At 48.1% G+C, this 121,896-nt stretch overlaps 4 protein-coding genes across 11 annotated transcripts; 2 read left to right on the top strand and 2 right to left on the bottom strand.

Moving 5' to 3' along the window:
* Window positions 1–2,022: 2,022 nt before the first annotated feature.
* On the bottom strand, window positions 2,023–35,955 carry LOC116953924 (uncharacterized). 5 transcript variants are annotated; one of them, XM_032974240.2, is made up of 10 exons: window positions 35,847–35,955; window positions 19,626–19,649; window positions 18,143–18,306; window positions 15,713–15,861; window positions 14,404–14,495; window positions 13,719–13,853; window positions 13,148–13,252; window positions 12,297–12,518; window positions 10,700–10,882; window positions 2,023–8,324 (listed from the first exon to the last, which is right to left on the bottom strand). In XM_032974240.2, the coding sequence occupies exons 1-10, from the start codon at window positions 35,938–35,940 to the stop codon at window positions 7,243–7,245; spliced, it is 2,250 nt and encodes a 749-aa protein (XP_032830131.2). In that variant the 5' UTR covers window positions 35,941–35,955; the 3' UTR covers window positions 2,023–7,242. The 5 variants fall into 5 exon arrangements, with proteins under 5 accessions (XP_032830131.2, XP_032830133.2, XP_032830135.2 ...); XM_032974242.2 differs by lacking the exon at window positions 35,847–35,955 and adding an exon at window positions 31,856–32,119; XM_032974244.2 differs by lacking the exon at window positions 35,847–35,955 and adding an exon at window positions 31,713–31,849.
* Window positions 35,832–49,628, top strand: MAX (MYC associated factor X). Of its 4 annotated transcripts, none has more exons than XM_032974246.2 (5): window positions 35,832–35,956; window positions 42,184–42,291; window positions 43,719–43,842; window positions 44,012–44,110; window positions 45,647–49,628. In XM_032974246.2, exons 1-5 carry the CDS (start codon window positions 35,921–35,923, stop codon window positions 45,820–45,822), a joined length of 543 nt encoding a protein of 180 aa, XP_032830137.1. In that variant the 5' UTR covers window positions 35,832–35,920; the 3' UTR covers window positions 45,823–49,628. The 4 variants fall into 4 exon arrangements, with proteins under 4 accessions (XP_032830137.1, XP_032830136.1, XP_032830139.1 ...); XM_032974245.2 differs by having other exon boundaries at window positions 42,184–42,348; XM_032974248.2 differs by lacking the exon at window positions 44,012–44,110.
* A 1,055-nt stretch (window positions 49,629–50,683) lies between these two features.
* On the bottom strand, window positions 50,684–64,133 carry FNTB (farnesyltransferase, CAAX box, subunit beta). The gene is made up of 12 exons (XM_032974399.2): window positions 63,865–64,133; window positions 63,276–63,334; window positions 62,277–62,349; window positions 61,440–61,531; window positions 59,736–59,882; window positions 59,354–59,437; window positions 58,498–58,584; window positions 58,153–58,282; window positions 57,188–57,320; window positions 55,617–55,728; window positions 54,391–54,505; window positions 50,684–53,357 (listed from the first exon to the last, which is right to left on the bottom strand). Exons 1-12 carry the CDS (start codon window positions 63,949–63,951, stop codon window positions 53,232–53,234), a joined length of 1,245 nt encoding a protein of 414 aa, XP_032830290.2. The 5' UTR covers window positions 63,952–64,133; the 3' UTR covers window positions 50,684–53,231.
* Window positions 64,134–67,561: 3,428 nt separating this feature from the next.
* RTF1 (RTF1 homolog, Paf1/RNA polymerase II complex component) lies at window positions 67,562–94,070 on the top strand. The gene is made up of 18 exons (XM_032974425.2): window positions 67,562–67,872; window positions 71,642–71,809; window positions 73,152–73,296; window positions 73,913–74,135; window positions 75,943–76,057; window positions 76,775–76,886; window positions 77,952–78,102; window positions 78,572–78,749; window positions 79,810–79,892; window positions 80,496–80,583; window positions 81,143–81,250; window positions 82,366–82,443; window positions 83,668–83,789; window positions 84,213–84,270; window positions 84,877–84,954; window positions 86,324–86,419; window positions 87,820–87,958; window positions 92,212–94,070. The coding sequence occupies exons 1-18, from the start codon at window positions 67,765–67,767 to the stop codon at window positions 92,316–92,318; spliced, it is 2,157 nt and encodes a 718-aa protein (XP_032830316.2). The 5' UTR covers window positions 67,562–67,764; the 3' UTR covers window positions 92,319–94,070.
* Window positions 94,071–121,896: the final 27,826 nt, after the last annotated feature.

Here is a 121,896-nt window from a genome sequence, read left to right as displayed (position 1 = left end):
TACTCCCTCAAGAGTATACACTGCATTATCACCATTGCTCAAGCATATGAAGGACATTGGGGGATGCAGTGCTTGAGAATATCTCGTACTTGTGCATCATCAGCCCCACCTGGTGGTCCTATCCAGTATACTCTCATGTCAGTGCTCAATCTATTTTTCATTCCACGGCACACATCCAAACGTTGCTCCATCTTCGCTGCACGCGACACAAACAAAAAAAATCACTGTGGGCCCCCCAGGTCTCCGGGTGGGTGGTTTGGGCTATTTGGCCAACCGCGCGTGCACGGCCGAGGAAGTTGAGAGGGCCGGGGGTGGGCGTTGACGGTCGTCTGCCGTACTGCGCATGAGCGACCAATTGGAGACAGGGGAGGGCAGCTGGTGGGTGCTGTGCTGCGGTTGAGCGACCAATCGAAGAGAGGGTGAGCCGTAGGTGGCGGCTGTACTGAGTGTGAACAATCAATGGGAGAGAGGTTGGGTGGTAGGTTGTGGCTGTACTACGCATGCGCGACCAATCGGAGAGGGAAGGGTGGTAGGTGGGGGCTGTACTGCGCATGCGCGACCAATGGGAGAGAGCGGTGGTCGGTGGGGCCTGTACTGAGCATAAACGACCAATGGGAGGTGAGGGCGGTTGGTGGGGGCTGTACTTAGCAGGAGCGATCAATAGGAGAGGTTGAGCGGAAAGTGGCGGCTGTACCGAGCATGAGCGACCAATGGGAGAGAGGGGAGGGCGATAGGTGGGGGCTGTACTGAGCATGAGCAACGAATGGGAGAGAGGGTGAGTGGTAGGTGGGGGCTGTACTGCGCCAAAGCGACCAATGGGAGAAAGGGGAGGGCGGTTGGTGGAGTGTGTACTGAGTATGAGCGACCAACGGGCGAGGGGAGGGCAATAGGTGGGGGCTGTACTAAGCATGAGCGACCAATGGGAGAGAAGGGAGGATGGTAGGTGGTGGCTGTACCGAGCATGAGCGACCAATGGGAGAGAGGGTAGGCAATAGGTTGGTTGCTGTACTGGGCATGAGCGACCAATTGGAGAGAGGGTGATTTGTAGGTGGGTGGGAGTAGGCAATAGGTTGGTTGCTGTACTGGGCATGAGCGACCAATGGGAGAGAGGGTGATTTGTAGGTGGGTGCTGTGCATGCGCGACCAATGGGAGAGAGGGTGGCCGATTGGTTGGTTGCTGTACTGTGCATGAGCGACCAATGGGAGAGTGGAGGGCAATAGGTGGGGGCTGTACTAAGCATGAGCGACCAATGGGAGAGAGGGGAGGATGGTAGGTGGGGGCTGTAACGAGCATGAGCGACCAATGGGAGAGAGGGTAGGCAATAGGTTGGTTGCTGTACTGGGCATGAGCGACCAATGGGAGAGAGGGTGATTTGCAGGTGGGTGCTGTACTGTGCATGTGCGACCAATAGGAGAGAGGGTGGCCGAAAGGTTGGTTGCTGTACTGTGCACGAGCGACCAATGGGAGAGAAGGCAAGTTGTAGGTGGCTGCTGTACTGCGCATGAGCGACCAATGGGAGGGGAGGGCGGTAGGAGGGCTGTACTGAGCTTGAGCGGCCAATGGAAGAAAGGTGAGGACGGTAGGTGGGGCTTGTACTGAGCAAGAGTGACCAATGGGAGAGGGGAGGACGGTGGGAGGGGGGGGGTCTGGATCAGCCACTGAACGGCACGGAGGAGTTCGACTGCACAGCTTGCGGACAGCGAGGTCCTTTCCTTTCCTGCAATCCCAAAAATCCCGTGGCACACCAGGGGACTTTGCCACAGCGGCACACCGGTTGTAAATCACAGCTAGTTGTTGTCCATTTGGCCAAGTGGCACAAGGTGAGAGGGATTCACTCAATTCGAAGGTGGTTGCGAGTTCATGGATACACTGGTTCCCACTATCATGTGTACCTTACAGCAATGATCGCTGAATTTGAGCATTACTCGTCTTATTCTTTGGGTCTATTTGAGCAAAACGATAATATAAGTGACTTCACACATGCCTACAGTTAACATTTGCAAGAAACGCAAATGCAGGTATCGAAGGCAATTGTTATTTTATTTAACTATGATTTACTTGTCAATATACAGAGCACACACAATGTACTGAACATTTTTACCAGATATGACAAAGTTATGAGAAACACACATGCCTGCAATTCAAGAAAACTATTTAATTACTCCTGCATTGTGTCCCTGATTCATAAGTCCACATTTCCATGTTGTTGGTATTAAAGCATAGATCAAAGCATTCAATAAACTCTGAACACCCTTTAACACAACAGCTTCAAGACTTCCTATGGAACAACTGAAAGTGCTAAGACTCCACTCCCGATAAGCAAAAGTGGCTCATTGTGCATGCGTACTACGTAAGGTTTCAAAGACATGGGCTAGAACAAATTACATCCAATACCAATATTTTCTCAAGATGGCTTTAGAGCAGTCAGATGTTGAATGTTAAAGCCCATAAAACTCACAAAAACACATTTTCATGTCCCCATTAAAAGTTTCATGTTCCAGACCTCAATTACCAAATCTCCTTTGGACTTTACAGTCTGCCAACCACTTAAAATTATTCCCTTTTAATGCGAGGCAGCCTGTGTTGCATGTTAAGGTATAGGACTCGACTTGAATCGTAACAGACTGGACACATGGTAGCTATGGATTTGCCAACGGATACGATTTCAAGTGTGGGTTTCCCAAGTGGGACTTGTGTGTCGAGCAATTTCTTCTCCCAAGATTTTGCGCCACCCCGCCACTGGATTGATCACCCATGGCTGTGAAGGCATGAATGCGTTAGATTGACACGCACTCAAGTTTGCAGTCGTGTGCAAGCGCCGAACGAACGTCTGCGAGTGGCTTCTCTGCACGTTCATGGCATGCTGTCACAAAGCACAGCACGCTTCCTTTAGAGCGGTGGGAGTCACGATTAACAGGCGAGCTTACGTGGCAAAGTGTTGTTCAAATGCTACCTTAACTACCTGTTCAGACAAATAATCTCTATAAAAGCATACTACGGGCCAGTCTCTCTCTCAAGACTGCAACCAAGTTAAAATTATGTTTGTTACATCAAGTGGATGATACCTGAAGGGGGGGGGGGGGGGGGAGACGTAAATAACACAAGCACAACTTTTATTTTAAACAAATGGGGGAAATTAGAAAGTATGTTATGAATGCAGTCCTATAACTCCTATTAGGATTGATTTAAAACAGCAGTTGTTTACAGAAAACACTTTTAGTATTTCATTTTGCTCCGTCAACTCCAATGAGTCTCGCAAAATACGATACAAATCACATTACAAGCCGCTGGAGTCAACGTCTCTTCATGAAGGCCTCCGTAATGGCCGAAATATAAAAGGCAAGTAAACCGTTTACCAGCTAAATCTACAATCTCATCCAATGTTTTTGGCCTAACTTCCACCTTTTTGTATTAACATGTAGGTTCACTTTCATGTTATCGATTTCCATGCATTACTCCAAATGCATGTGTGCGAGGCATTTTAAAATCAGGCCAGGTTGAAGGGCAGTAGTGGAACAAAACCAATAATGACAGATTTGCTTGCTTAAAACGTGTGAAAAATTGCAATGCTGTACATTTAACTTAAGTTGGAAATCACATACACCAGGTTTTAAAATAATGAATCTAAAAACATCTTCAGTGCAGGGTTAAAACCAATATGCTTTTATAGCAGAACTACCAAGATATATGAAAGGAAAATTATTATGTACAAGGCAACGCGTGTCATTTATAACAGCACGATAGTGCACCGCTGATAAAACAATACGTTGCGATGAGACAAACAGCAGAACTGCAATTTCGTTATAAAGTATTTAAAATGCCAAACTTTTCCAGTTCTTTTTAATTAAAAAAAACTTTGCACTAATTAAACAAATAAAACCTACGAAATGGCCACAGATAAGTGAAAATATGTCAACATTGATGACTGTCCCACAAATCACTCAACTGCTCACATTTGGAAGTTTAAAACACTGGCGAAACACAAGGTCCAGGTTTGAGGCTCACAATCTTAAAAATAGCTTCCAGGAGACTAGGTTCTACCTAATTTTCAAGTAACAAAAAATATAATTTGCAGCACTTATCTCCTGCTTACAGCCCGTGGTGGAAATTCTGCATTTCTATGGCGGGGGAAATTCTGTCAAGAGGACTTTCCACAAAGTGGTTCCGATTGTGAGCCGCATATTACTGCGCACCATTATAGCGTTCACCGAATTTAGTTGGTGACGTATTTTATTAAGGATGCTTTGCAAAGGTGTGAATCGGCTTTATAAAAAAATACCAACGTTTAATCTTGTGACAATCACTTAAATGTTATCACAGATGTTAACAGAGGCCCACTGTGTGCCATGCAATAGTAGCACCAGCAACAGACTAGGCGAGTTGGTGAGCATTTTCTCCAGCCAAGTATCATTATCATAAGTTTAAAAATCACAGTTGAGAGTTTAGCTCACAACCCATTATCACTAAGGGGTTAATAAAAAAAAATCATACCTGTCAACCCATACGATTTACCCATATTCTTGTACAGGGAAATTGAGTTCAGGTTCAGGTCCTTACGGCATACAGCCGTTTCAATAGGGGCAAGGAAAATTCGATTTGTTTTTGTATCTCCCTTATGATGGGACTTTTTAGGATTAACGTTGAGATTCATAAGGGCACGGTGTGACCAATAAGGTCTGAATTTGGTCTGCAATAAGGTAGGCACTGATAAAGGGTTGACAGGTATGTAAAATAACTGGTTTGTGGAACGTTGACAGTATTCTTAAGTAAACACCGAGGAATGTGGAATTTCTACCACATGACACCGGGCTGCCAAATGAGAAGAGTCTTGCCCTAGTGGACCATTTTGCGTGCTTGCGTAGAAATCGGAGTAATGTAGCATGAAAACTGGCCTCAAAAGAAATAAATTAAACAGCCGCAAGATGGTTTGCAACCGTTGCTACGCTCGATTGCCTGCAATGCGTCGACGATTTCGTCTAGCACAACATCCGAGTGACAGCAACGGTGACGAAATTTCAGCCGTGTTCGATTGATTCAGGTTTTAGCACGAGTCTTGCCATGTATGCCCACGTTGCTGAGAGGAGAAACCGGTTCCATTTCTCATTACAATTTTTTTTCAATGCGCCAAAATGGCCCCCCCATGCTTATACAGCATCGACAATAAAAATGTACGTTGCAACCCGTGGTCTGATGATTTCTGTGTTTTAGTTTGTCAACGTGTGCACGTTCAGCGTTTTCACACGCCACGTGCATGCGATTATCAGCGCTTTTCCTGTTGTATAGAATCTTACAGCTGTGTTTTTAAATTTGATGGCTTATTCAATCGACATGCTCTGAATTCTTAAAAATTTTTGCAAGAGTATTGAACACCACTGACCATCATCGCCAACCACCACAGTCCACAATTAAGACATATGGCAATAGTATTTACACAAAATGGCCTTAGCACACGTGAGCGCTCTTACACTCGCACCGTGTATGCGGAACTTAGTGCCTTAAAACACCAGTCAGCCATGCAGCGGAATTCCTAAAAACTAATGTCAAAACATAGTAAAGCAAAGGATTTAACAAAATGGGATTTTTTTTAAACCCAGTGTTCTTTACTTATGGGACGGTGCTTGATAAGCCTGGCTGGGTAGTGCTGCATGGCTGTGGTTAGAGTTCCCATTAAACAAAAGGATTTGTGAATACAAATTCTGGTGGGGGGGGGGGTCAACTCGGCTCATTACCCACCCCTCGGAGGTCGAAAAAAAGTTGTTAAATCTGGGCTGGATTTCCCAGTTCCACCCTCAATGTACGTGATAGATTTGAAGAGAAAAGCAGTCGGGTTGACGATTGATTCCAGAACTCGCTGGTTAAGTTCAGACCACTCAATAAGTCCGCAATAGGTGGCCACGTTATCACTCTATTATCACTACTACCATGGTTACAGTTCTTGTGATCTTCATTCATTAAAGTTCTCCACTCAATATGCTGCACATGCTTGTGGGAGCTTCAATTCAATTCCGTTCCTGAAGAAGTTCCTCGTATTTGGAGCGACACGTCGGACATCGTGACGAGCAACAACACGGCACAACATAAATACACATCGGAGAGGGCTGGTGGAACAATGCACCCAAGTCTTCCCCAAACTGGGTTTTTGAAAGTTAACCTTTTAGATTCTCAGTCTAAAACTCTATCCAGTCTTGCCCATATGTACGATTTGAAGAGATAATGCATTATCCTCAAGTGTGACAGCTCACAAGAAGTCAAAGGATTTGAGTACCTTTGTGTTTTCTATACATCAGCAGAGGGTAGCAAAAGACAATTATGCTCAGTATAGCTCAGCATGTAAGTATAACAGTCTTTATACCATAAAAGTGGAAGTAGTAGTCTCCCTCTATCAAGGGACTTGAACTTAACTTCCCCACGATGCCTTTCAACAAACTGCAAGATTCCCACACTTTATCCTACCACAAGGGAACCTACGATGATCATCCGGCATGGATGCTCTCCACGTTAGTGGCGGCGGGTCCTCATAGGTACCAGTGGATGAATAAAACGTACAGCCACTATCATCGCAGCGCAGCGCATACTACGGCAGCCCGAAAATACATCAGAACAACAGGCCATGAATATTCGCGACTGTACGACAGCGAGGCAAAACTCCGGGCATGACACACACACACACACCTCTGTAACCCGGAGCTTCGTGGAGGTGGGGTTGTTGGGGCTATATAGAAATCACACGACCGTCAGCTGATCAGGATATTGCAATACCACAAAAGCGACTTTGTAGTTTCTTAAAAATGTGTGCATTATTTTTTATCTCTAAGCACGCACCTAAAAAAAGTAAATGGCCAAACATATGAAGGCATGACACTTTTAAAAAGTCCTGCGATTCATTGATAATTCCCAAATAAATCAATGTATCTTGCTTCCAAATAAAACTGGCCATGTCGTGGGTGCTCATCTCCGCTTCAGTCATGAGCCAGTTTTCCGAGCCCAGTGGTGCAAAGTAGATTCCCATGCCCGGTGTGCGTTTTAATCCGACAAGATGACCACCATCAAATTCCTAATGAGCAAGCCAAGCAGGTAAAAAAAAAATCAGCCGAGTTGACGCCGAATCATATTTTCTCAAACTCGTCACTCATCCAACTTGCGAATACGACCACAGCCGCCAACACCCCAGGCTGTTTTCCTATAAATAAAGGCCGTTTACCGCCATCAATAAACAACCATTCACGGGCGGCGCCATTTCTCTACAAGAATCCGTCAGCGCTGCCCACGTTGTTGGTCATGTCCATGGTCACCGTCTCAAGCAGCCGGTTGAGCTCAGCGCTGTCGAGCCGCTCCAGGCTCTCCATGCGCATATCGTCGGGAAACGACAAGTAGCCGGGTCCCAGGCCGGAGCCAGTTTGCCCTGCCAGGTACGCGGCTCCCGGCGCCTGCAGGGACTGATCGGGCGCAGGCGAATGCGAATGTATTTGTGACTGTGCGTTCACTGCACCGCCGGACCAAGCCGGCACTTCCCGCCCGTCGGGCGAATTCGTCGCAAAGTTCGCCTGGGCGGCACCGGTCGCCGCGGCCGTTTCCGGGGCAGTGGCGCCATCCTGCTGATGACGCATGGAGTGCTGGATGATGTTGAGCACGTCGGAGATTTGCTGCTGCGACAGCTGACTCACCGATGTCGTCTGGTCCGGGTCGGGTGTGCCGGCGGCGGTTGTGGCGGCGGCGGCGGCCGTGGCGGCGGCGCTGGTGAGCGTCACGTGTTGCGCGGGCAGCGTTGGCGAGGCCGGTGTGGCGAATATCACCAAGTCTTCATTGGGCACGAACGGGTACATGTCGTTGCCGAGGAATTCAAACTCGCTGAAGCTCATGGCCGTCAGGCTGTCGATGCCGCCCCCTGTCGCGGCAGGCATGTCGAACGACGTCAGGGGACTGTGGTTCTCGGCAGCCCTCGATTGCGCCGCTGCTGCTGCCGCTGCTGCTGCTGCCGGTGGCCGTACAGGGTTCAGCTCGGTGACGTTGAGGCCCTGCATGTCAGCGGCGAGCGCGCTCTGCGAGTAGTGGCCGCCGCCTGTGCCAAGCACGAGCACGGAGCCGACGCTGGGGCTGGCGCTCACAGCCACAGAGCTCTGGCGCGCCGTGTGACCGGGCGATGGCGCCTTTGATGTTGCCGCGGGTAGCAGCAGCGACAACGACGACGAAGGCATAGCGGGATGGACGGATGGCGCGACGGTGACGCCGCTCAGGGAGGGCTGCGCGTCGTAGCCGGCGGAGGCTGGCGGCGTGCGTGGGGAGGAGACGAAGCCAGCACCCCGCATGAAGGAGGCTTCTTGGGCTGAGACAACAGAGTTGCAGGATACGCCGATTTGTAAGATCACACTTTCACTTTGATAAGCGTCTCCTCAATCACATAGTCACTGGGGCAGCACTCGGTGGCAACGGAGGCCCTGAACAGGTGGTAAAAACTCTGCAAGATGACTGCTGCGGACTTTACAGAAAGCGGAAATAATGTAAATGTATCAACAAATATTATTCACCCAGGCGGGACGATGGTCCTTGTAAAACCCTCAATTAACTGCGCTCTACACAGTGGCAAGCTGACTGGAGTAACTAGGCCTGAATGCAAGGATAATTCCACGGTTTTGGGCGCGAGTATTAATTAGTACGATTACAAAGTAGCTTTTTTCCCTTGAGCAGAGTATGTCAACCGACTAATTTACAACTAATGCATCCGCCATTCTTGATCAGCGCTCATAAAATATGATGGCGTCCGACATACTTAGTAACTTATTAATCCACACTGGGATGGTAATGGTGCATTTTCATTTATGTATTAAACCATTCAAGTATTTCATATAGAAGGCATATTTTCTAAAACTAGACAATTACTTTCAAAATTAAACTGCATAACTATATTTTGTGTGGTCAACTGTTTGCTGAAAATGTTGCCTAATTTGAAATAACAGCTAATTACAATTACTTTTTTCATGTACTTTCAGTAAAAATATGCCAATGTTTCCATTACCTATCTAGTGGTAAAAAAAAATAATCGGTGCATTATGAGCATTTCATTAAGACGTGAAAAATGTCCCTCAATCTTCAAGGCGTCCAAAATCCAACGGCAATTTCTTTACAGCTCAGTAAGATTTGAAATGCTACCACAAGCACCACTAGGCAGCCGCACTTATCTAAGTTTAACATCTACAGCCAGTGACAAATTCAACCGATTGTGAAACGGCAGTCCACAGGTATCAAACGACGCACACAGCCCATAGAGATACAAAGGCTGTTGGAACAGGTAACGTTAGCAAGCATAGTTCAAGGTCGACACGGCACGCAAGAGGGTGTGTGTGCGGGTGGTGTGGCCAGCTTTTCACTCTGCCACCTTCGTCTCCCCAGTGCTGATATTTACACAACACACCAGGTACTTGATAAGGTAATTAAAGCTTTCGTGACTGCATAAAATTACTCATTGCACCCCAAACCTGTTCCCCCCCCTCCCCCCGCTTCTGTGTATATGCAAGATGTGCTGTTTTAGAGCTGCCGCAAGATGAGCTGCCACTCTCTTTCTGGCCCCCACCCCCAAACCTTATATCCTATTTAAGCTGCTGTTCATCCCTCTCTCTCTCCTTGCCTCTCTGTCCGTCTTTCCTACTGACCATGCACCTCGTATTTTCACTGTCTATGCTGTTTTTTTGCAATCCAGAAGTTGAACACGAAATTTAACACTTCTGAAATTCGTGGTCCGTCAGGAAGTGTCTAACTGTGTTGTTGGCCTGATTGGTTGTGCTTCACATAATGTTTTTTAGGTTTGTTAAATTCTCGTCTCTCATCTTTTCTGTTGTATTTACCTCCATGATTTGTTCTTTCCATGATTTGTTCTTGACACCTGATGAAGATCCCTTGTGTTGTGATCGAAACGTCGTGATTGTTTTGTTTTAATGTCATTTTATTGTATTTCTACATACGTGACTTAACCGAAAAAACCAATGAGTACACCAGGTACTTATAAGTTCAGATTTTTGCCTCTGATATCATCCAGGTTGTGGTAATCGTAGCACAGCGCACAAACTACTCCTCTACTCCTCCCCACACTACTTAGCCTTTAATAGACTGTTGGCGCGAGTGTTGTTAGCGAGCACCTATTTAGGACGGCACGGCACACGATGGGGGTGTGTAGTTGGCACCATGCCAGGCTGCGTTTGTCTCCCCAGTGCTGATATTTACACATCGCACCAGCTGAGACGACCTAGGGGAGACCCAGGACTGGTTCAGATGATCGTCACTCGTGTTGGCTGCGAGCGGGAATCGAATTCGGGTGACCGGGTTTGTAGCGCAGCGCACGAACCACTACACACTGCCACTCCAGTGATGGTCATCTTCTGTGGGGGTGTAAGCCATGAACATTCTTCAACTCCTATTGATGAGGAGGCGAGGAATGGCACAGAGACAAGGATCCCTCGTATAGCCTTAAAAGATTGTTGGGGCAAATGCTGTTAGCGAGCAACTATGAAGGCCAGCACAGCACACGGGGGGGATGGGTGGCCAATACCAAGCCTGGCTGCCTTTGTCTGCCTAGTGGCAATGTTTACACATTACCAGGTAAATTCACACAGATACATATACATGCGCACACACAAACCCGACAGCTTAGCACTCCCTTCACACTGCGGTGTTGGTGGTAGTGGGAGAATGTGTGTCAAGCCGTACTTTTATCTTGAATCTTCTGGCGGAGAAGCTCCTTGGACTTCTGCGAACTGGTAGTGCTCACAGCCACCTTCCTCTCTGCAATATTCCCAGACGGAGTCCCGAGACCGGTGATGTTGGTGCTTTCCAGGAATTTGTCAAACGAATCGGCCTTTCGCTTGCGCTTCTCCTGCAGCTTGTGGGGATCTGACAGAAGTGCGATAACGAAAACATAACGTGATACACACAAGTCAGAGGCAGCCAGGTCAGTAAAAGTGGCTTGTACTCATTGCCCAAGCACAGAGACGGCACCGCTGAGATACTGAGTTTGAATCCATGTTTCAGCCATTTGTGAATGGAGTTGAAAGCCTCAGTTGGATCACAAATGCATGCAACCAAAAATCTACGGATTCAAATTTGGATTTTAACTTACATTGCCACACATCTCTTGTGAGGACTACAAATAAATGATTCATTGCCTTGCAATAGAACATATAAAAAGGTCAGTTTAACACGGAGGCTTTCGCGACCAATATCATCTATAATAGAGGTTTTTGTGGGTTAAACGGCGTATACATATAAATGTGTTGATAAAACCCGCCACCACCCGACACAGCAAACTACTAAGGGTTGTCACGTAAACAGAATATGCCAATTCGTCACTAGTACAGCACACCGGTGTGTTGGAGAGCCAAGATTGTAAATGTTGCGACACAAAAGATACTAATTTTAAGGCTTAATCGACCGGGGTGATGCACAGGAAAAATTTAGATAATCACCACTGATGTGAGCCATGATCGGAAATAAAACCTAAGCACACTGCGTGAAACACCATTCCCCACGTACGCATACACACAAGCACACACACAAATCCTCCCGTTGCGTCTATTCCCAAGTCCCTGTAACCTTGCTCATGTCAAGAAACGTATATCGACCCTCCCCTATGACACCTTGATTAGCGATGTATGTTGCTGGCCACTTGGTGATTTTGGGCCTGTGCTCACCAACCACAATGTTGTCCATCCCCCGCACCTCCGATTAGTACGGTTGTCTACGTATGGTGCCTAAGAAATTAAACAAAGTAGATCAATTATCCGGCGGCTTCAGGGGGGGGGACGCCGGATTTTCAAAAACACCGGATAATCACGAATCATTACTTGAAATATCTTATTTTTGCACATTCTTGTATGACATGTTTTGGGTGTTGTGTTTTTAGTGTTTTAAATTTGTTTACGACATGAAATTGGCATAAACATACAAAGACAAAATTTATATCCTACTTTAAAAAGTTACTGTTTACTATACCATACTTACCACTCCAATCTTGAAAACTCTGCATGGGATGTATACACGTGCAGTATTATCATTGTTTTCAGTTGTATGTAGTGTATAATGTACTGTACCAAATATTTAACACCGAAATCAAGTATAGCTACTTTTTTTGTCACACACACGGTGCTGATCGCCGGACTAGTTACAGCCTTTGGAGCGGTTTTGCAGGTTTCGCCAGGACCACCGGATAATGTTGGAAGAAGCCGGATAATCGATGATCTTGCAAACGACCATGATGATAAAAAAAAAAACGCGCCATCCCAAAATGCGTCCGATCGGCAGGACGCACCGGGATCGACTGGGATGTAGCGGAACTCGATCGGCTCGCTGGCTTCTCCATCCGACGGCCGTCGCAGCTGCATGCGCACGCTGGCGGGACGCGTGATGCCCGGGTCGCGGTACGCCGGTGTGCGGAACACGATGGCCACCTGCCGGTGGACATCGGCCTGCGAGAAGCTGCCGCGCGACTCCCAGCTGCCATCCGGCTCGAAGAAGCGCACCTCGATGTCTTCTGCTCATTGCACGCGGAAACGAAGGAAGCTCAATTACGTTCTCAGTAAAGAATGCTTTTTTTTTTGACGCTCGGTGTTGCTGTCCACTGGGACTTCGTGATTCTTAACATCGAGCGTGAATTGCCAAATGTTAAGAATGACGAAGTCCAGTGAATGGCGACACCGACAGTCAAGATGCAAAGACAAGTGAAAAGTGTTGTTCTGCATGATACGATTCCTAAATCGGCTCCACTGGGTATGGAAATCCCATCTTGAAAATTCTTGCTACGAGCAACACAAATGATGAATGATGTTGATTCACTCTTCAACACACCGGTGGGCTAAAGTAGTGAACTATTTGTCCTTTGTAAACGTGACACATTTTTTACTGTTTGGCTGTGTCGGGTGGTGGAGGGTTACGACACATTTATAAATAACGCGATCTAACCCAAAAACCTTTATTATGAATAATATTGGTCGCGAAAGCCTACGTGTTAAACTGACAAATGATAAGCACTACTAATAACACCATTGGTAGCAACAACAATTTTCTTATAGCAACATCAATTATATTTATATGACAGATGTGATCTTTGAATCACAACGAAAACGAGGCTGGGGGGGGGGGGGGGAGTACATCCATACTGACCTTTCTGAACTTTGTCACACAAAAGGAAAACCTCATCCCCACCACGTGCACTGCCAGCATTCAAGTTGACACGGCAAATTTTCAACTCCGAGACGTTCGGTGCCTCTGCAGGAAAAAAACAAGTTAGGAAAAATAATGCCTAGCTAATGGATTCTGTGACACTTAAAAAAAAGTGCTCGTCTTTTATCACTAGGAAAGCGGGTGACTGGTCGCGATCGGAGCAAAAAGAGTACTCATTTTTTGGGTAACCATTGATAAAATATGGCCGGTTTTCTATCAGGCAAGTTATTCTTCATAACACAACGTTATATTAAAGTTTTACCCATATTGGATCTCTGCAGGCATTTTCATGTCCTCACGTTACACTGAGCTAATGCATTAAAAGCAGTGGTTTGGTATGGGGGGCCCCCCCCAAACTCAAGACCCACGGACCCCAGTGCCTCTCCCCATGTTACGCAGGTCACAATACACATCAAGGCATTTTTTTCCACGTCGTGAACGAGTGCCTTTTGTCGCCGAAAAACGTGGTACCGACGTTCCCCGGAAAGAGCTAAAGAGAGAGGCGGCTTACTCTTGTCTCTGATCTCCTGGGAGACGATGGGTGGCAGGGCAATGACGCGACCACGCTCGTGGATGAATGCCTCGAAGCAGAGCCGCACCACGTTCATGTCGATCTCCTCTGTACCCAGGGCCTGCTCCTCTGAAACTGCGGCCAGCAGACAAGGTACGTATGTATGTAGAACGTCTTTCGCACCGTACGTCGCCAACCGTGCTAACTCGGGAGGCGCGGGTTTGAGGACAACAAACTGAACGTGAAACGCAGTTTGAAAGAAATTAGTTTTCAATCTAGATTGAAAAGTGCACAGCTATAGCGGATTCCTAATATCGGTACAAAGAGCATTCCAGATGACCACGAAAGCGCATCTGAAAGCATACGCTGCAGTGACCAGTCTGCTGTGAGGATAACCAGAGCTCGCGTGATGGTTTACGCTCCTAGGCGAGATAAGCAAGGTATGTTGGTTCATTATGGCAAGCACTGTGTGTGTGTATAATGAGTGCGACCTTATGCAACAGTTTGGCAACCAGAAGCCAATGCAGCTCGGTGAGCATTGGACGGCTATGCACAAGGTACGGAGGCAATGGGCCATCCCACACGTGCTCGCGCACCCCATCTGCCTTGTTTTTTGTTGTTATAATTCTATGGCTGTAAAGCATAATAGATCGCTGGAAAGCGGGTGTACAGGATCATGCGTTACCTTTGTAAGGGTTCACGTTCTTCTGGAGTCTTAGCTTCAGGGCATCCGCAACCTCTTTCTTCTTAACGCACTGAATGCCCAGATTTTGGAACCTAGAACAGAGTTTTTGGGGAACACTGTTGAGAAACACTAGGCAAACAGGACATTATTATTATTATTGATATGAAAGACTATGCACACAGAGCGTTGTTTTGAGAACAAATTGTATCCCGCACCTCCGACTAGCACGGTTGGCTACGTACGGTGCGAGAGAGTTAGAAATACATACCTAAACACTGATATACAATTCAAAGTGTCTAATTGCTTTAACGAGCAAGCACACTGAGGCAGTGGCATAAATGTTCTTTTCAGGAGGGTTCTGCCAAGCTTTCACAGACGGTGGGACGGCGATTGCCATGTCATATTCCAAGTGATTAATTTTTGGGTCATAATTGTGAAACTTGGCAAATTGAGACCACGATGCCAGCGTAAACTGGCCTGCTCTGTCCACTGCGAATCACGTGGCGTGTATTTTGAAAGTTAATACACCCGCAAGCAATAACCAGGGTGGCCGCTGGAATCGAACTGTGAACCTCTACACAAGCGGCGAATGGAGCGCGCTCATGGCTAGGCCGCGTCACCTCCAAAACTGTGCGGTGTGAACTTTCCACGAAGCGGTACTCGTGTTATTGATTCCGGAGGGATGATAAGCAGATTCAACTCCTAACTAGGAAGTATGCTGATATATTTATTTATTGTTTTCCTGGGAAAGCCCCTCTTGAGTCTCAAGACCATGCCAATTTATTTAGTTTTTATGTGGTTTATCCTATTGTGCTGTGCCATTTTGTGTCTGGTGTGTTACGCGATGTGCGTAGCTCGTTGTATGCAATGTGATCTTTTGAGTACCGTGTGAGTGGCCGCATTGTATTGCGTGGCATTTCATGTGTCAAGTGCTGTGCGTGGTGTATTGTGTGCAGCACGTCATATGACGTGTGCTGGGTGCAGTGTTAAGTGTACAGTGTTTTGTGTGGTGAGTTAAGTGCTGTTTTTGGTGTATAGTGTGCTGTGTGCAGCATCGTCTGTGTTGCGCACTGTGTTCTGTGTGCTGCATTGTGCAGTGTGTGATCTATTGAGGGAAGTGTGTTGTATCCAGAACAGTGTGTGGCACGTTGTGTGCCCAACAGAGTGTGTCTCCGTGACGTGTGCCGTGTGCCGTGTGCCGCGTTTGGCATGTGGCGTGTTTGTACAGTGCGGCGTTTTTGTGTATCGGGTCCAGCGTGTGTGGTATGCACTGTTCTGTGCGTTTTGAGTGCAGTGCACCAGTACTGACTGCACGATGGTGACCCCCGAGGAGACGTCCACCTCGCACACACCATCCGAGCAGTCCTTCCCTACCAGGCTGTGCGGGTGAGGCCGGTGCGGGTCATTCTTGCTCACGAGCGACACGCGCACCTTGGCCGGCCCAGTGCAGTTCACCAGCTGCGGCGATAAGTCGTTCGGTCAACTCAATACTCAATAACTTAGCCTCGTGGACAAACGCAAATCTCAAACTCAACACACACATGGCAGATCGTGAGGCTGTCAACGTTAAGAATGTGACGAATCGTCCCCCCAACCCGTATCAAGATCCACATTCAAGTCACCGTCGCTTTCTAGTTTCCGCTACGCGCTCAAAACTCACCTAATTTCCATAGCTCACCCCATGACCCCTTAATCTCCCCCTCATAACCGCCACCACCGTTACTTTTCCCTCTTCATATTCTCATTATACGGCTATCGCTCATTCCTCATTCATTCAATCCATTCGTCATCATTTACTGTAATCAATTTCGCTTTCACCCAATTCACGCATCACAGATTTTTCCCCCAATGTTTGCTCTCATCTATTTCATTCACCTCATCCCCACCATTACATTCATCTGTACGATTGTTAATTTTGTGCAAAGCGCCTTGGATAAGGCGCTATATAAATTATTTTAAGATAATGGAAGTTTACATGCCGGGCGCTGTGCTAACACTTCACCTTCACGTGCAAAATCATGCCAGCGTACTGCTGTGATGTCGCGCCACCTGAAAGTTCGTCATCAACACGGCACGTTGCCGCGGTCTGACGTCATGTGATAGCGTGTCTTCATGAAAGCGCATTCGTGGAGCAAGGCATGAAAATCACGAAAGTGCTGTTTGTTTGTGGCAAGGCCCTCCTTCACTTGACAGCGCGTCGTCGAGACAGCGCGTGTTGGGCGTGATGGGGAATTATCTGGCGGTGTCAAAACGGCACATTGGCACGTTCATAGCGGCGGTAGGGCTTCATTTGGGAGGGTGTTCTTGTGGTGGGGTGCCACCTGGGAGGGTATCATCATCACCATCATCATCATGTCATGGTTGCACTTTATTTTGCGCGCGGTTGCAATTTACCTTGCTCAGTCGGTGTTAGCCGCTGAGGGCGTGACAGGGTTTCTGTTTTCATTCCTGTTGCTGTATGCTCCCCGTACCCTTCCCGTTCCGTTGAAATGTGCACTGACGCGTATTTTACCGAGGGCGATATTGGCACGTAAAATAAAAAAAATGATTGATGAAAGAAAATAAGAATAGGCTTTAACCATTCTGCCAATAAAGCAGGTATTAAGATTTTGATTTAAAGCTTTCGTGACTGCAGTAATTCATATTCTTAGCTCTTTCGGTAAAGTCACGTTGAAGGGAAACAATAAAATATTAAAATATATATAAAACAATAAAAATTCTCACGACGTTTCGACCATAACACAAACGGTCGTCATCAGGTGTGTCGGTTTGCATAAATTTATTTATTTTTAAACGGTGTATTTATTTATAAAAAAAAACGTCAGCGCCACGCGCAGCGATTTGTTATAATTCAGTAGGCTCACATGACATTGACTTTTCCAAGACAGAGGTTCTTTGTAAGCCATCTGACTACCATGAGAGATTCGTTCATGAGGCTATCCACATATACAAGCACAGAGACAATTTCAACCGAGAAGATGGATTCTGGCTTAGCAATCATTAGAAAAATTTGATAAACCATTTCAGGTCTTAATTGATTGTTCACGCTTACAGTGGCTTTCAGACAGCATACATTAATTTTTCGTCTACCCCCTCCTCTTTTCAGAACATAGATGGACTCGTCCTTCTAAATAAACTGCCAAATCGCTGCGCGTGGCGCTGACGTTTTTTTATAAATAAATACACCGTTTAAAAATAAATTTATGCAAACCGACACACCTGATGACGACCGTTTGTGTTATGGTCGAAACGTCGTGAGAATTTTTTATTGTTTTATATATATTTTATTGTTTCCCTTGAACGTGACTTTACCGAAAGAGCTAAGAATACAGGTATTAAGATGTTCAAACACCAAATAGATACCTATTGCAAGGCATCAAGTCTGCATTAACCACGCATACTTGTGGCAAAACATGCCAGCAAAAATGCTCTGATAATATTGTGATCCTGGCAAATCAGGTCCCACATATGACTGATACCTGCACATACCTGTGTTATGCCATCATCCGAGAGTTCATCATCAAGACAATATGTTGACGTATGTATGTTGACGTCTGATGGTTTCGTTGGGTGTCTCACCGTCTGAGGGTTTGTCAGGAGTCCCACCGTAATGGTTCTCACCTTAATGGTTTGTCAGGTGTCTCACCGTTTGAGGGTTCGTCAGGAGGTCACCGTAATGGTTCTCACCTTAACGGTTCGTCAGGTGTCTCACCGTCTGATGGTTTGTCGGGTGTCTCACCTTGACGGCCGGGTAGGTCTTGTTGCTGTCCGTGCTTCGATCTCCCAGGATGCTGCCTGCACAGCGGCCCTCGCACTCGTAGCGGAAGCGCATGCCGCGCGACTTAGGCTGCTCGTACACCTCCAGCTGTGGCGGCTTCATAGCCAGCATGTTCTCCAGGGCGCCTGTGCGCACAGCCCAGACATAGAGAGCAGAGTCGAACAGGCACGTTTGGGGAAGAATGACAGGGTCGTCTTGTCTTTGAATAAGATGGAACGTCCAGAGGATAAGTGACTTTGGGTTCAAATATCTCGGTCCACATTTGCCAAATTTGAAAAAAATGTATTCACTTGTCTGAATTAAGATGCACTTGTTATAACTTAGCAAAATCATTAAACTTTAGTGCAATGAGGAATTCATGAATTGGTAATGGATATATAAATATGTAGCCACTGTAAAAAGAGTTCACCGATTGGTTGATAATATTTGTGTGTGGCAAATTTTGATAGCTAATCATGGACAACATTTTGTCTGCTTTCGTTAAAAATATTAAATAAATTATTAAATTAAATCCAGATTATGAAGTGAAAATTTCCACAGGTTATCATTGACAAGTCTAAGACCATAACTAAAATAAAACAAGCTGACTACATTGACACTAATGTAGGCATAGAGGAAGGAGAGTGGTGTTAGCGAGGAGCTTAACAGGAGGGAGGCAGGAACCAGTAAATGAATTACAGACATTCATTACAGCATTCCTAAGCCTCGCACATGCTGCATCGAAGTAAATTAATCTGGTCAGGTAGCAAAGTGGCTTAAAGCACAGCTTGCAATCGGAAAAGCTCAACAGTTCAAATCGGGAGTTGACTCAACTCATCGAAGCTCATGGATTGAAAATCAATTTTGGCCAATCAACAATCACTGCGATAAGGATTTAACTCACCTCCACCCCCCCCCCCCCCGCGCTTTAGAAATGTGTAATTTCACCACTGCCCCCAGCTAGTTTTAGTGGGAAACCGATTGCACTTTTGACATTTTTGTTTTACATTCAATACAATTAGCTTAAAAGATCGAGGGCAAAAGAAGACCGCTCGCGACACCAACAAGTATTTATCACCTCGGCCTCCTCCATGGTGAAATGCAATGCCCTCGGGTGTTCATTTGTTAACGCTCCGTAAATTGATTACGCTAATTACCGAAGGTGTGACCCACAGGAAATATTTAACACTCAAGGAAAGAACAACACGTGGAGCAATTCAGCACTGCCATATATTGTGTCTAAATGCCATCGGTAAACCGAAAGGCACGAGCAAGTGTTGAAAAACGATAGAATAAATGACGATTTTACGTTAAATGAGATGGGGAAAAAGAACACTGACGTAAAATTTCACCTCCAATCTCTGCATGGGAGTGCTGCGATAACAACTTTGTATCAGTGAATGAGAAAACTAGTGCAGTGTTATGAATCGATGCAATAAGTGATGTGAAACAACACAAACCCTACCAGGATCAATGCTCGGAAAAAGCCCTGCAAGAACAAAAATTTCACATTAGCAATGACATAGTAGACGGTAACCTTATTTAACCCTCAGAAAACACTTTCATTTTTAAGTAAATAAGCTTTATTTATTCAGGCTGCAGCAATTTACGATCACTACCGCTTTTGTCGAAATAGATCTAAAAAAACACATTTACATATTGTGCCCTTGCCTTAGGAATGTGGAAATTTCATTCTTAGGCTCAGAACTGCCAACAGATATGAGCACTGCCAAGCGGTCATTTAAAGAGGGCGACAAATTCATCTTTTCATAATAACCCTTTCACGTTGCAGTTTTTCTTCCGATTCCATTCCAATGACGTACAGTGAGGGAAGAAAGTATTTTATCCCCTGCTGATTTTGTACGTTTGCCCATTGACAAAGAAATGATCAGTCTATAATTCTAATGGTAGGTTTATTTGAACAGTGAGAGACAGAATAACAACAACAAAAAATCCAGAAAAACGCATGTCAAAAATGTTATAAATTGATTTGCATTTTAATGAGGGAAATAAGTATTTGACCCCCTCTCAATCAGAAAGATTTCTGGCTCCCAGGTGTCTTTTATACAGGCAACGAGCTGAGATTAGGAGCACACTCTTAAAGGGAGTGCTCCTAATCTCAGCTTGTTACCTGTATAAAAGACACCTGTCCACAGAAGCAATCAATCAATCAGATTCCAAACTCGCCACCATGGCCAAGACCAAAGAGCTCTCCAAGGATGTCAGGGACAAGATTGTAGACCTACACAAGGCTGGAATGGGCTACAATACCAATGCCAAGCAGCTTGGTGAGAAGGTGACAATAGTTGGTGCGATTATTCGCAAATGGAAGAAACACAAAATAACTGTCAATCTCCCTCGGCCTGGGGCTCCACGCAAGAACTCACCTCGTGGAGTTGCAATGATCATGAGAACGGTGAGGAATCAGCCCAGAACTACACGGGAGGATCTTGTCAATGATCTCAAGGCAGCTGGGACCATAGTCACCAAGAAAACAATTGGTAACACACTACGCCGTGAAGGGCTGAAATCCTGCAGCGCCCGCAAGGTCCCCCTGCTCATGAAAGCACATATACATGCCCGTCTGAAATTTGCCAGTGAACATCTGAATGATTCAGAGGACAACTGGGTGAAAGTGTTGCAGTCAGATAAGACCAAAATGGGGCGCTTTGGCATCAACTCAACTCGCCGTGTTTGGAGGAGGAGGAATGCTGCCTATGACCCCAAGAACACCATCCCCACCGTCAAACATGGAGGTGGAAACATTATGCTTTGGGGGTGTTTTTTCTGGTAAGGGGACAGGACAACTTCACCGCATCAAAGGGACGATGGACGGGGCCATGTACCGTCAAATCTTGGGTGAGAACCTCCTTCCCTCAGCCAGGGCATTGAAAATGGGTCGTGGATGGGTATTCCAGCATGACAATGACCCAAAACACACGGCCAAGGCAACAAAGGAGTGGCTCAAGAAGAAGCACATTAAGGTCCTGGAGTGGCCGAGCCAGTCTCCAGACCTTAATCCCAAAGAAAATCTGTGGAGGGAGCTGAAGGTTCGAGTTGCCAAACGTCAGCCTCGAAACCTTAATGATTTGGAGAAGATCTGCAAAGAGGCGTGGGACAAAATCCCTCCTGAGATGTGTGCAAACCTGGTGGCCAACTACAAGAAACGTCTGACCTCTGTGATTGCCAACAAGGGTTTTGCACCAAGTATTAAGTCATGTTTTGCAGAGGGGTCTTATACTTATTTCCCTCATTAAAATGCAAATCAATTCTTAAAATTTTTGACATGCGTTTTTCTGGATTTTATTGTTGTTATTCTGTCTCTCACTGTTCAAATAAACCTACCATTAAAATTATAGACTGATCATTTCTTTGTCAGTGGGCAAACGTACAAAATCAGCAGGGGATCAAAGACTTTTTTTCCCTCACTATATATGTACATCATCAAAACGAAACCGGAAGAAAAACTCACATAAAATAACTTTATTGGTACCGGGCCTCCCACAAGGCAATGCAGGAGAGGGCATGTGGCACAGTTTGGCGCCAGATATCATGGAGTGCTATGCCTCTAAGTAAAATTAACGTGGAGCCGCTTTCGCGTTCAGAGATTCAGAGGGGAACGGGACCCCTCACGCTGCAACTTGCAGACGTCTCGGAACAAAAAAGGGTTAATGTACAAATACTTCACGGCAACAACGTAGCACAATGGTAACACTTGTGCCTCACAGCAGGAAGGTACCGGGTGAGATTCGTGACTGGGGTGCCTGAGTGGAGTTTGTATGTTCTCCACCTGTTCTGAATGGGTTTCCTCCCATAGCTAACAAAAGTTATTTAGGATATAATTGACAATGGGTCACACCTCCCAGTGCTGAAAAATACCTGCAAACAACTCGATTGGAGTTACGCATAGCAATAGCGCCCCCGACTGTGAACTTGGCAGGATCCTCATTAAAGGCTGTACAGAGACTCAAGGCTTGATAAACAAGCAAAACAATAAGTCATTTTCGACAGTGCAGTGTAATGCTATGCAAAATAAACAATAATTATCCCCGAAGTCACCCAGCCACATATTTTGACAGGAAACTTAGTGGTTCTGTAGATATGGGGATGTGCCAAATATATCTGATAAACATTTTTTTATACGTGGTTAACCCGGAACATAGGCAAATACCAACGAACGATTCATAATTCGTTACTGGATTACAGCGTAGATACTATGTCAATTCGAGCTACGCCCACATGATGTAATCCAAAAAACAAATGAATCATATTGGTTGTGTGAAAACACCAATGTTAAAAAGTTAAATGAAACAAACAAAAAGTCAGTTCCTGTCGCAAAATGTGCAATGCATGGGAGAACCGATTTAATACTTGGACATATAAAAAAACAAGTGAATTATGCCAAGGTCAATGGAACGGCTAGAAACAACGTGCGCATATTATGATCAGTTATTCTATTTGTTTCTAAGAACTTTTTAAATGTTTGTTTCCCCCTTTACAGCCTGTTGTCAAAACAAAGTTACATAATGCACCCCCCCCCCCCACTACTATCTGACTTTCTTGTCAAGTACAACACTTTTGCAAGGCAACATATTGCACCTCTACTTGACTTAAAGCTTTCGTGACTGCAGGAATTCATATTCTTTGGGTCTTTCGGTAAAGTCACATAGATAGGTTCAAAGAAAATAACAAAAAAACTACGTTTCGATCGCAACACAAGCGGTCGTAATCAGGAAATGGGGGTTAGCCTCTAAAGGCAAACTGTTTATAAAGGTTTAAAATGGGCGTATCCCAAGTGTCAGCAGCATGGGCGGGGTAGCTAATGTTAATGTAAGGGATTAAAAACGTTGTGCCCCAGCACGTGGGGCGGTGCTGGAAGGTGATGTGGGGCGGTGTAAGAGGTGATGGTAGTCGTGGGCAATGATGGTGCTGGTGGTGGGTTTCCACCAATTAAAAGGCTGTCTGGTAATCATTGCACCTAGCTTTATACATACACTGGTGACGGTGGAGGTTGCTGCGAGAGGTGATGGTAGTAGTGGGCAGTGATGGTCCTTGTGTTGCGATCGAAACGTCGTAGTTTTTTTGTTATTTTCTTTTAACCTTTCTACGTGACTTTACCGAAAGAACCAAAGCTGTTACTTTGCTCAAGCTGTAAAACGCCAGAAGCACGGTATACTATAGCCACATCAGCAGGTGAGTTAACAATTATCTTAAACCGAAGCGAGGGCTTCAAATTATTATTTAACAAAGGTAGCAGACCTGCAGAAGTGTTTATATAGTTACGAGGATTTTTTTGTTTTAGCTGTAAGTCACTGTAAAACATTAGAAAGTAGGCTATGGCATCAATAAACAAGCTCAATCGCTATTATGCAATATATTTTTTAACGTAGGCACGACTCAGCAGTGACTGTTGTCCGAGTCACCTGGCCACCAGGTGACTCGGACAATCCATCCTTACAACAATTTGCGTGATATGGCAATGCCACTTCAGAAAATTCTGCAACTTGAATTTCAAGAATGGATTATTTTCATCACTGTTTTTACCATCATCATTTGTATTTTTTAATGTTTTTTTTCCTCTCTCTCGTTTGTAGTTGTATTCGCTCCATAAGTCTAAATGTTCCATCAGTATATCACTGAACATTGGTATTAGAATATTAACATATCATTTGTCCAAATGTTCCCTTGCAATTCAATGAACTGTCACAATTTAGAATAGTGATTCGATTCGGTAATCATATTCATAACATTGTTGTGAATATAACATTCTGCAGCGGTTGGAGGGGTCATCTGAATTCATTACATATAGCATATATACAAAGTCAAAAAATATAATTTCTTACACTTGACTCCATGCATGTATCGTGAGCTTGAGAATCGATTTAAAATATCTGAATCGTAACACCCCTGCAGGTTAAGTGCTGAGCGTACTGAACACTAGCCAAACACTCACTCACAAATGCTATACACGACCACGGCTAAAATAAACACACCTAAACTCACAGTTAGGCCGATTCGTGCACAATAAATAAAAAGGCACCCACAAGCAGATGACAACACTGATACGCAAACACACGCGATAAAAAAAACCATGCACAATGTATGTACAGTAGATACCACAGTATAGATGACAAATTATCCAGAATACAATCCATCTCATTAGATCTCAGAAGCTAAGCAGGCTGGAGCTTGCATTGCTCAAATAGGTGACCGACCATATATAACAAATGTTAAGCGGACGTGGGGCTGTCGTTAAAAGCAGACAGCAGTCAAGCAAAATCCATCGTTGTACTCTTTATATGTTCCCAAATCTATGCTCCAAGCCTTCACCAACCCATCATGACTAGCGTGAAGTATGGACAAACAACCATCATAATCCGCACGGGGAGGCCCTCATCCAGTGGTGGATGGACAAAGGCTGAATTTTACAGCGCTCAACTAACAATATGAATACAGTTTTTTTATTGTTAGATCACCTAAGTATAAATGCGTGGCTAAACCGCCTCCACCCGCACAGACAATTAGTAAGGTTCCTCATGTAAACAAAACGTGGCAATTAGTTACTTCTTCAGCACACCGGTGTGTTGGAAAGTAAATCCACAACATTCAATTTGAGTACGACGTTTTGCTGGTAAGTACATCCAGCGTCATCGGGCGATTTTGCCAGAATTCTCCAACACACCTGTGGGCTGAAGTAGTAAATAGTTGGCACGTTTCGTTTACGTGACAAACCTTACTAAATGGCCATGTCGAGTGGTGGCAGGTTTAACAACACATTTATACTTACACAATCTAAACCAAAAAAACCTTAATTATGAATAATATTGATCGCCAAAGCCTACGTGTCAAACTAACAGTTTGAAGGCTGCAATTGCTAAAATCACTACGACTGTGTGGGATGGTGCACGTAAGCTGTCTTTCTATGGATACAGCTCATGTGCACTATCCCAGCGGTCTTGTCCGACAAAAAAATCTGAGACCCACGCTGAACTTCAGCTTCTGGCCTTTGAATCCATGTCCATGCAGAGGATGCCATGTGTTATTTCAGCACAGGGAAGCAATTTGTAAGTTTGGAATAGAATGCGGCAACACAGTGCTGTAGATGTAATCTGGAAGAAGAGGCTGTGACAGACGGGGCACGTGTGAAGGATGGAGGAGTGCGTGGGTTACCAATACAAGCAGAAAAAGTGGCACCCAGAGGTTGGTGAATCCAAATTAAGATAGAATACTGGTACGAATTGGTGGTCAATATAGCAAAAGCCGGGTGTGATGGCATCACTTGATCTCGATTAATTAAACGTGACACACCAGCAAGGATACAGGCACGGACGTTTGCAAGGCTTCTGTTAAATCTACAGACAAAACGGCTAAGATATTTGACAACAAAAAATGTAATCTTGCAGAACTGGTTTTTTTTGCAAGTACGCAATGCTGTGCATGGATACACAAAAAAAGCTTGCATGCACACAAATTGCTGGAAACATTTATAGATAACTTAAAACACATAATATACCGTGTACATTACAGCACGCACCAAGATCTATACCCAGGGCCTCCAATAGGTTTACGGAGGGCGAGGGAAGGGGCTAAAGTCCCAGGGATAAATTCTACGTAGGTACCCTCATTCAATAACGACAAAAAACAGCCCCTGCTGTAGGGTTGTCTTTGCTGTGTAAGGTACATACAGTGAGGGAAAAAAGTATTTGATCCCCTGCTGATTGTGTACGTTTGCCCACTGACAAAGAAATGATCAGTCTATCATTTTAATGGTAGGTTTATTTGAACAGTGAGAGACAGTATAACAACAAAATCCAGAAAAACGCATGTCAAAAATGTTATAAATTGATTTGCATTTTAATGAGGGAAATAAGTATTTGACCCCTCTGCAAAACATGACTTAGTACTTGGTGGCAAAACCCTTGTTGGCAATCACAGAGGTCAGACGTTTCTTGTAGTTGGCCACCAGGTTTGCACACATCTCAGGAGGGATTTTGTCCCACTCCTCTTTGCAGATCTTCTCCAAGTCATTAAGGTTTCGAGGCTGGCGTTTGGCAACTCGAACCTTCAGCTCCCTCCACAGATTTTCTAAGGGATTAAGGTCTGGAGACTGGCTAGGCCACTCCAGGACCTTAATGTGCTTCTTCTTGAGCCACTCCTTTGTTACCTTGGCCGTGTGTTTTGGGTCATTGTCATGCTGGAATACCCATCCACGACCCATTTTCAATGCCCTGGCTGAGGGAAGGAGGTTCTCACCCAAGATTTGACGGTACATGGCCCCGTCCATCGTCCCTTTGATGCGGTGAAGTTGTCCTGTCCCCTTAGCAGAAAAACACCCCCAAAGCATACTGTTTCCACCTTCATGTTTAACGGTGGGGATGGTGTTCTTGGGGTCATAGGCAGCATTCCTCCTCCTCCAAACACGGCGAGTTGAGTTGATACCAAAGAGCTCCATTTTGGTCTTATCTGACCGCAACACTTTCACCCAGTTGTCCTCTGAATCATTCAGATGTTCATTGGCAAATTTCAGACAGGCATGTATATGTGCTTTCTTGAGCTGGGGGACCTTGCGGGCGGTGCAGGATTTCAGTCCTTCACTGCGTAGTGTGTTACCAATTGTTTTCTTGGTGACTATGGTCCCAGCCGCCTTGAGATCATTGACAAGATCCTCCCGTGGAGTTCTAAGCCGATTCCTCACCGTTCTCATGATCATTGCAACTCCACGGGGTGAGATCTTGCATGGAACCCCAGGCCGAGGGAGATTGACAGTTCTTTTGTGTTTCTTCCATTTGCGAATAATCGCACCAACTGTTGTCACCTTCTCACCAAGCTGCTTAGCAATGGTCTTGAGCCCATTCCAGCCTTGTGTAGGTCTACAATCTTGTCCCTGACATCCTTGGATAGCTCTTTGGTCTTGGCCATGGTGGAGAGTTTGGAATCTGATTGATTGATTGCGTCTGTGGACAGGTGTCTTTTATACAGGTAACAAGCTGAGATTAGGAGCACTCCCTTTAAGTGTGTGCTCCTAATCTCAGCTCGTTACCTGTATAAAAGACAGCTGGGAGCCAGAAATCTTTCTGATTGAGAGGGGGTCAAATACTTATTTCCCTCATTAAAATGCAAATCAATTGATAACATTTTTGACATGCATTTTTCTGGATTTTTTTGTTGTTATTCTGTCCCTCACTGTTCAAATAAACCTATCATTAAAATTATAGACTGGTCATTTCTTTGTCAGTGGGCAAACGTACAAAATCAGCAGGGGATCAAATACTTTTTTCCCTCACCCTAGCAAATTTTCCCTTATGCCCCCCCTTTTACCTGGGTGGCCCTGACTATACACCGTACCTGAATATACAACTTAATTTTTTTGCAAAATTATGCTTTTTTCTTGCTCTTATCATTCCATAAAAATCATGCCATCAGTCATGTAAGACAATTGATATTTGTAACTCTCTCTTCGTGTGCCATCGACCACCAAGTCTGAAAAAGTGCCATGTGAGATCACAGAACCACTTAAAAATTCCCTTTAAAGGTCTCATTATTCATACTATGGTCACGCTTTTCATGAGGCCTGCAAATACATTTTGTTACATGCCAATCAAAACCATATTATATTTTTGTATTCTTAGAGCTGGAATAAACTAAGTGAAAAAAATAAACTCAATGTAAGGTTTGTCGATGCAGTCATTGGTGACCGGGCTGAGACCACCAGCTCAATTCCCCTGAGAACCCGTGTAATTTTGCATGGCTTGTCAGATAATTTCCAGGATCTTTGTGATGTCGGCAAAAATTCCAATATTTGGCCATCATGCTAATGATTACCATTGCGGTTCCATAAACTAATTTGGGAAGAAAATGCATAGAATTTGCATAACTAAAAACTATTTCTACATACAACGATGAAAACGTGTTTTAAACACTTAATTGTATGCAATTTGTACTGCTAGTACTGTGGAATGACCACTATTATTCATACTGTTCGCAATCATGGCACCAAATACTGACATAAAAATAATTATTCCAGGCATTCTCAATCGACCAATGGATGAAGGCCTACCCAAACCATGTTGCTCATGGGGTATTTTATTTTCCATACTTTACCATCCTGTTTGGCATGGGTTGAAGGGAGGGCAGGACCAGTTCTGATATCACTTGCCACTGATGCTAGTCGTGCCACGGAATCAAACTCATGGTAGCCCAGTTCACAGTGTGATGTGCTAACCACTGTACCACCGCTCCACGAACTGAAATAAATGTCTTCCACACTGTCCCTTTCATCACATGAGGTAAGTTACCACTGAAAGTAAAGCTTGAAGACAACACTGTTATTGTTATGGGAGGTATTATTATTTTTAAATGGTAATTATTGTTCTGGTCTATATGGGATGGTAGACCCAGTTGACCATTACATTGAATTTAAATACACGCCTTCTGATAGCAAATTGTATACAGTGGCACCTGGCAGCTGGTAAAATTAAAGCACGTTGGAATCAACTAGTACAAAAGCTATTAGTTGAGGTAATGACCAAGCAACATGACATAAAACAATTTTGCTACAAATATATAAAGCGCGTGCAATTGTGCAATGTAATTTTTTAATTGAATACATTAATTTGCATTGAATCAAACGTGTTATATTGTAGCCGGCTTATCTCTCGTGCTCTTTAACCTTGGCAAATTCAACAGTTTACAAGTAACCTTTGTATCTTAATACCACCAATCCAGAACGTTTTAGCGTGCATCTGTATTTACCTGCTGAATTCAAATACAGGACTCACATCGATCATGTGTTATATATGTAGAGCCCTTTTGTCAATCCGCAGGTGGATGCGGGCCTCCCCACAAGGTGCAGTTGGTCAGGGTTTTTTGACCATACTTCAACCACGCTCGTCAGTGCGATTTGATGAAGGCAGAGCGCATAATTGTTGGATCATTGTATAATACCTTGATTTATGTTTCTGCAGTATACTCTTCTGACAACATAGATCCAAAGCAGCCTACAACAATTACTGTATTATGCACAACGGTTGCCCATGCTCCTTCCAAGCTCAATCCTGCATAGTTTCTGAGATCTCGATTAGAGCTAGCACATTCTGGGTGATTGGTCATCGGGCAAGCATAACAGTGCACAGCTTTACTACATCACCATGGAGTCTGGATAGAGGCACACGGCAATCATCAAGATTGTACTGTAGGGGTGTGACGTGGGCTTGAAAATGTTAAGACCTGTGAGCAATAACTCCTCGTGTGTATGGAGTTTGCTCAGGCGATTGATTCCCTTATACGTGCAAAGCAGTCAATATGGATGGAATTGGTCAAATCAGACCTGGGGTTAATTATAATAACCATTACAACGGTATTGTTAGCTGAGATTGCAATTACATTGCCATTGAAATTAATAAAAAAAAATTGTGAACCCAGGTATGTGGTAAATATCCCAAAGTAGGCCCTCCTGAAACAGTCTTGGAACTAGGTGGCGCCTTGCTGGATATTATTTTATACACACGCACATACTTTTAAATTATTAACACACTATAGCATTTCCATATTAAAGCCTACGTGTTAAACTGTATAGCATTTCCATTTTGAACTTGCAGGCATTTGCAATGAATGTATCGCAAATGCCTCATTAGCGAAACAATTTAACACAAGTGTATATTGTACAGTGCATTTAAGCCTTATGATATTTCGCACACACATTATTGTAACAATGCACCTTTCTGGGTCACATTTATATATACAAATAGTTTTAACTGCAACATTCAGTCCACAGCCTATGCTCCTTAATGACACAACGGGACTTCATAACAACACTGTATCATGCACTGTATTCGGCGTGGTGGTGCGCAGTGAATTATAACACTTTCCTGTACTATAAACTCAAGAGAACCCGAGTTCGACTAGCGGTAACAGCTAACCTTGGCGGCGATAACTAAACCACTACCGGCCGCTCTCTCCCTTTACAAATCCACACAGACTACCACGGCATGGGAGGGCCTTCATCCCAACAGTGAACCGACAAGGGCCTGTAACATCAATACAGAATTATTACAAGCAATGTGTCCAAAATAGCCCAATCTCGCATGTGCACCCTGAAGGAAATATTACATGCATACCGTGTTGAGTATAGCTTCGGATGACAATAAGACCTAAATTTAGCGCTCCCACGACACGTGTGCATTGAGAGCCGGCGATCAGGTTCCCGGGTGCAATTGAACGAGCCACACACTCACACACACGGCAACAGTACTTGTGCTGTAACGTAATTAGTGGCCATGCTGTCATGCACTGCAACGTAACTCAAGCAGGACCAGCGGCACCGCGGTGACACTTCGCAAATGAGTCACCCACGGTGTGTCGAACACAACAAACAGAAGCAACACCGCCTGGGTGTGTTAAGACAATTCGTAAGTCCACCGAGGTCCTGCGTGAACCAAACGTCTCTGTGAATGTCTTTGTGCCAAGCATGTTTGGCCAGGTCTGTGTACCACAATTGTACATCTGCAGCCATTTGTAAAGCCACCGGTGAAAGAGGGGTCTGCCCAAGCCAAGCCGTGTGGCGGGGTCATTTTTACCATACTTCACCATCCTGGTCAGGGCGGGATGGTGACGGGTGGGGCACAGCATATGTAAGTGCATGACAGCAATTGATTTGGACGGGCTGCTGTAACCACATAGACAGAGCCTACAACGCCTGTTATGCATGGAGAATTATGGGCGGTTTTGGTCATACGCGCTAAATACATTACACACTCCATATTACTATCGGGTTTCGTGTGAAACGTTAGTGTACGCATGTCCTATTCGTAACAGGCTGCATGAAGGAAATAACTTAACCAAGTAAAAGTCGGCACACGTCTCCCTGATTTACATCATCGGTGGCCCTGACAACATCATGGGTAATTCCCGATTTTTATGACCAGAGGCAATGGCGCCAGGCAAATATTGACAATTAAAAGTTGTATAACTAACACACACACACAATGCAACTGATAATTGCATCTCGAGAAACGAGCTTTCTGGTTAGCCAAACAGCACAGTGGTGGAAATTCCACGTCCCTAGGCGCCCCGTGCCTGAAACACACAGCTGGTTTTCCACAAAGTGGGAACATCGTAGCTTCGTAAAAGGGCTTGCACTTTCTGAAACTTTCAATCCCAAATATGCTATGCGCTCGTTTAAATTTGTACGTTCCTATGGATGATTGCGGGCTCGCCAGGAGATGATCCACTATTAACTTTCCACTGTGGCATTTACTTTATAGCGTGACACAACAAAAAGACATCCAACAGGTCTCACACTATTTGTGGACATGCAACATTTCTCTGGCCAGTTTCAGGTCTAACCAGCAAGCTTTCCTTACTGTATATTTGTAGTATAGGTCATTCGGTCAAATACACTGCGCTGTGTATAATGCAACTTATACACGTCTGACACTACGTGTATAAGTTACAGTAAACCAATGGTTGAAATTCCACATTACCGTGGCGGTTGCCAGTAACCACCATTAGCGATCAAACCGCGCCTGGCTTTTGCATCAAACGTTTGGGTTACTCAACGTCACCGACCACTGCTGTAAGTCCCCACGATGATCCGCGCGGCGGCTATTTAAACAAAACACGGCGATTAAAAAAAGATATGTAACTTAAAACAATCGACGTCTTACGGCACGTAAACAACAAGCCATGCGCACTCACCACCGGGCCCCGCCATCCGAATCGCGAACTTATCCATGTGCGCGCGTGTAAGGCGGCGGCGGCGGTGGTGGTGGGAAAACAATTCAAGTTCACGACGCCGCTACCGATACCTCATGAACATTAACCTCCGACAGATGTTTAAAAAAAAAAACACGAAAAAATGTACTCCAAATAATTAAGAGATTAATACGACAAAAAGTAAACACCGAGGTCGCGGCAAACCCCCAAGCAACGAAAAAGAAATCCCGCCCCCTCCCTCCCTCTCAACTCTGCCGCGACGCGGATGTGCACAGGCCGCGGCGCGCGTTTGCATTTCGCAGCGCGGATAAGCGCGCCTCGCGACACCGCCGCCGCGCGCGGTTGGCTGCGGGGCCGCGACCGCGTGATTGGGCGGTAGCGAATCGCGGGCGGGCGCGGCTCGTGCGTCGCGTCGCTATCCGAACTGGGAAATCGGAGAGAAGGGGGTTGGGGGAGTGGGGTGATTCACCACCCTCCGTCGTGAGTTGCGGTATTCCTCCGCGCGGGAAATGTAGTCACCCGCCGCAGCGCCCCCCCCCCGCCTCGGCTGGATTAAATGCGGGCATATTTCTTTAAAAAAAAACAATGATGTAATTTAAATATTCTTTGAGTCTCGCGGTAAAGTCACGGGTATGGTTCAAAGAAAGTAACAAAAAAAACGACGACGACGTTTCGATCACAACACAAACGATCGTCGTCATTAAGGAAACGAATTCGTTCGGCACTGGTTTCGCTATTCCTCCTCGGCTGTGGTCAAATCCGCTGCTGGATGAAGGCCTCGCCGTCTCTCAGCGTTGTTACTAATCCACCTGGCACGCAAAGAGTTCGTCGGTTCTATTCCATCTCGCAGTTGAAACGAGTTTCTTGACCCAAACCTCCCCTGTCGCTATGGGCCCAGCAGTGTAAAAAGGGGGGCCAACAGGTCATCGTTACTGGCGTGTGGTGGGGGTCAAGTGCGGTGGGGTGCGGTGACCCCCACGACTTCCATCGCATCTGGCCGACGTGGAAGAGCAGGCCAAAATACCCTTATCGAGCGGAGGCTTGTCTCGCCAGCTGGGACGTGGGAAAGTCCTTGCTATTCTGCAACTTTATGTTAAAACGCACATGAAGTACTGTTATCACTCCAGCCAAGTTCCCTTTAGGGCGAATTTTTTTTCTTAGCTGGAAATGTTCGTGGATGCACTGGCACCAGCCATTGTAATGTGGAATGTCCAGATAAAATTCAGCGAAGGCCAATGGCCCAATTTCTCGTTCTGTGCACAGAGAAGACAACTTAATTTTGTTATTATTGTTGTTGTTTTTGCTACTTAAACCTTTATGGCTTAGCTATTTTTAGGCGCTTGCAGCATTGAATTTGAAAGCACAACCTGCCCCCAGGACAGGCTTGTGTCTCACGGGAGTTTGATTTCAGGCACGAGGAAATGCATTCCAGGCCGCTTATTCCAATCTCATAGCAACGAGGGTTTGAATCTTCTTGACTGACATTTAGAAACAACAGTATAAAATGTTGGCTCAGATGTCAAGAGCGCTGAAACTTTTGATGAAAGCAACTGTCCTATGAATTGAGTTGCCCCCGCCATAGGAATGTGGAATTTCCACAACTGGCTCAGGCCTGTAAACAGGAGATGATCACCGCCTTAATGTTCACTTTAGTTGGGACATCCCTTTGACCTGTGGTTAAGCCAGCCCCGCAAGCGGAATGAGTTGATGGTCTCAGCCCGGTCACCAATGACTTCACACACACACAGTGACGATAAATTAGGTTTTGCACTTAATTTAGCTAAATTGCGAATCACAGTATAACATATCGGGGTGCCTGGCATGCGCTGTTGGCCACGTGCGGTGCGAAAGAAATTCAACATACATGCATGCGATGAACACCACTCGCATATGCATAGGAAGGCGAGAAATGGAGCATGCCATGATGCCTTGAAGAGGAAAGTTAGTGCCAGCTATGATGGATCGGAAACATGAACACAGCAGCGGCTGCCCTTACAGAGACGATATGACGCATGTAGGAGGAGCGTAAGAGTAAATTTAAATCAATGATTTGTTAGATCCCTCTGCATGTGCACGTGCAAGCAGACCCACAATGTCACACCACCCCACCTGGCTGACAACAGAGTGGGCCGTCCATAAATGACGTCACGCAATTTTGGACGATTTTTGACCCCCCCCCTCCCTCGTCACACGGCGTCACAAAAAGTCAGACCCCCCCCTCAAATGACGTCACAAAGCTCTGCCCCCCCCCCCCAAATCAAACATGCTTCAAATCGTATTCTTAGTTTTTTCGGTAAAGTCACGTTGAAGAGAAACAACAAAATAATAATATATATAACAACAAAAAATTCTCACGACGTTTCGACCATAACTCAAACGGTCATCTTCAGGTGTGTTGGTTTGCATAAATTTGCAAATTATTATTATTTTGTTGTTTCTCTTCAACGTGACTTTACCGAAAAAACTAAGAATATGAATTACTGCAGTCACGAAAGCTTTAAATCAAAATTGTATGCTTCAAATCGCTTTAAACTATTGTCATTGTAGTGCGTATTTAATGTGTCGCTGCACTCTGATGTTGTAGGAGAAAACATTGATTAAAAAGTCTATTTAATGAGGTAGAACGTGTTGTCCATATTTATTTAAAGTTGAGCATTTTGATATGACGTCACATTTCTCAAACTCCCCCCCCCCCCCCCTTCGTCACACATCGTCAATGAACGTGTTGACAACTCGTATCGATTACAACAACTTCGATGGTACTGTTTCTTACTGGCCGCTTTGATGTTTTTTTGTGCTCAGCAAGTGAAAATGGAACAATTAAAAAAAATCGCCAGTGAAAAGTACGACGGGTTTTTAAAAAATATATATTTGGATGCGTTTGGAAGGCATTGCCTGCAGTCGCTAGAGGGCGATTGCTACTCCACATTCATCGCAATGTTCTTACAAAGCGATATCGCTACTGGAATTGTAAACTCAAATTAAATATCGTGGTGATATCGCGATATATCGTGCCAGTATCGCTCTACCGGTTTAGCGTTATGTACGTGAACATATTGTGGTGACATCGAAATATATCGCGACGACATATCGTTTATGTTCGTGGCGATAGTTATACATCGTGGGAATTTTCGAGCGATATCGTGTTAATTATCGCGATATATCCTGTTAATTATCGCGATATATAGTGGTAATTGTCGCGATATATCCCGTTAATAGTCGCGATATACTGTATAGTGGTAATTGTAGCGATATATCGGTAATTGTCGCGATATAGTGTTAATTATCGCGATATATCGTCTTTGATTATCGCGATAAATCGCATCATTTATCGCGATATATCGTCTTTGATTATCGCGATAAATCGCATCATTTATCGCGATATATCGTCTTTGATTATCGCGATAAATCGCATCATTTATCGCGATATATCGTCTTTGATTATCGCGATAAATCGCATCATTTATCGCGATATATCGTCTTTGATTATCGCGATAAATCGCATCATTTATCGCGATATATCGTCTTTGATTATCGCGATAAATCGCATCATTTATCGCGATATATCGTCTTTGATTATCGCGATAAATCGCATCATTTATCGCGATATATCGTCTTTGATTATCGCGATATCTCGTCTTTGATTATCGCGATATATCGCATCATTTATCGCGATATATCGCGCACTGCTCGTTGACAACACTGGGGTCCCACGCGGAACACGCGTGTCGGCGACGTCACGTGGCCGGACCCCCTCGGCCAATCACCGCGCGCTTCCGGGAGCTCGCCGAGGTCCGCGTCGACGAGACGCGAAGCCGGGAGGGTCGCGGTTCAGTCCCGGATCGCGGCGATCAACAACAACAACAACCACAACAGCAGCGTTGAGAGTAAACAACAACAACAACAACAGCAGCAGCGTTGAGAGTAAACAACAACAGCGTTGAGAGTAAACAACAACAACAACAAGAAGTACCACCGCTACTACTGCTGCCGCTCGCGTTCGAGCAGCTCCAGCAGCCACGGCCTCCCACACGCGCCGCGCCTACGATGAGCGACAATGACGACATCGAAGTGGAGTCGGATGTAAGAGGGGCGGGGGGGAGGGGGGCGAGGGGTGGGGGGCGAGGGGGGCGGGGGGGCGAGGGGGGCGGGGGGGCGAGGGGGGCGGGGGGGCGAGGGGCGGGGGGGCGAGGGGGGCGAGGGGCGGGGGGAAGGGCGAGGGGAGGGGTGCGGGGGGGAGGGGTGCGGGGGGGAGGGGTGCGGGGGGCGGGGGGTGCGAGGGGCGGGGGGGGTGCGAGGGGCGGGGGGGGGGCGAGGGGCGGGGGGGGCGAGGGGCGGAGGGGAGGGGGCGAGGGGAAGGGGGCGAGGGGAGGGGGGCGGGGGGAAGAGGGGCGGGGGGGGGGGTTGAGGAGGGTGGGCGGCATAAGGGGGGGGGGGGGCTATCGGGCAACTCCGATAATCCGCGATATAACGGATTATAAGACGTGCTCTAGGTGTGGATCATCACCGGTAGGGAATTGGAAGTGTGGAAAAAATGATTCATTGATGTTAATATGCGGGTATTTGTATTTGTGGAAAATTAGATGTGGATAATTATTGGCGGATAATTTGATATGTGGGTAATTGGATGTTGATGCTGTTTGGCGGATATTCGAATGTGTCGATATAATTGGATGTGTGGATGATTGGTCGATAATCAAAAATGTGGATAATTTTTGGCAGATAATTGTCGTGTAATGTGTTGCGGTCAGATAATTATCAGATGTGAGTAATCATTGCCATATAAACGGATGTGTGAGTCATCATTGGCATATAATCGGATGTGTGTGTAATGATTGGCATATAATCTGATGTGTGGGTAATCGGACGTGTATTATTTGAGAACACGTGTTGACGTATATATGCCAGATATTTGGGTGGGTATAATTATTGACAGATAATATTTGACGTTTAATAGGATGGGTTGTTGTTTCAGATAAACTGAAGTATGGGTAATTATGGATAAATAATCGGATGTGTTGATAAAAGTGGATAACCTTGATGTGCGATTCCTTGGAAAGACTGCACCTGTCATGGGAATGTGCAATATTCCCTGTTGACACGGAATAACATTTTTACAGACGTTTTGGTGCTGATATCGCAGCTCGGGTGGTGCTGATAGCTGAGCGTCACGTAATTATCCTAATTATGCGTCGATGCTTATTGGTGGTATTTTTATTGAACCAAGCTCTATCCCAGTGAGATCTCTCTTTCGAAAAATGTTACTGAGAAAGATTTGCCCGTTGTCTCTTAATCCCGTGATAGACAACTCCACAATGGGAGTGTCGGAAGGCCCCCGATTTGCATCCAGTGGATTGAGAAACAGCTGTGAATTATTATTATTGTATTATCTCCCTTAATGTTTTTGGACTGTCGATGTTAAACCCCGCCGATTTACACGGATGTCCATTATTTGAAGCAGTTGCCTACCATCCGGGCTGGTAACATCCTCGTTCATAGTCCACTGATGATGCCACCACTTGCTGTGGAGGCCTCAACTGCCCATGGCTTACTCTTTGGTTATTTCGGTCAAGTCACGTAGTTAGAAATAAAACAAATCGCGACGTTTCGATCGCAACACAAGCGTGACTTTACCGAAAGAACCAAAGCGTATGGATTCCTGCAGTCACGAAAGCTTCAAATCAAGACTGCCCTAGGCTTCTTGTAACGTTTACTACAAATGGACTGGACTTGGGTGCTATAAATGTCCAAACGATAAGCCACTTTGCTGAGCTATCATTTGTGGCCAGGTCACTTTTGAACAATAAGTTAATATCTCAGTGGGCTTTGTCTGGTAGGATGGGGATGGTTTCGTTGTTGTATTTGTTTGTGTTTCGATTATTTATATTCTTGGTTCTTTCGGTAAAGTCACGTAGAAGGGAAACAATAAAATAATAAAAATATAAAACAATATAAGTCACGTAGAAGGGAAACAATAAAATAAACAATATATTTTTATTATTACTTCATTGTTTCCCTGCTACGTGACTTTACCGAAAGAACCAAGAATATGAATCCCTGCAGTCACGAAAGCTTTAAATCAAAATTTCGATGATTTGTTGACCTTTCTTGCACTTTGCAATCCTATCGTGTTATTTGTATTTGTTGTTGTAACGTTCTTACCCCGTGCCCCGATTTGACATCTGTGAACAAAAGAGCTTCATAGCTATTCTTCGGATCTTTCGGTAAAGTCGCGTAGATGGTTCAAAGAAAATAACCAAAAACTACGACGTTTCGATCACAACACAAGCGATCGTCATCAGGATTGCTTGTGTTGTGATCGAAACGTCGTCGTAGAATATGAATTCCTGCAGTCACCAAAGCTTTAAGTCAAGCTTTATAGCTCATCGGATTCCTCCAGTTATAAATGCATCTTCCGAGTATGGTAGTTTTTGAAATTGAGCGTCGTGGGGCAGCCGCTGGCTTCGGCACTGGGGTGTTGTGGCCACGTTATTGTCACGGACAGAGAGACAGATAAAAGGCCTACGCGTCTCTGTGTACGTGAATACAAACAAGGAAGGGAGGCCACACACACACAAACGCGCGGATTGCGTGAAAGAGCCGCTTGCCGGTGACGTAATGTTTTCAGCAGCTATAGATACCCCATGGGAAGGACGCCTGTGTACACGTGCAGTATTGTACACGTGCAGTATTGCAAACGTCTCTTGCACTGCCTTATACCGCACGTGGTGTGTCAATGGGGGGGTGGGGGCTTGTAATGTGGACTCCTAAAAGTTCACGACACATCACATGCTGTTGATGTGCGCGTGTATGTGGGGTGGGCTGGGCTGGGCTGGTGGAGGAGCGGCGATGCAGGCGGCTAGCTCGTTGCACTATGAACTCGGCCACCACGAGTTCGGCCACCACGTGTTCGGCCACCACGAGTTCTATTGCTGATCACAGCCGACATCGGTGTTCAGTGACATCTGAGCTGGTCGTACGGAGCATCCCTGCCCCCACCACACTTCACCAATCCCGCACAGGCCAGCGTGGTGGTGGTGGTGAAGTATGGTCAGGCTCTTCATCCAGCAGTGGATTGACAAGGGGCTTTAGTTTTCATTGTTAATGTATGGACGTGCACCAGATTGCTGCCACGAGAGGCTGGCACAGTCACCACAATGTCCCAACAGTTTGTGTTGCCCATTGTGGCCGTTCTGGGGTAGTGAATGGTTTCACCCCCCGTGTAGAGTATCGGGCTAGATATTATCACATCTGAAATATAAGCACAGCTTTCACATAAGCAACGCATCTTTACGTAACACCGGTGGCAGGAAGGAAAAGGCAAATTTTTGATAAGAGCACGTTACGGATATAAGTAAACAGCAACTACCATGATAACCCTCATGAAGCAGTAAAAAAACTCGGCCTTGAATGAGTACCTGGTGCATTGTGTAAACATCGCCACTGGGGAGACAAAGGCGGCCAGGCGTGGTGCTGGACACCCACCCCCTCGTGTGCCGTGTCGGCCTTCATAGGTGCTCGCTAACAGCACTTGCCGCAACAGTCTGTTCAGGCTATATGGGGGATCTTTGTCTTTGTGCGATTGTTAATGGTGCATTTTTATTGTTCACACGCATGTAGTCTGTATGTTCCTGTCACTTCCACAGCATACTGTGCTCGCGTCTGTTGTGTTCACGGTTGAAAATGTGTACAGTCATGCTTCCCCTAAGCAAGTTGTTGTTTTGGAACAGCTGACCAGCCACTGCAGCTGACATCACCACCGGTCTTTGATTTGCGTGATCCTCGCGACAGGTTTGATGGGAAAACCCAGTGTAACAAAAAAAAAACTAAAATCCCGCACACTGTGTCAAAATAGTTGGTTCTTAACTCCCAGACCGTTTGTGAAATCTTCTATTGAATTACTAACCGTTCAGGTTCTCATTCCTTCAAAACTAATGGAGAGACAGAGAGCTCCGTGTCAGAATAACGTGGACATTTTGGCCACTGTCTCAGCAAGCACATTTTGTTGTTAATAACCGAAAAGAAGTGACATTCATTACGTTCACTTCTTGGCCATGTCTTCCAGATTCGTGTTATCGTTTATATATATATTTTTTATGTTATCGTTCATAATATTTCGGCTGGAAAATCCCTTGAGGTGAAACGTCTCATTAGCAACGGTGTCCACGGGGGGCGTCCGTTGACACACGCACGTAGCAAATGTGAGCATTTGTTAATTAACCAAGGTGACCTCGACCTAGTTTCAACTTCACAGAATCATCGGCAAGGTGCGGCCTCGTGAACACGCCTCACCGTGGCGGCGAGGCGTGTTCACTGGAGGTCGTGGGTTCGATCCCGATGCTGACGCCTGTATTTTTGGAGTTAGCATGCTCTCTCTCCCCGTGGTCGCGTGAATATTTATCCGGGTCCTCCGGTTTTTCCCTCCACATTTAAAATCAACGTGCGTTTAGAGCATTTGCCTGCTACAAATTTCCACGTGATGAGCCACTTCGTTGAGCTATCATTTGTGGCCAGGTCGCTTCTGAAAGAGAGCTGCGTAGCTCAGTGAGCCTTATCTGCTAAAATTAAAAAATATATATTAAATATTTTTTTACGTTTTAAATTGATGCTTTGACAGAAACGTCCACTCGTGAACGTTTTAGTAACCCTCGCTGAATTTTGACTTAAAGCTTTCATGACTGCAGGGATTCATATTCTTGGTTCTTTTGGTAAAGTCATGTAGAAGGGAAACAATAAAATAATAAAAATATAAAACAATAAAATTCTCACGACGTTTCGACTGCAACACAAGCAATCATCATCAGGTGTGAAAACCACAGCAAGAAAATTTGAAAAAAGTGGCGGTTATTTTTAACGTTAGCACCACGGAGAGCGATTTAACAGTTTGTTCAGATGGACGAGTTAAATATTGTTGAATCGCAGGGCCGTGAGAGATGGCTGTAGCTCGGGAAGGCCTTCATCCAGCTGTGGAATGATCACGGCTGATGATGATGATAGTGACGATGTTGTCCGAGTTCAAAAGATCAGATTTTATTCAGAGCAAACGTCTGGTTATGAGTTAAGTGCTCTGCCACAGAACTGTGGTGTCTACTGTGGAAAGAGAAAACGAGTGGTGGACAAAGCACACTGGCCGTACCCATAACCCCTGTTTACAAGAGCCAACAAGACCACAGCCCTATAACTCCAAAATCTCTAACCCTATCCACACGTATCCTTGCAAACTCTCGCCATATCTCTGTATGTGTATATATTGAACTTCTTTCACACCGTACGGAGCCAACCACGCTAATCGGAGTTGCAGTTAAGCCAACATATCACTAAGTCTGGCCAGACTCGGCATTCTCCTCACCCCGAGCCAAATTAACCAACCAGGCCCCGTATCTAACGCTTGCCACACTTGCCAACCAGACCGTTGCTCTACTCAACATTGAACAGCGCTAGCCAAGCGTGCCCTATCCCTAACAATCCAAAATAGCCAACCATATCCTACACCTATCCGTAACCACACGAGCCAAGCAGTCCCTAACCCTGACCAAACTTGCCAACAGACCCAAAACGAGCCCTGTCCCTAACTCTAACTCGACCCCTGTCGTTTAACTCGTCTTACTTTTTTCTTTCGATTTACTTTGCTCTCTGAGTGTTCACTGCCGCCCGGCCAGATTACACGTCCGTTTGCGTGCGTGTGTGTCCGTTTGTGTGCGTGTCGAGCGCCGTGTTAAGTAACGCACGCTTGCGCTGCGGGTGTGACCACTGCTCAGCAACTGCTCTGCTATGAGTGGGATGCCGCTGCCCTTTGGCATTAGAAGCCGATTTGGACCACTAATTTACACATGTACACGTGCGCTTGTGTGCGCGCGTGTATATGGGTTGCGAGTTCGAGCGGCCAATGCCAGTGACGAATATCTGAGCCGGCCCTGGGCCCTCCCATAGGTTGATGTGGCCTTAAATGATTATCTCGTGCGGTGTGTAAAGGTGACCGTGCATGGTGCTAACCACACTTCTCCGTTGTGTGCTGTGCTGGCCTTCATAAGGTGCTCACTAACAGTTCTTGCCACAACAGTTTGTTTCAGGCTCTACGGGCGATCTTCGTTGTCTTTTATTCATAGGTGCTGCTCGCACTTGCCCCAACGGTCCATAACCGGCTCGGCTATATGGGGGTTCTTTGTCTTCGTACTACACGCACACGTAGCCACCACCACCCACGCACAATCTGTAACACGCGCAAACAGCCTGCAACCGCATGCACATGCGCCGCGGTTACGTCACACCGCCACTCAGCGGCTAATGGCGGCTGTCGTCTGTCCATACAGGCGGACAAGCGTGCCCACCACAATGCCCTGGAGCGCAAGCGGAGAGACCACATCAAGGACAGCTTCCACAGCCTCAGGGACTCGGTGCCCTCGCTGCAGGGAGAGAAGGTTTGCTCGCACGCAGGATCGCTTGGGGGCCGCCGGTCGGGGGGGGTCGGCAGTCAGGTGGGTGACGGGCGAGGCAGAGACACACTCTCGCCGTGACACTACGACACGCTTATGTACGTTATCACCTCTTCGTCGTCATCGTCGTCGTCGGCCTCGGTCAGTCCACTGCTGGATGAAAGCGCCGCCGCTGCCGTCGTCGCCATCTCTCGCAGTTGTGCGATGCGACAGTCGAGTCGGCATCCTCGTGTGCGCGTGCCCGAGCTGATTTTCATTGCTTCATCTCAGCACTGGGCGTCCCCTTGGAAGCGTTACGTTCCCTAGCCATCGTTCTTTCATTATCCCTTGGTCGTGATCGTCTGCCATCATCCCTTCCAGCGACGTGTGTCTTGTCCATCCCAACTTGCTATCCTTTACAGTTCGAATGATGTCCGGTCTCTTTAGTCTAATGTCGTAATCTCAGGTGCGTTTCCTGTCTCTCAGTGTAATTCCACGAACGCAATCCTCTCACACTGCGGAATCGGTGAGCTGTGGATCAGAAGCGTGGACAGTAACAAAGAGAATGGAACAAAAGCTGGAAAGCGTACTAATAAGCATGGAGAGTTGGGTGCTTGGAATTACACTGAACGACAGAAAGAGGAACACATGTATCCGAGAACATATACAAGTTAAAGAATACATTTTCACCATTAAGTCAACTTAAAAAAAAATTAACAGGTAATGCCCACTGAGCTATTAGCTTATTTTTCAGTAGTGACCTGGCCACAAATAATAGCTCAACGACGTGGCTTATTGTATGGACATTTATAGCAGCCAAATACTCTAAACGCATGTTGATTCTAAATGTGGAGGGAAAAACCAGAGGACCCGGTGAAAAATCCACACGACCACGGGGAGAACATGCAAACTCCAGGCATACAAAGCGTCAGGGTCAGGATCGAACTCACGACCTCCTGTGTGCCAGGTCAGGTAGTTAACATCACCGCCACCGCGGCTTGGGCAGGACCTGTCACTGGAAGGCGATGATGGCCGGTGGTGAGAATAAAGACAGTGCCAGCCAAAGGATGGAACGCACCGAGAGGAGAACGAAATAGTCATGAAATAAGTTTGTGTGAGGGTGGATTGCTGTTCCATTGCACGAGCATGATAGATGGTGATGCCTTGGTGAGGCCTTTATCCAGTAGTGGATTGATTATGGTTGATGATGATGATGGTAATCCATGTAGGATTTGAGTTCCCGGTGATGTCACCGAAACGCTGTCTGTATATTCGCCAAAGTATCCCGACTGCCGGGCCAAAAGATTCGTAAGCCGCTCGCCATGAATAAAAAAAAACTTGGCCCGGTGTCGCTGGGGTCTTAGCCAGACTGTACGCATGACCTGTCGCACTGACCCCCCCCCCCCGCTCCCCCTGTGTGCCACAATTGGCAGGCGTCCCGTGCGCAAATCCTCAACAAAGCAACGGAGTACATCCAGTACATGAGACGGAAAAACCACGCCCACCAGCAGGACATCGACGACCTCAAGAGACAGAACAACCTCCTTGAGCAGCAGGGTGAGTAACGCTGCTGACTCGGGGGGGGGTGGGGGGCCCTCACTCACGGCCGTTTCCCCGCCTAGCTCTCCGACGTTTTGGTTTTCATTTGTGGGTTTTAACCACGGTATATTTTTTTTGGCACGATTGTCTTTGACGTTTCACTCCTCGTTGCTGGGACCTTCTTCAGTTTCTCAGTTCCCCAAGAAGCTCCCAGCACGTGGAGTGAAACGTCGGACATCGTGCCAAACAATGCACGGAGCAACCCAAACACGTATCGGAGAGAAGGGTGAGTATCCAGGCCCCGCGTGGTCGTTCCACCAGATCGTTGCCGTGCATCACGGAATCATTTTTGGAAGTGGCGACGTGATATAGGCACGTGTTCACTTACCCTGCCCAGCCGTTTTGATGCATAATCACAAGTCTGGCTCACCATTTTAATTGAGAAACAGTTCGTGATCTCTCTCGTTTTCATAGCATCGTTGACATCGATTATTTTCCTTCTTATTTGTACAGGTTTTGTTCGTGGTCTTAACCTAAATGTAAAGCCAACCTCTCAATTGCGTGAATATTAATTTGGTCTCGAACGTACAATTCGATGCGCGCATCCTGAACCCATCGCGATCTATTCCAAACGATGAAATGATGTGTCGTTGCATGCCCGGTCTTGAGCAGTGTTAATTTAGTCAACATTTTTTCATATTGTGTTGACAAGTCTCAGTCCAGTCGATAACATGTGGAAGATCAGTCAAGTCTTCATCGGCGGATTCAATTTAATCATTCGCTTCATGTGGTCTACTCAAAAAATATTGGTGTGTGGGGTGCACAATTTTTCTATCCCCAATACAGACAGTCGATTAACTCGGTCTTTCTTTTATTTACCTGTATAGCCAATTGCCATGTTTGGTCTTACTCGGCTCGCTCGGTCTCACAAATTAGTTCAGCCTTCGTCTGTTAATTATATATTCTTTTCCGTGTCCACAAGGTTAATGTACTTATGCATGTTGAACTTCTGCCACAATCGTACGTAGTCAACCGTCCTAATCGGAGGTGTGGGAAGTCACGCTTTTCTGATCTTCGCTGGGCCATCATAGTCGTCGTCGTGCTGGACTGTTGATCTCCACTGTTGCTAGTTTAGCTTTGGCGGCAGGGTGGCGCGGTAGGAACGCTCACGCCTGGACAGCGAGGAGGGCCTGCGTTCAATTGAACCTCATGGCAGGACCCCCCGGGGTCCCATAAGCCACCAGCTCTCGCGTAAACTGCGTTGCGACGTCATTTTATGTCTGTTGAAGGTGAACGATACGGCAATCTATTCCTCTCGACGAGCTCTACACGATGCTCTAATCAAAGTTTAAAAGTTTTGTTTCTTCTGCGCATTCGTCCTCACTGCGCTTGGACGACATGACAACAGAATGATCCGCGCCAGGTGGGTCATAGCGTTTACGTGCGCGGTGGGACAGAGTCGCCAAAAATAAATTAATTACGATTTTGACTTCCGTTTATTCGGGAAACCGGGGTCCCGCCATAAGGTTCAATTCCTGACTCGGGGTGCTCTCCTGTGCAGCATTTGTATATTATATCCCCTTGTTCTGCATGATATTCTCTGGTAGTCTCCATAGCTAAAAAAAAAACAATGTCATTGGTGTGGGGCCATACGTCCCCAATGCAGCAACCCTCATGAAAAAGAGTCTTCGGGCTCGGCTTGGCTTTCCTTGGTAAATAATTATTATTATTCCAAAAAGTTAAATTATCACCGCTTTTTGACGTTGGCTTTGTTCGGCCGCGCCGTCCGTGCGTCGCCTTTTGCCGATTGGCGCGGCGGCAGTGCGCGTGCTTGAGAAGGTGAAGGCCTCGCAGTCGACCACGTTCCCGGCCTCCTCCGCAACCGGCGACGGCGCGCGCTTCACCAACTCCAAGGGCGGCACCGTCTCCGCCTTTGACGGCGGCTCCGGCTCCAGCTCCGAGTCCGAGGGGGAGGTGCCGCAGGCCGCCACCGCCTGAGCCCCGAGCGACCCCCCCCGACCTCCGCGACCGACCGACCACCGCGACCACTCGCTGCCGCCGGGCAAGCGTCGTCCTGACGCGGCGTCTCTGCGTCGGGGGTTGCCCCGCGGCCGCCAGTCCCGAAGCCCCGACGATCGCTTTTTTTTGCCTCCGGCACGGCGGCACCCGCTCCCTCTACCCGTCGACCCGCGCTGGACCAATGCGGGCCGGGTCCGGTCGGTTGGTTTGGCGGTCAGAGCGATTCGGTTTTGCACGCGTGGACGACGGCCGTCGGGATTCGTGCGACGTTAACGCAGACGCCCGACGCCCGCTGTAAAAGCGGTCCCGCTATTCAGAACGCCGCGAATGTGGGGGGTCAACGATACCTGCGACTTGACCCTCCTTGCGTTCCTACATTTACGCAGGTCTGCCTTACGAAGGAGTAGACGACCCCTCATGCCCCTTTTTCACCGACACGTCCAAGCGGAGGCAGCACAGAGCCAATCACCGTACGGTGGATTTCCACCGGCTGCTTATCAAGCCAAGCCAGAACCAAACTCTGCTACACTGCCTCTCATGAACCATCTGAATCTGGCTCAGGACTGGGCAGGGCTAGGGGCTAATGACACATTCAATGCATCTAACATCAAGCCTAAATTTGATTAATTGCAAGTTTGTATGTGAGAGTGTGTATCTACGTGTTGTATGGGGAGCAGTAGTGTAGTGGTTGGCGCGATGTGCTACGAACCTGGCGACCAAAGTTCGATGCCCGCTCACGGCCAACACCAGTGACAATTATCTGAACCGGTCCTGGGCCTCCCCTAAGGTTGACTCAGACGGTGCAGTGTGTAAAAACATCGCCACTAGGGAGACAAAAGCGGCCGGGCTTGGTGCTGGCGACCCACCCGCTCGTGTGCCATTCCGGCCTTCGTAGGTGCTCGCGAACAGCACTTGCCCCAACAGTCTGGTCAGGCTCTATGGGGGATATTTGTCTTTTTTTATATCTATGCGTGTGAATTTAAAGCGTCACTGTCACCCAAATGCGCCTCGACGTTACACATTGTGTGTGACGTCGGTAAAGCACGGCTCTGCTTATTTGCGGTGGAAAAACAACTTGGTGCACATTGACCCGTGACGGCCATGCTCAGCACAGCCCCTGGCGGGGCTCCGATGTGTGAGCAGAAAAGAGGGTGTCAGTGAGCTGTGATCTGGTTAATTAAATTAAATTCATTGCATTTATCTGTATTTAAGAGCATATCCCATGTGCAGACAGGACACCTCCGATTCGCGCGGTTGGCTCCGTACGATGATAAAGAAGTTCAACATGCGTACATAATGGACAGAATAGCCCTTGAAAATATATTACCGCACTGCGTTGTTGGCATAATGGAGGATTCGACGGCAACAGGTCTGTGTAGTTTATTTACTTTTAAACAGGGTCAAACGTAGCTGATCTGGGTTTAATTGTCACTTGTGAACTCACGGCAGAAGTGGGATATACATTGTGCCGTGAGCGGGCTTAACGAGCGCGGACGTTAAGACCGGGCAGGTTTACAAAGAGAGCGAAGCCGCTACGTGAACGCGCAGCTCCTGTCAGCAGGCGGCACCTGTATAGGATAAAATAAATCACGACGTTTCGGGCGCAACACACCTGATGATGGACGCTTGTGTTGCGCCCGAAAGAACCAAAGAGTATGGATTCCTGCGGTCACGAAAGCTTCAAATCAAGAATGTATAGAATTGTGAGCTCAGTCCCATGCAATTAAACTAAATAACTATTAAACTATATTTATTTCACCAGGTAAGGCCCATTGAGCTCTATAGCTCTTTTTAGAAGCGACCTGGCCATAAATGATAGCTCAACGACGGCCTATGTGGAAATTTATAGCAGGTGAATACTCTAAATGCATGTTTCTAAGTGTGGATGGAAACACCGGGGGACCCAGAGAAAAATCCATGCGACCACAGGGAGAGACATGCAGACTCAAAATATACAGGAGGCGTCAGGGTCGGGATCGTACCCGCAAACTCCTGTATACCAGGCGAGGTGGTTAACATCTTATAGCCACCGTTAACATCTTAAACGCCACTGTTGGTGAAAGAGCTTCCACTAGATAGAGCTCTCGGAAGCCCCTCCAGAGGGTACCTGGCCACTCGTTCATGCTGGCCTAATGTCTCGGCGGAGGTTGAAGTACCCACACTTTACCGCAAATAATTGCGACGTGCTGATTGGCTGTGATTCACATTATTCCGTTCCCAAGGCCGCCACTGAGAAGCCAGGAGCCCAGCACCCGGTGTTGTGCGAGTTTAGCGCGAGAGTGAATAAACGGACTTTGACATTGCATGTTCATTCTTTGAACTTGATAATTGAGTCTCATGACTCTTACAGGAGAGTCCTGCCCGCGAGATGGACCGATTCTTTTGTTGTTGCTATTCTTGAGTGCGTTGAGTTGTGACGTAAGTGCCCAGAGAATACTTTAAAGTTTTGCACGGGTAGCCTCCAATAATGATGACGCCCAGTGCTTCATCTTTGCGTGATCCACCAACCGCCATCTCCAAGTCACTGGATTACACTCGCGCATCGTTGCTACAAAACCCAGCATTTCTTAACTGAAATTCACACGTGCGGGTTTCTGCGGTGACGTGGTTCCGCGCATAACGCAACCGTCTGTCAGAAACAGTTTCACTGTCATCATCGTAATCATCAGCCATGATCAAAACCACTGCTGGACATATGTATGCTGAACTTCTTTTGCACCGTACGTAGCCAACAGTGCTAATCGGAGGTGGATGAAGGCCTTCCCAAGCCGTCGCCATCCCTCATTTTAACTGCGATGTATTAATCCACTTGGCACCTACACCCGAGCCGATTTCACTCTTCCATCTCCGCAGTGGACGTGTTCACAGACGCGACGGCAAAACACGGCGAGTCCGTTGCACTCATCAGTTTAGAGTGTGCGCAAGGTCGATCAACAATCTGTGTTGGGGTGAACCCACCCCGAGTAGCCTAGAAACACATGGTTCCTCCAGTTGATCATGTCTCTGCTCGAGAACTACGATTGCCACCTGCACCTAATGTTTCCCAGGATTGTGCTCTCTTTGAAGTAGCCGTCCTGCAAAATCGCCCAAGTCTTTTATTGTAATAATACACCACTCAAGACGATGTATTTATGTAGAACTTCCTCAACTCTTGCGAGATATTACGAGATATTTTTATCCCCGTTTTTTTTTTTTTTGCACATCAGAGGTGGCTGCCCTAACCCTTAGAACGCAGGTCTGGGACGTATCAACACTTGCCATCATGGCCTAGCCACCACGTCATCTATGATCGCCGCACGTCGATGCGAAGGACCTTCGTGGTTGTTTTTAATTGAACTTGAACACATGCCCCTTTTAAGTACCGGTGTGGCGGGGGTGTGCCGGAGACGGCATATGCTTGTCTTGTAAAATTTCCGTTTAATTGTAATTTCCGTTAATTTATGTATATTTTCTCCTCGCGAGCAGAGTTTTGCATTCGCCAGTTGGGTCGCCGAGGAGTCGGTTGAAAAGTTTGCCGTCGGGTGGAGTTCGGCCGAGTGAAGAAAGAAAAAAAATGTTTTAAATTATTTCAAGTAGCGGTCGTCGTCGCGTGCGTCCGACGTTGGGTCGTACGGTCGACGATTGTGATCGCTAAAAAGTGGGCAAAGTGTCCCATACCTGGCCACGCCTGCTAAAAAGCGATGGTCGACTCGGAAGGCGGCGATTTCGCTATTGTAAATGCACACAACGCGACATGATGACACGATATTCAAATTTCAATAAAAAACGATTTATGTAATTTGCAATGACTTTTTTTTTGGCTTTGTTTTCCTTCTGGACTGATCCACAAGGCCACCTGGGCTGATTGCGTCTGATGGCTGGTGGCTACAGCAGGGATTTTTTTTCTCACATTTCAACAGGCTCACTGTGAACCAAATGCAAAGGACCTTAAACTACATGATTGAACTTCACATAAATACGTACCTTAAATCGAGTTTGAGTTCATACGCAGTGGCGTACTGAATCCCAAATTAAATCCACATTATCGCCATCAACGACTATTCCTCTTGAAATTAATCTCAAAGCGCAACATCAACATAGCTTCATGTGATCATGTAAAAGAAATACTATCGAGCTAATTTATCAATGATTTAAATTACCAGCACCCTTAAATCATCATCAGGATCCATGACCAAATAGCCTTTAGGTGGCCACTGCATATTTCGTCATTTGTTGCCACTTTCCTCCGTCTTGTGCCAATACTCTTCAGTAGCCCTTATCTTTCTGCGGCCAATCCCTTAAAAAAAAAACTAAATAATTCCACTGAAAATTCGAGTTCGCAGGAAGTCTACAGGACAGCACTATAGCCAGTGGTTGTCAACCCATAGGTCGTGCCCTTTCGGGGGGGAACGCAGGCTTTGGCATGGTCACCGTGCAGGAGAAATGTTGAATGCACCTGGGAACATACTGTGGCTTGAGTAACCTGGGAGGGGGCATGGGGGGCCCAATGGCCTTGCTTGATAGGGGGAGGGTGGGCACCATGTCGACAGAGTCGAGAACCACTGCACGAGACACTGGTAATGACTGGTCCTGGAACAGCAGTATCTAGAATTGCAACACCTTTGAAAATATACAATCCACCCAACCCTACCAATGAAATGGAGAGAAATAGAACAAAGCATTAATAGACTGGCAAACAGATGAAAGCGTTTACCCGATGGAGATGTAATATAAGTTCTGTATTTATATGTAATAGTTAATCTGGAGTGGAAACTACTTTGGAGTAAAGTGTAGATCTACCGTGATAGCCCGAGCACAACATACAAAAGCTTCCAACACAGGCAGGTAACGTAGAACAAAAGCCGATACATTTCAATTTTATTGTCGAATTGCTGAAAAATTAAACCTGCGGACTCTTCTTAACGCAAGCGTCAACCGAAACAGTATTCCAGCCAAAGGCGATGACACAATGATGCTGCAAGTTTAACATTTGTTAGAGCGAATACGTCGATCCAGAATCACGTCTTGCCAATTGTATTCTTTCCCTCCCAACATATTTGGTAAAAACTCATCTCCATTGCCAACAACGGGACAAATCGCCAAGACTATGTGAAGTTCTGACGGCCGATTCGTGAACACGTGAACCTGGCCCTTTATGTATGATGAAGATGACGACGATGTCAGTTCTACTCAAGGGGTTGATGGCAGCATCGGCCATTGAGGCCGAATTTGAGAAACAATAGAAAGCTCATCAGGTCGACTTTCACAATATGGCCATCATCAAAAAGGGCAATGGAGTGCAACGGTGCGATTGACATTATTCACTTACATCACGTTTTCTCATCCATTACATCCCAGATATTTTAAACGATGTTAAGGCACAAAGAGAGGTCCATTTTCAGAGCTGCTCACAGAAGGTCGAGCCTCGTGTCACATTTGTGGATCAACTCAAAACACAAACCGCAACGTGTCACTTCCCACTCAAGTGGACATCTGATGTACGGGTGGGCGATGATTTACAAGACGACCTGCACTGCACCCGTGGCGAACTTCAACAGAACGCATCGCGAACGGTCGCCCCTTATAATTCACTTCCCGACGGGATGACAAGTTCATTCCGCACCCAATGAGGTTCCTGGCTGGCCATCTAAACCCCTATGTAAGCGTTGCTATTTCCAATTAACCCTCAAGCCTGCTTTCGGGCAGTGGCAGGGAAGAAGGGTGGCCAATGTCACCTATTATAGCATTTCCTTTGTGGGGCAGTGTTATTGGCGGAATGTGTCGGTTCCTCTTAAGTTTCACAATGTTTTTTTTCTATTGTCACGTGGGGCCATGCTGCATACAGTAAGCCGACTGAAGGGATGCCGATTGTAGCCGCTGTCCTGCCCTGTCGCTTGCAGGTGGGCGTTGAGACTCTTGCAGCCTGTCTGGGGTTATGCGATGAGACACTTTGTTTGATTTAATAATGGACACAATAAAAACTTTTTCAAGACTCAGCCGATTGGCCTTACGGACTAATGTTTGAACAAGTACTTTTAACGTCAACAGCACGGCTCGGGTGCAACTGTTTCAAGATTTGAACCGCTGTAAAAAGATTGCATGATCAAGCAGAAGGGACTTGCGCTTCAGAAATCAGAGCTCAGTTTGCGCGTTTATTTTGTAAAACGACGCAAAGAAAATTTCGGAGGCCCTCCGAACACTAGGATGCCACAATGTTGTTGCATAAAGCCAATGCCAGGAAAAGCTTTGTTCACGAGAGCGCCTATTAATGTCAGCACACGTATGCTCGGTCACCTTTTGCCTTCCTGATTTTGGATGTCGTTAAATGACAACACTGGGTGCTCATTTGTTGGGTCCAGATATAGAGACCCAGGTGAGGAGTAAATTCCAGCTGTGACCGGTTGTTTGCACACCATGCTCAGGAATCGAACCTGGGTCGCCAATGTCGTGACTGCCGTATGCGAACCACGACAACGCCGCTTCCCGCGTGAATCGCATCCGTTGAGAAACTCAAATTCCGTCACAGTACGATTCTCTTTTCCAATTTTTAATAAGGCAAGTACACTGAGAACATTGTTTTTCAATTCAATATTTTGTGATAGAAGCGTCGCCGAAGGCCATAACACGCTAGGGCAAATTTTGAGCATGAATCGTTGCTTCTAATTGTCACTTGCAACAGCTGCTGCGCCACTTTCCATCGGGGAGAAAAAAGCGTCACCCAAACATGGACATATCCGATCGTTGCTCCACTTAGCAGGCGCCAACAATAACAACTTCCCGTTAGGTTACAGAGGTCACATGACTGCTCGAAGGTGTTTGCCCTGTTGACCAATCGCTGTTCATCAGCCACACTTTTCAACAGTTTTCATTGGCTCGACAGAACCCCAACACTCTGTGCCACTTTGGTACCAAGTTGCCACAGATGATCATAGCAAATGCAATGAATTCGACAAATATTCCCTAGAGCTGGGTTCTCATATTTTTTAAGGAACAAAGTGTGCTGGCAAGTCACATGACTTCACGTCAGTGGACGTTGTGGCGTCATGACAAGTCACATGGCATCATGACACACCGCCTGTACATGACCATTAATCTGTACCTCGTCTCTCCATCTCTCTTACCTATCTTGCTTGCAACAGGTTACCATAGCTGTGCCACAGCAAACGTTGTCGCCTGTGACAATTGCCAGCGAGGATTTTCTCCGAACGTTGCCCGAGAGTAGCGGCACCCATTGCGGAAGCAATATTTCGCTCGTTCGCCACTTTTCACTCGCCGCGCTGCACGCCGCGGTCCTGACAGCCCATGTTCCATCCTAGTGTCCCGAGGGCCGTATAGCCAGAGTGGGTGTTGGGAGTGTTGCTTTGACTTTGGCAAGGGGGCGGTGGGGGGGGGGAGGGTCAGTGTCTGCGTCAGGGGTTCAACTTGTCCGGTTCGTCAGCAGGGCACACGCGAGTCGGAATCCCCAACTTGGAGAAGTGGACGAGAGCTCTGGCCACCTTGTCGGGGTCGATGTTGTAGATTGGGTGGGTCGGTTGCTGCCGAAGGGGAAGAGGCGAGTCGCAGCGGTGACGGTTAGCAGCAGCAGGGCGTTATTGCCCACATGAAGAAATCCATCTAAACGTAATTTCTTTCAAGGTGCCTTTCTTAAGACAAGGCACCTGGGTCCAATGCATTATCATTCCAATACATCTTTTGAAAAACATGCAATGAAAATAATAACCACGTTAATTTAAACCGTAACTTTGGTGATGCTATGTTAGTCTTCATCTGTAAATGCCAGGTTAGGCGGGTAATGGTTTAATTGTTTTTTGAAACTCTGGACGGTCAGACAGTCCCTTATTCGATGATGTAGAGAATGCACAGGGTGGGAGCCGTGTTTGTAATTGCACCCTCAGGATGTTTAGCAATCCCTTGTTGGCAGATGGAAGGGCAGTCGGGAGGAAGAATATCCTTCAGGTAGCAGGGTCCCTGGTTGTGGAGGGCTTCACAGCATTATGGGATGCTATTAGCACGAATTACACAATATAAAAGTAAAGTATTGTTATTTATAGGTCAAGAGACCAAACTTGAAGGTATGCGCCATTGCACTGGCAGCCTGTGCAGTCTGCGGAGCACAGGCAGTTACATGACTGGTCCTAGACGTACCGGTCAATAGGCTGGGAGCCACATTTTGCACCAACTTTGAGGTGAAGGACAATCAAGGGTGGAGTGGTGGTGCCGGGGTTTAGCGGCATTGCGATATGAAACCGGTGACCCGAGTTCGATTTCCTGCTATGGCTAACATAACTGGCAAATGATAGCTTAACCAGTCCCAACCCTTACTCCCCTCTGCCTTACCAACCCGCACTAACCAGCGTGGTGAAGTATAGCATATGAGGGGGCCATGTAGCCAGCACCAGGCCCGGTTATCTTTGTTTCCCCAGTGCTGTTTGCACACCGCAGCAGGGACCAGTTGAGAAGGTGACTCGCCACTGATTTTGATCCATGGCCGGGAATCGAACTCTGCTCTCTGGGTTCGTATTCCCAGCGCCCAAAGCCACTGTGCACACGCACACAGACGTCACCTACCAGGGCATTGCTCTCCTTCCCAACGATGGTATCCTTGGACAAGCCGTCTTTACAGAAGTGCTGAGCCACCGAGAGACCGCTCAGGCAGTAGCACGTGTGGTAGAAGTCCCTCGCCCTGCAACGGCAGTTGCAAAGCAATCAACACAAACCCCCGCACGCCGGTATCCGCAAGCCCCTGCTGCTTGCTTGCAAGAGGCTGTGGGCACTAGTAAAATGGCACCGCAGGAGGGACAGCTGCCATCAGGGGGTCCCCTGGGATGAAAGCTGCGCTTTAAGACGTTTGTTATTTGGCGATAAATGAAAGCTATTTTGGCGATGCTGTGTTTGGCAGTGGCACACAAGTACGAATTACAACAACAAAAAACACACATTTTATAAAAAAAAAACTCTGCCTGAAAAAGGAAAAGTATATAAAGTATATGCCGTTGTCATTCAGACAGATAAAGGCACAGAGGAACTGCCTGTTCTCTTGTCCTTTCAAACAGAAACCGCAATCCTGCGCCAGTAAGTGCCCTGAGAAGCAAGCCTCGTGTTTTTTGGTCACCCTGGCACATCGACGTTTTGAGATGTGGGTTTTGGCATCGAATGGAGACAATCCAGTTGGATGGAAAGAAAGAGAAATGTCGACGTTCTAGAGAAGGTTCCAAGGGAATTTGTAGTCAGAATCTGTATTTATACTGGAGGAATCCGATGAGCTGTGAAGCTCTTTTTCACAGATGTCCAGTAGACAGGATGGTGGAAGTTTGAGCCATTGGGCAGAGGAGTAAAGAAGAAGGTGACTAAAGGAGGGGAACTACAAAATATTTATTATATAAAACTTTCATTTATTTATTTTACCAGGTAAGACCCACTGAGCTATATAGCTCTTTTTCAGAAGCGACCTGGCCACAAATGATAGCCCAACGAAGTGGCTTAGCATCACGTGAAAGTTTTAGCAAGCAAATACTCTAAACACATGTGAATTTTAAATGTGGAGGGGAAAAACCGGAGGACCCAGAGAAAAAATCCACACGACCACGGGGAGAGAGACATGCAAACGCCAAATATACAGGCGGCGTTAGGGTCGGGATCGAACCCATGACCCCCTGTATGCCAGGCGAGGTATGAAGGGGCTTCCGTTCAGAGAAATAAAAGAAAAAAGCTCAAAATTGGACAGGACGGTGGAAATTTGAGCCATTGTTCAGAGGACTAAAGTAAAAAGGTGACTCGAGGAGGCAGGGCCCTACTTTCCGGGTTTGTCCAACAGCCCTCCGGCAACATGCTGGCAGCACATGAGCAGGTACTCCTGCAGCGCCTCCTGGTGGAACATCCAGCGCTGCTCGCTCAGCGCTTGGTCCCCTGAACAGCGTAAACAAAGACAAGACAAAGATCCCCCGTATAGCCTTCGACTTTTGGAGCAAGTGCATGTTAGCGAGAAGCACCTATGAAGGCAGGGCACAGCACACGAGGGGGGCGAGTGGTGAGCGCCATTCCCAGCCGCCTTTGTCTCCCTAGTAGTGTGATGTTACACATCGCACGAGATTGGCACGGTTGGTTACGTTAGGTACGAAAGATGTTCATCGTACATACATACAGGGGAGGCCCAGGACCGGTTCAGATAATCGCCACTAGTGTTGGCCGTGAATGGGAATCGAACTCAGGTCACCGGGTGCGTAGCACAAAGTGCTAACCACTACACGACCACTCCCCACAGCTCAGGGGACCAAGCTCAGCGCTTACTCCCTGGACAGCAAAAACATGCGCGCACGCACACACATTCAGAATCAGAATCTTTATTTTGCCTGGAGGAATCCAATGAGCTATGAAGCTCCTCTTCAGAGATGGGCGGGTCAATGAGCTCAATCCACTGTCTTTACAGCAATCTAGGCCCGGCGCTTGGAGGCTTTTTGAGAGATCAAGTCAAAGATAAAACTGATGGGGGGCAATGTGAGGGCAACGTTGCTGGCGACGTCACTCCCAGGATGCCACGGTTGATCATGGTAAATGCATTGGCCGTGATGGTTTACTGCAATGACTTCCCTGAATGTGTGCCCTTGTGCAGGGCTCTTCGTCTGTATTTTCGAGTGGGTCACGTGATAAAATAAGTGCGCGCTGATGGGCCACGTAACATCGTATGCGACTTTGTGAAGCTGCGTGGCGTCGTGACGTCACGAGGAAGTATCGCCGATCCGCACCTCTCATCTCTTTCATCCCGCTCTTGTTTATCTCGCCGCCATCTCTTGCCCACAGCTATTTTATCGGTCTCTTGCCCGTCTCTCTTTAATCTCGCAAATATTTGCCCCTTCATGCAACAGGGGCCACTCGACAAAGCTTTTATCCCCCACATCTATCTGGAGCCATACGGCGTCACGACCATTTTTGTAATGGCAAAGGCGCGGGCCCGCAAATGCTTGCTCACGACACTGCTGATGGAAGGCCCTCTGGCGAATGGAGCTCGCGAGGATATTTGGCCTACTCTTCCACGCCGAGCAGACTTCTTCGAAGAGGTTAGCGTACCCACACACACTTTGCCCCACCACACACCACCTGTCGATCGACCACACCGTAGTGCGTTTCAACCGCTGCGCCGAGAGATGGAAATCGAAGTGGTGACCTCCCCCAGCCCCCCCCCCCCTCCCTCTCCTTCTTGATTGCTAGTCCAGAGCGCTGACCATTACACTGCAGGGCAGCTCCCCCATGACATTTAAGGTAACGATAAAGTGCAGCAGTGTGCGAGTTGAGTGGCAAGGCAGGGAATGGCAGAGATTGTATTGGGGGGGGGGGGGGGGGAACGGGGGGGAACGGAGGCGAGCCTTACCCTCATTCATTAGGGATCGATGGAGCAGGGGCAGCAGCCCCGCCTGCCAGAAAGAGTAGCAGCCATCCACCAGCTTGTTCGTACGGCCCTGGAAGCCGCCTTCGAACCTCATCTGCCTGTTCACGACCCACCGCTGCCACCATACGCAGAGAGCAGGAGGAGCATGGATCATCGTTAGCCTCACGCTGGCCCGATTGTCCAGGGCAGGGGTCGACAACCAAATTAACCAGGAGAGCCATGAATTTTTTTCGAATTCGGTACAAAACGCAACATTTCAAGAGCCGCAATGCGTGTGAATACATACATAAAAAAAACATTACATAATGGAGCAGTCTGTAAAGAGCCATGTGCTTCTCCGGAGCTGCAGGTTTCAGGCCCCTGGTCCAGGGTCAAAGCATCTAATGCTTTTCTTAAACAATGTCTTCTTTTTAATATTGTCTCAATTTTGCTGTCAGCATCATGTCGTGAGATTACGTGGCCGTTCAGATTTCTCGTACAGCGGTGCAACCCTTCACGTTAGAGAATGGCTCGTGGAAGCGGACGTGACAGAGCTATTTCTGAGCTCCATTCAAGTTAACACTGGCGTATGCAGTCGGGCACAGCACTTTCCCTTCCACTGAAAGTATTGTTCGTCATGTGGCAGACAAAAGGCTATTTTTGTTTAGTTTTCAGACCTATAATTTAGTCAACTTTAGTGCAGAACCAATTTCAATGTGGTGGTTTTCTGTGCAGTAACTGGTGACCTGGCTGAGGCCATCTACTCGCTACACTTGAGAACCCAGTTTAATCACAGTGGACGGCCACCTGAATATGAACCCAGGATCTCAATGATGCCGGCTCAGAGCTAAGCTGTGAAAAGGGCTGCGCAAGTGCATTATTATCAACAACCGTTACGTTACATTACAAAAGCTGATCGTAGCAGTTTCATTCAGCTAGGAACGACGAGGAAGGGTGACTGTACACACCAGGAGTCTCTGCAGATCCAACATTCGCTCCTTGCGCAGAATGACGAGGGCGGCGAGACCGCAGAACGTGTATCCACCGTGCGCCTCCATGCCTGGCACGCCACCAATGCCACCCTCCCAGTTCTGACAACTGCGGTACAAGCGATAGAGGGCAAACACAACCGCACACATGGGCGTGCAGAGGTATGCCGTGAGTAGGAATCCAACTAGGGTCTCCAGGGTTCATAGCACTGCACCGCCGCTCCCCAATATCAACCACGAGACACAAACGGGCACACGTATAGATACGGATGGCAGCGCATCGGTGCGTTAGGTGAGTATCGAGAAATTATTTTGGTGCAATACCTGACCACCCAATCGGCCGTTCCTTCAAAGAGCTTGGGTTCCATGATGTAGGTGAGGGAAGCCACGGAGGCTGCACAGTACGCGCTCCTAGTGGATAAAGCAAAAACAAAAAACTCAACAGAATCACCCTCGAAGCCACGTGCCAACCGAACGCTTTATGGGAAGTCAACAGTGGTTTAATATTTTTCTATATATCTCTTAACTACATTTTTTCCCCAATTGTGCCATCCCTATATTGTCACGGGACAAAGTATCCATTCGGATATCCGCCATGTACTCTCGCGTACTTCATAGCACATGCACACTCCGGTGACCCTTCTCAATGTGTCATCCAAAGTGAGTACAAAGGTAACACACGTGCTTGCAACTGGTCCATTTATTAATGCAATCAGCCCTGCATAAAACAAATAATCCATTCGGATCCCTCGCACAGCAGTGCAACGTTTCATATTAGAGAATGGCCAACGGAAGTGGAAACCACTGAAAATCTCTTCCAGTGACCTCTGCATACCTGTCAATCCATAAGGTTTACCCGTAATCTTGTACAGGGAAATTGAGTTTTCAGGTCCATACGGCGTACAGCTGTTTCAATATGGGCAACAAAAAAATTGCCTATTTTTTTGTGTGTTTCTCCTTTGTGATGGGACTTTGTAGGATGAACGTTGAGATTTATAAGGGCACGGGGTGACCAAGTAGGTCTGAATCGGTCTGTAATAACATAGGCCTCTGATCCACATAGCCAGGGGGCAGCACTTTCCTACCCACCCCACCACTGAGAGTAACTTTCAATGCAGCCCCGAGACCATCAACTCTCTTCACTCAAGAACCCGGTTTTAAACCCAGGTGGCCTCGTTACCTGACGTCCGTCTCTCCTCCTTGGTGCATGCAGAAATCTCCGTTGGGCTGCTTTATGCGGTACAGGAAACTCTGCAGCTTCTCCCTGTGTAATGCCACAGTGCAGCACGGCAAAGTGTCATACCACGGTGCAACACAGTGCGTACCACAGTGCGACAGTGTCGAGTTCAATTGTGGGCTCACGTTACGATGCGGAGTGAAAGAGTAGGCTACGAGTGTGGTGCGAAGTGAAAGTCCGGGCTTCCGGTGCAGAGTGGGATACCGGTGCGGTGCAGAGTGAAAGCCTGGGCCACCGGTTTGGTGTGGAGTGAAAAAGTGGGCTACCAGTGCGTTGCGGAGTGGGATAACGGTGTGGCGCGGAGTGAGAGCGTGGGGCTACCTACCGGTCGATGACTGCGTACGACTCCTCCGTGCCCAGGATGCAGAGCGCGTTGACGGCCGCGTACGTGGGCGCCAGGTGCGCCTGCTGTCCCGGGCCGCCCCCGAACCCGCCGTCCGGACACTGGCAGAGCTTGAGGAACGCACACACACTGCACGCGGCAGCACACGGCACGCGGCCCAGCATCGCAGGTTGCTTCACCGGCTCACCAACGCAAGTTGCTTCACCGGCTCAGCATCGCAATTTGCTTCACCGGCTCCCCAACGCAAGTTGATTCACCGGCACAGCATCGCAGGTCGAATGTCGCCGTCTCCCTGCTCAAGCGAGCTTCGGACAGCACTCGTCACCGCTGAGCCAATACGGTGTTTGGAAATGTCACGCTTTAAATTATGATGTATTTATACAATTATTCATAGATCAGTAGCAGCGGTGCATTTGTTGCACTCCTACGAATTCAATGATGGGGCATATATATAATTAGATATATAGCCGGAGTGTGGAAGTCTTGGAACGTGGCCATACAAGACCTCCAGCTTCGATGCAGCCCGCAAACGATAATTTACCGTCACTGCCAGCATCTTAGCCGGGCTAAATCGGGTACTACAGGGGAATATTTTCAACCTTGCTACAACTGCATATCATATTTTACGTCGCTCACCCACTCCGGTCACTGCAATGGCCCCTTTATACGTTGTCCATAACCACATTATTTTTGCGTTTTTAAACAAATCAGAGTACGTGCACCTGGGGAAGTGACCAACGACGGACAATGATGATGTGCGAGTGGGTTGCAGTGCTTGTGGAAAACTGCATTGGATAGCGAAAACCACCATCCCAATGTGCCTATAGAGCAGGGGTCGGCAACCAAAATAAGAGCCCCAAAGCACGTCAATACGAAACGGTGGGTCACTAATAGATAACGTCACGAAACAGTCCTAAAGGAGCTACATGCGGCTCCAGAGCCACAAGTTGCCGACCCCTGCTGCAGAGGAACTTTTTAACAAGTGGATATTGCCTGCTATGCCATGTGAATAAAAAAAACAAGTGGTTTTTATCTTGTGCATGCATTACGGACATAACTTGGCTGTGTCCAAAGGCTGTCTGACGTGAAGTTGAAACTTCGTTAAGTTTATAATGCTTGAAATACTTTTAAGTGACTTTCAGGAGATCCAATCATATGGCTGCCACAACATGTCTTAAATTGACAGCAGTCACAGCACAGCGGTGTGACAACAATGCACGTGAAAATCGTTCTAAAGTCCTTTCATTGATTAACCCTTTCCCGTTCTGAGACGTCTGCAAATAGCAGGGTGGGTCCCGTTCACCGCTGAATCTCGGAACGCGCAAGCGGTGAGCGTTAATTTTATTTAGAAAGGCGTAGTGCTGCTGTTTTTAAAGACATTGTACTGTACTCACCAAAGAGAACCGTAGCGACACGACCGCGCTCTACGACAGCTGGCGCCAAACTGTGCCACACACCCTCCCACGTGGCTTTTTACTTCCAATTCCGTTCGGAAACGATTCCGTTCCGAGAACGTAAACGTACGTAATCGGAAACGGAAGAAAAACTGATGACATACGTGACGTATGTGTACGTCATCGGAATGGGAAAGGGGTTTAGGAAACTACCAAGCCTGTGTTACAAAGCCTCGGACACACGGCCACCGAGTGCAGCTACTAGAGAAGAGCCGCGTTTTGGGGCGCGTACTCTGAAGCGAGGCTGTCGGGCACGGGCTCGTCCAGCAGCTCCAGTCCGTGCAGGATCCAGTAGCAGATCCATGGCCGGCTGGCATCCAGGCACTGGGGGCACAGACACAGCCAGGTCGCGTTTCCACCGAAGAACCTGAGCTGTGCCGCTGACGCCATACACGGCAAAACTAATGGATGACCCTTACATGACCGAACAAGAACCCGGGATTGACTGAACCAGGAATAGTGGTCGTTGATGTCCCCGCACCCCATCCTAAGAACCGTAAACGTGCCTCAGTTTGGCTCCGAGCCTCTGGTAATAACATGGAACCCTCAGCATCCTAAAGATGCCCTAGTCTGGCTCTGTTATAGCATCAGCTGGCGTGTGCAGTGACTGATCGTGTCCACATACTCGGTTGAGTATGAAATGCACATTTGAAATAACAAGTGCAATCGTAATATCTGCCACTCATTGCCCTGCCACGAGGTCCCATGTAACATTAATTTATAGGCAACAAATGCGGCGTATTAACTCAGAGACAAGTTTTGCTTGTGTCACCGTATGCCTTGGGCTAGCTTTGCTCAAATGATACTATTTACAAGACACGCCACTAACCGCTCGCCTTACACTGACCTACCTCACCAGAGAGACACTCACTACTCACCACACACTCATCAGATGCTGCTCACCACTCATCAGACACACAGTCAGCACTGACTGAATGTGTGGTGCACAGACATTTTAGTTGGGAGCCTGCCAGCCTGTCTCTCAAGAGTCATCATTACTGTGTAGCAGACTGCATACAATCACCATCTCTTTCGCACAACGCACACACATACCAAACGGCACTATTACCTCGTATGCGTCCGATAAATGATGCAGCCCTTTCTTCAGATACTGATAATGTCTGTCTCGAAATAAATTGGGTCTGGGAGAGCAGACAAGAAAGCACGAGTTATAGCACAGAAATCTGCACACACTGCACAGCTGTTATCCAAAGCAGCGATAAGACATGTCGGTTCACCACTTAGAAGTAATCTTTCTGCTGTGCGGTGGCCACGAAGCAGAACGTAACCCATCTATACGGAACATTTAGTATTATCGCTTCGGGCTCAGCGGGCTCGGCGGTAGGGCGAGCGACTCACAATCGGAAGGTTGCGAGTTCAAATCTTGATTGGGGGCTCAACTCAGCCCATCATTCTGCCCAGGTTAATCAAAACGAATGATACCACTTTACAGAGAAGTCAACAAGGGGATAGCTCTGACCCTCGTCATAGGAATGTAGAAATCGCACCACTGCCTCAGGGGCTGTATGTTTAACTTATTTCGCACCGTGCCAATCGGAGGTGCAATTTGAATCTCCAGTCAATCTGGTTTCGTCCTGCTGTCTGTCACCGATTAAAAAGGAACCTGGACAAACATCCCAACGCCAAACTGAAAATTCCGTAAAAATCGTGAGAATGCCCCTTGACAAACGACGATAACTACACGAGCAGAGCGCGTTTACGTATTTATATTGGCGTACGCAACTAAGTGGGCAAGGAAATGACGGAATGGACACGGCCAAGGGACGGAACGCCGCCGAGGCGACGTTTTGCCGAGGAGATGATAACACGATGAAATCAGCTCGCGTGAAGGTGCCGGGTGGATTGTTTTATCGCACGATTGTGAAAGATGACGGCGGGCTGGATTGGAGCTTCATCCAGTCGTGTATCGACCGTGGCTGCCGATGCCGATGATGATGATAAGCGACATGCGCATTGACAGTCGGCAACGAACGCTGACTGCACGTCTGTGTACTGTGATGGTTTACACGTGCAGTGTGGGGATCCGGAGACGGCTTGCCTTCCTTACTCAGACAAGGGCGGCTCGAATAATGAGCACGCTTGCTTGATGATGTCTTCAATGCGCTTCTGTGAATAAAAAAAAATAAAAGAAACCGACCGTACAAATCAGCCTGCGAAGGGCGCGACAATACCCTCGGCCTGCCCTCCCATCCGCAGTCCCATGTTGCCCGACTGGCGTTGCTATTGAGTCCGTGGTCCAAGTTGTTACCGGATATACCACAGGCCTGGAGGCGTAGAGATACGAAAGAGAGTGGTACATTGCACAGGAGCCATAAAACCTTTCCATTTCATTCCTGGCACCAAGCACGCATGGCCAAGCACGCTTGGCCGCTGCATTTACTCCGTTATGCACCGCACCAGGATCTCTCCATCTCTCTCTCCGCCTCGCTCCCCAGCGTTCTTCATAACACCCTCGTGTTCCTTCCCAATCTCTCTCCTCTCACATCTCCCCGTCTCTCTCTCTATCCCTCTAGTTTCCACATCTATCTTCTCTCCTGTCTAGACCTCTCCTCCTCTCCCCCGACATCTCTCCTCTCCCCGTCTCTCCACCGCCACACACCACCACCACCCCCCCCCCCCCCCAGGCTCTTCCTCGCCTGCTCGATGGAGGTGAGGGTGACGACTCCGTTGTCCGTGAACTCCTCGCTGCTCCGCGCGATCCGTGGCGCCGTGGCGGCGCTCATCGTCTCTCCTACTCGCCCCGTAAATCACCGCCACCAAACCTCGTCCACCAAACCTCGTCCACGAAACCCCCTCCGCACGTCGTCTCCCACGCGGCTGCACGGCTTCAATAATCACGGGAACGCGCCCCATGCAGTCGCAACTGGCCGCGAGCTTTAACATCGCAGAATGCCCCGGGGGCCCCGAGTTGCACTGCGGGCGAGCAACGCGCCCCGATTGGACGGGCGCCCTCGGGGCGTGTGGCGTTCGCAAAATTTGCGCGAGCGGCGAAGGGAAACTCTAGCGGCGTTTTGTGTTGTTTCGCGCGACGACTGATTCGTTGGTGGGGCGGTGGTTGGGGGGGGGGCGAAACTTGCACGCCCCCCGCCCCACAATCCCGTCGCGTTTCGATGCGTGCTGATTCGCTCGGTGGCAGCTCTTCCGGGGGGCGGGGTGGGGCCGGGGGCGGGGGGCGGGGTGGGGGTGGGGGCGGGGGGCGGGGCCGGGGGGGCTTTCCCCATTCTGTTTGTTCATTTGTCTCAGCTGTGGTTAAGGTGGGGGTGAGGGGTTGGAGGCCTCTGGGCTGATTGTAAAGCGGGATGGTAAAACCCTTGTTAATTTAATGAGTAGAGATTGAATTTTAATAAAAAAACGTGCTTCCGAATACGTTTGAATAACAAAACACGCAACACATGTGTCGATAACGTTGTGTGTGTGTGTGGCCTTAATAGGGAACGCATGTAAACAGGCGACGTTTCGGGCAATGGTCCTTTTTTCAAAACACCGTGTTCTTTGGCCCTTTTTCGGGAAATGGCCGAAATTTTGTGTATTTTTTTTCTTTTAAGGCAGTGATATTGACACATGTTCCATTTGTGTTTGTGCATCGCTGCCAATGCCAGGGTGGAAAGATGTTCACTACCTCGACTGGTATGCAAGGAGGTCATGGGTTCGGCCCCGAACCTATTGTCTATATTCTATAAGTTATATTGTCTATATGTTCGGAGTTTGCATGTTCTCCCAGTGGTCGCGTGGGTTTTTCTCCGGGTCCTTCGGTTTTGGGCTGCTAAACATTTCCACGTAAGCATCTTTCTTCAATCGGCTATCAATTGTGGCCAGGTCGCTTCTAAAAAAAAAATACTTATATAGCTCAGTGGGCTTTACCTGTAAAAATAAAAAATAAAACTTTTAGTTTATCACCAATTAATCTCCGTATCATGTTTGTGTGGTAATGATTTGCATGTAAAGGGTTCTCGGCATCTCGAACTGCCTGGCATCACGTGTATCCTAGGGGACCCCTTGTGGCAGCTTTCCCTATGGGGCCGTCCATAAATGACGTCACGCACCTGGGGGGGGGGGGCAGACATTTGTGACGATGTGTGACGAGGGGGAGGGGGGGGTTTGAGAAATGTGACGTCACAACAAAATGCGCAACTTTAAATAAATATAGACAACACGTTCTACTTAATTAAATAGACATTTTAATAAATGTTTTCTCCTACAACATCAGAGTGCAGCGCCACATTAAATACGCACTACAATGACAATAGTTTATAGCGATTTGAAGCATGTTTTATTTGGGGGGGGGGGGGTGGCAGAGCTTTGTGACGTCACATATGAGGGGGGGGGGTCTGACTTTTTGTGACGCCGTGTGACGAAGGGGTGGGGTCAAAAATCGTCCAAAATTGCGTGACGTCATTTATGGCCGGCCCCTATGGCACAAGTACACAGCAGCGTTGTTGTTGTGGCTTTCACGCGCGTTTGGCTCTGTTGAACAAACTAATCGGTGGAACATTTTTATAAAAGCGTTGTGTTACGATTTGTCTTATGAGATTCCCGCTGTGTAACTTAAAAGGACAAGTCTACACTGGATACTAAAACCACTGCACTTACTGGAATTCCACGGAGATTGGTCAGATTGATTGATGAACCAGAACTCACCGATTCACTCGCTTATCAGGGGTCAGTCGCCTCATTGATTCTTACGTTGCTACTAACCTAGTTATTGTTGCCATTAACTTCACTTGTTGATTCCTCAATCCATTTCGAGGACCCGGTCTAAATTGGCTGTTTTTTTTCATCCACAGTGGTCACAGCAAAAACTCACCCACTCAGCGACTCACTCACTCAGTCACTTACCCACTCAGTCACTCAAGTCACCCACTCAATAACTCACCCACTTAGTCACTCACCCACTCAATCATTCATCCACCCAGTCACTAACCCACTCAATCACTTAAGTTACCCACTGTCACTCACCCACTCAAGTCACTTACCCACTCAATAACTCACCCACATAGTTACTCACCCACTTAGTCACTCACCCACTCAATCATTCATCCACTCAGTCACCCACTCAATCACTTAAGTCACCCACTGTCAATCACCCACTCAAGTCACTCACCCACTCAATAACTCACTCACCCACTAAGTCACTCACCCACTTAGTCACTCACCCACTCAAGTCACCCACTGTCACTCACCCACTCAAGTCACTCACCCATTCAATCATTCACTCACCCACTAAGTCACTCACTCACCCACTAAGTCACTCACTCACCCACTAAGTCACTCACTCACTCACCCACTAAGTCACTCACTCACTCACTCACCCACTAAGTCACTCACCCACTCAAGTCACTCACCCATGCAATCATTCACTCACCCACTAAGTCACTCACTCACCCACTAAGTCACTCACTCACCCACTAAGTCACTCACTCACTAAGTCACTCTCTCACTCACCCACTAAGTCACTCACTCACTAAGTCACTCACTCTCTCACTCACCCACTAAGTCACTCACTCACCCACTAAGTCACTCAGTCACCCACTCAGTCACTCACTCACTCAGAACACTGCAGGTCACACAACACATCTTTCTGCTGACCCGCCCAAACTGGATTGTTGACTCGCCCATAGTGAACGTGTGAAAAAGAGCTTCATAGCTCATCGGATTCCTCCAGTCCGAATAATGATTATGATTTATGCTTCTTCCCTTGCTCTGATCCGGTTAAGAATTCCCTCCCAGCATCTCTTTAATTCCCGAAGCTGTTATAATAACCTTGCTAAATTAAAGAAACGTACAAACTTCTATCTACGGCATTTAACCCGTTATTCGTGCTGCATTTTGCTGGCCGCTTGGATGTTTTTGGCCCTTGGATCTGCATTCCACAACTACGTAAAATGAAAGTACAATACAGGCATTTTCTACGACCCATTTCACTCGAATTTTCACTCTTGTACCGTGCCGGAATCAACGTTTCGCGCCGTGGCCCTTCTACGAATGTCAATGACGAACGGAATTGGGAGTTCGCGTGTTTTACGCCGGTCGATTTACCAAACGCGCACGTGACCGCGGGCCGTCCCTGCCCCCCCACCACCACCACCCCACCGCGCTTTCCGTAGACCAGGGCAGTATTGATATAGAATAGGAACGGTCACGTGACCAACGAGCCGCGTGCATTCGACTTAATTTCCTAGCGCGCATAGGGACCCGTCCCAACAACCCCCCCACCTCCCGCTTATTCACGCACGCGATTGGGCCCCACGCGCCCCTTCTCCCCCCCACCCACCTCCCCCTCCCCGGGGCCAATCGGGGCGCGCGCGCGCTTCGTCAATGCGGGCTGCGAATTCCAAACGGCAGTGACGCCATCAGGGAAGAACGGCAAAGCTTGGGCGCGAAGGGGCCGGGGAGAGAGGGCATCGGATCGCATCGCTCGGGCGTCTGACGCTTCATTTAATCTCCTCCTCCTCCTCCCCCCGTCGCCGCCGCTAATTAACCGCACGCCGATAGGAAGCCAGCGAGGTTAAACAGCAGCGGCGGCGGCGACGACGACGATGTCGACGAAAACAACCAACGGCGTAAAGATGGTGAAGAAGAGAAAAGGAAGGGTCGTGATCGACTCCGATAGCGACGACAGCCGCAGCGACGAGAGCATGGACGCGGTTAGTGATTGTCGGGCCCACCGCCGCCCGTCTTTGTCTCTCCCCGCTCCCCCCCCCCCCGTGTGTTTTTTTGTAACGCAAGCCTTAAGTGGTTGTTCGTGTCTCAAATGAGAAATGCTAGCCTACTGTTCGCAGCCCCACAGTCGGCGGCGGGTGGGAATCGCACGTTCCTGAACCCTAAACCCTAACCCCTAAACCCTAACCCCTAAACCCCCCCCCAAAGTGGGGCTGTACCAAAAAAAAACATGATTAGCTGGGGATGGATGATGTGCCGAGTCAACGCCCGCAACCCAGGGTTTGAACTCGCGTTTCTCGCCCTCGAGGATTAAAGCCAAAACCTCGTACAGCCTCCACGTAAACATGTGTTCGAAATTGTATTACTGTACCTGCGTTTCCACGCACGCCGTCTTGCACCACCCCCCCCTCCCCACAACAAGTTTGTATAACCTCGCACAATTCAATAAACTGGCATTATGGCTTGGCTAAACTGCAGGTACAACTTGTATCGTGCTGTGTTTGGCCGTGATCAACATGTGTAGTGCATTCAAATCTCTCGCGGCGAATTCGGGAGGCCATTCATCATCCAGCAGTGAGGTTTGACCATGGGCCTTACTAAACCACGACTATTAAACACGGCATCGAAGGTAGTACCAGCGTGGCTCACAGGGGCCCATATTCATCGTAAGTATAGATAGGTCCCGGGTCGGAACCCAAAGAAATGGGAGAGTGATGCAGTACAGTACTGTACAATGAAATGTGTGTGCACGCTCTCCTCCAGTGGAGTTGTGAACGTCTTCCAAGGGAATCATCTGAGAACCTCAAACAGAGAAACGCCACGTAAATAGTGCCCGATATCTTGACCCGCGTTTCAGAAGTGACAGCTTCACCCCTGTACCTTCTCGGCACTTTTTTATGGCAATCATTCTTTTGGCCTAAATGTGAACGTAAGTTTAACTTTTTGCACACCGTACGTAGACCACCGCGCTAGTCAGCATTTTTTTTTACAAAGTACACTGACTTGTTTTGCCATTTTGGGTCTCTTCAGCAGAGGCTTTGTAAACAAACACTGCCCTAGCCACACTGAGACCAGTGAGCAAATGCTTAACATATGAGGGAAACGCGTCCTAGAGGACAATCACAGTGAAGATGGAGCCGTAAAAGCAGCTCCTGTGTAGCAGCTGATCGGTGGATATTGCTGCGACTTGCAATGATGGCATGACCGTAAGGGATTGTGGCAGGTTGGTGAGCCCTTCATGCGGTAGCAGATAGAGCATGGGTGAGGATAATGATTACTCAGTATGTCGCGATATTCTGTGTTGCGAGTGGATTCAAGCAGTTTAATAATTTCAAAATATATTTGCTTCATTTAAGCTGTGCCTTTTCCACGAGTTCAGTTATTTAGCAATTCCTGTAAATGCATTGTAGAATACGCGAAACTTTTGCTTAGCAAGTGTAGACATTTTAACCTCGAGCCAGGAGATCGTAGTCATCATGAATCTCAAATGTATTCACTCTTGTGCACAATGTACAGTTGCGTTGTGTTCCTCAGCCGTCGGATGTGGGGGGGAGCGGGGTGTTGCAGCGGTGTTCGTGCTTGGATGTGCCCCGCTCGTGGTTTTGTTTAGTTATTTTTAGTTTCATATTCGCAACTTGGATCGCCGCGTCCATCGTCTGCAGACGTCATATCTCTGAGTTAATTCCTTCCGTCTTCTTGTGCAAACTGTGGGTCCGAATTTAAACGTCTTTCTGTTTTTGTGTTTGGAGTTGTAGACGATATTTACTTTTGAATTGTTATTTTAGTTCGAAGCCTGCTCGTATTGAATGACAATCTACCCATGCAACCTGAAGGTTCATCTACGAGTATAATTCTTCCTCAAGGTCTATCTCTTCAGCCCCTACGTAATGTGTACATATAACCATGGGCAATCGCCTAGTTATTCATGAGTGGATACGCTGTTTCAGAGTTTGGATGGAGCAAAAACGACAACAGCTGAAATAGTTACATCCCAACAGTCCCTCACCTGGTGTTTTTTTAGCTGTTCCCCCCCCCCCAAATTCTGTTCTTGCCTATGGCAATATGTTCAGGAGATAAATGGCAATGTTGAGGGACTGCTTGGCACGAGAGGGCTTCAGCAGAGAGTTCGTGGTAGCTTTGCGATTACTCCGTTGAAGGATCGCAGTCTACATTGGTTTACTATATGGTCTATAGTTTCGGTTTCATGGCCACAATCGCACAGTAGCTTGTCTTAAATTTTCCATATATACACACACACCTTATGAGCAAGCGGTGCCATGGCATGAGACGAAGAAGCCCTTCCGAACTTTTGCAGAGCAGTACGAGTCCCTTGTGTTAGAGAACAGCCCTGTAGAAGCGATATCATGTACTGCGATCACAGAGCCACCTCTATGATCCCTCTAAGTGACCTCTGATCCATGCAATAGGGGCTAGAACAGACACAGGCAAAGTACGGCCCCCGGGCCGTACACGGCCCGTTGGGCTTTTTAATCCGGCCCGCCGAACTTGTCCAAATATTATTATTAAATTAAATTTTACCTTTCTCCTGTAATGCCCCCATTTCCCCATTAGATGGCGCACTTTGACCGGGAGTGTGGTAATTGGTTTGGGCGCAGGCCTCGGATGTTACCGTGATGTTTGATCAGTCACGTTACGACATGTTTTTGTATTGTTCATGTTCGTGCAATTTGTTAAATTGCCTTGCAAATAAATCCTTTGCTACCTGTTAAAGGCCAAATCCTTTCATGTAATGAATTTTACATGTCATTTATATTAGTTTACACAAACACTCCATCCATCTGTTCCTGGCCCGGCCCCTCTGTCAAATTTTAGAACCCACTGTGGCCCACGAGTCAAAAAATTTGCCCATCCCTGGGCTAGAACGTTCCTACGTACCATGCTACGGAGAGTTATGTTTGTCACATGAAAGTAACATTTATGTTGAAAATTCTCAGAGCTGGAATTTAGCGACATACATGGCATAGTCAGGTGCAATGTAATGATTTTTTTCATGTGCAGCCATTGGCTATCAGGTGGAAGCCATCATCTCTACACTTGAAACCCCAATTTAATCATAGACGGCTACCTGGAATCGAACCCAGGTTTTTGGCAGTGGCAGCTCTGACCTCAGCCACCCAGTCACCTCTTATACTCACCTCGTTCTTAATTACTACCAGCTTTAGTTCTCCAATGTGTTTTCGGGTGTTCTGCATGTTGTTCAGCATGATGTCACACAACATGATGAACAACACATACTAGGAGCTGCTTCAGGTACAGAATTCAGTTCCTGAAGAAGTTCCCCTAGTACGTGGAGTGTCGTTTCATGACCTGGGACCATTCACTCAACTGCTGCGATCTTCTTTTGGAACTTAATTAAGTTCCCAGCACATGGAGAGTAACGTCGGACATTGTGCCGAACAACACTCCATACAACCTGAAAGTACATCCGAGAGGTATACAGCACAAAAGTGAGAGGCTACGTAGTAAGGAACTTTTTCTTTAAAAAAAAGAACGAATATACCCTTTGCTTAAGAGGTGTAGTTGATCTCGTTTGACTGATATACACGGTTTTGAATAACGCGGCGTGCCTGCTCAGTCATTGAGTCGCACCGCGTGCATGTGCAGAGGGCCCCCCCCCCTCCGTCCACGAGCCTTAAGGTGCACATAGCCTGACACGAGCGCCGTGGTGACGTTATCGCCACTTAGTGGCGAATGGCGATTGTTGTTGCCGCCGTCATTTTGCCTCCCACGCAGGAGTGGCTCTCGCTGGCCAAGCGCAAGCGCAGTGAGCCCGAGCAGCAGAGCAGCCCCTCGCCCGTGCCTCCGGCCGCCACGCCACAACCAGCGGCAGCGAGTGCGGCAGCGAGTGCGGCAAAACGGTCAGACTCCTCCGACTCGGAGACGTCCGACAGCGACTTGGAGGTGAGATCGCGACACACTCGCTCTGACGCTTCATTCATTGCTTTACACTTTAAATCTCGGTTTAATCATGGGCGGCTGCATCTGGATTCAAATCCAGGTTCTTGTTGGCACTGCTATATTGTTAATTGTGGAGTGATTTCATATTTGGGGTCAGATTTTCGTTCTGACGGTCTTTTTCTCAGCTTTTCAGATCGTATGTGCTCACATCGCTATTACCGACACTATGGGAAAACACCGGAATGATGTGTGCCGGTCATTTCTTCATAATGGGAATCTCCCCTTAATCTATCCATTCACAGGCCTTCTGTTAATATGGATTGTGGGGTTGGCCTTTAACCAGCCTACTTTGTTTTGGAAATAGCGTTGTGAATACAGTCACCCCAAAGCATTGAATAAAAAAGTGGTAATTCTAGGCCATTGGCAGTTTGGTTAAACTAGGAAATTAAGGAAGTTATCATCGAGTGCCCCTTCTCTTAAACTCTGATTAAATTAGATTATCACGTTTGGAAATGTTTTGGAACTGTAGCCAAAGGAAATCCTCTTGGCTCTATCCCATTGGAAAGATAGTTATATATACCACCATTCATTTTATATACACCACATTCTATATATTGAACTCTTTATTTAGTGATGCTGCTGCATTAGCAGTGGTGCTCAAGCACAAATAACAACACCAAAACCTCCACATTTGTCAATAACACTGCATAAAAAGGAACAAAAAAATATAAAGATATATTCTAGCTATGTTGCTACAAGTCGCCCCCCTCGCTATAAAATCTATTGCCACTTTTTTTGGTGAGATGGCAAGATAGGATTCTATTTGTTAAAATGTATGGAAAGTGCAGCATTTCAGGAACCACGTGAAAATCTTTCGTGCAACATGTACGCATCAAAATAATCAACGATTACTCCCACAAATAAATTTGTTCCTTTAAATGTATTTTGCAATTCTATCCCATTAATCATCTACAACATTCAAAACTTATTAAGAGTCAGTGTGAAGAATGTTGATGGCAAGATAAATAAAGCCTCATTCCCATATTTGCGGCTTGACGTAAAAAATATACGAGTGGTTATTTTACACACCCTGTCAGCTGCACGGCCTTCTCGGCATTGGTTTTCACGCAAGCCTAACTACTGATGAGACGGTGAATGTGTTAAACCAGTGCAGGGTTTCATTGTATTAAGCTATTGCCTCTTGCAGTGCATATTATTCACTGCATCGGTTCAACACGGGAAAACTGGGCCGATTCCCATAAAATCAATGCGTCGCTACATGCCTAATACATGCGAGAGGCGTCGTGATGGTCTTACGAGAGGTGTGTGCCTGCGTTCTCCACAGTGGACGGTCGGAGGCAACAACGCCAAGAAGAAGGGCAAGGGGAAGAGCGGCAAGAAGTCGAGTAAGAAGACGTCGGCCGTGGCCAAGACGGCGTCGGGGTCCTCCGAGGAGGAGAGCGCGGCGGAGGCGTCCGAGCCGGAGGAAGGTGCGGCACCAGCGTAGTACAGTCCCAACGCTTCGATCGCAGCAAGAGCTCCAACGGAGCAGAGCGGCAGGAGGGCTTTACCCGTGGAAAGGAGAAGCGTGCGCACGGAGGGAACGCCGGTGGTTTTCTCCACCGAAGTCGCTTAGCCTCGTGGGCTGTTGGGCCCTGACCGTTTCCCTCATCCATCGCTGCCTCTCTTGGCTGAGATAGCTCCCATCCTAATCCAACTGTTTGATGCTTGACATCGATTCGGATGCGAGGGAAATAAACGATACGTAGAGATGAGAAAGCTGTACGCAAGAGGTACCAACTATTAATCATACGTGCAGATGTTATTACATCCTGTTCCCAGTGCACAGACGTCACGTGTGTGTGTGTGTATGTTGAACCTTTTTTTGCGCAACGTACATAGGCAAACCGTGCGAATCGGAGGTGCGGAAACACGTCGCAGCGTAGTTACACGCGACCCCACCTCATGTGGCCCACCTGCGCGCACTAATTTTGTTACGTGGGCTCGCCAGGAAGTGCATTTGGAAGAACTGCCGCACTGAACCTTCTTCGTGGCCACAACGCCACCCCCCCCCCCCCCCCCCACCCAACCGCCCTCTGCCCCCAGGGGAGGTGTCTGACTCGGACAGCAGCAGCGACTCGGGCTCGGGTTCGGCGAGCTCGTCGTCGTCCTCCTCATCGTCGGAAGGGAAGGACCAGTTCCACGATGGCTACGACGACGACCTGATGGGCGACGCGGAGGACCGCGCGCGCCTCTCCAAGATGACGGAGAAGGAGCGTGAGCAGGAGCTTTACAACCGCATCGAGAAGCGCGAAGTTCTCAAGACGAGGTTCGCATGCAAAAGCTCCCCCCCAAGCACATTCAGTGGTGGCACACATAGCCTGACTGCCACAAGGCGTGAAATGGGCGACCCCACCCCCCCCCCCCCCAAACCCAATGTCTAATTTTGCCCCGCCCCCCCACACCTCGATTTAGAACAGTTGGCTGCGTACGGTGCGAAAGAAGTTAAACATACGTCATAGTCAGAATCCGATGAACTATAAAGCTTTTTCACAGATATCCAGTAGGGGCGGGTCAGAAGGTTACAACAACAAACAATACAAAAACACAATAGATACAAAAACACAATAGATACAAAAACACAATAGTTTCTGTATATACGTCGCCGGTGCCTTGTCTTCTCCGGCCCATAGGCCCGGGTGCAGCTACACCGCCTCCACACTATGCAACTATGCCACTACATCCATTGTACTCATAATGAAAGTTGTTTGTCATTCCTCATATGACTCGAGAACCAAAAGTCGTGCAGAGACGAGGAATGCAAAAACGATCAAAATTGGGAATTGTTGTTTGAAATAGCATGACCTCACATTTAATGGAGCGATTGGCTTGTGATTACTCGCTAGACTTAGCTATTTACGGACGGCTAATTGACTATATTTTACCTACTCGTTTTAGTAATCCTTCAGTTTGGGGTTTTGTTTTGTATCTGACAAGTTGGCACTGTTTAAATCACTCGACTCACAATTACAATGCTGTTATTTGCAAAGCAGCATTATTAGGGATTGACTCAGACCAACATCCTTTCAGGCCGAATAAAATTGTTACCACCATGGGACGTCAACATTGCTTTCTTCCAAAATAGATTTTTTTTTTGGGTTAGATCCCGTAAATATAAATGTGTCGTTAAACCCGCCACCACCCAACACAGCCAATTAGTAAGGTGTGTCACGTGAACAAAACATGCCAATTCTTTGCTAGTACAGCACACTGATGGAGAATTCTGGAAAATCATGCTGGATGTAGTTACCAGCTAAATGTCATGCTCAAATTGTGAATGTTGTGGATTTACTCTCCATCACACCGATGTGCGATGTGCTGTACTAATAACGAATTGGCATGTTTTGTTTTGTGACAAACTTTACTAATTGGCTGTGGCAGGTGATGACTGGTTTAACGACACTTATATTTACACGATCGAACCCAAAAACCTCTTATGGACAATATTGATCGCGAAAGCCTACATTTTAAATTGCTTTCTTTAGTGGAGAGACTGGCCCTCATCATGATAATATGGAATTTACACCACTGGCACCGCCCCAGGCTCATGTCAGCAGGGAGACATTGTAACATTGTTTCCTCTAATTTGCTTCATGTGTGACTGATGATGGGGTTTTTGTATGGAAAAGAAATACCAACTTTTAGCGATTCAGTTCTAAGTGATTTAGCTCTTCGATTGCTTTGTATGAGAGTTGGTGAATTGCAGATATAGCTACCCATTCATTCACCCACCGCCTTCAAATATTTATTGGGCATATTGAGAATTTATGCGTCCGTGATTTGGTTTTCATCGCGGCAGCCACGCGCAGGAGTGAGTTTGATTTTTCACTTGTGCATCAGGTATCTTCCATGGCTTGTGTGCAAATCCAGCCAAGCTTTGGCCACTGTTTCCATGGAAAATTAAAGATGGCCATTCGGGTGGTGTCGTTGATGATCAGCTTGTGTGTTGCTTGAAGCCCACGAGGCGGTCCCGGGCCCGTTTGCGACCCCGAAATTCGGATCAACGCGGCGTCTTTGCGCCATGTTTTCAAAAAATCCTTTTCGGATGCGCGACTCGTGAACGATTGACGCCGCAGATTCGAGATCGAGAAGAAACTGAAAGCGAGAAAGAAGAAGGAGAAACGAAAGAAACACGAGCATGACCGGGAGCACAGGGAGAAGCAGAGCAAGGTGCAGGAGACGCCCGTGAAGGTGAGACGGCGAAAAAATTATCTATCTTTTACGAGATTGTAAAAAAAAAAAAGTTTTGCTGGCTGGCGCGCGGTGGTGACATTACCGCGTACATCTGCACGACGATGTCACCTGCGTCCCACGGCATTGAGCCGGATTCGTGCGTCACACTGATCTCGCCCCTCCCAACCCCACCCCCCTACCCACCCCCCACCCCGGCTGTGGATCCTGCACAAATGTGCGGACAGTGCCAGGAATTTTTATTTTTGAACAAATGTTTTTATTGTGGTTTTTCAAATTTATTTTTGTCGGTGAGAATTGCCAAGAGACCAGAATAGTCGTCATTTGCAACATTGACCTGGTGCATTAGTCTACCAATATGGGAGGCAATGATTGTTGCTATCTAATTCCAATTGAAAAATAATTGCAGTGTAATTTTCGAGCGAAGAAAATTTGGACCGTGATGCCAGCACACGCGATGGTCTACTCTTTGCCAGTGAAGTCAGGGGGGCTTTATCGCACGATGTGAAGTAGACGGCGCTCACCATGTACGCTTATCGCAGCCGCAGTAGTAATCAGGGCGGCCGCTGTATTTGAACCGTGAACCTCTGCACCAAGCGGTGAACGCGCGACTACCGCCGGTGCCACGGGAGCCGGTGGCGAAACGGAACGAACGTGCGAACGCGTGCCCCGTGACTCACGGCGGCTGCGGGTTTGGCATCGGCGTTGCTTGGGCAGGTGATGTCGCACAGCAAGGAGCGGCGCTCAAAGCGGGACGAGAAACTCGACAAGAAGTCCCAGGCCATGGAGGAGCTCAAAGCCGAGCGGGAAAAGAAGAAGAACAAGACGGGTGGGTGACCACACACCTTCCTCCCCACCATCCCCCAACCCCTCCCCTCTCTGCCCCCATCTCACCACAACTCCACTGCCCGTGTGGACACTTTGGATCTTGCCAGGGCAACCCCTAAGCCAGACTCGATGCCTACCAGGCCAAAGCCTGCCAGTTGTTAGTAGATGCAGCCAGGCACAGCCGCCTGAGAGTGTGCGTTGCTCCGCGCCCCTTTGCAGTTTTAAAGGGTCAGTAATAATTTGCCTTCAGCAGTGGATTGACCATGGCTGACAGTGATCATGATGACTTGTGACTTTAAGCTGCACGTGAGGCATGGCATTTGTTCAAGAGTAGCATGATATCACTTTTTATGTCACTTCAATGCATTGTCTGAGCCCACACTCTTCAATTGGCATCGCTCACCACCCTTTCTTCCACCATTGCTCCGTTGTTGCATTCGTGACTTCTGACCTTCATGAATGAAACTACGGTATTTCACAATGCCCGACTACAGTTCATATTACAGACTTCGATCTGGTATAATAAATTACTCAAAACAATTGGATATCCCCAGCTGTACATCTTTCTGCACCATCCGGTGCTTAACTCAGAGTGGGAAGTGCGTGAGTTCAAGTACCAGTCAAGGGTCATGTTAACTGATGATTATCTCTTTGGGATGAGGGAGTCTTATCTGTTCTCTTATGTTTGGAGATTCTGCATACATTCACTTGTGTGAACTCATCGTCAGAAGGAACTTTTTTGTTATTTATATTCTCCACAATGACCCAATTGATTATAATTTAATGTCAAACCAGGACCTGAATCTTAAAGAGAGAGGGAGTCCTTCTGGATAACATCTGGCAGTTCACCAGCATTGATTCAAGCAAGCTTGACTTTGCTGATGAGACTCTGTGTGCCGAAAAAGGTCCAGTGTTTGCTTGTACTGAATCAATGCTGCTGAAATAATCCACTTCCAGAAGGCCTTGCATGTGAAGAGACGGATATATGAAGGTGACATTGTCTACTCATCTTTGCCTGATACCGAAGGACTGTTGTTCGTCATTGTTTTATTTTGACCAATTGCAGCGGAGCTTCTGGCACGGAAGCAGCGTCTAAACGCGAGCGACGTGTACTCTGACGACGACGAGGAGGAGGAGGAGGAAGAGGAGGATGACAAGGCGAGCGAGAAGAGCGACCAGAGCTCCTGCTCGTCGTCCTCCTCCGATGAGGAGGAAGAGTGAGTCATTGGGTTCCTTCTGCATGCGCGTGCCCTCCTTGAACGAGCGCCAACTCCTAACGACTCCACACGTCTTTGGTCTGCCCACGAATGGAATTCTGCAACCGCATATTTGAGGTTGTACGTTAACATCACTAAAAGCCTATTTATAAGAACCAATCAAAAGCTTCCCCTCCTTATTAAGGCGCCAGCCATGTATGCTGAAATCTATACCGTACAGCCAGCAGTAGATTGGTCACGGCTGATGACGATGGCAGTGATGGGAGCGTGACATTCTAATCCAAGACCCCCATTGGTGCTTGCTCGGTGTTCTGACACGGGTCTTGAAATGCCCCTCAGGCTACCCATCCACCTACAAGCCAGGGTCGTTAAGAGTCGTGGGAATGCCTTCATCCGGCAGTGGATAGATCATGGCTGATGATTATGACGATGATGACGACAGCGGTGACAACGATGATCCTTGCCGCAGGAAGGAGGAGTCGGCGCCCAAGACGACGCTGGTGTCATCCAAGGACGAGCTCAACCAGATCCGGCTGTCGCGGCACAAGATGGAGCGCTGGTGCCACATGCCGTTCTTTGAGCGCACGGCCATCGGCTGCTTCGTCCGCATTGGCATCGGCAACAACAACGCCAAGCCGGTGTACCGGGTGCGTCGCGCAGTCACTTGCCACCGCTCGCTCGCTCGCATCCATCGAGAGCAGTGGTTCTCAACCTTTTTTTGGCTACTGTGTTTACCCCTTGCCTGGCCCGACATGGTTCTGAGAAATAAATGTGTGAATAATGAACGTCAATATTTGAACCAAATGTCCGTTTTGTGAAGTATCCTAGCTAGCTAGTAACTGCAAGTGAATTAAAAAAATTTACGTCAATATTTTAAATAATTGTCCATTTTCTGAGGTGTCCCTAACAAGCTAGTAACTGCAAGTAAATACAAAATAAACGGATGCTCGGCATGCATTACGCAAATTGCTTATGATCAATGAGTTTTAAAAGGTCTTTTATAACCCATATGGATAAGAATTTCATCGTAGTTATTTCATATTGGCATATTCATACATTATTCACCAATGACTTTCACATATTCATGAATTATCTCACGCTTGTCCCCGGTTGAGAACCACTAATCTAGAGCTCATGCGGTTATGCAGCTCGGTCGATTATTCGACTTGGAATTGTAATCTAACACGCCGGTTTTTGCAGTCGCCATAATCCCAAGTGTCGTCTTGCGGGTTCGGCTGAGTGTTGAGAATTTCTTCTGTCAAGTGGGCACCTCTCATGTGGGTATCTTCCAACCCTTCAGGAGTTGAGGTGGAGATGCCAGCAGTCGTGAATGGCGAAAGCTTGAGAAAGGAAATATTCTAACATACGTCCTAACACAGAAAAACCATGCTTGTAAAAATTATAATCAACTCCTATTTTGGGGTCAATTACTTGGGCTCCTTTAAAAATAGTGGCCGCCCCCGCATCCTGCCTCCCAAAAACTGGAAACCCGTTCCAAGCCGCGCCCAGCGTGACGCGACTGACGGTGCCAATTACGTCACAATGCCTGACCAATCGCCTCCCGTCCAGCGACACACTCGGCAACACAGGCGGAACATTTACATTTTGTTATTTTGACCACATTATCAGCGGCATCTGTGCGATTTTCCCTTTCTGACCGAAGTGACATGGTCTCGTTTGCCTTGGGTGGGTGCCGGTTGCGAGCAGGTGGCGGAGGTGACGGGTATGATGGAGACGGGGAAGATCTACCAGCTGGGAACAACACGCACCAACAAGGGCCTCCGGTTACGGTGAGGCTGCTGTGTTTGTGTCTCGCACAGCGTTAGATTAAACGTCTCGCCCCCAAATAAACTCCAGGTTTTTGAGGTCTAGCGAGTTGATGGCCTCAGCCCGGTTACCCTGATGACTGCATCAATAAAGCGTCGTGTTTAAAAAAAAATGCCGCTTAATTCGAGACATTCCAGCTCAAAATAATTCAAACTTAGCTTTGATTGTCATGTGAAGGTTATTCTTTGCAGGACATGTAAAATGGAGGCCACCTGGCATGAGGTGCATTGAATTTAATATGCCTCCCGATCTCGTTAGATCTCGGAAGCTAAGCCGGGTTGAGCCTTGATAGTGCATGATGGGTGACCACCGTGTATAAAACATGCGTTGCCAGCGGAGGGGAGTGCAGAAAAATCCATTCCTGTACTGCGCCTCTGTGCCACCTCATCTACGCTCCGTATCATCACCAAATCGCACTGACCGGCTTGGTGGAGTACGGCCGACATGGGGAGGGCCCTCATCCAGCAGTGGTTGGACAATGAAGGACGCTGTACGTGTGTACACGTGTATCAGAGCACACCAATACCCAGAGGCCTTGCGTGCGCTGTGCCGGTTGTCTCCTCCAGCCACGGCAACCAGGAGCGCGTATTCCGGCTCGAGTTCGTCTCCAATCAGGACATCACCGACAACGAGTTCCAGAAGTGGAAGGAAGCGGTAAGGCGGAGGTGTCGGTGCTGTGTGCGCCACTCGGCTGTAGGAGACTCTTGATGCGAGGCCCTTCGCCGGCCGGTGCCCGTGCACGCGCACACACGTGTGTGTGTGTATGTATATTGATGGAGAGTTTAGGGAGCGGTAGTGCAGCGGTTAGCGCAGTTCGCTATGTTCCCGGCGACCCGAGTTAGATTCTCGCTCACGGCCAACACCAGTGACGATTATCTGATCCGGTCCTGGGCTTCCCCTAGGTCGAAACAGCCTCAAATGAGCACCTGGTGCGGTGTGTAAACATCGCACCAGGTACTCATTTGTGTAACTGGCTGCGGTGGGTGGTGGTGGGAAAACAACACATTTGTATTTACGCCATCTAACACAAAAAAAAAAAACCTTTATTATGGATAATATTGGTCGCGAAAGCCCACGTGTTAAACTAACCTGTGGATCGCAAGTCCAGTGCTTCCCATTATGCCATGGCAGCATTATCCCCCTCAAAGCAAAAGGCGTTGTCTAGTGCGAAGCGTATTTACGGGCGTAACGACTTTGCCCCGGTTTCACTCAGATGATGCTGGGAGGGCTTCAGCTGCCGACCCTGGACGAAATCAATAAGAAGCATCAGGACATCAAGGTCGCCCACGATTACAAGTTCAACGACCAGGACGTGGAACACGTGAGTGCATGGCCCTCGTGTCCACGTACCCCCCCCCCCTCTCCGTGCGCACAGCGGTGACTGCGAACCGCTTCCCTACACAGTGGCCCATTAGGAGCCCCAAATGCGTTTGGCAGACCGCACTTTTTAAACCTTACCCATTCCGATGACGTACGTTTACGTCATCAGTTTTTCTTCCGATTCCATTCCGGTGTACGATGACGTGCGTGTAAGGAAGTAAACAGTTTGGCGCCCCCTATCGTAGAGTGTGGTCGTGTCGCCACGGTTCTCTGCGGGTGAGTACAATGTCTTTAAAAAAGAGCGGCGCGATGCCTCTAAATTAAAATTAATGCCAACTGCTTGCTCGTTACGAGATTCGGCGTGTGAACGGGACCCACCCTGCAACTCGCAGACGTCTCGTCACGGGAAAGGGTTAACTTGCGCTAAACTTTGATGACGCTAGGACTTCGTGCGTTGGCTGTGCACGCTCAGAACCGCTGAAAGACAACAGGCGACTGGGCACGCTTGAAGTAGAAACGCAGCATTGACAATTCCCAGGGGAAAAAACTTTTCCTCGTACCTGATTAGTGTGGCTAAGATTATTGAAGTGAGGGAGGGGGCATGGGGACGTGTGGCGGGTGCTGCGTTGCCCGTCAGTGGAGCATTGTAGCGGCGAGTTTTGGTTTCTGGAATTACAGAGACATTGGTTGTCATGCAGGTGTTTCAACCACTAGGTTGGAACGCGCAGATATACAAGAAGACTATCCTGTGCTCGTATCCAATTGGGAGGACACTGATTTTCTTCGCATAGCATTACTGTGGACTTCACCAACCCGCACTGACCAGAGTGGTGAAGTATGGTCAAACAACCACCAAGACCGGCATGGCATGGAGAGGGCCTCGTCAGGCAGTGGGTTGACAAAACTGCTGTACGTGTACATTATCGTAGGGTTGCCATTGAGAGCATATTTATGGCATGTGTCATAAAAAAATATATATTTTCTTGCTCATCTTGTAAATTTAACCAGTTGCGCAGCCGGTTAAAAGTTTGCACGCTTTTAATACAGATTGTTGCAGTGACAGCATTGTGGTTTGCCAGTTGTGTTATGTTTTCCCACGTGTTTGATGCATCGCAGATCGTCCAAGAAAAGGATAAGTTCAGGAAAAACCCTGCCAACTACGCCATGAAGAAAACTGAGCTGATGAAGGAGAAGGTATTCACGTCATTTGTTATCATCACGGCCGGTCACCCGGGAAAGACTCGGCAAGTCTCGTTTTTATGATGAATCCTGCCAAGTTTTCGTATCATGGGGGGTGACGATTGCTTCGTGTGTACAAATTCAGTAATTGCCGAGTTATTTTTTTCAAATTTGGAAAATGTTGACCATGGTGCTGGCACACTATATATTTTAGTTTTTCATCATCGTAAGTTGCTGAGTACAGGGCCTAAGGCCCAAATTACCAAGTGGCCCAAAAGCAAACAGCATTACTGGAAGTAGAAGGGATAAGGGTTCATCCTTTTCTTGAATTTAATATATATAGTTTACAATATGCAGTAAAACCTTGGATTGCGAGCAACTTGGTTTGCGAGTGTTTTGCAAGCCGAGCAAAAAATTTAAATAAATATTTATTTAATTAACGAGCGAGGTCTTGTAATACGAGCAGTACGTATACGCTTTGTCTGCCGAGCATCACGTGATCACAACTGATATACGAGTGCTTTGATATACGAGTGCTTTGGATTACAAACACGTTTCCGGAACGAATTATGCTCGCAATCCAAGGTTTTACTGTACACTGTTTTCTAATCTTGATTTTGAAGCTTTCTGATACCTATTTGTTTACCAAATGACACTTTCTCGAGTCTCAATACTTTATTTCAGGGGGGGGGGGGGAGGTCATCGTTTGAGATGTCTGGCCAATTCCCAATTAGATTTTTTTAAAATTTATGACTAAATCTCAATCCCCAACACATCGGACAGTAATCTGAACCTACTTCCTCGCTGCCTGCTATTCGATGTTCCGTAGCCTGGAAAGTTGCGCGCGATGATTTATACACGATGCACATAAACCTTCTCCACAATGCCTGCATTTCAGCGTGCAACAGAGAACTGTTGAGGTTGCAGCAGTTAACGGTTTGGTGATCAGTTTGGTAACGTGACAGTTAAAACGGTTTTGTTAATGGGGCCAGAGAACTTTGGAAAATTGCGTGACAGCTGACACTTTTCTGATTGTTGTGGCGGTTCACGATTATTTTGAATGGGGTGACCGTCAATGATATGTTGCAAGGGGGCAAATAATTTGGTTGTGACCGTTACTGATCTGGTGAATGGCGTGTGACGATCTTGGGGGGGACTGTTGTGTCGGTAAATGGTTCGGTAAAGTGGACGGCGGTCCTTGATTTGGTGACTGGCGTGCGGTGCGCTTTGACGACTTAGGCGATGGCGGAGGAGGGTGGAAATGAGGACCGCGCTCGCGAGATCCAGGACAAGATGAACGAACTGGAGGAGCGAGCGGAGGCCCTCGATCGCATTCGCACAAAGAACATCTCCGCCATCAGGTCCGCTCACTCGCTCAGTCACTCGCTCGCTCACTCCTGCTCGGTCGAGCACCCACTCACTCGGTCATTCTCTCACTCGCCGACTCACCTGCCACTCACCCGCTCGCTCACCCGCTCAGTCACTCGCTCACTCACTTGCTCAGTCACTCGCTTGCTCTCTAGCTCACTCGCTCGCTCTCTAGCTCACCCGCTTGCTCACTCGGTCTACTCGCTCACTCACTGTCTCACTCATCCGCTCACTCACCCGCTCACTCTTTCTCGCTCACTCATTTGTTCACTCGCTCATTCTCTCATTCACTTGTTCACTCATTCGCTCACTCGGCTATCCACCATATTATACACGTACCACATGTTAAGACCTTTCGGTACACACGTGAAATTTGTTTTAACAAAATGTTGTAACCAATGCATGATTGTCTGCAGCTACATCAACCAAAGGAATCGAGAGTGGAACATTGTGGAGTCGGAAAAAGCCATGCAGGTATGGCGATAGGCATGTAATGACGCGTTGATGAATATAATGTATTTAATTTGCTATGCATTGTGTGTAATTTGTTCACGTGACACCTGCAACCACTGGAGCTTCTACATCTACCGCAGTGTGCCTTTGAGGTGGTGCAGTGGTCAGAGCACTGAGTTGGTGCTATTGAGGTCGTGGGTTCCAATTTGGGTAGCCACCGGTGATTAAACTGCGTCCTCAACTGCAGTGATTTGGTTGTCTCTCCTTGGGTCACCGATGACTGCACACAAAAAAAAACCCTAATTATTTTGAAAAATATGAATGGTATTCTGTAACGTGTAAATACTTCGCAATGTTAAAATATAAATACGTCATCAAGAAAACATTTCTCAAAAGGTACCATATGCAATTAAAGTGTCTCATCTCGGCGGGGGGCATTGATAGAGATTCGTTCTGAGAGGGCGATTGCTCGCACGGTTACGCAGATACCCTGAACATCTGGGCCGATAAACTCGGGCAGCGAAATCTTTTGGAGCTGTTTTGTAAGCCCACGTCGAGACGGCAACATAGCTACTGTGTTTTTTTTTCCTTCCCCGCAATAATGATGGCATGCGTCGAATTCAACAGGCAGAGGTTGTAAACATGAAGAACCAGAAAATGGACCCGTTCACTCGGAGGCAGTGCAAGCCCACCATGGTGTCCAACGTAAGCACTGCAACAAGCTGAGAACAACACAGCGAGAGGGCCAGGCAGTGAGCAAATGACGTTGGGACAAACGCCCGGGGCTTTGGTGGTGCGTAGCAGCCCTCCGCTCATGATTCATTGACTCAGCGCCGCCTCGTCGCTCATTTTACCAAAAGAGGCCGATGGACGGCCCTCTCCGGATGAGTCTCGGACGATGTGCCGTGAGTTTTTCGGCACGATGTCCCGACGTTTCGCTCCACACCGCCGGGAGCTTCTTGGGCGTAGGAGAAGCTCCCAGAACGTGGAGCGGAACGTCAGACGGCGTGCCCTATGACGCACGGCACAACGCGAGAGCACATCGGAGAGCCGTGCAGCGCAACCCCGAAAATACAGCCAGGAGGTGATCGAAGGCGTATGAACAGGCAATGACTAAAGTGATTAAATTAATTAATCTATGTTATCGTTATGCACTGTTGGTCATCCTTTAAATGCAATACTCTTGCCCCATCGGTCTTCTAGAGTTTTAATCCCCACTTGAGAGACACAATCTTGCTTCTTGAGTCATTGTCCACGCATTTTTCATTCACTGGAAAAGTTTAAATCACTGGGAGGCCACGTCTAGTGAGTGGATTTTTCCCTCCATTTTTGTTTCCATTCTCTCATAATTTATATCCAGATTTGTTCAGATTATTATTCAGTTATTTTAAATATTTTTGTGAATAAGCAATCAAGAAGATCCAAACGCCTGTGGGATGGTGTACAACATAGAAACTACCCATTACATTAGTGCTTGAAAAAAAGTAATTAACGGCTGGGTGATTATATAACATCATTTTATGACAGCATATAACCATTGGTTAATTGGCCAATAACACTTTCATATATGGAGGACGTGTCAGTATGCAGTATGTTGAACTTCTTTCACACCGTACATAAACCACCATCCTAATCGGCACAGTAGTTGATACCAAATCGGCAGAAAAATTGGACCGAGTGGAACCATGTAGAGGCAGACTGCATAGCTCCAGTGACTTCATAATATCGGAAGGAAGGCCATTCCAGACGGCCGCAGAAGTGCATCTGAAAGCGCGTGATGCAGTGACCATCTTTGTTCGATGGCGAGCCAAAAGCCACTGCTAGGATGACCGGAGTTCGTAGGCTCATATTGAGTGAAGTGCAGTTGCTTAACTTTTAAACAATACATTAGCACGTGAAGTACATCAAAGCAGGAAAATAACACGATAAATGTGTGGAAAAAAAATACAGAAAACTGGTATACCGCGACATTCATCACGTAAACACACGTTGCGTCGAACGGTATTGTCAAAAATAATACCGCGCTCACCGTAGTGCACCGCGCTGCCCTGTTGACACGACGCTCTGCCCACAGGCACGCGATCCGGCCGTGCAGGCCGCGATCCGGGCTCAGCTCAACGCCAAGTACGGACAGCTGGAGTCAGACAATCCGATCGAGATTGGGCGAGCGGTGAGTCGATGCGTGCTCTCTCTCCTTTAGCAGGACGTGCGCGCGGGGCCTCTTGCAACAGGGATCGGTGGCAGTGCACACTAAAATATGGTCCCCTATTACTGGTAGGAACGAAGTTGTAAACTGAGTGTACCAGCCTGCAATAGATTAATGTGTCCGTCCGTGCGTCCCCTTTCAACACTTTAACGAAGTGAAATCTCGTGCTGTTGGGTGTAAAATCACCAATAGACAGCGCGGAGACTTGATATGTCTTATTGCACCCAACATTTGGAAGTAACAATGTCATAAAATTGCGCAAAATTCCAATGTTCTTACCAGCCCACCCTGCAGGGACCTGTCATTAAATCGCTTGTAACCCGATCCCATTTTCTGCGCTCCGCGGTTTTTGCCAGATCCCCATTTCTCTTCCCTCTCGTCTTTTGCTTTCCTTTCCTATGCTTTGCACTCGGGTCGTTGTTTCGTTGTCGTAACTTTATGACCCTCCTCTACTGGACTTTAATAAACATTCAGATTTTCCCCTCTTGCTGTCGCCCTTTCTACCCTTCTCTACCCTTCTCTACCCTTCTCTACCCTTCTCTACCCTCCTGCACACTCCTCCTCTCTGCTTAGCTCTCCAACGTCTCTTCCATTCCCCTATAATTATAACAGCGGGGCATTTGCAACGAAATAATATGTCGCTGGCGGCTGTGCTGCTCGCCTGCGATACAGCACTGTGGGAGGCCAGGGGTCTGTGGCGCACACAAATTCGTGAAGCTCTCTTAGCCGTGGGCATCCAAGTCCGGCTTGCTAGGGTATGATGACAGGAGAGAAGGTGGATCGATTTCCAACCGTTCCATCCGTGCGGTGATTTGAGTATTTTCCCGCTCGCACTCGTGGCTTTTCTCTGGGTACTTCGGTTTCCTCGCACAATTCGTTCCATGTGCTGGGAGCAATAATTATTGAGGAAGCTTTCAGCATGTTGAACAAAACGTCGGACATCGTGCCGAACGACACCCGGGAGCAAACCAAAAATTCATCGTAGAGCTCCTCTTGTAAAATATTAATTGCTCATAATATTTTTTTTGGTTAGACCAAGGAATGATCTGACCTCATTTAATGTCCTTCAAAACCTTCCTTCATCCTACACAGCCAATCAAATTAATTTGTCCCTGAAACAAGCGTTTTAAGGTGCTAAATATTATCGTTTCAGATAGCCGGGAAGTTAAAGAACGATTCTCACATCAAATTTTAGCAATTGGATCCACATTTTCATTTGGTTTGGCTGTGTTGGGTGGTGGAGGATGTTACGGCATTAAGCGTGGCTAGATCTTTACTAAACCTCACCCAAAAATCAAGAGTGGATTGCCCGGCGGAAAAACTACGCTCTAAGATACGTGAAGTTAATTGTGTTTCTCTTTCAGTTACTCCTACAACGGGAGGCTGGGTCGGGGGGCGGAGGCAAGGATGCCTCGGGTACCAAGGCTCATGGAGATGAATCTGACGACCTCTTCAGGGCCCATGACTTTGACATCAAGATTGACCTCCAAGTCCCAATGACAGGTCAGCCACCAGCGGGAGTGAAGGCGCTCCGTTGAATTGACGGGAGGTGCCACCTACACTCACCATGCTCCCACCACTACGTTCCCACCACGCTCCCTCCATGTCCCACGACCGCGCTCCCACCACGCTCCCACCACGCTCCCACCACTATCCCACCATCATATTCCCACCACGCTCCCACCGTGCTCGCTCCGCGCTCCCACCACGCTCTCACCATGTTCCCACCGCGCTCCCACCGTGTCCTGATGCACTTAAGCACAGCGTTCTTCATTGCAAGGTCCGTGGACCACTGACGGCCCCTAGTGGCCTTTCGTGCAGCCCCCGACGACTTTTCGTGCACCCCCTGACGTGCGGCGCTCACATTGGTGATGTCTTATCAGCGAAAGTGCCCCCCCCACCTCTCTGAAAATTAGTGGAGAACGCTGAAATTGGCAAGCTTCATCCATCTTTGGGTGCGTTCCAGGGGAACTCACGCGTGGCTGTCATTCACCGCGAGAGGGCGCTCTGGGAGCGGGCATGAATCCCACCTTTAATTTTACAACATCTGATTGAGATGGCAGAAGAGAGATAGAAATTGAGTCAGGTAAGATAAATATAGACGAACAAAAAAGATGAGAGATGAAAGAGAATGATAGGTTTGTTTATGATAATTAGCTTGTTATGTTAATTAGGACTTGAATTTGAGCTCATATTTATTGATTCGTTAATCAGGGGCCCCTTAAGCTGCCCACAGCCCTGAGCTTTTGCTTGATTTGCTTGTGTGCCTAGCGCTGCCGATGCTATTGGACTGAACTATATTGGTTAAGTTTAGGGTCCTCGCGAATGAAGCTTCAGGTTTTGTCTTTCTTAGGTTGCATCTTCAAAACACCATGCAGACAAAAGCCATACTTCATCGTGCAAACAGACTCGAAATAACACCGGAACAATTCCGTTTTCGATGGACCTTGTTTTATTATTGTACGTATGTTGCACTTCTTTCGCACCATACGTAGCCAACTGTGCTTATCGGAGGTGCGGAGGAAGGACGACTAAATACAAAAATCAGTTCTAAAGAAATTAGTTTTCAACCCAGGTTGATTTAAAAGTGCATAGCTCCCAATGGCTTCCTCGTATCGGAAGGAAGAGCGTTCCAGACGGCTGCAGAAGCGCATCTGAAAGCGCCGCGCGATGCGGGGGACCGTCTTTGTTGACCGGCTAGACAAAAGTCACTGCGAGGATGACCGGAGTTTGCGTGTGATGTTTTATGCTCCATGACGAGATCAGCAAGGCATTGTGGTTTATTTGTGGCAAACACTCTGTGTGCAATGAGTGCGACCGATCATTGTCCACTCATTCATATCATTCTTTACACAAAGAACATTCGAGACCTCTGATGTAGTTTTTAATTTATCGCAAGGGAGACCTGGGGGGAGGTGAGACCAATATCTAGCAGGACGACTGCGCGATGCAAAAACATTACAATTAGCATGTAAAAATACTGCAGTAGAGGGAGCTTCAGAGACCTCCTCTAGAAGTTATTTGGCCGCCTCCACGCTGGCCAAACGTCTTGGAAGAGGGTACTTTAGCCTGTTAAAAGTAAAATAAATAAAAAATAAAACTTCACTTCAAAGAACAGTGCTTTGACAAAATATTTTTCTTCAAATGTTTGGCAGCACATAAAATGAAAGCCTCAAATCGGATTCATTTGCATGCATTTGATTCATGGTGGCTCCCCTGCTTTATGTTTATGCGAGCTGCGTGTCTGGCGTTTTTGTCGGCACCCACAGCTGCGACCGCCTTGTATGGAACTGTTTGAACTACCCTGGCATGAGGTGACTCAAAGGGCACTTCGTGACCTGTGTCAGAACTCTGAGCCAGCACTGTTTTAGGGGTGCTTGGTTCGAATATCAGGCACCCATTGTCATTATCAGCCACGATCAATTCATTGCAAGATGAAGCCCTTCCCCAAACTCGTCGGCATCTCTCGTGGTCTCGTGATCTGACAGTGCACCTAGCAGTTGCGCACATGCTGATTTCATTCCTCCATCTCTCCACGGCGGATGTCCGCAGTGGGAGGCGCTACTCCCAATCGTTTGTCTTGAGCATCGGCCACTATCGCTTCGAGCGACGTGTTGGGGATTTCTTGCCAGCCTGGTTAACAGTGAAAAGACAAATACAAAATTACTCGATGATTAAACTATTTTTTTTTTACCAGGTAAGGCCCACTGAGCTATATAGCTCTTTTTCAGAAGCGATCTGGCCACAATTGATAGCTCAACCAATGAAGTGGGCTCATCACGTGGAAATTGATTGCAGCCAAATGCTCTAAAATCGTGATTTTTATTCTAAATGTGGAGGGAAAAATCGAAGGTCCTGGAGAAAAATCCACACAACCACGGGAAGAACATGCAAACTCCAAAGATACAGGCAGCAGGGTTGGAATTGAACCTACGACCTCCTGTGTACCAGGCGAGAGGCAGTCAACGTCTCGCTAATTAATTCGTAGAGTCGGTCATAGGCGGAGAGAAGAGGAAGGTCTTTGGGGTGGTCTCGGTAGCAGAAACACTCCCAAAAAGACACGTCGTTAGTTTTGTGGCATTTCACGGTAGTTCCCACGCGACTTTGAGCGGTATTTCAGGGAAGTTCCTTGAGAAAGGATGCCCCTCTTATCCTCATGCCCTCGACTCTGATGGCACAGTTTTCGGTAGTGGTGGGGGGGGGGGTGTAACGGAGGGCAACAATCCCTGGCATCGCATCCTTTTCAAAGTTTCGTTTGGCGATGTCACTGAACGCGCCGTCGTGTGCGGGGGGGGGGGTTGCACGTGTGTCTCGACTGCACAGCTGCAGAAGCGTTTTTTCCTCTCCCAACATCTGCTTGACCTACTTTTCTAAGCGGCACGTTTCCTGGCATCGGGCACGCTACGGGGGAACTTGTTGCCAGCGAGCATACGGATTCCGTTGTTGGAGGCTGGAGTCGGTCTAATTTATTCGTCGGGAGGTTTTATTTTCTTTCGTTTCTTTTTCTCATCACACTTGAGCTTCGCATTTCTTTGCAAACAAATGCCGTCTTGAAGCATTGAAGAGACATCCCCGCCCGGTTCTCTTGTCGGATGCCCTGTTATGCACACAGTTCTCATTTTTACCAATGCACCTACATTTTCCACATGAAGCAGCCCAGTGTAGCTGTAGAGATGCCAAGAGAATCTGGAAATAAGTAATATTTTAAAAAAGCTTTTTAAAAAACACGCTTTAATGAGATGTACCGTACCAGTAATAAAATAACTCCAGGAAGTGGCCCCGAAGCGTGCCATAACGTAAGGGACCATGGTTATTTACAGCCAACATCAGTTTACCGTAGACAGTTATACCCAAGCCGAAACATAACATATGCAAAAATAATGTTTAAAAGTGTTTTTTTTATATATATAATATAGTATTGTCATAAGTATGACATAAGTATACTAAGTTTGCTGTCGATACCACATTGGGAAGTGGGTAAAATTTAAGTTGCAAGATTTGGGGATACAACAACAGACAGAGTGAATTAATAAAAAGCGTGTAATAAACAGCACACCTTTTTGGAGGCCGTGTCCTTGCAGGTTGATGGCATGCCACTCGCCCGTAAAAATTATAAACAAAAAATGGCTTTCATCTCATGGCATAACCTTTCTACTGTCTATTGCCAAAAAAATTGTCAGTTAAAAATAGATCTTGGGTTCCAATCCAAGCATCTACCTGTGATTAAACTGGCTTCTGAAGTGTAGTGAGTTGATGGTCTTAGTTCAGTCACCCAACAAAAAAACCCATAAAATTTAATTTTGGTTCTGCATTTAATTGGGCTAAATTTCACCTCTGATAACTAAAATATAATTTTGACTGTCAATAAACTAACATTACTTACGTGTGCGGTACGGATGGTGAATAATTGCCCAGAGGTCGTTCTTAAAAAATCTCAGAGTTAGCTCTGTGATATCTGCTTCCGCACGAAGGGTCGCAACGCTTTGCGAGATTTCCAAGTGGATTCTCCGTCTCATGACGTGACCGCACCTCCGATTAGCACGGTTGGCTACGTACGGTGCGAAAGAAGTCCAACATAAATGCAGACACTGAAAGCACAATCGGGATGAAATTGTCTAGAAATTATGAAACCCACCCCCAGCTAATCTAACAACAAGTTTTTATTTCCTGCAGCATGCTCCTTTCTTGAAGCTCCGTCTCCCTTTTCCCCCCGTGCAGTCACTGACGGCCTCTCCCATCTTCCCCTCACTGTGCAGAGTCCAAGTCGAACAGCGGCGTTTCCAAGCCACCTCCCGTAAAAGACGGGGGCCCTCGCCGTTCCCTAAACCTGGAAGACTACAAGAAGCGAAGGGGCCTCATTTAGCCCCCCCACCCCCCCACCCCCCCCCCCCCCCCACATGCACGCACGCACGGACGCGCCCCACACGTTGAGCCAACGACGTCGAAGAGAAGATCATAATGGTAATGACAGTGATAAAACAATATTCAAAGTCGGTGTCTACCTACTCAAGATAAGCAATGGGGGTGAGGGAGGGCAGCCCTCAACTTCGCTGGTGACTGGTCCAGTGGGATGGGCAAACGCCACGTTGCCTTGGCAGGGCACATCGAAATTATGTACACTGTTCAACTTGCCATGAAATGGGACACTTATGATCTCCGTAGGGACGATGGGGTGAGTTACAAAGGCTCACTGCCCAGTTTTTGAAGTGATGACCTTCCCGTTACGAGTTTTTGCTCGAACCACTGTGCCACCCGGCTGGATGGTGATCATCATAACGATGATAATTAATAATGAACTGTACCTTATTCTCCAAATGTCAAACCCCCTGTATTTTTGACAAACGCCCTGCCTAATGTGTATGGTGGATACACTTGTTCATATTATAAAGCCTGTAACATTCTCTTACTTTAAAGTGTGTTTATTTTTTTTGGATTGTTCTATTTTGTAGAGAATTCAAATTTTTACGTCAATATAGCACCCCCATGGTTTAACTTCATTTGTTTAATTGTATTTCTTGTACACAAGGAGTTTAAAACAAAATCTAAGCCTGCAATAACGGCTCGGAATTTTTTTATATGATTCACAAACCCCGTGCAGTTTTATACTTAAGCTAAGAAGTATGAACGTCATCTACAGAGGTTTTGTTCTATAATTTGTGTGTGTGTGTGTGCGCGCGTGTTTTTTCCCGTGTAAAGTCCCCCTTGACTAGTAAGCTTGTATTATGTGATTGCTGTAACACTCTTGATTGATTCTCTATCTTGTTATAGTTTTGTGTCTGTGTCTTTACAATGAGAGGGCGAGTGTGCTTTTTTTGCGGAATGGGCATGTGTATAGGGAAAGCCCGCTCATTCGCACAGCACGGGTGAGGGGGGGGGAAAGAAATATTCGGTAAAGATGGGAAAATTATGATGGCTCTCTTGTCTTCTATAAGCCACGTACATAAAACTTTCTCTTTTTTTTTTAGAAATAAATATCAATAAACTGCAATGCAATGACAGTGCTTCAATTGTGATTTCACTGCATAGCGCAGTGGCTTAGGGTTGTCATTTATTACGACAGTATTAAAGACAATCTATGCCCCTCCCCCGAGTTTCCTGGCTGGCTGCTGGCTGACCTCTCCACCCCCAACGATAACTCTGTTCATGGCTGCTGTGAGCCAGTACCACCGATACTAACTGGCTACGCGGGAACCGTGTAAAAAAAAATACACATTGAACTAACTTTATTCGGTGGAAAAAGTGCGTAAGACAATACCGACACCGGAGTGGCGAGTGTAACGAGTACAGAAGACTGACAGTTCGTATGTAGAACTTATTTCACAGCGTAACCGTCATTTAAAATGCCGCTCGAACTTTTCAACGTGCGCTCCTTTTAATGTCATTCTGAGATGCCCTGCAACACCGCAGTGCGCGCCTCAAGATTTGGCAATGTCAACACCAGAAGCGGTGGCCTATGCAGAATATTGGGAAAAGACCCCCGTGTAGGTTAACCAGGAGACGCGACGAAGAATAATGTAATTCTTTCGCCCGGAATGTTCTTTAAATCCTTGCGAGTGTAAAAAACAAAACATAAATTGTCTTGCCATTTTATTTTGTCAATAAAATATGAATTGGTTCTCCTGCTACGAGATTGTAATAATAAGAAAATCGCAGCTATCGCTTCCTAGTTTCAGAGCGACATGCTCTCTGCTCGTGACAATACTAAGAACTGGCGTTAATATCGCGCCGACAGCGTAACGGCAGCTTGTCCCCTGTGGCGCAAAATGAGCGCAAAACCGGGTGGCAAGTGAGGGCATTGTGCCGTTGGTTATTCCGATTTAAGAATGTTAACGAGGTGATTTTGCAAATTTGGACCATGGCACCTGACACGCATGGCCTGCTTTTAATTGGGATCACGTTACAGGTTCTTTAACGCCCACCTTGAAGTAGACGATGCCCATTGTATGGTTGTCACCCACAGTATTAACCAGGGCTCCCGGTGGTGTGAACCACAATCCTTTGCGGCAGGCGGCAAACATGCTGCCGCTCGGCCATGTCACGACCCCACCGATCCTGAGCTCTCTTTCCACTTCTCAACTCGGCAGAACCTCCGTCTGCAACACTTTTTTATATCAGTGTGCAATATGCATTTCTAGTACTGTATACCAATACAATTGCAGCCGATTTGTCAATCCACTGCTGGATTAAGGTCTCCACAAACTGAAAAGGGGCTTGGTTGACCATACTTCACCGCATGCAGTGCAATTAAAACATTGGTCTTGGTGGTGGGCGTGTGGCTTCAGGGTCATTTAGCACAGCCTGGTTTCACTGTATGGACATTTCGGCACATTGCTTAAGAGATGTATGCAGTCAAACTGCCGAGACATTCAACAATATCTAAATTTTCCAGAACGTCCCTCAATTGTGAACGAATTCTATGTGTGTTTGTATGTTATATTCTCGTAGTATAATATGGCACTCCCCCCCCCCCCCCCCCCCGTATTTGAAAGCAATATTCTGGGTGTGTGTTATTTTTAGGAGCGTCTTATGATCTGAAGAATATGGAATGGCACTCGTTCTGGATGTGCTCCTGATCATTTGAATTGATTTGAATAATCTGCAAATTAGGTCGAGACATGCAATTTCAGACGATCGTAAATATACATATACACTTGTTTCGGATTATTCCGAAAAGGGAAATTATGTCTCTAAAATAATGTCACCTCCACTCCTTTCCTGCCAACGTTTATTGTGTCGCATTGCGTCGGGTGACGTCACTTTTGTTAGCAGGCAGACAAATATGACGAAAACAATTTGAATTATCTGAATGAGACGCAACAATAAAAAAAAGCCAAAATGCTTAAATCCGAAACCTTGGTTCCGTGATCATGACTTCACAGTCACGCGTTCGCCGCTTTGTTACAGAGGTTCACAGTTCAAATCCAGTGGCCGCCCTGGTTAATACTGCGGCTATGTATTAGTCATCACGAAGTCGCGCGCAGTCTGCTTCACAGTGGATGTTCAAGATGCCCTGACCTCATTCGCAAGAGGAGGCCATTGTGCGCCGGCGTCTGGCATACAATTTTTGTTCAACGACAACAAAAACTTTTAAAATTACACCGCAGTTTGTTGTCCTTCCCCGCAACTCCGATTAGCAAAGTTGGCTACGCACGGTGCGAAAGAAGTCCTATGTACACACCTACAGTGCGTGTTAAACGTTACATCTAACTCATGATGGCTAGCATTAATAGCTTCAAATTGAATAAAAACTAAAATTTACTCACGGCCAAATATTTCAATTTTTGCAAGTTTTCTGATTTTTGTGCACGAGCAGAGGTCCAAACCCCGCCCCCTCCCCCCCCCCCCAAAGTGTGCCCTGTGCTGTTAAAAAATGTACTCAAACATAAATAGCACATTTACAAGCCGTTTCATTAACTTAGCTCCTGAAACGCAGAGAATAGGAACAGAAACGCGTTTCACTATCAATGCCCCCCCCCCTCCATAAACTTTGTCGAAATGCGACACATCATCGCCAGCGACTGGCCGACTAATGCCCCAGGTCACTCTTGTCAATGCCATTCTGCCGGTCTCTGCAGTCGTCACCTTGTTAAACAAAATAAACTGAGAAATCCCCCAGCGTTCGCGTGCGGCGCTCGCACAATTGCGCGCACGCCCGTTTCGAGTGCGAGTGGCGCAGCGAGCCGCCGCTGCCAGTGGGTGTCTCCGTTGTTCCACGTGGCTTGGGCTGTGTGAAGAGGCCAGGGTCTGTAAGGGATGGAGGGCCCAGATGGATAACGGGGAGGCTTTGTGCGAGCTGGTGGATCCAGCGGCGGCGGTGGCACGTTGACCTGCGCGGCTTCTGTGTCCCTCGCAGCACGACACCACGCGGGTTTCGACACTCGGCTGTCTCATCAGCAGAGGCCGCGCTCACGTGAACAAATGCGCGGCTGATGGGATGTGCAAAATAATGTTTCGTTTTGTTTATGCGGAGAGACAAATACTGCATGGGAAGGAGGTGGCTATGTCTGCCTATTAGCTGTATGTATTAGTTGTATACAAGGAGTGCGTTACGCGTGATATAGTTTGTCATCGAACTTGAAGCCATGTCTTTCACCATTGGACAGTTCACCATCATGGGTTTTAACAAGTGTGATGGAACACTGTCGAAAGCGGCCCAGAGTTTATATGTTTAGGGGCCGTCCATAAATGACGTCACGCACCTTGGGGGGGGGGTCGCACATTTGTGAGCACCACATTAAATACGCACTACAATGACGATAGTTTAAAGCGATTTGAAGCATGTTTTTTTTTGGGGGGGGGGGCAGAGCTTTGTGACGTCATATTTGAGGGGGGGTCTGACTTTTTGTGACGCCGTGTAACGGAGGGGGGGGGGGGTCAAAAATCGCCCAAAATTGCGTGACGTCATTTATGGACGGCCCCTTATATGTACAACGTATATACTTGCACACACCACACACACATGCATTTTCCTATTATCTACATATTTTTGCACATAGGACGAGTCCCCAGAGAGAGGAGGGAAATTAATCTTATTATCCGAGAATAATCCTCCCAGAAGCGCTAAATTAATCTGTAGTGACATATGACGTCACTACTATGTCGGGTCTGTATACACATGACGTCACTACTATGTCAGGTCTGTATACACATGACGTCACTGCCATGTTAGGTCTGCATGCGTGACGTCACTGCCTGTTCGGTATGGAGGCTGTTGATGGCTGCCACGGGGGTTGTGTCAGGCCATGGCACTCCGAGTGACTCCGGCTGGACACGTGACCGGATAGAAGAGGGGGCCCTGGGGGACCCTGGGGGTCACGTGGTCAGGGAGTGGAGCCTTCTCGAGGGTTCGAGAAGGGAGTGGTCAGGGTGTTGGCCTGCCACGCCGGAGAGGCTGATAAGCGGGCTCAACGCGCAGAGCTGGGCTGTTGGCGCCTGGGATGAAGCTGTCATATGAAGACTCTGAAGAGACAAGCCTCCAGTCATCGTGGCAGAAGTCCTCCTGGCTTGGCCATGCCAAGTAGTACCCGAGTGTTCACGAGAGTAGGGCGGTGGTCACCACCTTATGTGTAGGGTGTGTTGCAGTTGTGTTGCACTTGTGTTAAATAAATAGTGTTGCCTCCACACGAGTGTGTGCGCCTCTGTCGAACCATTACATTTGGTGATAGAAGTGGCAAATTTTAGGTTAGACTTACCTAGAGCGAGGCGGAATGCTCACACATCGTAGGCAACCTGCCAAAAGTTCCTCGGGAGAAGAGGACGACGGAGACTTCACCCCTCCAACTGCCCCGGGGGATGGCAACCCCGGAGGGTTCTGCCGAGGCTTCGCCGCCAGCGGAATAACGCTGTGCGGCTCAGGCGGCAGATTCATCGCCGCCCGACGCTTGTCAGACCGCCAGTGCCCGCCTTGCTGAGTTGGTCGCCAAACTCGACGCCGGAGAGCTGTCGACGGAGAAGATCGCCCCGGAGCCACGTGGCATCGACATCCGTTGCTGCCGCCGTCCAAGCGCGCGACTCTCCCGCCGCGCTGCCCGACCGAGCGGCATCCGTTTTGGTGGGAACGCGCGGCGGGGAGGCCGCCATTTTCTCCCACCCGCCGGGCACGCCGCGGGACGTTCCAGCGCTGCACCGCCAGCTCCCATTTGTCTGCGAATTCACAGCTGCCGGCGGGGATTGGGAGGCGTTCAAACGTCTTTTCACCGCAAGCTGCACATTGGCGGGGTGGACGGAGGAAGAAGCTTGAAGGCGCTCCCCAGCTCTCTTGACGACGATGCCTTGGCGGCATTCTACGCTATCCCGCCCGCGCAGCGTGCCACGCTATCGCAGGCGCTCAAGGCAATGGCTGCTGTTTACAACCCGCCATCCTGCATACGCAGCAGATTTGGTGAACGACGGCAAGGGGAAACCGAGACGCCCATCGCCTTCCAAAGTGCTCTGCTGTCCTTGGCGCAGGCGACGTTTCCGTAGATGGAGGCGGCTATGTCGTCGTGAATCGGGCAAACAGTGGGCTCCGGGAGACGAGGCTTGGCTGCACTGTCCGCAAGTGCCTGTCAGTACACCCCCCCAAGCTGTATAAGCCTTGGCGGGATCCGGTCGAAGTAGAACTGGCCGACCGGCCTCAGTGTGTTGAGATCCGGTTCGGCCGCCGGGATTGGTTTGTTCATCCGTCGTGACTTAATCCGTTCATTCATCCCCGTCACGTCCCCTCATCTCCAAATGCCGCGGGCCGAGTGTCGGGTGTGCCGGACGAGCTGGGGGGCGCACCCGTAGATGTGATTCCTCAGGGTGGTTCTGTGGTACCGCCCGCAGGATCGGAGCTCGTGAAGAACCCGGCGCTACCGGCTGCTGCTCCTATGGACACCCCGCGGTGTGTGGAGCAGCTTGCGACCGACCGCCCCCCGTCGACGCTTCCGCCCGTGTTGGAGCGGCCACACTCGACCGCCAGCGCTGACAATTTCCCCGGACCTTCCAGGGAGCTTCGGCCCACCTTGCCTGGGGGTCCAGCCATACGGACCCGTTCGAAAACCGCGCGCTTTAAATGACACTTTCACGCTTGTATGTTGTCACTCCGGTTGTTTATTGTTCGGTGTGTGCATGATTTTACAGGGGTGCGCCGTGGATGGAGGGGGTCCTGTGAGCTGACTGCTTCATGCATGATTGTTGTGCTTTTTTTTCCTTTTCTCTCTCTCTAATGTGTACATATGTTATTCGTGTAATTTATTGTCATTCATCGGTTATTTATTGACGTTCTGTTTTGTTGTGAGGCACACGTTTTGTTATTTGTATGGTCACAGCCGGGACGGCTGTATGTTACATGTGGGGGGGATGATGTGACATATGACGTCACTACTATGGCGGGTCTGTATACACATGACGTCACTATCATGGCGGGTCTGTATACAGATGACGTCACTGCCATGTTAGGTCTGCATGCGTGACGTCACTGCCGGTTCGGTCTGGAGGCTGTTGATGGCTGCCACGGGGGTTGTGTCAGGCCATGGCACTCCGAGTGACCCCGGCTGGACACGTGACCGGATACAAGAGGGGGCCGGGGGCCCTGGGAGACCCTGGGGGTCACGTGGTCAGGGAGTGGAGCCTTCTCGAGGGTTCGAGAAGGGGGGCGTGGTCAGGGTGTTGGCCTGCCACGCCGGAGAGGCTGATAAGCGGGCTCAACGCGCAGAGCTGGGCTGTTGGCGCCTGGGATGAAGCTGTCATATGAAGACTCTGAAGAGACAAGCCTCCAGTCATCGTGGCCAAGCAGAAGCCCTCCTGGCTTGGCCACGCCAAGTAGTACCCGAGTGTTAGCGAGAGTAGGGCGGTGGTCACCACCTTATGTGTAGGGTGTGTTGCAGTTGTGTTGCACTTGTGTTAAATAAATAGTGTTGCCTCCACACGAGTGTGTGCGCCTCTGTCGAACCATTACATTTGGTGATAGAAGTGGCAAATTTTAGGTTAGACTTACCTAGAGCGAGGCGGAATGCTCACACATCGTAGGCAACCTGCCAAAAGTTCCTCGGGAGAAGAGGACGACGGAGACTTCACCCCTCCAACTGCCCCGGGGGATGGCAACCCCGGAGGGTTCTGCCGAGGCTTCGCCGCCAGCGGAATAACGCTGTGCGGCTCAGGCGGCAGATTCATCGCCGCCCGACGCTTGTCAGACCGCCAGTGCCCGCCTTGCTGAGTTGGTCGCCAAACTCGACGCCGGAGAGCTGTCGACGGAGAAGATCGCCCCGGAGCCACGTGGCATCGACATCCGTTGCTGCCGCCGTCCAAGCGCGCGACTCTCCCGCCGCGCTGCCCGACCGAGCGGCATCCGTTTTGGTGGGAACGCGCGGCGGGGAGGCCGCCATTTTCTCCCACCCGCCGGGCACACCGCGGGACGTTCCAGCGCTGCACCGCCAGCTTCCATTTGTCTGCGAATTCACAGCTGCCGGCGGGGATTGGGAGGCGTTCAAACGTCTTTTCACCGCAAGCTGCACATTGGCGGGGTGGACGGAGGAAGAAGCTTGAAGGCGCTCCCCACCTCTCTTGACGACGATGCCTTGGCGGCATTCTACGCTATCCCGCCCGCGCAGCGTGCCACGCTATCGCAGGCGCTCAAGGCAATGGCTGCTGTTTGCAACCCGCCATCCTGCATACGCAGCAGATTTGGTGAACGACGGCAAGGGGAAACCGAGACGCCCATCGCCTTCCGAAGTGCCCTGCTGTCCTTGGCGCAGGAGGCGTTTCCGTAGATGGAGGCGGCTATGTCGTCGTGAATCGGGCAAACAGTGGGCTCCGGGAGACAAGGCTTGGCTGCACTGTCCGCAAGTGCCTGTCAGTACACCCCCCCCAAGCTGTATAAGCCTTGGCGGGATCTGGTCGAAGTAGAACTGGCCGACCGGCCTCAGTGTGTTAAGATCCGGTTCGGCCGCCGGGATTGGTTTGTTCATCCGTCGTGACTTAAGCCGTTCATTCATCCCCGTCACGTCCCCTCATCTCCAAATGCCGCGGGCCGAGTGTCGGGTGTGCCGGACGAGCTGGGGGGCGCACCCGTAGATGTGGTTCCTCAGGGTGGTTCTGTGGTACCGCCCGCAGGATCGGAGCTCGTGAAGAACCCGGCGCTACCGGCTGCTGCTCCTATGGCCACCCCGCGGTGTGTGGAGCAGCTTGCGACCGACCGCCCCCCGTCGACGCTTCCGCCCGTGTTGGAGCGGCCACACTCGACCGCCAGCGCTGACAATTTCCCCGGACCTTCCAGGGAGCTTCGGCCCACCTTGCCTGGGGGTCCAGCCATACGGACCCGTTCGAAAACCGCGCGCTTTAAATGACACTTTCACGCTTGTATGTTGTCACTCCGGTTGTTTATTGTTCGGTGTGTGCATGATTTTACAGGGGTGCGCCGTGGATGGAGGGGGTCCTGTGAGCTGACTGCTTCATGCATGATTGTTGTGCTTTTTTTTCCTTTTCTCTCTCTCTAATGTGTACATATGTTATTCATGTAATTTATTGTCATTCACCGGTTATTTATTGACGTTCTGTTTTGTTGTGAGGCACACGTTTTGTTATTTGTATGGTCACAGCCGGGACGGCTGTATGTTACATGTGGGGGGGGATGATGTGACATATGACGTCACTACTATGGCGGGTCTGTATACAGATGACGTCACTGCCATGTTAGGTCTGCATGCGTGACGTCACTGCCGGTTCGGTCTGGAGGCTGTTGATGGCTGCCACGGGGGTTGTGTCAGGCCAAGGCACTCCGAGTGACCCCGGCTGGACACGTGACCGGATACAAGAGGGGGCCGGGGGCCCTGGGAGACCCTGGGGGTCACGTGGTCAGGGAGTGGAGCCTTCTCGAGGGTTCGAGAAGGGGGGCGTGGTCAGGGTGTTGGCCTGCCACGCCGGAGAGGCTGATAAGCGGGCTCAGCGCGCAGAGCTGGGCTGTTGGCGCCTGGGATGAAGTCGTCATATGAAGACTGAAGAGACAAGCCTCCAGTCATCGTGGCCAAGCAGAAGCCCTCCTGGCTTGGCCACGCCAAGTAGTACCCGAGTGTTAGCGAGAGTAGGGCGGTGGTCACCACCTTATGTGTAGGGTGTGTTGCAGTTGTGTTGCACTTGTGTTAAATAAATAGTGTTGCCTCCACACGAGTGTGTGCGCCTCTGTCGAACCATTACAAATCCATCGACTGCACAGCCACTGGAGGAAGCCGCCGGAGCTATATGCACTTTTAAATCCAGATTAAAACTAATTTGTTTATAACTGCTCTTTTTGTTCAGTGTTGTTGTCCTTCCCAACGCACCTCCGATTAGCACGGTTGGCTACGTACGGTACGAAAGAAGTTCAACATACACGCATACAGCCTTCCGAGAGTGCATATGTTCATGATCATAAGCATTGGTATAAAGCAAGCCGACTGTAGACCAGTTTCGTAATTCAGTGTCGACTTTCGCATTTCTGGGAAACGGTCCCCTTGGGTGGCTTTATTCGCAGATAATAAGACGGATTTGCCGCCATTCCTAGCCGACTGTTGTTTTTTGGCAAAAAGAGACAAGGGATAATAGGTTATAATAAAAGGAAAAAACGTGAGCAAATATCAGGAGACGAAGCAGTTTCGTGTGGATTATTGGGAGTAGCTTACAGCAGGGTCTCAGTGTTGCAGAGAGTGCTGTAGTCTGTTTCAGAATACAATTCTGAAACGTTTCCCTGGAGGTGCACTTTGGGGACCATTGCCAATGGTTACCCAGTGCACCTCCCCATTGTGGAAATTCCACATTCCCATAGCAGGGGCAAGTCGCTCCATAGGATGACCGCTATTAATTTTTTCGCGTTGGCGGTAGGAGAGAAGATGAGCTGAGCCAACTCCTGAACCTGGATTTAAACACAGAACTTTATGATTGTGAGCCAAGGACTCTCAGTTCAGCACCACCTAAGCATCTTAAAACCCTTCATTTTACCCAGGAGAAGCCTGAATGAGTCTCAAGGCTCGTTTTCAAGATGGTCCTGCCGCATTGGAACGTTGGGTCAGTTCCGTGAACGAGGACGGTTTGGCTCGTGGGAGGAAGCTAGAGAATCCAGATGAAATTCACAACGTAAGCGAAGATATCACTGAAAGCTCAACACAGATGGATTCAATAATCCATTGCTCTACTGCGTTCTGCTGGCCATCTGGCAGCCCATGCGTTTACAACAGCCAGGATTCCCAGGCAGTGTTCCATGCAAGGGCTGTATCAACCAGGCTCAACTTTGCTTAGCTTCCGAGATCTGGCGAGGTCACATTCAGGGCGACTTGATCCAAAGTAATTGGAAGAGTCCGGAACGCTGTTCTGCAAATTATTATTTTGGTTTTTAAAACTTCATAGGAGTATATGACACAACTACTGCAGGATTGTTAAGGATCAGCGTACCTTGTATTCTAGTGGTAGTGCCTTACGCCGATAGTCCGTACTCCAAGCTAGCCGAGCAGCGTTCCAGGAAATATCGAGTGAAACTTAGGCCCTTGTTGTACGCGATGAGAAGTTTTCATCACTGGTTCTATGATATAATTATTATTAATCTACTTATTTATCCAGGACAGCCACACTGAGTCGTATCACTCTCTTTCAGGAGGGTCCTCTCGCTGCATTGAGTTTTTTTCAGCCAATTATTGATGTATGTTTGTTGAATTTCATTTGTACCGTACGTAGCCAACCGCGCGAATCGGAGGTGCGATGATATTGTACACGTGAACGGAAACCAGAGCACACGTAGAAAACCCCACGCCCACGAGGGCGCAACACTCTATCCCCGTACAGATGGAAACGGATGGAGATTAGTCCGCCTGCTGTCCCGTGAGCCAGCGAATGGACGCCCCACGGGAAGAGAGTTTCACAACATCCGTGTGTGATCCACCAACGCTCGCTTCCTCCGGTGCTGGATTACAGACAAACACGTGAGTATGAACTGGTAGACACTGTTCGGGCTCGAGATGCAATGCATTCATAGTTTAACGAGTAACCTGCAGAGTGCGAATGCATGCGGTAACACTGTTAGCCAGACACGCGCAAGCACCTGTGCGTTGGAATGCAGGGCAAGCGTTGAGATGCCCTGTTGAATGCGTCATTGACTTGTGAGTTTTCACTAACACGTATTATTGGGTGCTGCTGCTGCTGCTGCGTTGGCAGTGATAAGCGTTAACAACAGCACTCAACGCATTCATCAATAACGCTATGAAAATAAATGCATGTATCTTCATCAAAGCACATCGTGTGTTATTATGATGAAGTACCATGTGCTATGGGCAATGTCCCAAACCAATCTTTTTTTTGTTTTAACAGATGAAGGTCCACAGTGTTAGTGACAAATGTTGAGTTTCTCGTTTTCCATTCCGTGGACGTGTTTTCCATAATAAGGACGTCCGTAATTATTGTTATACGAACGCTGGATCCAGTGCAAAATTAATCATTCATAATTGTTGCTGGGTCCTTTGTCAATCGACTATTGGATGAAGGTCTGCCCATGTCGTGTCGGGCCAACAGCCGCTAGAGACGTCGCCCGCAAGTTGATGTTATCCATGGCCGGGAATCAAACTCAGGTGGCTGGGCTCATCCCACAGCGCACGGACAACTACGCCACCACTCCCCGCTGCGATAATGATTTTAGCGGAGATTGTTATTATTGTTGTTGTACAGTTGTAATTGCGTTTCTGGATGGCACTAATTAGAGGGCTTGACTCAAAATATTATGTTTTATTTTATGTTTTGTTGCTGTAACCACGTTTCTGTAAACAGGCCGCTCATCGAAAATAATCTTTTTTTCCCAATGGGTTGTAGGTGTGCCAAAATAATAAAAGCTCAACCCTAATAAAAACAGTCCTAAGGTTGCAAGTTCAAATCACAATCGGGCGTCGACTCATCATCATCATTTCTCTCTGGGGCTGTTAAAATAAGTATATATTTGAAGGAAGTCAACAGTAGCAATCTTTTTATGAATAATATCGGTCGCGAAAGGCTACGTGTTAAGTAGTCATCTGCTGCGGATGGACCTTCCCCCACCATGCGAACGTGGAATTTCCAGGAACAATCACAAAAAGAGAAGAGCGCAGCAGCACCATTGCTCACGTGAATCAGAATCGGAATATTTATTTATTATACTCGAGGAGTCCGATGAGCTATAAAGTTATTTTTCACAGATGTCAAGTCGTTTCACAGACGTCCAGTAACAATAATAATGCTCATAATAATTCAAGGACCTCAACGCGCTGTACAGGTCACAGCCACAGCAGCAGACACTCAGACGCTCACACCGCATGACGTGCGCTCATTTGGAGCGCGGTTGAACCCAGGTGAGAGTCTTCGCAGCGAGTGTTTACGAGTGCGTGAAGCGTTCGTGCGCGCGTGAGAGAGCCGGGAGCGCGCCTGCAGAGAGATACCGAAAGTATTTGCGTGTGCGTGGGAATATAACTCGAAGAGAAACACCGCCGTGACTCGCAAACTACTTATAACTGCAGGAGGAATCCGATGAGCTGTAAAGCTCTTTTTCACATATGTCCAATAGGGGGGCGGGATCAGAACGTTGCAACAACCAAGGATGCAAAAGCACGATCGGAGCGCAACGTTTTAAGAAAGGTCAACACATCACTTTTTTAAAGTATACAAATTAAACTAAACTATGTTTTTGATGGTATCAGCTAAAGCCCACTGAGCTATTAACTTATTTTTCAGAATTGACCTGTCCACAACTGATAGCTCAACAAAAGTGGCTTTTCAGGTGGAAATTTAGAGCAGCAAATAATCTAAATAATCTAAAACGCATCTAAACAATTATTTTTGTTACCAGGTAAAGTCCACTGAGCTATTAACTTATTTTTCAGAAACGACGTGGCCACAAGTGGTGGCTCAACAAAAGTGGCTCATCAGGTGGAAATTTAGAGCAGCAAAATAATCGAAATAATCTAAAACGCATCTAAACAATTATTTTTGTTACCAAGTAAAGTCCACTGAGCTATTAACTTATTTTTTCAGAAGCGACGTGGCCACAAGTGGTAGCTCAACAAAAGTGGCTCATCAGGTGGAAATTTAGAGCAGCAAAATAATCGAAATAATCAAAAACGCATCTAAACAATTATTTTTGTTACCAGGTAAAGTCCACTGAGCTATTAACTTACTTTTTCAGAAGCGACGTGGCCACAAGTGGTAGCTCAACAAAAGTGGCTCATCAGGTGGAAATTTAGAGCAGCAAAATAATCTAAAAAGATAATCCAAACGCACGGACGGTCCTTGGCTGACATCTCACCGAACGATGAGCAGATTGCTACGCGGCCTGCTGGAACGATTGGGCTCGTTGAACATCTCGCTGTTGAAAACCCCTGAACGATCCCCCCTCCCTCCTCCCCCCCTCTTCAAAGGAATGCACTCTGCGCATCGCCACGCTCCGTCGCGCGGACAGACATTTTGCTCAATGGAGCGGAACAAGTTGGTCCTCTAAAGCTGTCCTGGCGGTTGACATGGCCTTGTTTCAGTGTGTCCCCCCCCCCACCACCCACCTAAGGCTGTATCTTCCATCTCGCACCACCACCAGCATCACCACCACCACCACCATCCCCCATCAAAGGGGATCATGCCTGTGTACCTACCGACGTGTGTGTTGTCATCTCCACTTGCGCTCGCGTCCGTGAGTGTTGTGTGGTTACTGTGACTACACTTCGTGTGTGTGTGTGTACATGTGTATGTGTGTGTCTGTTAAGGCTATACGGGGGATCTTGTCTGTGTGTGTGGAGGGAGGAGGAGGAGAAGGGGAGTGGTGGCGTAGTGGTTTAGCACACTGTGCTACGAACCCGACGACCCGAGTACGTTTCCCACTCACTGCCGTCAACACCAGTGGGTGCCGCGGTGGCGAGATGTTAGCTACCTCGCCTGGTATACAGGAGGTCGTGGTTTCGATCCCGACCCTGACGCCTGCTGCTGTATATTTGGAGTTTGCATGGTGACGAGATGTTAACTGCCACGTTTGGTGCGGAGGAGGTCGTGGGTTCGATCCCGACCCTGACGCCTGCTGTGTATTTGGAGTTTGCGTGTTTTTCCCGTGGTCGCGTGGATCTTTTTCCGGGTCCTCCGGTGCATCGCTCCACATTTAGAAACGTTCGCTCAGAATGTTTGGCTGCTGTACATATACACGTGATAAGCCACTACGGCGAGCTATCGTGTGTGGCCAGGTCGCTTCTGAAAAAGATTTACATAGCTGAGCGGGCCTTACAAATATTCAGCAGGCGTCAGGGTCTGGATCGAACCCACGACCTCCTGTATACCAGGCGAGGTAGTAACCATCTCGCAACCGTGCAAACTCCAAATATACAGCAGGTGTCAGGGTCGGGATCGAACCCACGACCTCCTGTATACCAGGCGAGGTAGTAACCATCTCGCCACCGTGCTCTCGGTGGCTGGATTCATCGCCCGGAACTCGCTCACTTGCCAAAGCATTCGAAGGACATGCGTCTCACGTGAAAGCGCGTTCTCTAATCCTTGCTGCTGTTGTTATTATTCTGCCGATTGTCCTACCGGCGTCGCGTCGTCACAAGCCACGAAGATGTTGGGAGAACGGCCCCTCGGAAGTTGATATCACAGAGCTAACTCCGAGAAGCCCTTCGAATGACGCCCGTTCCGCACAGCTGGATTTGATCAAAATGAAGTGCAAAAGCTAACCGAATGCGATGATTGTTTTCGTTCATTCATTCAGCGGTGACGGGGCTGAGGCCACAATTTCAGCATCCGATTAAATGATGAGTTGTAAGAACACCCAGATTTTAACCCCAGCAGGGCCAAGCTCAGCACTCTGACCTCTGAGTCACCCGGACACCTAACACCACTCGCTGCTAGTGGCAGGAGAGGTGTACGGGGTAGCCCCCACGCGAGCCAAGCTGAGCGCTCTCCTTGCGGGTGCCACGGTGGCTAGGAGATGTTAACTACCTCGCCTGGTATACAGGAGGTAGTGGGCTCGATCCCGACGCCTGTATATGGGACCGTCCATAAATGACGTCGCGCGATTTTGGACGATTTTTGACCCCCCCCCCCTTGTCACACGACGTCACAAAAAGTCAGACCCCCCTCAAATATGACGTCACAAGGCTCTGCCCCCCTCCCCCCCCAAAAAATATAAAACATGCTTCAAATCGCTTTAAACTATTGCCATTGTAGTGCGTATTTAATGTGGCGATGTACTCTGATGTTGTAGGAGAAAACATTTATTAAAAAGTATATTTAATTAAGTAGAACGTGTTGCCTATATTTATTTAAAGTTGCGCATTTTGTTGTGACGTCACATTTCTCAAACCCCCCCCCCCTCGTCACACATCGTCACAAATGTCTGACCCCCCCCTCCAGGTGCGTGACGTCATTTATGGACGGCCCCTATATGGAGTTTCCGCGTTCTCTCCGTGGTCGCGTGGATTTTTCTCCGAGTTTTCCGATTTTTTCTTTCTCCCCTCCACATTTAGAATGACACATCACGCGTTTCGAGCATTTGGCTGCTATAAATTTCCATGTCATCAGTCACCTCGCTGAGATATCATTTGTGATAGCCAGGTCGCTTCTAAAAAAGAAAAGAGCTATACAGGTCAGTGGGCCTTACCTGGTAAAAGTTTAAAGACACATCTTTGAGTGGTTTTAGTGAAAGCTACGCTGACAGCAGGCGCTGGTGCTCACTTCCCATACCGCCGTAGGATCCGACGGAGCGAGGGGAGCTGAGCGGGCAACGGTGGTCGCCTGGTGGGGGGAGGCAGGCCGCGCCACTGCCGCTGTCAGCGACAACTTCCCACGTGAAACACCACAAGAGCCGTGTGATCATACGCGCAGGTGTGATCATACGCGCAGGTGTGATCATGCACGCAGGTGTGATCGTATCTGCAGGTGTGGTCATACCTGCAGGTGTCATCATGCACGCAGGTGTGATCATGCACGCAGGTGTGATCATATCTGCAGGTGTGATCATACGCGCAGGTGTGATCGTATCTGCAGGTGTGGTCATACCTGCAGGTGCGATCATGCACGCAGGTGTGATCATGCACGCAGGTGTGATCATATCTGCAGGTGTGATCATGCACGCAGGTGTGATCATATCTGCAGGTGTGATCATGCCTGCAGGTGTGATCATATTTGCAGGTGTGATCATGCACGCAGGTGTAATTATGCACGCAGGTGTAATCATACGCGCAGGTGTGATCATATCTGCAGGTGTGATCATACCCGCAGGTGTGATCATACGTGCAGGTGTGATCATACACACAGGTGTGATTATATCTGCAAGTGTGATCATACCCGCAGGTGTGATCATGCCTGCAGATGTGACCATGCCTGCAGGTGTGATCATGCCTGCAGGTGTGATCATGCACGCAGGTGTGATCATGCACGCAGGTGTGATAATATCTGCAGGTGTAATCATACCCGCAGGTGTGATCATGCCCGCAGGTGTGATCATACGCGGAGCTGAACTTTTCGAGATTGTTTAATTGCAACATTAGCAAATAACATCTTCAAATGGTGTTTTTCACACAGTCTCATTCTTAACAGAGTCGTGCAAGGGGAGACGAGAGTCGTCCTATGGTTAATCGGAGATATTTTTTGAAAACAAAAAATAAGCTGTCGCGAGTGAAAGCGGCGGCAGTAACGTGGGCAGCAGTACCAACTGTAGTTTACCACGTGGCAAACTTTCGCGACCAATATCATCCATCGCGATCTAACCCCAAAAAAACACATGGATTATGTAGAGAGTTATCAGTGAAGGCCTACGAAATAAAAGTGCATAGGGCCTACTAAAACCTTAATCCGGCCCTGCTGGGTCTACCCTGGATCGACTCGGTGTTAAATGGGCACATGGTAAATCATGTAAGCGTCAGCACTACGGGGAGACAAAGGTGGCTGTGCTTCGGTGCTGGTCATAACCCCAACTTGAGAATTGCGCAGGCTTTAATAGGCGCTTGCGAACAGCACTTTCTAAACCAGCCTGTAGGGCTTTACAGGGGGAGATCCTTGTGTTTATAAATTTGGTGGTTTTACACAGTGGCTGTCCCACGGAGACACTGCTGACTGTTATGAATTTATTTTCCGCCACTGGAATCAGGGCTGTTAGTGCAAGCATTTGCCCCGCATTTAAAAAAAAGACGCATTTGACGTTTAACTTTACACAAGGCCTTTATTCAATCCAGTAAAGCCTCGCTGAGTCTCAAGACGATCGTAAATCGGATTGACTAAACATCCAAATGCTGGGCTCTCCTGCAAAATAGTACTGTGACTCACTGAGGCTTTTCTGAATTAACAAAGGGCATTGCTATTATTCCTTTAGTATCTTGCCAATGACCAAACCACATTGAAATGTGTTTTAGTTTGGCCAGTTCTCGGAAGCTAAGCAGAGCTGAGCTTGGATAATACTTGTATGGACAATCGCCATGCACAAACAGGCTCGTATAGGCTGCATTACGTTGTGGTAGGTGGCAGAGTACGAAACGGTACATTAAAATCAATTGTTTTACTGTACTTCTATGCTCCCCTCCTTGACCGACCCACAGTGACTCGGGAGGCCCTCATCCAGCAGTGGATTTACAAAAGGGCTGTAACATGAATAGTATCTAAAAATGATATCAGGAGGGTCCTCATCAGCACTGGCGGTCTTGGTCGATCTACTGCTGGATGAAGGCCTCTCCCAAGTCCTCACCATGCAGCTGGGCCCTGTTTGGAACATTTCGTAAATTCCTATTTTTATTATTTTTTTGACATTTCCTTAAAATATTAAATCAGACCATCCTTTTTCTCACAAATGTCACGATGTGTTATGTTATTGCGTTTAAATAAAAATGGAAAATGTGTTTCTGCTAAATTGAGCATCACAGCGCCAGGCGTCTGCATTGGAGGCCTCATAAACGAGTGGTGGAAATTCCACATTTCCATGGGGAGGGCACCACGTCTCTACCAAAATGGTATTCGTTTTATTTGCCCCAGAAGGATGCTGATAATGGGCTGTTGACGCCCGACATCGAGTTCAAACTTTTCACCTTCCCGCGGCGATGCGAGCGCTATACCCATAAGTGCCGCCTGACCAGCCAAGGATTCGGGCAAAAAGGCAAAGGCGCAGCCCTGCAATTGCTTCGCTCACGCCACTGCTGGCAGAAGGTCCTCGGCCAGTTGGGGTGCACCCTCCAGAGGACATTTTGGCCTACACTTCCACGCTCTTCCGGACGTCTTGGAAGAAGCCTGAGTGCCCACACTTTACCCCACCGCGCGCGACGTGCCGATCGACTGCGGGGTGTCGTCATTTGCACCGCTGGGTGAGCAGAGCCGGTGGGTGAGTGGGGGGTAGATTTAGGAAACTCGCGCCGTCGTTTCGACCGCCGGCGCCGGGAGAGCAAACCGCCAACGTACGGATCACGAGTCGTGTGTGCTGACCCTTACACCACTGCAGCACCAGGCAGGGTTTCATTGTACACTCCGTTCTCCTATAACGCGTGGGGGGGGGGGGTTCTTCCATAATGCGATTTGGATAGAAGGCGCTGAATATATTAAGGAACATGTTTTAAAATATATATATATAACGCGGATGCGAATTGGATACAATGCGATCGAGCGAACGGAATTACGTCGCGCGAGGAGGAATACGCGGTTTGTAACGGCTGCCTCGGCGTAGCAGCGCACAAGGCGGGGATGCTGCTGGATGCTTCTGGACCAGTGGTTCTTAAACCTTGACTGCAGCCTTGCGCCCCTTTGGTTCCCAATCGTTAAGACGTTGATGATGTAAATAAATACATCGGTTTGATGAAACAAAGTAGTTTTTAACTCGCGTGCGCGTGCTTAATTTGTCTTTCGATAATTGACCTTCTAAACAAATCTGGCCATGTCTCGCACCCCCATAAAGGGCATCTCGCAACCCCAGGAGGTGGCGTGCGCCCCAGGTTAAGAACCACTGCTCTAGACGCTGCCCGCGCAACCTCAATCTTTGTTTAGCCTGCGTGCGTACCTCACGTTACATCGCGGACTGTGCTTAACCCCACATTATAAAGCATTCATTCTATTATTTGAACGCAGCTATCACCGCGTTATAGGAGAACAGACCTCGTACCTATTTATTTATTTACTTTGCTGCCCTCTGTCAGTAAACCGCTAGGTGAAGGCAGTGCCGGATGAAGCTTGTGCGGGGCCTGTAGCCATATGTTATCAAGGGGGCCCTAAATAAAAAAAAAACACGTACATATTAAAACACATACATTATTAACTTGCGTAGTAAAGTAATTGTATTTTTTTTCATTTGCTATACAGCCAGATAATTCGACAAATCGCTAACCTTAAACGCCCAGTCGTTCGTAAAAGTTAAAGGCGGTATAGTACTACTGTGGAGGTGTTAACCACGCACTGTTCAGTAACCTGTATTGTCACCAGGTATCAAGGGGGCAATGCAGCGTTACCTCGGGGTACACAACGGTTGGGGTCAGACGAGGTGAAGTGGATCGTAGCCACAGTTGGGGAGAGCCAATCAGCCAGTTCCACGTGGGAATGTGGGATTGGTTATGCCTGGCCACAAACGAGTATAAGAAGGGTGACCGCGCAGAGCGCGGGGAGTTATCTCCCTACACGAAGACCGAAGCCCGGGCTGAAGAATAGCTAGGACCCTGGACACAGCCTTCCAGCCCTTCTGAGAGTTAAGGCTCGGCATACCCAGTGGTCAGGACCCATCGGGCCAGCGGTGGGTCAGATAGCCTCCCCTAGGTCCCAGCCGGAGGACTCTGGGATAGCGGTAGACGTGTGAGTCCCGCCAAGCTAGGAGGCTGTACCTCCTTAGGTATTAAGGAGGTTAGCGGTAGACATGCAAATCTCGCCAAGCTAGGAGGTTGTACCTCCTTAGGTATCAAGGAGGTTAGCGGTAGATGTGCAAGTCCCGCCAAGCTAGGAGGCTGTACCTCCTTAGGCTAGAATAGCAGTAGACGTGTAAGTCCCGCCAAGATAGGAGGCTGTACCTCTTTAGGTATCAAGAAGATCTGTGTGTAGGTTACGCTGAGTCCGGAGGCTGTACCTCCTTAGGGTATCGGGTGAGGGGACCGTATACCCTTCTGTGTGTGTTAAGGACTGTATAAGGAAAGAATAACAATAAACAGTGTGCCTCCTAATAAGTTTATTCATCTTTACAACACTACACTACAATAATAGAGGAAGTGGAGAATCACTGAACCGGAATTGATAGCTTGAAAGCGTTTAGCGCGGGGCCCTTGAAAGTGCGGGGCCCGTAGCTACTACGTATGTAGCTACTTTTGCTACTTGGATAATTCGGCACTGGGTGAAGGCCCCTCCTCCACTCGTTGTGTCAGCTGTTCGGCCACAACTTGATCGTGCCGGTCTGTATTGGGGTGGTGGCATGGGGGGCGGGGGGTGGGGGACGGGGACGCAGGTGATACCGAACCGTTGCAGATTTCAACACCGCTCTCGTTAGCCACGGCCAGCAATTAAACTCGGTTCGTAGCTGCGTTCGGAGCGCCGTGCTCTTCTCTAACGGCTGCGCCACCATTGCCCCCCCCTTTAGGGGCCGTACAAATCCAAATGCTTGTGTCATATTTCCCAAAAAAATACAATAGGAATTGTGTTGTCAAATAACGTGCAGTTGTGTTTCGTGTCGTTGTTCTTCCCCCGCACCTCCGATTAGCACAGTTGGCTACGTACGGTGTGAAAGAAGTCCGACGTACATACACGCCTACAGTGCGTGTTAAACGTTACATCTAACTCGTGATGGCTAGCATTCACAGCTTCAAATTGAATAAAAACTAAAATTTACTCACGGCCAAATATTTCATTTTTTGCAAGTTTTCTGATTGCAAAGCAGAAAGTTTGGACTTCATGGCAAGGCCTTGGGGAGAGACGAAGTTTTATTTAATGAAGAGGTGGAAAATTATTTTTGTGCACGAGCAGAGGTCCAAACCCCGCCCCCCCCCCCCCCCCCAAAGTGTGCCCTGTGCTGTTAAAAAATGTACTCAAACATAAATGGCACATTTACAAGCCGTTTCATTAACTTAGCTCCTGAAACGCAGAGAATAGGAACAGAAACGCGTTTCACTATCAATGCCCCCCCCTCCATAAACTTTGTCGAAATTCGACACATTCGCCACGCCCGCTTTGCCAAATGTTTACTCGCTGGAGGCAATGTGCCGAGAGCACATATTTGGCTTAACGGATACTTAAACATGGGAATCTAAATTATTAAAACATTAAAACATTTTGTCTTGACTTAAAGCTTTTGTGACTGCAGGAATTCACACTCTTTGGGTCTTTCGGTAAAGTCACGTAGATTAAAAAAATAACGCTAAAATAATAATTGCAACACAAGCAGTCGTCTTCAGGTGAAAAAATACAGCAGGCGGACTGCTGAGGCAGGAAGAAATATATCGAGGGAGCTACTGCAGCCAAAGGTTATACTGTAGAGGTTTGAGATGGGTACAACCCAAGGGTAAGTGTGCGGGGCTAGAGATGGAATTTGCAATTAAATATAAGATCGTATTTTTAGTTTTTATTTTACCAGGTAAGGCCCCACCGAGCTGCGATTTTGCTCTTTTTCACAAATAACAGCCCAACGAAATGGTTTATATCATCATGTGGACATTGAAAGCAGCCTAATGCTCTGAACGCGTGATGTTGTTTCTAAACGTGGAGGGGAAAACCGGAGGACCCGGTGCAAAATCCACGCGATCTCGGAGAGAGAGAATCGCCAAAAATACAACAGGCGTCGGGGTCGGGATCGAACCCACGACCTCCTCTATACCAGGCGAGGTATTTAACGTCTCACCTTGAGATCTGTGGCCAGGAGTACACTTTTGTGTGATGGCCTATACTAGACAACCTCCAGGTTGTAAGGATGAAGGGTCAACACAACAGCGGTTGTACTGCATTGCCATACAATTTTTTTGAAATTGAACCTGCCTTTGATGTTGCGTGATAATTAATGAGCCTGGGTCACTTTCGATGATTCACATGTGCACGGGTGGATTAGAACCACGAATAAAGATGATTGCATTTGGAGAGAAAAAAAAATGAAGAAAACGATCCGTTTTCAGCTCTTCGTCAATCCACTGCTGGATCAAGGCCCTCCTCTTGCCGTGTCGGCCGTAGAGATTGTTTGACCATACTTCACCACGCTGGTCAATGCGGGCTGGTGAATGGGGGACCCAGGATTGGTTAAAATATCACTCACGACTGATGTTAGCCGCGGGCAGGTTTTAAAATAATTATATTCACGGGCCAACTTATGTTATGAACATCTATTTTGATCATGGGACCTTTATGGCGTTCTCTGTTCTGACACTGGTGAGACTAGGCCATACAGAAAGCTGTCTCTGGTGTAGGCCAATCATTGTCAAAGACAACGCATATATTATATTATCAGAGCATGTTTGTTTGCATGTTCACTACAAGTACTGTGTGTGGTCAATGCAATACTCGATTCCTTGAAAAAGGTTCCTATTGTGGGGAGTTTGAACGCCTTAACACAACTCCTGGTTTATTGCCAGAAAGGCTAAAACCTATTGTTATTTATTCTATTTGGTTCTTTCGATAAACTCACGTGGGTATAAAATAAAATAAATCACGACGTTTCGGGCGCGTACACAAGCGTCCGCCATCGGGTGCGCCCGAAACGTCGTGATTTATTTTATTTGATACCTACTGTACGTGACTTTGCCGAGAGAACCAAAGGCTATTGTTACTTTCTTTCAACGTCTACTTTCTTTAATTTTCATTCGTGTTTGTGCGGAATGCTTTATCGCCCCTGTAACGCGCGCGTGCGTGTTGAACTTCTCTCGCACCGTACGTAGCCGGCCGTGCCAATCGGAGGTCATGTGGTGGTTGTTGTTGTTGTTGTTGTTTATCTCGGATTTCTGTTCGCTTTGTTGCCACTCTTTGGACTGTTGTCCCTCGGTCATTTCTCTCTCGAGCCCGGCTCGCCCCTTGCAAACGGGACTCTCATCCCGCTCTCTTGAGTTCTACCCACCTGGCGATGCGGAAATTAAACGCGGACTATCGAACTGAGGTGCGCGGCACGATGTGTGGGCTTAACGGTGGCGCGACGATCGCTGACTTTCTGATAATTACGACTCTGATGAGCCAAGAATGTCTGTTTGTGTGTAACGCGCGTGACGTCACTCCACATGCCGTGCCCCCCCCCCCCGTCATGAATATTCATGAGTGGGTGGACTTTTTACACTCACGCAGAAGAAGGTCGAGCGGAAATAATTTGTTTCGCAACTTCGCTTTAAGTTTGACGTTTCTTTATTGAAAGTGAACCTTATTAATAATCCTACGCAGCAACAAAGTGGATTTGGCGTCTTTGTTTATTTCTTCAGCACTTCAGACAAAAGGTAAGTCTCATTTATGCATCTACATTATGGTTAAATAGACATTTCTCGGTGATTTTACAGATATTAGATCGAGTTCCAATTTATTTCAACCCCAGCGACCGCAAGCAGAAGAGAATAAAGTATCAGAGCAGTGAATTTGAACAAATTGAAGGTCAGCTATATGCAGTGCTACAGTGAACTGCAGTGAAGTGTTTTATGACATAGTTTCGTGCAAGATTCACTGACATTAAATTAGCGCATGATATACAATTATACTCTGCTCAATTTTTTCGTAACTATTACAGCTTCCATCCTAGGACGGGCAAACAAGCTAGTTGAATAATAAAAATGATAATTAAATTAATAAATAATAGCCACTGCAAACGATTGAAATCTCTTTAAAAAAATGCATTGTGTGCATGTTTTGGAGTTTACGGGGGCACGGGGGGGGCACGCGGGAGGGGAGGGCCACGGGGGGGCAAAGGGGGGGGGCACGGTGGGCAGCGCTCCTCCCAAACTGTACAACTTCACGACATTATTTTCAGTAGTTTACAATAAAGATTAACAATAAATAAATCGATTATATGCACCCGCGATTCCTCATGTGAGGCACAAAGCGAACTCCCTGCCTACCAACCCCCACCAATATCGCAGGGAAACTCGGCCTGTGATGATTTTGTGCATGACATTTCACCAAACAGGGACAGGAAATAGTTCAGGATTAAAAAAAAAAGTTGCGATCTGATCCTACCGCCCCCCCCCCCCCATCCAAAAAAACACAAACTTTTGAGCCTAAATAAAATATATATACATATTTCTCACTACGTTGGCAACACGTTTTGAATAATTTTCGCTCAGCGTCCACGTTATGAAACACGTGGGGCGGCTGTTCGCTTTGCGTGGCTCACAGAATGCGGCGTCCCAGTACTTTGGTGATTTCCCAAAAGGAATGGCCTCCAATTCGTCCAGTCTGCCCAGCAGCACAACTTTCACAAATTAATGTCAACCCCCCCGGGGGATATGACTTGGTACGCTGTTAAAACATGGGGGGGGGGGGGGGGTGGCGTGGAGGGGGGAGGCGCGGTGAGGTCGCGTGCATTTTTAAACATTGTTACCCCAACCCCCCCCAAAAAAGAATGATTTATGGTCACTAATTGAAGCAATCCGTTTTCTTTTTCCTAAATCCTGGGCTACGTTGAGAATGCGCGTTTGTTTCCTGCGATGTCACGTTTGATAAATGCCGTGCAACTTGTACGTGCGTGCGTGCACGAGCGCGCGATCACCAAAGCAGTGCTTGAAGCGCTAAGAAGAAATACGTCGCGCTGGAGCAAAATGGAAATGGGTATCGGCGAAGGAAGTTTAAAAAAAATACCTTCGAAAATATATTCTCTCTCCGACGATCGTTATTCCTGCTGTTGAAAATGAGCGAGGGCTTTCTCTCTCTCTCTCTTGCCGCCGCACCCGCCGACCACCGTGGCAAGCGCTCACAAACCGCGTCCCAGCCACAGCACGCGGAGGGCAGAAGGCGTGGGGAGAGAATTCCTCCACAGATGGAACGATGGAGGACCCCACCGCCTATCCGCGAATGCGGTTGCGGAGAGAACCCACTGGGCGTGCGTCGCCGGTGGCCGCCCCAGTGCAACCACCTCCGACGGGCACGGTTGGCTAGGTACGGTACGAAAGACGTTCAACATACCGTCGGTGCATGCGTACAACTGTCGTGGAGGCGACGCAATACAAATGATGATTTCGGTGTGAAGTCGCGTCGATGTTCGGCTACGTTATCCTATCGGGAACTGGCGGCATCGGTCGAACGGCTGCCCAAATCTTGGCCGTAATAAAGCCAGCGCCGGCCGGCCGGACCCTTTGTGTCGTCCAAGGCAATGACGTCGCGTGCCTTGTGCATGCCTCCCCCTACCCCGTGACGGGATGAAGCTCTGCGCCCCTTGCGATGCCGCGACGCTGTCGTCCTCACGTCGCCTCGTCATGAACTCGTCGTTCGTTCAATAATACTTCTTTAGGTTGAAGTTCTGGAGCTATTGCTTTGGGGGGGGGGGGGGGGCGAGGTCTCCCGACTCGATTGAGAGGTACCGGTTTGCCAAGAGGGCGGCAGCGATAGCAGTCGCTGAAGCAAAAGCCCGGGGCGTGGGAGGAGTTTGAAGAGGCCACGGAGAGGTACTACCGGGCAGTCTCAAAGATCTTCTCACAAACTTGAACATCTTTGAGACCGGCAAACGCCTTAGGAGGTGTCGACGGGACGCGGTCCAGGCTGCTGTCAGTAGCGGGTGGCGTTAACATTGAACTCAACTCAGGTGATCATCGAGAGGTGGAAGGAACACTTTGAGGAGCCCCTCAAAAACACAAGGGCGTATGAGTAATCTCACGTGCCCCTGTACGAGTCCGCCGCCGCTCACCACACGCACACGCTAACCGCGAGCTAGACGCATGGGCGAGCGCAAACACGTGGGTACATACACACTCGCGCACAAACACAGGGTACAACAATGCACACTACCATGCATCCGTTCCACCCTCGCAGAAACCACACGACAAGGTTTATTGATCACCAACAGTTTATTCTCAGCGAGTCCGAGGCTAAATTACCCGAGTCAGTTTGAGTCAGCAGGCCAGGTCTAACCTATCTCTCGATGGTCTAAGACCCGATCTGTCCCGCCTCTTTCAAATCACTCTCCGAAGACAATCTCACAATGGCCTCAATATCTCACTCTCGGGTACTCACGGTTCGACTTGTATGGAGCTGCTGGGGCAGATCCTCGCTGCACTTCGACTTGTCACACGGACGTTTGAGTGGCTGGGAAGTTTACGGCCCCGAGCGCTGGCTTGAGTAGAATACAAACTAACTCTATCCCTACATTCTCTCCTCTTTTTATTGTCCTCTACATCAAAGATAAATCAGCGCTGATCCGCTGGCCTCCCGTCCAATCAGGTGGCTCGGATTTCCCGCCACTCTCCCCGGGCCGGTGCTCTCTCAGACGTCCGCTTTTTACCCTCTAAACAAACGCATCTGTTCTACCAATCAGAGGACCGGCCCTGTTTTTCCCGCCGTTCGTGACTCCGCCCCCTCCTACCTGCCTGCTGACCCGTGTGTGTTGTGGGTGTTTTATACCCGCGGTGGCTCAGCAGCCCCGTCGTGACCACGTGATTACAACCCAAGTCACGGCGCCGTGGTGCGAGTTAGCCTCGGGGGAGGTCGCCCAATTCCCTGGTCGCAGGAAACCGTGAAGTTTGGTCCCATGAGAGGGCTTCTGGGTGAAAACCTGTCGGCCAGGTGACCTCCCCTCGGGGCTCTATGTGGGAGTGTGTGTGTGTTCATATGGGGGCTCTATGTGGGGGTGTGTGTGTGCGTTCATGTGGGGGTGGGGGTGTTCATGTGGGGCCTCTATGTGTGTGTGTGTTCATGTGGGGGCTCTATGTGTGGGTGTGTGTGTGTGTTCATGTGGGGGCTCTATGTGTGGGTGTGTGTGTGTTCATGTGGGGGCTCTATGTGTGGGTGTGTGTGTGTGTTCATGTGGGGGCTCTATGTGGGGGGATGTTGGTTCATGTGGGGGTGTGTGTGTGTGCATGTGGGGGCTCTATGTGTGGGTGTGTGTGTGTGTTCATGTGGGGGCTCTATGTGGGTGTGTGTGTGTGTTCATGTGGGAGCTCTATGTGGGGGTGTGTGTGTGTGTTCATGTGGGGGCTCTATGTGGGGGTGTGTGTGTGTTCATGTGGGGGGTGGTGAGGGAAAGCAGCGTCGGCCCCGTCGCTCGGAGGTGGCGGCGTCGCGGCCACGGAAGTCGTCAGGACGGCCTCGCTGCTGCTGCGACATCACAGTGGCAGGCACGGCTCCAACGGAGCGGCTTCGCTGCTGCGGCACCACGCTATCCCGTCCGTATTCTCGGTGTTAAACCAAAGTCGTTCACCGTGGGTGTTGGACTCCACCAAGGGTGCGTCTGGTCTCCACTCATGTTTGTGATGTTCATGGACAGGATATCAAGGTGCAGCCAAGGTATGGAGAGTATCCTGTACGTGGGGATGGAGGTGGCGTCTCTGCTTTTTGTAGATGGCGTTGTCCTCTTTGTCCGCGTCAGTCCGTGATCTCCAGCGTGCACTCGGACGGTTTGATGGCGAGTGTAAAGCGGCTGGGATGAGGATCAGCACCTCCAAGTCTGAGGTCATGGGTTCACCCCCGGCGGATGGTGGAGTGTTCTCTCCAGGTGAGGGGTGTAGGGGTAACAGCTTCCCTTACTGGAGGAGTTTAAGTACCTCGGGATCTCGTTTGCGAGCGATGGTGAGTGGGAGCGGGAGATCAGCCGGCGGATCGGTGCGGTGTCTGCAGTGATGTGGGAGGGATCTCATCTCTCCAACAAAGCTCTCGGTTTACAGATCGATCTCCGTTGCCATCCTCACCTATGGTCATGAGCTTTGGGTCATGAACGTAAGGATGAGATCGCGGGTACAAGGGGCCGAGATGAGTTTTATCCATATGGTTGCCAGGTTCATCACTCTCCGTGATCGGGTGAGGAGCACGGTAATCTGGGAGAGCCTCAGAGTCGAGCCGCTGCTTCTCCGGATCGAGAGAAGCCAGTTGGGGTGGTTCGGGCACCCGGTAAAGGATGTCCCCCGGTAGACTCCCCACTGGAACTCTACCGGGCTGCAACGTCCCACTGGGCGAAGACCCCGGGACCGGCCCAGGACACGCTGGCGGGATGATGTCGCTCGGCTGGCCTGGGAACGCCTGGGAATTCTCCAGGTAGAGCTAGAGTCTGTGTATAGTGTAGTGTATAGTGTAGTAGTGTATAGTGTAGTAGTGTATAGTGTAGCAGTGCTAGAGTCTGTCGCCAGGGAAAGGGAGGTCTGGACCACCACTATTCAACACGCTGCTGCCACGACCCTCACCAGGACACGCAGATTGAGAAACGAACAAAATAAATAATACATAATTAATAACTAATAAATAATCGATAAATAATTGATAATGAATAATACGCGAATACTTACAGAACAAGGAAACAACAACTAAATTAATAATTAAAGGCTGATGGATTGGCGATAAATTAATTAATAAGTTAATCAATAATAAATAATAAGAAATAACGATTTTAAAGTAATTAACAATTAATGGCATAGTTTGATACAGTAATAGCCTGATTTAGGTCTCCCCCCTTTCACGTCGTTACGCAAATTCGTCCTCACTTCATGAACACCGCGACCCGACCTGTGTTTGCGTCCAGCACGTTGAACTTCTTTCGCCGCCGTACGTGGCCAACCGTGCTAATCGGAGGTGCGGGGGAAGGGCAACAAACCAAACACAAAACAGCAGATTTCTGTCACCTCGAGCCCCCCCCCACCACCACACACACACCCACACTCACGTCGCTGACAGCATCGTGGTCGCCAGGACTTTCTGGTTACCCGTCGCCTCCACCCGCCGACTTCGACCCTGAAAATCGCTTCGATCGGCATCCTTTCGATATTCGTCGTCGCAGCCTTTCAGGAGGGGGGTATTGCCGTGCAGACGAGGATAATCGCGTGTTTGCGAGCGTTTTAGAGTCCATGCGTGTGCCTGGTTTTTCTTCCTTCGTTTTAATTCCATGCCAGAATTATGAAGACAGGCGAGGCTGAGTTTAT

Source organism: Petromyzon marinus, chromosome 53 (genome assembly GCF_048934315.1).
Source record: "Petromyzon marinus isolate PM22_M1 ecotype Great Lakes invasive population chromosome 53, UKy_Petmar_22M1.pri1.0, whole genome shotgun sequence".
Taxonomy (NCBI): domain Eukaryota; kingdom Metazoa; phylum Chordata; class Hyperoartia; order Petromyzontiformes; family Petromyzontidae; genus Petromyzon; species Petromyzon marinus.
This window is presented reverse-complemented; position numbering and strand designations above follow the sequence as displayed.

Coding starts and splice junctions, on each gene's coding strand:
- MAX (XM_032974245.2), top strand. CDS start 35,921: ATGAGCGACAATGACGACATCGAAGTGGAGTCGGAT. Junction 35,957..42,183: donor ACATCGAAGTGGAGTCGGAT/GTAAGAGGGGCG, acceptor CTGTCCATACAG/GCGGACAAGCGTGCCCACCA. Junction 44,111..45,646: donor AACACGTATCGGAGAGAAGG/GTGAGTATCCAG, acceptor GCGCGGCGGCAG/TGCGCGTGCTTGAGAAGGTG.
- LOC116953924 (XM_032974240.2), bottom strand. CDS start 35,940: ATGTCGTCATTGTCGCTCATCGTAGGCGCGGCGCGTGTGGGAGGCCGT. Junction 18,307..19,625: donor TTTTCCGAGCATTGATCCTG/GTAGGGTTTGTG, acceptor CTGTGCGCACAG/GCGCCCTGGAGAACATGCTG. Junction 12,519..13,147: donor GTGTGACAAAGTTCAGAAAG/GTCAGTATGGAT, acceptor TGCAATGAGCAG/AAGACATCGAGGTGCGCTTC.
- FNTB (XM_032974399.2), bottom strand. CDS start 63,951: ATGAGCGCCGCCACGGCGCCACGGATCGCGCGGAGCAGCGAGGAGTTC. Junction 62,350..63,275: donor TTCGAGCCGCCCTTGTCTGA/GTAAGGAAGGCA, acceptor CTGCTCTCCCAG/ACCCAATTTATTTCGAGACA. Junction 59,438..59,735: donor TCGTACGCAGTCATCGACCG/GTAGGTAGCCCC, acceptor GGCATTACACAG/GGAGAAGCTGCAGAGTTTCC.
- RTF1 (XM_032974425.2), top strand. CDS start 67,765: ATGTCGACGAAAACAACCAACGGCGTAAAGATGGTGAAGAAGAGAAAA. Junction 67,873..71,641: donor GCGACGAGAGCATGGACGCG/GTTAGTGATTGT, acceptor CCTCCCACGCAG/GAGTGGCTCTCGCTGGCCAA. Junction 78,103..78,571: donor TCCTCCGATGAGGAGGAAGA/GTGAGTCATTGG, acceptor TCCTTGCCGCAG/GAAGGAGGAGTCGGCGCCCA.